Genomic DNA, 144,179 nt, shown 5'->3' on the forward strand with positions numbered 1-144,179 from the left:
AAATTACAAATCATTAAAATACATATACAAATTACAATTATTTCAATGAATGCACAATATATATTAAACAACTTGTCAAATTTATAACCATTTCCAAATAACAATTCATTCAAACATACAAATTTCAATGAATCCACTATATTAAAAAACTTGTGAAAGTATAATGAAATTTGTCTCTATAGTAACAAAGAATATTTAAAAAGGATTGCACTAACCTTTTCTAAAGAAATAATGTTCAAAAAGCCTTCAAATATTGTATCCAATGATTGAATTTGGTGTTTGCTAGCTTCCAATAGCAAGAAATAATGTTCAAAAAACATTCAAATAGTGTATCCAATAATTGAATTTGGTGTTTGCTATTGAGAATTGTGTCGAAACCTTGCAAACCTTTTCCAAAAAACTCTAGAATTTTTTTTTAAAATTCTAGAATTTGTTTGTGGTACGAAATCACTTGTGAACAAGATTTTCTTGAGGATGAAGTTGTATTCCTTGAGAATGGAAGAAGGTGGATAGATTTCTAAGCACCTTGAAAGTTTTAATATGTTGGTAACTCAATTGATCTTAGTTGAGGTGTGGATGGATGAAGAAGAAAGGTGCAAAATATCACTATGTTCATTGCCAAACTCATCGGACAGCCTTGTCATGGCCATAGGGAGCACTTCAATCACCTTGATGATGGAGGTTGTTGTTGGTTCTCTATTTCCTAAGGAGATGAGAAGGAAGGTCTCTCTAAATGACAAAGAGGCTTTGAGTGTTCAAAAAAGACCAAAGGAAAGAGGAAAGAACGAGAAGCAACATGGCCATTCTAAGTCCAATAAAAAGGGGAGATCAAAATCTCATGGTAAATCCAAGGTGATTTGTTGGAATTGTGGCAAACTTGGACACTTCTGAAAGGACTACAAAGAGGAAAAGAAAAAGAAGAAGAAGCAAGATTTTGATTCTAAGTCTGAGAAGGAAGATGGAGATGTTTCCATTGGAGCCTTAGCCACTCATGCAAGTGATAATGCATGGTTGATAGACTCAGGTGCATCTTTCCACATGACTCCTAATAGAAATTGGTTTAGTAAATATGAAAATTTTGATGGTGGTGAGGTGTCTTTGGGTGATAACTCAGTTCTTGATATTATTGGTTGTGGAAGTATTCGTGTGAAATTTTATGATGGAAAAATTAGAAGATTTGATGGTGTCTTGCATATCCCAGGACTAGCGAGTAATTTTTTATCTATTAGCAAACTACTAGATGCGGATGGGCATGTACAATTTTTTGAAGCATAAAATTGGTGAGAGGTGCTATGATAATAGCAAGAGGAAGCAGATTGGGTACATTGTACCATCTTGATGCATGCATGGTTGAGTGCAATAGTACTTTTGATAAGACTGTGAATAGGACTACTTTGTTGGAGAAGGAGAGAGATTCTCTTTCAACATATGGTCATGGTTTTTGGGTACCCAAGGGTGCTCTATCTAGTGAATCAAAGTTACCTATAGAGAAGACTATGTTATGGCACTGGAGACTCAGCCACATAGGTGAGAAAGGTCCACGAACCTTAAAGAATAAAAACCTTGTTGATGGGTTGAATGACTGCAATCTTGATTTTAATTTTTGTGAGCATTGTATCTATGGTAAACAAAACCACATTCAGTCTTACTCAAGTTCTCATAAGTCCTCATGTATTTGGTCCAGTTGATGTTCCTTCTATTGGTAGATCAATTTATTATGTTTCTTTCATTAATGATTTTAGTAGAAGAACATGGATTTATTTTCTTAGAATTAAAGTTGAAGTTTTCAGTCATCTCAAAGAATTTAAAGCAATGGTTGAGTTGCAGACTGGAAAGAAGATAAAGTGTAAATGAGAACTGATAATGGCAGTGAATATTGCTCCAATATTTTTGACACATTTTGTAAAGATTGTGGTATTAAAAGAGAGAAGAAAACTTTGTATTCTCCACAACATAATGAAGTTGCAGAAAGAATGAATAGGACCTTGATGGAGAAGGCCAGGAGTAATATGAGTGGAGCTAGACTAGAACAAAAGTTTTGGGCTGAAGTTATAGCCACTACCTAATACCTGATAAACAGGTCTCCTACATTAGCTCTTGTTGATAAGACACCAATGGAAGCATGGTTGGGACACAAGCCTTCACTTAGACATCTAAGAGTTTTTGGTTGTGAGGCATATGCTCATGTGCCAATGGAGAAGAAGACAAAATTGGACTGCAACCAAAACAAATAAAAGAAAAGAAAGATGTGATTTAAATTCCTACTACACCTAAGAAAGTTGAATTGAGGCCCTTAGAAAGAAAAGTTGTTGAAGAGATCTCTACAAGTTCTAAATAATTAGAGGAAAAGGGAGAACTTGATCATGAATCTGAACCTGAACTTGAACCAGATCTTGTTTGAAGGTCTAGTAGATAGAGAAAGCACCAGAAAGGTATGGATATTCTCCTAATGATTGAAGGTGTATATTTTCTTTGAATGCTGGTATTGATGAACCAAAATTTGTAGAAGAGGCTCTTTGTATGAATGATTTAGAGTTCTAGAAGATAGCCATAAAAGAAGAGATGGCAACTCCTAAGAGGAATGACACATGGTACCTTGTACCATTGCCTGAAGGATGGAAGCCTGTTGGTTGTAAGTGGGTGTTCAAAAGGAAGATGGGTTCAAATGGAAGCATTGAGAAGTATAAAGCATATTTGGTTGCAAAAGATTCCTCCTAAGTTGCAGGAATTGATTATGGTGAAATTTTTTCTCCTGTAGCAAAAATGACATCCATTCAATTTTTACTTTCTATTGCAACAACTTATGATCTAGAAGTTGAGTAGATGGATGTGAAGACATCTTTTCTTCATGGAGATTTCGAGAAAGAAATTTATATGATATAGCCAGAGCACTTTGTGGTGAAAGGTAAAAGTCATTTGGTCTATAAATTGAAGAAATCTGTGTATTGTCTAAAACAAAGTCCTAGGATATGGTACCAGAAGTTTGATACATATGTAGTGAGTTTGGAATTTGTGCGATCCAAATCTGATCACTATATATACTACAAGTCTGATGGTGATTATTTCTTGGTTACTACCTTATACATTGAGGACATGTTGTTTGCTGGCAAAGGAAAAGGTTTGATTGTAGAATTAAAATCTCAACTCTTAGAAAAATTTGAAATGAAAGATATTGGTGTAGCAAGGTACATTCTGGGAATGGAGATTATAAGAGATAGGAAAAATAGAAAGATTTGGCTAGGACAAAGTAAGTATGTTGGTACTATTCTAAGAAGATTCAATATGTAGAATTCCAGACCGTTGAGTGTTCCTGTTTCTATGGGAACAAAGCTTTCTAGCTCATAGTGTCCATCGCCATTGGAGATGGAAGAAATGAGTCAAGTACCATATCAGAGTGCTGTTGGAAGTTTGATATATGTTATGGTCTATACAAGACTAGACATTGCCCAAGTAGTGGGCATACTTTCCTGTTATATGTCTAATCTAGGAAGAGCACATTGGGATGCAATTAAAAAGAGTTTTCAGATACTTGAAAGGTACCTTAGAGTACTCTATATGTTTTCATGGAAAAGGAAATGAGCATTCCTGAGATATTCAAGGCTATGTGGATTCAAACTGGGTTGGCAATGTTGATAGAAGAAAATTTACCAGTGCATATGTTTTTATATTATTCGATGGTGTAATCAGTTAGATGAGCAAGTGACAAGTTGTGGTTGCTTTGTCCACTATAGAGGTAGAGTATATGGCAACTACTCATGCCTGCAAGGAAGCCATTTGGTTTAAGAGATTGTGTTTAGATATAGAGTTCAAATAGGGTATAGTGATAGTTAGAGGGCAATCTGCCTAAAAAAGAACCTGACATTTCATGCTAGGACCAAGCACATTGATGTACAATATCATTTTGAGAGAGAGATGGTCGAGGACAGCAACGTGAAGCTGGAGAAGGTAGAGACTTTGGTGAATGTTGTTGATGCATTAACTAAGCTTGCAAGCACAGATAAATTCAGATGGTGTTCAGAGTCTATGGGTCTCTCGGCCCTTAGCAATTAATTCCATGACATTGTAGATCCCCTAACTCTTGCAAGGTATTGAAAAGTGGGAGAATGTTGAGAATTATGTCTCAACCTTCCAAAAAAAATTTGGAAAACTGTAGAAATTTTTTAGAAAATTCTAGAATTTGTTTGTGGTAGGTTTTCCACATGCTTATGAGTTCGAAAAGGTGTATGATTTGGTCAAAATGTGTCTAGTCTCTAGAGCAATGTAGAAGAGCTATTTTTAGAGTGTAAACAACTCATTATATGACTTTTATGGGGGTCTAAATTAGAGGAAAGAATTATGGACGAAAATGGTATTCTTGGAGTTACAAATTACAAATGGGTAACATGTGGCATGGTTGTTTTGCCCATGGTTTTGGCCCATGGTTTTGTAAAACCACAAATGGTTTCCAAGTGGCAAATAACTATAAAAGGAGGGCTTAGGGAGGTGTTTGAATCATTGAGCTCAGTTTGCAAGACTAGTGCTAGAAGGAGTCTCTCCAAGTTTGAGTCCGAGTTTGAGTTGTGGTGATGCACTCCTATAAGAACTTGCCTTGCAAGTGTATTGTAATCTTCCATATTTGAGAATACATTGTGCAAGTTTTGGAGGGTGGAGTTTTTTTCCTGGAAGGGTTTCCCCATGGTAATCATTGTGTTTTGCGGTCATTGTTATTTGATTATGTTATTATGCATTTCTTGAGATCTCTACAATAATTTGTAGGAAGTGATTCCATACACCTTTGCTTCCTTAAATTTGCTAGCTTCCAATAGCATGAAAGAATGTTCAAAAAGCCTTCAAATAGTGTATCCAATGACTGAGTTTAGTGTTTGGTAACTTCAAACAACATGAAACCTATGCTTTCTATTGGAACAACAAAATAGACAATAGGCAAAAAATAGAATATGGGTCAGTAGGGACCCAAACTTTCATTATAACCATTTTTTGGTGTTTTCATATAGTTTGTACACACAAAGAAGCATGCATGCACTATGTGAAAAATTATCTCTCCCTATCTGACCCTCTCTCATCCCCTACTCTCTCTCTCCCCTATCCCACCCTCTCCCATGCCCTAGCATCTCTCTCTCTCTCTCTCTCTCTCTCTCTCTCTCTCTCTCTCTATATATATATATATATATATATATATATATATATATATATATATATATATATATATATATATATATATATATATATATATATATATATATATATATATATATCTTCATCTCCATATTTCTCTAGCCAAATCTCTCTCCCACTCCTCTCTTTTACCATATATTTCTCACACACATCTCTCTCTCTCTCTCTCTCTCTCTCTCCATCCTCTACTCTCTCATTCTCTACCCTCTCTTCTTCCCTCTCTCCTGCCCTCTCTATTGAAATTTAGGCTTACAAAGTGTGTGTGCACTATAGCGTGTACGCACTATGTAAGTCTAAATTAAAAAATACTTTAAATAGCACGTACACACTATTTAAATCTTTGGATTCTACCAAGCCTAAAGCTTGGATTCTCCTTGGAGATCTAACCCAAAGGTTTGGAGTCTCTAAACTATCTGAGATGTGTTTTGCAACAAACATACAAAAAATGATTGATTTTTCTTGTGTTCTCTCCTTCAAGTTTCCTTGTGGTTGAGCATCAATAAAATCAGGTTATATGGCATTGTAGATCTTTGTTTTATCTATATAACCATATAATTTATTTCAAATTTGAACTATTTCAAGCCTTTCAACTATAATTTATTTTGAATGTATGTCCATTTTTTTTCAAAAACCAACATGTACTAATTGGGGTGTAGATTTTAGTTCATTCATCGAATTTTGCAACAACTTAGTTTTTTAGAAATTAGACTCCATTCTACACACTTTGAAAAAAAAAGAAATTTTGATTTTAGATTAGTTTTTAATCATTTCTAGTGGCAGCACATAGATATTTTACGTTTTTGGGATGTGTCCAATTAATAAATTCATTAAAAATTACACATTATAAAATTACCCAAAAAAAATTGGGATAAACTACACAGTGTTAGGTAGCTTTTGACCAGGGGGATTAAAGAATTTCACAAAAAAAGGTTAAAATTTTAGGGGGGGCACACTTTGCACTATGTTATGTTTTTTCTAAAAAAACATAACCACTTTATGTGGCCCCCTTTTTTGAGGACCTAAAACTAAACCATTTTGAAAAAACAAATAGTAGCTTAGAAGCTAGATTCAAAGGACTACTACTTTTTTTTTTGTCATATCTTAAAATTTTGAGCATAACTATCTTCAAATTCTTGTCGAAGTTTAGGAATTGTTGATTTTGAAAAAATAAAAAAAAGTACCCCCCTTTGGCACCACAACTTGGTGCACTTACCCTCTTTTCAGAAAATGAAAAATCTAGAAACAAGTCATGGGTTTTCCTTAGTACCCATTTTCCTTTGTCATCTAACCCTCAAATTGGTTTTATGCATGGTTACCAAGTACCCATGTGTTCCTCCCTCCTCATGAGGTTCCTTGTTTCTTGTAGAAGCTAATTTACCTCCCTCCAGCACCTTGACCCTTCCATTTGTAGCCCAGTAGTATCCATGGAGTCTGTAATCGCATTTTCCTCCCTATAAATGTGCGCACATGTATGGTTCTACAATCTAAGAAGCAGGGTGGCAAAGTCCTCAAGAATAGTACTAATCTCCACCCAACACTCCCTCTTCTTTGGGTGGCCTGAATGATGACTTTAGAGTCACCCTCAACTTCAATCTTAGTTATCCCTATATTCATAGCAATGTTTAGTCCCCATAGGAGCATCATATCCTCAGCTTGATTAACTGTGTGGTCTTTTAGAGGTCCCACAAAGGAATCCATACATTTTCCTTTATGGTCCCTTAGATACATCCACCTACCTATTTCTCTCCTCTGATAGCCCTATTGAAGTTAAGTTTGCACCATCCAAGTGGGGGAGGAGCCCATATGATATTGGCTCTAGCCACCTTTTTAGTGTTGTCAAAACCATGTAGGAGGTTTCAATCTTTTGAAGTTCCAATATCCTCTGAAGAGGGGGGCAAGTCTAGGCTTTTCCATTGACTAGTAGCCACATTCTTTGATAGAAAACACGGACCCAACTGGAAGGTGACTTGTGTAGTGCTTTCTTCTTCTCTAAAGATATTGTTATTTCTTTCCTTCCATATGAACCACCATATGTGTGGGGGAATAAATTTCCACAAAATATGGATGAGAAGGTGTTTAGAAAGGTTGAACCACTTCACAAATTTTTTGAGGTCCACATCCATAGCCCAAGGGAGTTTCAACTTATTTAGAGTTTGTTGCCAAATATAAGGGGCAAACTCATAGTGAATAAAGGTAGTTATCTAGTTTTCTATTCCTTTTTGCACGTAACACATATGTTGCCTAGCTAAAACCTTTTTTAACAAGGTTATCTTGGGTGAGAACTTTTCCATGTAGGAGGGTCCACCAAGAGATAATTATTTTAGGAATGAGGTGGATATCCCAAATTTTGCCCCATTCCTAGCTAGAACTAGGCAAAGATAAAGTGAGATCATAAGCCAACTTAGTGAACAAAATGCTAGAGAGTGTGGGAGGCCATAGAATTTTCCCCTAAGTGGAATATTGTTTGATTCTCATGTGCTTCAGGTTGTCAACCAGCTCTTGAGCCTTCATCTGTAATGGCTATTTGTTGTCCAAAAGTTGAGCCAAATTAATCCTTATTTGATACTAGTAGGGGGACACCCCCTTGTTTAAAAAAATAAAATTATTTGGTACTACTTAAAGTCATCCTAAGATTAGTTGAAGGAGCTTCCCATTAAAATATATAGATTTTAATTAGCGTGAAATTAAGCAAAGACTATTGTATGCAAATAAACATTGGATTAGAGAAAGACTATTTTTTATTTGAGAGAGACTATAAACAAAGATTTTAATAGACTACTATCAAAGTTCGTCATCAAATTTGTAATGGAATAAAATGTGGCTTATGTCATGGATTTAGAAAATTCAAAGAAGGTTTACCTTTTAACAATTTGGTTGTGTCAATCCTCTTATTCATATCATGAATTAAGCTACACCTCTTGGCTCAACCCATGACGTTGGTCCCTCTCAGGCCGAAACCACTAGTAAAAGGACTAAAATGGAGTCTATTTCCCCCTTGCTTTAGTGAAAAAAATGAGTATTAAATACCTAGAAAAAAAAAAGAAAAAAGAAAGAAAGAGGTCTACATGGTTGAGTCTGATGATCACATTGAAAGCTCTAGTGCCCATAGGTCGAATAGAATTGCTAAGGAAAAGTGCAAGTAGGACCTGAAGAAAAATGAGTACACAAAGTAATAATTTTTTTGTTAAAGCCATTGATGAGTCTTCCAACCACTCTTCTAGCAAGACCTGTGAGTCTCTCCCCTAAGATAAATCCCACTCCTCCTGCCTCCTCCCACTGACCCTATGCAAAACTCAACCCCTAATCCCACTCCCCCAAAGGTTTCTTTCCAAGAGATTCTAAAGATGGACACTATGACTCCTAAGCTAGGTGGAATATTGGGAAACATAATAAACTAGATGGCAATGCTTGAGGGTGTTCTTCAAGAGTTGAAGAAAGAGATGGATGGGTTCAATAGGCGCATCAAGGAATCCAAAAAGTTTTTCATCAAGGCCATGCATGTGTACTTTGTCACCCATTGTATGATGCAAGAAAGGATTATTGGCACTAAGGCCAAGAGTGATCATGACTACAACGAACAGTTTGAGTTCCTTAAGGAAGAATGGATTGTTATGTTGCTACCTAAGCGACTAGGAGGAAATGCTAAACCATAGTTGCTATATATTTTTTAATTTTTTATTTCTGATTCATAATAGCTTGTGGGGATTTAGAAACTATATATATATATATATATATATATATATATATATATATATATATATATATATATATATATATATATATATATATATATATATATATATATATATATATATATATATATATATATATATATATATATATATATATATATATATATAAAATCCACCCTACATGGCGAAGTGATCATGTTAATTTCTAGTTTAAAGACTTATATGTTGGTAGCTTAAATACTTTACATTATGGTTTGTACTATGTTTTTTGTAGAGGTAAGAAAAGGGTTGCTATCACATATGGTGATTGTGCTAGTTTTGGTTAATGTATTTTTAATGGACTAATTATGTCTATTCCATAGACCAACACCCTATTTCTATTTTTATTATAAAAAGCAATCTGATTTCTAGTCCAATGCAGGAGTCGTAACATTTTCTGGATGCAAACATTATTATCATTGTGTTTGATTTTTCCTGAAATAAACAATGGATGAACAGGTGGTTTGAGTCTTAGTAAATAACTGACATAATATGAATGCAAACACTTTCTGTTATTGAGGAAATAATCACCAAGCTTGCAAGTTTGTTTCTACAAAATGAATTTAGAGAATCATGTGATTACTTAAAGCATGTCAGACATCTACATTCAAGTATCGACACCTATGTGAAGCATATAGAACAACTATATTCAAAGTATCAACACCTTGCAACATTATTATCGATTATCATTAATTGATCTCAGAATTATTATTAGGCACCAGTGACATCAACAATGATCACATATTTTCATCATTTAACAACCTGAGAGTGGAGCAACATAAATTGTTACCATGTTTATAGTGTGGTTGGAGGAATACAAACACGTCCATGGAATTAAAAAGGAAGCATATTTGGTTCCATATGAAAAGAGATAACATAGAGCATCTATGTGCATTGGAGGATAACAAAGGAACGAGCCATAATAATGTACTTAAGAGTTGTATCAACTTTATTACTTCAAAAATTGTCTTATGTTCACATCTACAATTAACACAATTGAGCATTTGTAATATACATGATTTGGAAAGTCATTTGAAGGTGTGTATTTAGACTTAGCTATATTTTTTGAATGTTTGTCACTATAGAAAAGGTTTGATCAACTAATGGAAATTCATATTCCAATGGAAGAGATGTGAACATCACCTCAGGTCCCTCAAATAACTTGTACAACTCATTGGTACAATGTTATCTTATACAGTCATTGTATCATACTAGACACAAAACAATTTAATGCATACCTATATTGCAATAATGAGAAGCTGGTGAGGTGGAACTCATTGTTTGCAAGTTTCAAAATTGTAATTCCATGTACTATTTGATATTAATGAACTCATCTAGTAGACTACCTTCAACAATTGGCAAGCGTCTATCATTTTCAATTATTATATCTTTGATGAATACTCTTAGGGTGTGCATTGTTCTTATTAGTGAGGAGTTGATCTCAAAACATCTGATAAAGAAAGCATATTACTATTTGATACTTATTTTGTCATGTTTTGGAATAGATGGTGTGAATGGATACTTGCATATTCATAGTAGAAACTATCTTTTAATCAGTGTAGATTCAGTTTGTGAACCAATTGTTTCACAATATGCCAAAATATCAAAACAAAGGAAAGATGCTTGATTTGGGAAAGGAAAAGAAGGGTCTCGATCAAGATCATCTTTGGTTAAATCTAATATGCAATAGAGTAAAAGGGACAAAGTACTTAGTATGCTAAGTGAGTACAATACTCTTCCTATGCACCTCAAAAAAAAATTTACCCTTCACTAATTACATGGAATTTCATCCAAGTCTTCAAAACAAGAATAATGAAGCAAAGAAACAATGCCATAAGATAGCTCATGAACTTCTAGCACAAGGATCTTGCAAGGAGTTGCATGAGGAGTTTTCAACAGTTAAAAATCAACTTATAGGCCATCTTGGAAAAGAAGAGAAACCAACTACCAGTGATTTGCAGCCCTCTCATGATCACGAGAAAGATGTTAATAATGGCACAAGTTTATTTCTAGGTAGTTTGAATATAGGGGTATCTTGTAGGGCCAACTACACTAGTTCTCTTGATGGACATGTTGATAGTTCATGTGATAAGATTGTCCAATCAGCCAATGATGATGACTCCACATCTTTTGTGAGTGTTGATGTGTATTTTGATCTAGACTCAATGGTCTCTACATATGGTATGGATTCTTCTTGTGATGAATTTGATTTTCACCATAGTGTTTTTCCTAGTTCTCATACACAGTTGGGCTTGAAAGATGGTATTTATGACATTGATATGTGTGTTGAACCTATCTCATATGTATATATTTCTTTTTAATACACCTGCTAGTTCACAGATTTTGGAGTATCAAAAGAAGATAACTAAAGATAAAATTGTTGCAAGTCTATCCCATTTTGGATGTGGAGGAGTTTTTGCATTTGTAGGTGGTTAAGGGATGAAAAAAATGAAATAAAATCACCTACCTCTCCTTTTAGATCATGATCATCTTCTTAATCTCATAGAGATTTATTCTGAGACATGAACCCCTACTTGCGAGATCTAAGGACGCCCTAGGAAATGCCTTAATGACATTTTATGAGGTAGAAAACCAAATTGCTAAGCTTAATCAAGAATCAAATTAATTGGACATGCTCTAGCTTAGGTTAACATTCAATTATGAGAATAGAGGAGGTTGAAAACAATGATAGTGAAAGGGTTGATTAACATGGTCATGTTTCATCCACATTCAGTGGGCACATATTACCATATGTTGATTCATTTACTAAGGTTGGAGTTATCCATTTTGACTATACAATGAGGAGAACTCATCACTTTTCATTTGATCCACATGTGGAGGATATTATGAGGCACAAGTGTGGATTGGCTCACAAATGTTATCGTCTATTGTTGGATGGAGGTATGTCATCTCCACAAGATGGGATTGAGGCTACAAGTATCTGACTGAGGTGATTTTGGGAGAGTACTTATTGGGGCACCGGTCAGTTTTCCATTGTAGTGATATGTATCTTAGACGATTGGATACTTCTATATCACAGAGATCTTATACAAATACAAGGTTACAGTGTAATTATGTTTTCAGTTGCTACAAGCTCAGTTACTTGTAGAGTCAGTACATCCATAGGCATCTTGCAGAGGTTGATGTAGTTATGAGGTTTCATATTCTTCAGTGGTTTGCATCTCCTTATGGCTGATGGATGTGAGAGAAGTTTTTTTTTGGGACTCGAGTATTGGCAAGTTCACAGTATGGCTTGGGTGGGTTCCACTAATGGGCTTCACCACTTTTGGCATGGTGAAGAGGAGACCAAATTTTAGTGATCAGGAGTCTGATGATCTTCTTGGCCTTATTTTTATTTTTATGAAATCCTCATGTGTGTGAGATTAGGATAGTGGGTATGGCATATATACACAGTTGATAGAGGTATGACAGGTTGGCTTTTTGAGTTACTAGCTACTAAGATGCACACTCTTGCGACATGTACTATTGGATGACCCCACCATTTCCATCGTAGTTGGTGATTGTATTAGTTGGGTGGAAATTATCATCTCCATTGGCATAGGTATCAAAAGAGATAAATTGTAATATTAGGGAGATTACACAAGTATGCACTTGGGATCTAGGCTAATTCACATGGACGGCTACAAATCAGGGAGTTGGAAGGAGTGAATGGTTGCATTGCATTCTTAGTTGAGATTGGTATAATATTGAGCTCATGCCACCTTGAAATATTAGAGGTGTATGTAGCTACAACTAGAGTGAGGTACTCGACTGGGTAGGGACAACTTCCTTTTATGATAGTGTTGCGTGACATATTTCCTTGACTATGTATACACCTAAGATATTTTGGGATCTTAGCATTCATTTGAGAGGTGTTTTAGTTCATATTTTCTTTCTTTACAACTCCGGGGCTAGAGGTTTTTACACTAGTGTAGTATAGTGGTTAGACAAAGCATCAACTTTGAAGCAGATGTGGGATTCAAGCATTTGGTTCCAACAAATAGATGCCAATTTCTTGGGGGCAAGAAATCTTTAGGAAGGGAGGACTATCATGTCCCCTTTTCTAGGCCAATGAATTGCATTGCATCGTTAGCCCGTTTTGCTTTGGTTTTGTGGGCTAACTGAATATTCTCTGGGATCAGTTCAATTTTTGGCTTTGGTAGTTTTAGTTGTTGGCCAATCAAAGTTGTTTCAATGTGGTTTTCAAATACTTACTAGTTTTAGTAAGTCAATGGGCTCAACATTCTAGGCATTTCAGAGTTGGACTAGAAGTGCCTTGTCGAGAACTTTCTGGTGAGCTATCACATGCATATCCAAGTCCATCTGATCAAAGATGGCTATGCTTGAAGATTTCATTAATTTATCAATATAGTCACTTACAACTTAAGTTCGAATTGTTAATGTCACTTAATTTTGTATGAGCACTTTATTTTCCTTAGTGGGAAAAAGTATTATTTTAAAAAGAAATTAACAAATAGAAGGGGGAAAGTGAAAGCTCACCAAGTTGTGTTTAAAAGGAGGAGCTCATTTCAACATACTTGGTTTTGTGATTTGGATCTCATTTTTTCTCTTGGAGAGTTGTTTTTTGAAAGCTTCAGCTTTCAACAAGAGGACAAAAATCCTCAAACTTGGACAATGGATTGAAACCCATTGTCAGTTGGAGACATTGTGTAGGTGTTTCACATTGTATTCCAAGTTCATCTTTTTTGTTATCCAATCTTAGTTTTTGTAACTACAATAGGATTTTTTGGTCATTTTGTAGAAGAACTTCGATGAAACATATTTTGTGAAAATGTATTTATGTTTGCTATAAATTGCAGTAATATTTTTTAGACTTCTTTCATTTGGTTGTTTAATGTGTTAAAGTGTAGCTTCAGTAGAAGTGAAGTACACTAAGTATATGAATTTATGTCTCTCTCTCTCTCTCTCTCTCTCTCTCTCTCTCTCTCTCTCACACACACACACACACACACACACACACACACTTGGCGAGAGTTTCCTTATAAGATCGGGCTATATTTGTATTGACATGAGCTAACAATATAAAGGAAAACTAAAGTGGATTAAGGTCCACATAGGGGCATGACCCTACTTGACCCTTTGGCCACATAGATTCATGTCCCTACGAGGATTGAACTCTTTATATTTATTCTCATTTTCTCCATGTTAAAGCACAATATCAATACAATCAATTGTCTAAATACATATGTGTTTCTTACATCCACTTTCTGCCCATTCACAAATAATTAAAGGTAATCACAGTTAAGTATTTCAGTTATACTTATATATAAAAGGATTAGATCTATATTAGAATTCAGGCTTACCTATATAAGGATCAGATTTATATCAGAACTTGAGTAGATTATTTCAAAGAAGGAAAAACACGTATATGTATTCTCTCTATAAGGAATTCTAATAACATTTACATTGTATCAGAGCCAAACTGATAGAGATTCACTGTCAACTTATACAAATTTAAAGCTATTAAACTATCTTCAATCTAAAACTATGGTGAATCATGTAAGACTAGAAGATAGACTTGAAGGGGCCTCCAACTTTGCATCATGGAAAATACGAATAATGATCATTCTTCGAGAAATAGAATTAGAACGATACATAGAGGAAGATAAATCTATGCCAAAGAATGATCTAGACAAAACAACCTAGAAAAGACAATAATAAAGCTATGAAGATGATTATAGATTTTGTCAAAGATCACATTCTCTCATTAATATCAAGCCTCAAAATAACTTATGAGACGTTCACCAGTATTAAGAATACATTTGAAATTAATAATACCAGTAGATTGTTGACATTGAAGCAATAACTAGTATACATCAAAATGAACAATGGAGAGTCTTTTACATCTTATTTTTTAAGAATCTCAACGTTCAAAGATCAAATTGTGACTATTGGAAATCAAGTGGATGAAAAAGAAATTTGTATCATAGCACTAAAAGGATTACCCTTATCTTGGGAAACTTTTATTCTTGGACTAAGCTCTCAACCTGAACTTCCAAAATTTGAGCAACTTAAAGATGAATGTACTCAAGAAGAGTCTAGATTAATTTCAAGAGGAATTAGTCTAAATCAAGAGAGAGATATTCAAGCCCTCCAAGCCAATACCAACAATAAAGGAAAGAAAGGTAAATTCAACAAAAAAGGAAGGAATTTAACAAAAAAAACAAGGAAAGAGATTGGTCAAAATTACAACACTTCAAATGCGGCAATTTTTGTCATACTCGTAACTTCTGTCCTAAATTCAAGCAACACTAGTAGAAGTCAATGATGAAAAGGATGAAAACTTTCCATTTTACTTAGCTCTCTTGAGTGAACTCAACTCCAACAAAAATACATGGATAATAGACAATGGAGCATCTTGTCATATAACAGGTTTTAAAGACAAATTCAAAAGTTTTGAAGGATATTCCTATAAAGAAGTAACTATTGGGGATAATTCTACATATCTGGTAAAAGGAATTGGATGATGTTCAATATAACTAAAACCATGGATTACACTTCAACTAAAGAATGTATTGTTTGTACCTGGCATAAAAAGAAACTTGGTTTCTATCATTAGATTTGCAAACCAAGGGTATCGAATCACATTCCAAGAAGATAAAGTACTATCCTGGCCAAAGAAATCCAACATTAAGAATGCAATAACCATTGGACTTAAAGATGAAAGCTTATGGAAGCTTATACAAACTTTGTAACAATCAAAATCTTGCACTAAATCATGAAATCTCAAATACTAATGAAATATGGCATAGAAGACTTGGTCATCTTCATTTTCGTGCCTCATCATCCATAGGAAAAATAGTAATCAGGCTACCTAGTTTAAAGCCTGATCGTTTTGGAACTTGCAAAGGATGTGCTTTAGGTAAAAACACTCAAGGGTCCTTTCCTAAAAGTGAACACAAATCCAAATTTGTACTCAAACTCATTCACACTTACCTATGCGGTAAAATGTTAGTGCCTTCCCTAAGCAGATGTATATACTACGTAATATTTGTAGATGACTTCTCTAGGAAAACTTGGATTTACTTTCTTAGAATTGAAGTATAAACAGTACTTTCTTTCAAATGAAGTGTTATCCAAATTTAAAGAGTTTAAATCCCTAGCTGAAAATCAAACTGGAAAGAAAATCAAAATCCTAAGATCCAACAATGGGGGTGAATACATTTCTGAAAACTTTAAAGAGTTCTACATCTTTGTTGGGATTAAGAGGCAATTTTCTATACCATATAATCCTCAACATAATGGAGTTGCAGAAAGAAAAAAATAGATCTATTATAGAATCTACCAAAGCCATGATGCATGACCAGAATCTCCACATCTGGTTTTCGATTGAAGCTTCTAACACCGTAGTATACATCCAAAATAGATGCCTTCATTCAATATTAGAGAACATAACCTTTGAAGAAGTATTCACAGAAAAAAATTAGATTTAAGTCATCTAAGAATCTTTGGATGTCCTGCATACATTCATATACCCAAGGAGAAGAGAACTAAACTCGAACCATCAGGAAGAAAGGCATATTTATAGGATACAATGAATCATCCAAAGGTTACAGGATTTAAATCCCTAGTCAAAGAACCATTGAAATCAGTAGAGATGTAAAATTCGAAGAAGACATTGTTTTTAATTTCTCGAAGAACATTGATGAATCATACACAAAACCAGATGAGAATCCTCCATTAGAGAATCAGAGGGAGATTGATTTTGAAATTCTTGCAACCACAAGTTCTATAACAAAAAACACTCAAAATTCTAACAAAAAGAGGTTACCTTAGGCAAGAAAAATGATAGAAGAAAATCAAGTAGAACCTGATGAAGTATTCAGAGAAAATAAGAGAACAAGTAGCCATTACTGTTATGTAGCACAAATATCCAAACTCATCAAAACAGAACCAACAAATATAAAAGAAGCATTATCATGTCAACCTTGGAAAAATGCAATGATTGAAGAGTATCAATCCATATTAAAAAATGATGTAGGGGATATTGTACCTAGACCTAAAGATAAATCAGCTACCTATTCTAAATGGGTATTCAAAATCAAGCATGCACCAAATGGTAGTATTGAAAAATACAAAGCTAGACTTTTAGGTCGCAATTTTTCACAAAAGGAAGGAATGGATTATGAAGAAACTTTTGCTCCAGTTTCTTGTTATACTTCTGTCAGAACCATCATAGCCATTGTAGCATCCAAAGGATGGAAGATACATCAAATGGATGTTAAAACTGCATTTCTAAACTATGTAACTGAAGAAGTATACATCAAACAAGTAGAATGATTTATCACCCATGACAAAAATTCTTATGTATGTAAACTAAAAAAAGCATTGTATGGTCTCAAACAAGCTCAAAGGGCATGGTACAAAATGATAGATAACTACCTTCCAAAATTAGGATATTTCAAAACTGAAGTTGATCCTGATATATATTTCAAAATAGTTAATGGTGATATGATTATTCTTGTATTGTATGTTGATGATTTACTAATAGCAGGTGAAGAACATCTTATAGAAAAATGCAAACATGATCTAGCAATAGAATTCGACATGAAAGATCTAGGACTTCGTCATTACTTTCTAGGCTTAGAAGTATGGCAAAAGAAGAACTACATCTTTCTAAGTCAAGAAAAATACATTATTGACATTCTGACTAAGTTTGGGATGATGGACTGCAAACCCTTAACTACTCCTATGGAAGCAAATCTACTCAAACTAAAGAATGATGTATTTGAATATGAACCCACTGATACCACTTTCTACTAGCAAATTATCGGATCACTAATGTACTTGGTGAACACTCGTCCTGATATTTGTTATGCAACCAATGCCTTAAGTCAATTCATGTGGGAGTTGGAGAAGATCCATCTTATGGAAACCAAGCACATTTATGATACTTATGTGGTACAATTGGTCTAGGCCTCAAATATGATCAAGTTGAGATTAATCTTCATGGATATTTAGATTCTAATTGGGCAGGCAACTCTACTGATCGTAAGAGTACTACAGGATGTTGTTTCAATCTCGGTTCAGCAATGATCTCTTAGTTTAGCAAAAAACAATCATCAATCACTTTAATCTCCATTGAGGCAGAATACGTAGCTTCATCCATGGGAGCCAGAGAAGCAATATGGTTAAGAAAATTGCTAGTTGGATTGTTCGAAAACCCTTGCAACCTAGAGTCATCCACTGTGATAATCAAAGCTACATCAAGCTATCAGTGAATCCAATTTTTCACAATCAATCTAAGCATATTTCCTTATCATTATGTTAAAGATATGGTAGATTGAGATGTTATCAAGCTAGAATACGTAAGTACAAATGAACAAACTATTGATGTATTCACTAAACCTCTTTCCAAGCCCAAATTGGAATATTTCAGAGGTAAACTTGGAATGATTCAATTATGATTGTAAATATTGAAATCAGATCTCAGATTTGGAATATACGTATATTCATTTTTGTTACAATCTCATAGTTGCATATGATATGTAATGAAAGGTGACGATCTTTCATTGACATATAAATAGAAGGTAACCATTGTAAGGTTAGGATCTTACAAACGGTAGACTTATTATTATGACAAATTTACATTGTTACTCCAAGTAACTAGAAGTCATGATAACAAACATATTATGATCAGACTTCATTAAATTTTTGTCCTGAAGTGTCGAAGATCATAATACTTGTCATGATAGAGTTCATGACATTGTGATTTTGAGTTATCTGATGAACTACTCTAGATCGTTATTTCTAAGTATCGAAAATCAAATAACCTATTCTCCTGATTGGTATCATTGGAGATGGTACCAGTGCACATATTAAGAGAATATAAGAAACTTTGGTGTCTCACTTCTCCCTCGCTAAGAGAGAGTGTTAAAGCGTAGCTCCAATAAAAGTGAAGTACACTAAGTATATGAATTTATGTTTCTCATGTGTATGTGTGTGTTGTGTGTATGTATATGTATATACATACATATACATATAATCATTATTATTTCTGATATTAATCATATACTTAAATCATGTTTATGCCAATACATATAATGATTACTTATATATATATATATATATATATATATATATATATATATATATATATATATATATATATATAAACAATTCATATATAATTATTGCCGAGAGTTTCCTTATAAGATCGGGGTATGTTTGCATTGACATGAGCCGACAATATAAAGGAAAACTAGAGTGGATTATTTGGCCACATAGAGTCATGTCCCTATGGGGACTGAACTCTTTTATATTTATTCTCATTTGCTCCATGTTAAAGGACAATATCAATACAATCAATTGTCTGAATACATCTATGTTTCCTACATCTGCTTTCTGCCCATTCACAAATAATTAAAGGTAATCACAGTTAAGTATTTCAGTTATATATAAAAGGATCGGATCTATATCAGAATTCAGGCTTACATATATAAGGATCAGATTTATATCAGAACTCGAGCTGATTATTTCAGAGAAGGAAAAACACTTATATATATTCTCTCTATCGGGAATCCTAATAACATTTACATAATGTGGTTTTGCTGGTGAAATCTGAAATACATTGCATAAATTTATTTGTTTAAAAATTTCTGAGATTTTGTTTGAAACATGTTGAAACAATCTATTAATGGAACCACACATAGAAGTATTGAAATAAATGTCAGAACCATGTGCTAAATCATGTAAAATTCAAAAACTGTTATGGAAGGAATAGCTTTGATTCACCAAGGGTAGCATGAAATCCAAAAATAATGGGAAGATCTTTCAAAACCATCTATCAAAATTCTCAATGGTGTTCTAATCCTGACATATTCAAAATTATCAGAAAGAATGAATACAATACAAGCCTCACTAGGCTAAGTTTTGTTCCTCAACAGTGACTTTGTTATAGGTACAAATGAAATATTGCTTAAGATTGGCACTGTAAATGTTCAACAATCAAATTTATTATTTAAGATAGTCTGAAGTTGGCGAAATAGAGTAGCCATAAACCCTTTATAATGATGCAAGACTGTGCTAGACAAGCAAGTCTCTAATTTGCCATAGCACAACAATATTCATAAAGGGTTCAACCATCCAGACCAACTGACCATCAAATAGCACGGCGAACAATGGTAAGAAATTTCCAGGGGAATCCTCACAAATGTGCTCTGCAAGTTGTGTGCAACATCTCCAAGCTCCAAGGCTATATTCCATATGCAAACATAACTCACATACACATAATCAAATTATTGTGGAGGAAATTCTAGTTTTCAACTGCCTGGAACAAGAGCAAAATTCAGGCTAAAAAATGCATAAAACTAAAAGAATGTTTCTTCAATAATAAGCACAACAATCATGAAGAGACACATGAAAATGAGAACAGTTGCACACATAACCATCCCTCCATTTCGCTGAGATCTTTGTGCCTGCATGTTGAGTAACCAGTCACATTAAAGTTAAATAGATTAACTCCTCAAACTGAAAACTTGATTAAAAAAAATCAACCAGAAACATTCTCCAGAGGTGAAGGGGAACCTTTTCCAAATGTTTGAGACCCTGCTGAATTGAAGCTGAAACATTCTGAATGTTGTAATCAATGCGATCAACAATAGTCCCCTGAAGTAAGAGCAATCTAAAGATTAATTACTAAGTTCAAGGCATTCAAACTCAATGCATGTTGTGTGTTGGCAATCATTTTCCTTCTCATGGAAAATGTGTGTACCTGATCAATGACCAGAGTAGAGAGGTCTTTCATAATTTGAGCCAGATCACTTACAGACTCTACAATCTGTACAGGATGGTAGGTCAAAACAGAGTTATCTTTGAACTCGGAGACAATTTCAGAAAAATATACACAAGAATTAATTGGAAATGATGAGGAAATCATGCCTAGGTTAGCTACCTGTGAGATTTCTCTTTGTCTTTCATCCGTCAATGCCTCATTTTTCTTCAGCTTCGTCATCTGCTGCTTATTAAAACCCTGAGTTCAAAACATAATCAATTATTATTGAACATAAGACCATTCAGCCAAAATTCTCAAGCAAAACTGAAAATACCAGAGCAAAGGATGTGCAGAGAGCTATCTTTGTACTCCATTAAAGTAAAAGACTAGCTATATCTGATGACATTTGCAAATCAAGAATCATCCTCTAAAACTTAATTACCGAGTCAAATGAATCATCTTCTTTCCTCAATCTTTTCTGATTGAAATTCATCTCAATATCAAAGCCATCAGTTCCCTGTACATGGACTACAATAATTAGGCTGCTTTAGATTCTCTTGGTCTCCTACAAAAGAATTTTTATTAAATTGAATAATGATGTATAAAGTAAACACACACTCACACAGGCCTTTAAATCAACATATCTCGAGGTAGATAACTAGGTTACATTCTCCCTAATCAGCACAGTCAACTTAAAGCCAAAATGGAATCCTAACGGGAAAAAGAAAGTGGCACCACACATCTTGTTGCTGGATGCGCTTTAAATAGGCTGTCTGTCTTTTACGGAACTCCATTGAAATTGACTGAAGATCAGTAGCTAGAAATCTCTGCATATAGAGATCATTTCAGTTACTATGCCTTAGAAAGAAAAGGGACTAGTTTATGATAATAAAATCTAACCATAAAACAGCTGAATAGCAATAATAGATTAGTCTATGATGATTCCTGAAATTATGTCCAATGCTCTTTTGTTGCTCAAGGAAAATCAACAACATCTACATACAGTTAAGCATCCACAGCAAGCCAACAATATAAGTTTCCCTTTCAAAATCCCATACCTGCACATTTTTCTGAACATTCATGTCATCAGATGCACCATGTCCAGAAAGCCGTTGGAGTTTCTTTTCACATTTCTTCAACAATTCAGTGATCTCTTGTGATAATACATCTATTACATGTTGATCTTCCTTGGCATCACCAAAGGATGGCATCAGAACTTTTGCATTGGCCTTAGCTAGTTCAGCCATTTTAGTGCGTGCTCGCTGCATGTTACTGCCTATATCTTCTGATACATCCACCCATGCTGGAGGCAGGCCTACAGTAACTACTCGTCCACTGGAATACGCATCAAAAGTTTTGGACTAATATTAACATTTGAAGGCAAGGGGTATACATAAAATAAACCATATCTAACATGATGAATTTATATCTTAATAAAACCATCGATTGAAGTCAAGAGAATATTACAGAGAAGCTTCAAAAGGCAAGTACCCAAAATGAAGTTTCAAGGACAAAAGAAAATTGGCCAATGACATCATATGTATGATGAGTATCAGGTGCAACCTTCTAAAAGTTTATAAAAGTTATAGGGTTAAATGGGAAAATTTAGCTCTGTATGGTAATAAGGGTCAAAGTTGCTTGTTTCCAAATATCTACTTTTGTGATGACAACATACATTTTATACGCAGTAGTACTGCATGCAACTTGAAACTTCTTGTAGTATTTGTGCAAGCAATAATCAAAGTTACATTCATCAATATGTCATTTGACTATGCAAGGGAAACTTACAATCAGTAAGCAGCTAATAGTTTGGTCTAAGCGTGTTCATCAAAGATGCATCCATATTCAACTAAACAGTACTTCTAAACAACATGAAATAGAATTATAATCTAAGTGAGGAAATGTGGAAACCATGCAATACTCCAAAATGATAAAAACAGTTCACCGTGAAGACCAACAATGAATTAAGAACAATCTAGCAATATCATAGCAACAATTTCATCAAGACTCCTTTCGTACTTTACTCTAATCTTAATATTCTCAATCTAATTCCTTACAAATGAGAAGGCCTTGACCTTTTATAGTTGTTTAATTGCAATTATGGGCTAAGGTCGATTCGAGACCAAGGAACGAGATTTAGCCAACAAAGCCCTAACCTACCTAACTGCTATAATCATTAAATGCTCATCCAATTAGGTGAGCACCACTCTATGAACAAATAAGAAAATTACAATCCTTCAAGAGCCAATGAAAAAATAGATTAGGTAGAGTCACTCGATGCCTTGCACATGTACGCATAATATGATATAATATGCTTGGAGACATGCAACTAGAGTCTTCTGATTGGTTGAAGATTAGTGGGTGCCAACTCAACAGCCTTATTTCATAGACTTGATCAGTCCTTTAGTTTGATCAGAATACGTCTTTTGACATTCAACATTATCAAGCCTTCAACTGTGATGGCATATTCTCAAATTGCTTCATCTTCTCAAATTTCCTCCATCTTCTGAAAATCTTCTCATTGTCATTATTTTGAACTTGTGATGGTACACTATGGACTTGAATCTGGAACTTCTTGAAGTGATGAAGTCTTTCATGTAGCTGGATCTGTCAAAACGAACTTGGATTTCTGAAGGGAATTCAAGTTTTGATAATTTTTCTCTACTTGTAGACTTACAAATTTGTTCTTTCTCTTTGTTTTTTTATTTTTTAACTCCATCCTGATCTTGATCTTGGATTGGGATCTTCATTTTAGCTTTCATTCTCAAACTATCTTGCTTGTCTTTAATCCTTGAACTTATTCTTGTTGCACCCATTTTTTGTTGGCATGATCATTGAGGATTTGCATACCATCCATGTTCTGGTCTTCTAAATTGCTTCAATGAGTGAATCTCAATTCAACCCTCCCTCCTTCATGGTTGCTTTACAAAACAAAATAATCTTTGTGTTAAGTCATGAGATGATAAGGGTAATCAAAATTAAAATATTGCTATGATAAATACTCCTTTATTAATATTATATCTTTCATTTAGAGTTGCATCCAAATAAATTTATTTTGTTTACAACCTCAATGTTATTCACACCTTTGATATCTCCAATTTTAAACTTAAATTATGACTCTTTGAGTTTGCAGCATCTGATTGTCTTAAACATGTACAACAAAACAATTGACCTCTTCCTTTTAATTTTTACCTCTGCAAATTTGTCATTAGGCATACCTCACTGGCATGTTTAGGGGAAATTTCGAGTTTGTAATATCTCGGGTTTGATGTAAGCTTTTAGCCTCCACTTGTATCCCTTTCAATGAATTCAACCTCCTTGAGTGCTAGCAAATGTTTGCTTCTCCCTCTTAACTTATTTTCTATTATTAAGAAGTAATTGGTAAATTATTTGATGTATTAACAAATGATTGAAGCAATCATTATAAAGAATTTACAAATGTATGAAATATAAAGTTTCTAATAAAATTGAAGAAGATCGTAGAAATGATCTTATCTACCTACTTTACATAATAAACAAAAGATGACCATTAAAGTAATAAAATAATATTCAAACACCCTCCGTCTAGACTACATTTAAATGCCGACAGCAATATACTCTTCACCTCCTCCAAATATGACTGAATTAGTAAAGGGAGAAAATTTTGTAAACCAATCACGCATGTGAAAGAAATGCTACGAAGCACCAAAATATATATACCACGTAGAAGATTTCACATGGTTTGCAGGTCTTTTGGCCATGAAGGCATAAAAGGTAGACTCTTTTTGCTTTGTGTGCTCAGCATCATTGGCTTTAGGCTGATCTTGGATGTCCTTAATCTTCTTGAGGTGCTCTTGTAAGGACATGCCTTCATCCATCATGATGGAGAGAAAATGGTTCTTTAGGAAGAGTTTTGTTATTGTCATATATCTCCATGCAACTCCTTGAGATGCTTCCAAATGTCTAATGCTGAATTGCCAAAAGGAAACTGAGACAACCAATCATCTATGACAGAAAGCGTGAGAAGCATGACATCTTCTCGATTCTGGTCATTAAACTTGTCTTGGTTCCAACAATGGTAGGTCGAGTATATTTTCCCAAAACAAGTTCATCAAGACAACGATATTCAGAGATGGTCAGCATGCGCTTGCATCTAATGTTTTATCACACCAAGTCTAGTGTTTTTCCGCGTGAAGGCTTCTTTGATGGGTTTTCATATTTTTTCACCTTGAAAACTTTCTAGTGGGTTTACAATTTTTTCTCAAATTATCTATTGGGTTTACCATTTTTTCCTCAAAAACTAAGCTTTGTATTCTCTGGTTCATGTCTGAGGTTTTGTTGTCTAGTTTTGATCAATTTTTACCTCAAAAAACGTGTTTTGTTTATCTAACTTTTCTCCTAAAATTTGAATTTTTTTGCACTTTGTTTGGGGGTATCGTGCTAATATGCAAAGTTTGGAGGGTTTGTTGGTTTTTCCTCAAAATTATGTTAGTTGTTCTAAATATGACTCTAGCTACATGAAAGGGTGGCTTTGCTATCCAACATCAAGTTGGAATTCTGTGATCATATTTGGTCAGGAGATTTGTTGAATCTAACAAGATTGGCAAACTCATCTCAATGACAGAGTCTAGTGGCATGCTCTTATCTCTTGTTGTAGAGCATTTTGAAGGGGTACCATTCTCTATTTTGTTTTGGATGGCTTCTTGGTCATTGAAATTTTGCAGATCCAAGCAGGGTTATCACCAGCAACAAAATATTTTACAAAATTTGTGACCAAAAACAACAGTTAGACAATGAACATTAAGGGAGTATTAGAATATTATAATGTTTCTTTAATGGTCATCATAGTCTTTAGTTTATTAAGCAATTTCTATTTCGTCTTTTGTTAACGATTGTTTCTTTTAAAAAAATCATCTTTGTAAATCTATATAAGGACCTTTTATCTCCTTTGTTTGATAACAACAACATCCATTTACCATAACATTTTCGCCCCCCTAAGAATTGATTTGATTTGATAAAGATGTTCTAACTCTTTAGTTTTGCACTTAAGATCTTCCTTGCTCTTTTGTTTCTTGATTTCGATCTTATTTTAGTTTGAAATGAAGCCTTCACACCCCTCATATAGGCTTTAAAAGCTAAGGAACAAAGCTGGTCATAGACCAACCAGAATTTGATTAAAATTGGATTGCAATTCAAATCGGTAGACAAAGGCCGACGTATTCATTACCAAAATCTAATATTGAATCACCAAATTATGCATATGTTGATTTAAATTAACTAGCCTCATTGTTTTGAACCACGTTGATTCCCATTCATTATTTAATATTATTTAATATTGCTTCAAACCCTTACCATCAATTTGATTTCATTCATTCATTAGTCTGATTTTCTTTCACTGTCATTTAATATTATTTCATACCTAAGCAAAAACTATAGGTTGTTGAGACTATCAATCTCGACAATGGGCAAATTCCACCCAATGTCAAGACTAAAGGTTTTTCCTTTGCCTTTCATGGTGTTCTCTCTTTATTGTGTTATCAATCTGCTTTTAAAACGGGATGATGCCTATATTATTACTTTCATATTTCAAACTAACCACAACATAATGTCATGGCAGAGACTTGGAAACCTTGAGATTTGTTTTTACACCAAAACTTATCATCTCATATGCTCAGGTAAAAATTAAGCCGTGTGAAGACTGGGAATCTTGACAATGGGTAGATTCCGCCCTATGTCAGGATTATTCTTGATTTTCTCATGACTTTTGAATTTCCCTCTTGCTCGCTCAAGTCCATTTCATGGTTGATCAACATAATCCTTTGGGTGGCGATTTCTACTTGGAGCTATTAAAGCTCATTTCAGTTCGTTCTCAATTCATTTTTTCTCAAAATAATTTGATTTGCCTTTTCAAGTCCTTATCAGCCTCGACCCTATTGTAACATGCCAATTTTTTAGACTAAAAAATAGATACTAAATTCTGAAATTTGTAACTAGATCCAAATAATTGGAAGAATGTAAAACAATTAGGAAAAGTAAACCATATAACCAAAGTAAACATCTTTTACACCTTAATATACATTTCATGTGAATGTACAACATAATCTATCATAACTGAAATAATTAATTGATAGCCATAATAGGACAAGAGAAACAAAATCATTTCCATACATTCCATGATTTATTTAATAACTACAAGAAATGAACTTGCAAGATAGAGTCTAGAAGAAACATACAAAAACTAGCTAGGGTATCTAAAGATGTTGTGCAAGCCTCAACTTTCTAGTAAGAGGAGAAACATTGACATAGGCTTAACCTCCCAACCATGAACCGTATAAATCCCCACACAATCTTTTAACAAGAAAGGCCCTCCCTACCCCAGGGTTAGGCTTGGGGCACCATAGTCCAACCATCCAAGCATACCAATGTTTAGAATGTTTGCTTGGTAATAGGCGGACATGCCTAATTAATTGGCACCACCGACATCATGTGATCAAATGAAAGGCAAGCATGCCTCTAATGACCTTGGCCAAGGATTTAGATGGGCTTCTATTACTGGATCACCACCGCTCGACTTGACAACATACTGGACAAACATGAGCTTAGTTGAATATTCTATAGAAATTTATAAAAGATTATCATAGTTTCATATAAGGAAATTCTGATTTATGTTTCTTTCCCTTGCAGGGATCTCTTTTCCTCTTCACCCCCTTCCACTAGCTATTACCAGCTAGGGTGAGTCCTTGGCATAATTCATCTTGAGTATTCATGGATTCCTATCCATCGGCAGTACACCGCAGTTAACAAACTGATATAAAGATGTAATTCAAATCAACCAACATGCCGTTCATTCTTTTCAGTACACACATGGTCATGCAAAGACAAGAACATAGACATAAACACATAAAGGAAGAACTTGTTCTTAGTGATGAATTCTCAAACAGCATATCAGACCCCATTCATATTTTTAGTATTTCTCAATCAAGAAGGTCAACAAAACATAATCGGGGCATATTGACTTTGATCATACAGCTGATGCATAAACTATAAATGTCGGATGCATAGAAAATGCATCAAAGAATTGTTGCATCAATTAAGAAACATAAGGAATGGAGTGTGTAACACTGATATAACCTGATCAAGAGCCCTTGAGAGATTTAGTGATGCCTTCACTGTACGGCTCAAGCTAACACGACTGTAATTGCAATGCGATAATCAGCTGAGGGAATACCCATGCTTCAATTAAGAGGGATTATGCTCGGTGCAAAGAAATAATAAGAGAGGAGAGTAGAATGTCATCTCTAGCCAAACGTAATATGTTTAAATCTTTCTTAGGCTCAAGCAAGCCGCGGCTCAAGGTGACAGTTTCAAAACAAAACCATCGGTTACAAGGTCACCGATTTTTAAAAAGATGGCGCCAAGTGTTTATGGTAGCCTCCCAAGGGGAAATATGAGTTGATTTATTTAAAAGAAGTCCCTTTGAAAAACATATATATATATATATATATATATAATTTCTAAATGATCCCATCATGCTATCACCGTATCTAAAGTCGCACTTATTAAAATGTGTATAACTATATACATGCGTAATTTATAATTACATCATATCCTCTTTGATGTATGCACATGTATATGTATATACATATATTAATAAGTACGAAGTATAGATATTACTTTAATATCCTAGTGGTATCATTCATATATATATATATATATATATATGCTTGTCCAAGTAGCTCATGTGTGTTCCATGTATATACCCTATTGTGAAGTCGCTAAATCTTTACCAAGGTAGTTAGAGGTCATACCTGACGATCGAACAAATGGACTAGAATAGTGCCCCATTCCTTGAATCCCGTCTAGCAATGCTTTCTCCCCTTCGTCTACTCCTGCAACCACCCGTGCAACATTTCATTAATAATAACAAGTTCTTCCATTTAAATCAATATTAGAATATATCACAGATAACTGTAACAATGGTTAACTACCATTATCAATTAACAAGTAAATAAAATAAAGCAATGGCTAACTATCATTTTCAATAAGCAAGTAAACATAATAATTGTTAACTGACTCCATTTTAACAACCATTTCTGCATGAAATAAATGGTTAACTATTACTTCCCATTTCACATGATCAAGAAAATGATGGTTTTAACTAATCATCTCAACGGCTATAACTTATTTCAATCAAGTCAAAATTTTGGGATGTAACATACCCTCCCCCTTATGTTTTTCATTGTCCCCAATGAAATTCACTAATAAAATTTAAAAGCGGTATTAATGCAAATACATAATGTTTTTATCCTCATAAAAGAGAGAAGAGTAAAAGAAAAGGATCAAGCTCTAGTCTTGGAGAAAAGATGAGGGTATTTATCAAAGATGTTATAATAATCCTCCCATGTAGCATTGTCTTCTGCATACTGGTCCCACTAGACCTTACATTGAGTTATGTCGTGATTTTGTAAGCGAAACATACGCACCTCGGTCTTCTGAGTGGTTCTATTTCTACCACCCTTGGGTCTTGTACCTACAATAGGTTCCAATCAATTATATGCTCATGATGAGTGATGAATTTCTTAAGATATAACACATGAAAGACATCATGCATCCTAGCAAGGGCTGGAGGTAGTGCGATTCTGTAGGCTACTGGGTTTACAACTTCCAACACCTCAAAGGGTCCCACATATCGTGGGGCTAACTTGTCGTTCTTGCTAAACATGATGGTACTTTTGGGGGTTTTACTTTTAATAGTACCTATTCTCCTACTGAGAATTCCATGGGTATTCTAATTGCATCTGCATAACTTTTATGTCTATCATTTGCTTCTTTCAATCTTTGACGGGTTTGAATTACCTGTTCTTCCATTTCTTTCAACATTTCTAGTTCAACGACAATTCTATCCTCAACACAATTCCAGCTTAAGGGGTTCTGCATTTGCAACCATATAGGGCCTCAAAGGGTGCCATCTTAATAGTGGATTGATAGGAATTATTATAAGCAAATTCCACCAAGGGAAGATACATTTCCCACTGGTATTGTCAATCCATACAATAAACTCTTAGGAGATCTTCCAAAACCTAGTTTACCCTCTCTACCTGACCATCAATCTTGGGATGATAAGCCGAACTAATATTTAACTTAGTCCCTAAAGCCGAGAATAGTGTTTGCCAAAATCTGGAGGTTATCCTTACATCCTTGTCCAAAATAATCTTCTCCAAGACTACATGGAGTCTGAAAATCTCTCATGAATTTGTGAGCAATTTCTAGTGCTCCATCAGTTAGGTTACCAAGTATGAAGTGAGCCACCTTGGTTAGTCTGTCTACCACTACTAGAATGGTGTTGTGTTTTCTTCGAGTCATGTGTAGTCCCTGTATGAAATCCATGGTAATTATCTGCCACTTCCATTTTGTTACTTCTTTTAGGTATAGGAGGTTAGTTGGATAGCAGTGTTCTGCCTTGACTCTGGCATTCTAGACATCTTGCCACATAATCTGTTATTTCTCTTTTCATCCCTTTCCAAAAGTATAGTGGTTTTATATTTGTCATCATTTTGGTCACCTTGGGGTGTCCTGAATAGGGAGCTAAGTGGAATTCTTCTAAAATCATTCTTCGGATTTCCTATGCTTTAGGAATGTACATCCTACCACCATACCTCAATAATTCATCTTCTTCCATTCTAAAGTCCTTGTATCTGGGATCCTATGGATCCTTGAGAAGTGCATGACTGATCTCTGCATAGAATTCATCTTGCTTTAAATGTTGTAATACTTGATCCCTTAATCTAATATTTATGATGGCCATAGTGGACATATGCCTCCGTCGACTCAAAGCATTTGCTACCTTATTCTCTTTACCTTTAATGTAACTAATGTCAAAGTTGTAATTTGCTAGAAATTCTAACCATGTCCTCTGCTTAGCATTAAGGTTGGGTTGAGTAAAGATGCACTTTAGGCCGTGGTGATTTGATCGAAGTTCAAAAGACTTCCCTATCAAGTAGTGCCTCCACATTTGGAGGGCATGCACAATGGCGGCTAGTTGTAGATCATGAGGAGCATAGTTTTGTTCATAGTTCTTTAACTTCCTCGACTCATATGCAACAACTTGCTCTTCTTGCATCAGTACACCTCCTAATCCCTCCCCAGATGCATCGGTTATAACCACAAACTCCTTTTGGGGGTCTAGTACTCTTAATATAGGTGCAGTAGTTAACTTCTCCTTCAGGTACTCAAAGGTTGTCTGACATTTCTCGGTTCAAATAAACTTCTTCCCCTTCTTCTATAGTGAAATGATCGGGTAAGCTATCTTGGAAAAATCTCTAACAAACTTCCTATAGAATCCTGCTAACCCCATGAAGCTTCTGACTTTTGTCACATTCTTAGGTATGGGCCATTCCTCGATTGCTTTGATTTTTAAGGATCTATAGCTATACCTTAGCTGATATAATATGTCCTAGTTATTGGATCTCCTTTTCATAAAAGGCACTCTTAGACAACTTCTTGTATAGCTTATGTTCTCTCAACTTTTGTAGAACTTTTTCTAGATGTTCTTGATGTTCTTTTTTGTTTCTTGAGTATATCAAAATATCATCTATAAAGACCAATACAAACTTATCCAAACAGTCTTGAAAGATACTATTAATCAGGTTCATGAAGGTTGTCAGGGCGTTAGTTAACCTGAAGGGTAATACTGTAAACTCATAATGCTTGCATCTAGTCCTGAACACAATCTTGTGGATATCTTCATCCTTGATGTGGAGTTGATGGTATCCTGACCTTAAGTCAATTTTTGAGAATACTATAGCACCTTTGATTTGATCAAATAGATCATCGATTCTAGAAAGTGGGTACCGGTTCTTGATAGTAACATCATTGAGCATCCTATAGTCTATACACAATCTCATAGTTCCATCCTTCCTGACGAACAACATCGGGGCTCCCCAAGGTGAGACACTAGGTCTGATAAGTTCCTTATCTAACATATCCTACAACTATAATTGTAGTTCCATCAATTCAATGGTGGTCATCCGATGGAGCTCGGGATATAGGTTCTGCCCAGGTACTAAATCTATTGCAAAATCAAAAGTTCTAGATGGAGCTAGTCCTGGAAGTTCTTCTGGAAACACATCTTGAAACTTCTTGAGGTATGGATACTTCTCCTCAAAGGATTCCCTCAGTTTTTCTCTAGTTTCTCCATCTTCAAAGATGTAGTCATCACCATAAGTGGTATCTATAGGTTCTCTCGAGTCTTCAATCTTAATTGCAAAAGTCTCACAGCCTTTCCTTCCACATTTCTTGAGTTGCATAACATATATCTGTCGTGGTTTGATTTCATGCAAAACTCCCTTGATGCTTACAAGGTTGCCTTGGTCATCCAGACATTCCACAATTTGGCCAAGACAATCAACCTTGGCCTTGTGGTCACTAAGTCAATTAATGCCTATGATGATATCAAAGGACCCAAGAGGTACTACATAAAGGTTTAGTTTTGTAGAGAATTTCAGAAAGTCAATATGTGCCTAAAACAGACACTACTCTACCTTAGCCCTTGACTAGTTTGCATACTCAATCGTCCATGGTTTTGCCAATTAACTGGACCTCTTTGGAAATTTACTTAACAATTTTGGAGATATAAAAAAATTTGAAGCTCCGATATCAATTAATATAGAAACAGGGTTTCTGTAGATCTTACTTGGAGTTTTGATTGGGCCTACCTGTTGTTCTGCTTGTCGATTTTCTAGCGTTGCGTGAATCCTGTGATGGTAGACATGCTACTATGGTGGTAGTGGTGGGCGAGGTGGTTGGCTGGTGTTTGTCTTACTAGGACATTTGTTAGCATAGTGATCCCCTCCACAATTGTAGCATCCTGTTGGTGCCCCTTCCTTTCATTTCCCTTGCCATTCTTATTTGTATTAGGGTTACTTTTGAAATCCCTATTACCATTTCCTCTTGGTTCTGATTTGTTGAGTTTGTAGTCCTTAAATTGTTTCTTGTGGGATCCAATATCTACCCCTTCTAACTTCCAACTTGTTTCCCTTTTGTTATCTCGTATAGAATTATCCCTTTTAATTTTATGTTCCTGTCGAACAACCTTTTCTAGGGCTTCTTCTATGGTTAGGGGAGTGAGAACATCAACTGCTCCTCCAATCCTGTTATTTACTCCCATGATAAATTTTCTCTCTTTTAGATTTCTATCTTGTTGATACAAAGGTACATACTTCAGCAGACAGGTGAATTTCTCCCAATACTTGTGTACAGACATATCCCCTTGCCTAAGGTTCTAGAAGTCCAATAGCTTTTGGTCGTAGAAAGTTTGGGGTAACCAATGGTTCTTAATGATGGTCACGAACTTTTCCCAACTAATTTCAGTTGTCCTAATATTAAATTCAACTTTGGTGTTTCCCCACCAAGTAGAAGCTTCCCTAAAAAATGGTATATTCCCAAATTGGCTTTGAGGTTGCCAATAAATTCCTAATCTCAAAATATTGTTCCATTTCCATTCACCAGGCCTTTGCATCCTCTTCGGATTCGGAACCAGAGAACTTGGGTGATTTGATCTTTTTAATGTCTGCGGATAAGTTGCTAACTATTTCAAGTTTCTTTTGTTTCACAGTTTGGGTAAGTGAGGCTTGAGTGTTTCTCTCATTGTGCTCAGAGATTTCAGGTGATGTTCTGGGAGGGGGTGAGGATTGCATTTCCTCTTGACTTTTCCCAATCTGGGCTAACAATTCGTTCATCCTTTTTTCCATATTGTCTAACTTCGTTTGCGTGTCTTGCAAAACTTGAAGTAGCAAATCAGTGGGGGGAAGTAGATTGTTCTCATGGACCATTTTGTGGTCTGTGATATTCCCGTTGTTGTTCATGTTTTGTAATTATTTTGTCCTGAAAGTAATTGCAAGTTCTTTACCTCAAATTTTCTAGTTTATAAACGTTTATACAAAAACAATTTATTTATTTTTTGAGAAGAGAAGCACAAGAACAGACAAAATTTTGACTACTTTATTTATTCAACACTAATCTTTTCAGCTACATTTACAGCACCCTTTATTTACAAAATTCCCTCTACTGAGGGTGTTACATTTAGATTATAGATTCAATCACTCTAAAATTTTATTTTTGACTTCTTGTTCAGTTTCAGTTTTGGTTTTATATATATCTTGCACCATCCAAGATCTATGGAAGGGCATAAGAGGACTAGCTTGATGGGCGTTCCAAACTTAAATGATTTTGTTTCTATAAGTTGCCTTCCTAGTAGGAGTCCATTTGACCCTTTCCTTTCTCATTCGTTGCAAAGCTTGATTTAAAGTTTCATTGTCTTGAGGCATGGAACAATAAGAATAATCATAGTTTGGCATGTTCTTAATCAAGTATGGAAAGATGGGATGCCGCACCCTCTAGCGAGGAGTCTTTCGTGTATACATCCTGTTACATTTAAATCTAAGAAAATCTCAGGTTTACTAATCTTGCTAAGTGATGTGCCCAAGGTTCAATGTTGAACCCAGAGCTCTGATACCATATGTAACATACCAATTTTCTAAACTGAAAAATAGATACTAAATTCTGAAATCCATAAGTACATCGAAAATTTTGGAAGAATGTAAAATAGTTAGGAAAAGTAAACCATATTACCGATATAAACATCTTTTACACCTTAATATCCATTTCATGTGAATGTACAACATAATCTATCATAACTGAAATAACAAACTAACTAACTGATAACCATAATAGTTCAAGAGAAATGAAATCATTTCCATACATTCCATGATTTATATAATAACTACAAGAAATGAACTTGCAAGATAGAGTCTAGAAGAAACATATAAAAATGAGCTAGGGTATTTGAAGATGTTGTGCAAACCTTGGCTTTTTGGTAAGAGGAGAAGCATTGACATAGGCCTAACCTCCCAACCACGGACCTTATAAATCTCCACACAATGTTTTAACAAGAAAGGCCCTCCCTACCCCAGGATTAGGCTTGGGGCACCATAGACCAACCATCCGAGCATGTAAGTATTTAGAATGTCCACTCAGTAATAAGCGGACATGCCTAATTAACTGGCACCACCGACATCATGTGATCAAATGAAATGCAAGCATGCCTATAATGACCTTGGCCAAGGATTTAGATGGGCATCTATTACCTGATCACCACCAATTGACTTGACAATAGGGTATATATATAGTGGACAAACATGAGCTTACTTGGATATTCTGTAGAAATTTATTAAAAAATTATCATATTTTCATATGAGGAAATTCCGAATTTTTTTTCTTTCCCTTGCATGGATCTCTTTTCCTCTTCACCCCCTTTCATTGGCTATTACCAGCCAGGTTGAGTCCTTGGTACAATTCATCTTGAGCATTCATGGATTCTTATCCATTAGTAGTACACTACAGTTAAGAAACTGATATAAAGATGTAATTCAAATCAAACAACATGTCGTTCATTCTTTTTAGTACACACATGGTTATGAAAAGACAAGAACATAGACGTAAACACATAAAGGAAGAACTTGTTCTCAATGATGAATTCTCAAGCAGCATATCGGCCCCCATTCATATTTTCAGTATTTCTCAATCAGGAAGGTCAATATTACATAAGCTAGGCATATTGACTTTGATCATACAGCTAATGCATAAACTATAAATGTCGGATGCATAGAAAATCCATCTAAGAATTGTTGCATCGATTAAGAAAATAAGGAATGGAGTGTGTAACATTGACATAACCTGATTGAGAGCCCTTGAAAGATTTAGTGATGCCTCCACTGTACGGCTCAAGCTAACACAGCTGTAATTGCAATGCAATAATCAGCTGAGGGAATACCCATGCTTCAATTAAGAGGGATTATGCTCAGTGCAGAGAAATAATAAGAGGAGAGGAGAGTAGAATGTCATCTCTAGCCAGACGTGATATGTTTAAATCTTTCTTAGGCTCAAGTGAGCCACGGCTCAAGGTGGCAGTTTCAAAACAAGACCATCAGTTACAAGGTCACCGATTTTTAAAAAGATGGTGCCAAGTGTTTATGGTCACCTCTCAAGGAAAAAATACAAGTTGATTTATTTAAAAGAAGCCCCTTTGGAAAACATTTATATATATCTACATACATACATACATATATATATATATCATTTCTAAATGATCCCATCATGCTATCATCGTATCTAAAGTCGCACCCATTAAAATACGTACAACTATATACATGCATAATTTATAATTACATCATATCCTCTTTGATGTATGCACATGTATATGTATATACATATATTAATAAGTACGAACTATAGATATTACTTTAGTATCCTCGTGGTATCATTCATATGTGTGTGTGTGTTTGTTTGTGTGTGTGTGTGTGTGTGTGTGTATATATATGTTTGGCCAAGTAGCTCATGTGTCTCCAACGTATGTACCCTATTGTGAAGTCGCTAAATCCTTACCAAGGTAGTTAGAGGTCATACCTAGCGATTGGACAAATGGACTAGAATAGTTCCCCATTCCTCGGATCTCGTTTAGCAATGCTTTCTCTCCTTCGTCTGCTCCTGCAACCATTTGTGCAACCTTTCCACAATAATAACAAGTTCTTCCATTTAAATCAATATTAGAGTATATCACAGATAACTATAACAATGGTTAACTGCCATTATCAATTATCAAGTAAATAAAATAAAGCAATGGCTAACTATCATTTTCAATAAGCAAGTAAACATAATAACTGCTAACCGACTCCATTATAACAACCATTTTTACATGAAATAAACGGTTAACTATAACTTCCCTTTTCACATGATCAAGAAAATGATGGTTTTAACTAATCATCTCAACGACTATAACTTATTTTAATCAAGTCAAAATTTTGGGATGTAACACCTATCCTTCAACTTTTACCATTTTGATCAACTTGGAGTTAAGAATCTTCATCGGAGTTCTGCACTATGAGGGGTCGTGGTAAACTAAGATTCTCGAGATTGTGAAAATCCCCCAAATCTTTGTTAGTTCATCTAAAATCTAATCTTTTGGTACTCAATTTTGATGTTTCCACTACACTTTATTTGATTTTAATTGGATTCTTATAGGCTGTTTTGTCTTTTAACCACTTCAAATTTCTCCAAACTAGGGCGGAGGTTTTGAATTGTCAGGATTTCGCAAGGGGCAGAAATATGGAGATGTTGAGATCTCCCCCCTTTGGCATGGTTTATTTTTGTCATTCAAGTTTCAATTCATATTTCAAGATTACCTTCAAAGCTCATTTTTTTTTTTTTTTTAATCTGATTTGCATTTTTATTTGATCAAAACTTATTCAATATTCATTTTCAATTTTCATCATCTACCTCCAAGATTTCAGTCGACTTCATCTTTTCACCTTCAATTATATCATTCCCCATCAACTTGGCATTGAAATCTCTCCATGGGCTGTCTCTTAACTTGGGGGACGATCTTGAAATCTAAGGATTTTGACGTAAGCAGATGGCAGAAATCTAAAGTTGTCAAGATTTCCTATCTACTTTGAATGTTGAAATTTTCACTTTCCCTCTTCCACACTTGGATTTACCCATTGATTTTCATGCCTTGTTCAATCTTCGAATTTCACAATCTCTCACTTGTTCATTTGTCCTTACCTTGACTCCAAACACGATTTGAATCTTACTCTCCACATCAAAGCCATTTGAGTTTGTACCTCACCAAATCTTTCATGCTCATCACCCTTTGATGGTGCTTCTCATTTTCAACATTGAGAGTTGACTAGCTCTTGTTTCCTTTAGACTTCTGAGGGTTGACTCCCTAAATGGATCATGTTGCCCACAACTAGACTATAAACTAGGGAGCTACACTACCACTAAACTTAAGACCACCTAGGGCAACTACTCTACCATCGGGTGAAAAAGAGGGGAGATCCCCATTTGTAATGGGGCAATGGTGTGAAAACCTCACAACACATATGATCTGAAATAGCTAATGAAATGAAGAAATTTAATTTATTATCATCAACCTTAAATTAGTAAGTTCATGCATAAAATGTCATATGAACATTTATATTGAATGTTTATTCTTTGCTAAAGTTATCTAGGGATACTTGAAGTAGGAATTGATATGTTAGAGTATTTCAAATTAGGTAGGAATCATTGCAAAACAAGAAGGCCAATCAACCTTTTGAGTTCACAAAAGGTGAAGAGCTAACCTGAAATGTCCCTTTACTGGTTTTGTATGATATTTCCAACCTCTAATCAGATCTTTAAGATCAAACAACTAATATCACAAAGATCCACCAAATTTCTCAAGAAACCCCAAATCGAGTATGCTGAAAATAGTGCCAAAAGCTTCACAACTTCACAAATTATTAATAAATTTGAAAATGGACATTTTTACAGAAATTTCAGCAGCATAACAGCTTACAAAATGACATTTCCAGATCCGTATAGCCTTTACACAACAGTTCTCAAATGTAGGACAAAAACTATGCTCATCGGGCTCCCGAAATTAACACAACAATGTCCGAAAACACCACAAAAACACTAATAATCTATCTCAGAAGTTTAATCACGTCCCAATACATATATTCAGCTCTATTTTAACACCTTAAAGTCTGAAATACAGCAGCAACCCAAACTGATATGAAATACTCAACTGAAAACACCAAACTCATACAAAAAGCACACTCGAAAACCCACAAATCTGCATTGTTCAGCACAAAAGCAAACTCTGTATGAGCATGCAAATGGAATGGCTTCAAACTCCCGTCCTTAGCCTTCCTGGAAACCTGCAAACACCCGTTCTTGGGTCTCCCTGGAAACCTGCAAACCCCTGTTCTTGGGTCTCCTTCTCCACAGGTTTGGCAGCCTCTGAAGAATAACAAAGAATGAGCAAAAATCAAGTTCTGGAATGAGCCCACAATGCCTCCAAACCCCTTAAAAGAGGGCATAACCCTAACTCACGTCCAAGAGGGGTTAATAAAACATATTTTAATAATAATTTTCATTTATTAGTCCATTCGCTTCCAAAGATTATCCCCTTTTGCTGAAACTTCACCTTTTTGGGCCTGCCTGCCTTAGCAAAGATTATTATTTTTAATTATTTGAAAAGGGGACATGACATAACCTGCCTTTTATCAAGCATGCCATCCCAAGACAATGTTTTCATGGGGTGGAAGGCTGATAATTGCTCTCAGTCTTGATCGAGGAGGAATGCCTCCAATGAGGACTAGAGGATGGAGTGGAACACTTTCTACCCTTTCTCTCGCACTACAAGGATAGCTATCCTTGAGACTGCAGTTTACAAAGTTTCTAGCTAATTTCATATATGGTTACTAAAGGAATATGCCTTGAGTGATAATTAAAGCAGTTGACTATATATGTATTTATAACCCTAACCCTTATGGAAATAATTGGCCTTATGAATTATAATTCAAATGTTGAGTAACATGATTGCAGGACCCAAACCAATATTTATCTTGCTAAAGACATTTCAAATGGTAAATTCATGATATTAACGGAAATTTTAACAGTAATTGTGATTTTTGGCCAAAATATAGTGGTATCTCTATTTTGCACCAAATTTGCACCCTACTACAACTCTAAAGTTCAGTAATCTGGCATAACATGGGACTCAATATGCAATGTTGAAAATGAGACCTCTGGATTCTAGGTCGGTTCCTATTGGATAATCACCTAATGCTCTTCAAAAACAAACTCTAACGACTTGAAAAGGAAAAGGGGAAAAAGATATTATTACAGAAAACTTAAAAAACTTGAAACCTTAAAGCCAACTTAATAGGTGATTCACCAAAGATATAGGCATAGAACGTACAACTGACTTCACTTTGTAACACCTTATTTGATGAGTTAAACACTATTGTTCTATAAAGGCTTGCATAAATATTTCTAAGTGAGGTCCTGAAGAAAAAGCCAAGGAAAAGATACTATTCACTTAACAATCCCAAAGAAACGTGATAAACACACACTGCAACTTGCAAACAAACTTGCACTTTTGGAATTTGATTAGAGTTGACACAAAACAAAAGGAATTTTGAAATTCACTAATTGCCCTTATCTATCACAGGTTTACACAAAACTGCAGAAAGAAAAGAAGATTCGTAATCAATCAAACTTGTTGCAAAATGATCCAGTCCAATATATTGAGTATCCAAAGCTGAGTTACAGAAAAATGCAGAAAAATACACCAAGGACACAAAAAATGTCAGAAAAACCTCTGCATAATCAGAACCGAGAACAAAAATGAGCCCAAACTCCCTAACTACACACCCACAACAACTTGGGTCGGATCCATGAAAATAGCTAGAAAAAGAGGAGTTAGAAACTTCCAAAATGAAGTCAAACCACTAAAAACACCCCATAAAGTCATAAAGACACCTATGACTCACTCAAAACTGCCCACAAAATGCTCCAACTGGCCATAAATTCTTCTCAACTGTCAAGACAAGGTCAAATTCAACCTCCACCAACTCCTAGCTTTGTTCCTCATGTTTCTAAACTGACTCAAATACTTGGTCAAAACATAATGAATCTATCTTCACTCAATGACACATGTTGCACATGAAATAAAGGTTTGCATTTAATAATAACAAAAATAAAAAATGGTTTACAAATACCATTAAATACCTTTGTTTTACATTATAAAAACATGCCAACACTTTACTTTCAACAAGTTTTAAACAAATTAATCCCCCTTACTCTATCCATGGTCACGATGCAATTTAGAAAAGGAACAAAAGCCGACTATAATGCCTCAGTGGACTTCAAAAATATTTGACTTTGGTTTAGTGGCCATCATGCATTGAGGGTTCAACCCTAAAAGTATCATTTTCATCGTTCCATCTTTAGAATCTGGAAGGTTCGAAGATAAGGAGCCACCTTACTAGGATTTGAACAAATTGCGCAACTTTTATGCATTTTTGAGCATATTTGATGTTTGGGCTGTCATTTTGGAGGCCTCTGAGTTTGTTTTTCTCATTTCTCATGTCATTTTTTAAGAAGTCTGGAATTTTCATGCTGCCACAGTGAGGGTTCGCTTGATTTTCTTTTATGCCATGAAAACTTGACTTCCCTTTTCTACTTTTCTTGTCCACCATGGAAAACATTGGATGCATCTTTTGAATTTGCAGGTAAAACTCTTCTAACTGCGGTTATACCAATTTTGTTGAGGATTTGCCAAAGATTTTGTGTTATTTCAATTATACTTGCTTCTTCCTTGATTCCAATCTGCTGCCATCGAGACTAGATGTCTTTGTGCTCCTGGAAATTCAAGTTATCTTTCCATTTTGCAAATCTGAAGATATATTATAGGTATCAGCTATTATAAATTGAAATAAATTCCCTACTTTCATGTTTTGTGTATTTGCATAGTTGATAAATGCGGCTTTTCAGTTTGAAACCCTTTAGTCCTGCACTTGCACTAGCTATCTTCCACATAATATTGGCTTTTCCCCTGTATTTGATTGTGATATGGTGATGTCTTGAGCTTGGCATGACAAATTCTAACCCTGATTTTGTTAGATTTCTGCTATATGGTGGCCGTGGCTGTAGGGTTTTTTGCATATTTTACTTATCCATCTTCCATTTTGTACGTGGGTTTTGAAAAACAAACTGCATCTTGGAGGTTAGACTCGAATTGGGTATGCCAAAACATTACGAAATTATCATCACATCTTTTCTTTCAGCGTGCTTGATTCTAGACATCCAAATTGTTCATTTTCTTGCTATTTACTTGTAGACTTCTCCATGAGCTCACTGATATGGGTTTTCTTGTAAGGCTTCGTTTACTATTTCAGCTCAAGCCTCAAGCCCTTGTTTAGAGATTTCAACTGTAGATATTGTTGTTGATTACAGGAGGATGCAATATGGCTGTAGATGTTGTTTTATAGCAGATTCCTTCCTTACTGTTAGAAAACATTATTTATCACCTGTTATTGGGTATTCATCTGTTGTTGGTGTAAACAGTTTGTTTCTCTTAAAACCCTTACTTCCTCTACAAGATCATGAAATGTTATCATACTTTGTTTCTGGGCCTGGCACATACTCTTTGCTTGCATTTGCTTCAGGTAACTCAATTTTTTCCTCTTTTGATCAATAAACTCTTGGAAATAGATGACTTGCTGTTATCATAGGCAGATATTTCAATTATTAGAGGTAGAGGTCAACTTTCAGCTTGCTTTATTCCTGTAGCATATCACAGTATACTCTTTTGATTTACTCTCTGCACACAAGTTCATGTTTGAAAATTCTCAACATCTTCACTAGCATCATTTAGTACTAAAGCAGCATTTATGTAAATCCCATATCACTGGCTTATTATAACTCGCTAAACATGCTCACAGAATTTCCAAATAATCATTGAAGCTGATTGCTTAACATGTTACATTTTCTTTGTTGTTTGAGACCAACATTACTACTGATGTTTTGAAAGTACAATGTTGTACCTTCATATCAGCACAGCATTTGCATGTTGTTGTATTGTTAGTTCCCTTGTGTGTTAATGCTTATGCTGATCCAATATTGTTGTGACTTTCCTTTTCCTTTCTGACTGATGATTACTTCCACACTGTTGAAAAAAGAAACACATCTTTTTTATTACTATTTAACTGTAAGGTTTCAAATTAAATAATAATTTGTCCCTTAAAATGTGAGATGGTTCACTTTCCTTTGTGATCTGCAATATGATAATAAAAGGTTTCGTGTATAATAGACACATGTCCCTTTGATATTATGCTCTTTCTTTCTATGATTGATATAGAACTTGTCGTAGCTTTCTCTGTTGAAAAAGTAAAAAGGTTTCATGAATACATCCCTTTAATACTCCTATTGTACTTTTGATCAGCTTTGATGATCCTATCTCTTATATGTATGTCAGGCTCAATAACCCTTGTGGGAGCCTACGGTTATATCTGCGTACTTGTAAGAGATAGAATGCTGCATAGGAAGCAAACATGTTAGAAAATAAATCAGGCTTTTGGGATTTGAATGTAAATGCATATGCGGGGTGGGGGCGAGGGTAGGATGATGAGATGTGTTGTCCATTGCTTAGATCTTTTAGATCTAACCCCTTTCTGTTGTACTTGCAGGATTTGGAGTGGGAGCATGGAAAGCAAGACAACGAAAACAAGCACGCGAATAACAACCAGGAACACGGCCAGTCATTCCAGGCAATGATTGGCACCCATGACCCATTTTACTTTCTTGTTCTTTACTTTCTGCATTTGCATTTACATATATAGATCAGATTTTGGTTTATTTTCATTGGTTAGTTTCACAGCCTATCTGAAACATGATGAACACTTAATAAATGAAGTTACATTTTCATAAAAGATTGTGGTATATATTTTCTCTATGTGACGCTTTTACTTTTCTTCATAAAATGTAACTTATATACATGAAATATCAAGTGTTTCACATTACTAAATGCATGATCATAAGCATTCTATTTTAGCAGTCAGTCTAGCAATCATGGCTCTACCAATTTTGAGCCAGTAGGTGAAAAATGAGTAACAATCTTACCCAAAGTTGGAGCACTTGTGGGTTCGGAGGCTGATTAGTTCTCCTGGTCTTGATTGAGGAGGATGGAGGGCCTCCAAGTTGGATTGGAAGATTGAGCCGAACACTTCCCACCCATGCTCTCACAACACAAGAATAGCTATCCTTGAGATTGTTGTTTACAAAGTTTCTAGTTCATTTCTAATATGGTTACTAAAGGAATATGCCTTGAGTGATTATTAAAGCAATTGATTATATATGCATTTATAACTAATGCTTATGGAAATAACAAATCTTATGAATTATATTTCAAATGTCGACTAACATGATTGGAGACCCAAACCAAGATTTATCTTGCTAAAGACATTTCATTTTGTAAATTTATGATATTAACATTGCTTATTTTAATAGTAATTGTGATTTCAGGCCAATAGTGATATCTTTAAAAGGGACATTACAAATGTCCTAGCATTTCCACAAATAGAAATGAGCATTCCTCTTAAGTTTGCAGTTGTAGTTAGATTGATTCGATCATGAGATACATTGTTGATGGTAAATCATCATTAGATAAATATTCTTATATATATCATATTATATTATATTTTATATATATATATATATATATATATATATATATATATATATGGTTATTTATATAAAATATTAAGTAATGATGGTTAACTGTAGAGACATGTCTCTTCTCTCATATGTATGAGTCTTCAAATCTGCATTTGGAAGACATCAATCACAGTGGTCATGTTGGTACATTTGCAAAAATGATTCATGTTTTAGATTAACGTAAAAACAAGTTTTGAAGGGACCCAAAACCCTTTAACAAAAGCAAAAGATCAACATTAAGAACCAACCAGGTTTTACAAAGACCTGAAACCTAGAGTTTAGCAAAAAACACAAAAAAACCAGGTTTTACTAGGACCTGAAACAGCAAGTTTAAACCAAGCACACCTAGATTTTACAAGGACCTGGAACCTAAAGTTTTAAACAGAAAGCTGGAAAATAAAAAACAGAACCAACAACACCACCCGGACCAGCAACCACGACCAACACCTACAACAGTTCCTTGATGCTCTTCTCCACCTCCTTGCCAGCTTCAATAGTAGCCTAGATAATATCAATCGTGGCAAAAACAAGAACCTCAGGAGCATGAGCAATCTTTTTCCTCATACTCTGCCTCGTTCTCTTGCTAGGCCCTCCTGGAATCCTTACCACAACAGTGTCTGGTGACATGATCTCCTCATTGCTTTTCTTACCCAGACTGGCCGCCGCCGCACAAACTGGAAGTGACCTGCTCCATTCTCTACCTGCTTTCCTTAATAAGTTGACGGTGATCCAACTCATAATCCTTTAGTTTGTCAAGGATGTTACCAACAAGTTTCTCCGGATGGGCTCTCATAACATGTTCATGGTTCAGCTCTTCTGAATGACTAACTTTTTTCTTGAGCACCATGATTTCATTGTATAGCCACGAATCCGCTTGAAGAGAAGCCTTCACTTTAAGTTTGGCAGATGAAGAAAAGAGAGCTTTGCATGGTGAGTCTCATCCCTATTACCTTCTTCGGTCCTAATCACAACGTCAATGGTAGTGTTATTGACCTGGATGTCAATGTTAGCATCCTGCTTCTCCTTAAAATCCTCTTCCTTCTCCTTACTTGGGATATGCTCTTTCATAACAAGGTCATTACCCTCATTGTTCTTTTCTATGTCAATGTCCATTTTCTCCTCACTGGATTTAGTATTAGGAGGAGAAGAAAGAACTTTATCTTTCCCCTCATCATCCTTTAAAGCTTCAAACCGAACATTAGATTCTATTTTTTTGTCTTTACTTTCCTCCACTTGGTCCTTACCAGTTGACATGCCCTTACTACCAGAATACCCTTCCAGGTTCGAGCTAAGGTCTCCCATTTTGGTCTTATTGTCATCCACGGCTGAATTCTTGGAATCCATCACTTCCTCAACATTCTTCTTTTAATCTCCCACTTGTGACCCTTTTTAGTGCTCTTACTATCACTAGTGCCTTACTCACTTTTAACTTTTTTCTTTGAGGGTTCATTACTAGACACTTTCCTTTTTTTCTCCAAAGTCAAAGAGGGTTTAACAACCTTTCTTTTACAATACTTTTCAATAAGAAGGATTAATCACTCGTGGAGCACAAGATGAGAATCCTTCTTCCTATGTGCTTGGAGGCTTTGTATCAGAGAGTACTTTAGGTAGAACGGAAAAGAGATTATATCTTTAAACCTAAAATGATTTAGGAACACAAAATGAAAATTGTGGACTCTCTTAGCTCTACCATCAAGGATAAAATACTCACGGATACGCGAAAGAACATCCCTCCAGATTACCTTAATCTGGATCAGATCATAAAAATCACCATTCTTCTCTAGCCTTTTCTCCTCCTCGTTAGTTTTAGGGAATTTTTGGAAGGCCGCATTCAAGATACTAGTTTCCTTGCTGAATTTGAGACCCTCCATTGGAAGATCCGTAATCTCAGCGATGAAGTCCCCCAACAACTTCACAGTAACCACATGCAACGTTAGCCTGTCTTCAATCCAATTTTTGAAGGACTCAACATTATGTGGCTTATACCCTTGAAGTTTCTCTACATAATCTGTGACTTTCCCTTTTTTCAGTATATCCCAAACATCTGAATTCGCCCTCCACTCTTTGCAATTATTCGGCTCTTGCTTTCTTGGTTCCCTCCCATCTCGTATTCAGCTCTGCACTTGCAACTGGATTGAAAGACGATCACCAAAAAGGAGAGTAAGTTGTTGTTAGTGTAACAAACTTAATTCTTATGTTATACTGAATCATTAATCAAGATCAGAATATGATGATGGACAGAAGATGGTATGGATTATTTCCTCAACTGCAAAATACTGGAAGTCGATAACAGAATTTTCTTGCTTTAAGATAACTTGAAGACTTGTTTATATCTGTGTTCGTTGTATATCTTAAAGTAGAGGAGATCGGCAAATATATATGCGGGCAGAATATAGAGTCACGACTAATAGCCGTGACTCATATTTGAGTCACGTCTATTGGACGTGACTATTATTAAGACAAAACTAAACGCGGATTATATTATTGCATTGATGTAATACTCACGCCCAATAACAAATATGAACCTAATGCGAGCGCTCGATAACATTTATCGAGATTAATATAAATTGACATCCGAAATAATAAGTCAGTTCTATATTTAATATGATGAACCTCTAAATTAATGTGTATAGATATAAAAAATTTAATTTATATTTAGAATAACAGTACATATATATATATATATATATATATGTTTATCAAATATCTCATTTATAATATAACATAAGTATAATTATAATAGTTATGAATAACTCTCCAACTAATCTATACATTAACACTCCCTCTTAGATTAGTAGGGTAAACATGTACAAGAGGTCTTTGATCAGAAGACTTCTTTTATCCAATGTCAAATATAAAACATTGTAACACATGAGAGTTTGGTCTACAAGAATATCAATTTCATGATATTCACCAATCTCTCAAAAGCAATGGCCTATCACAAACATCAACTTAATGATGATCACCAAATGCTCAGAGTGGTATTGGCCTATCAAAATATCAGGCCATAATATACACCAAGTACCGAAAACATATCTATACAAACAACTTGTAGATAATCAAATTAATGATATCAACTGCCTAGTTGTTTGATTTACAAGATAAAGCCCTTACATGAAACACTTTCACAAAAATGAATCATGCTACAATTATTGTAAGGACGTCACGTTACAACAACTTCTCCTGATACAAGTGAAAAACCTTTTGAAGTTGTCACTTCTTAAGAATTTAACACAGGTTTTAATTTATAATATATATAAAAATAATGTACAATAATCAATTTCTCTGAGACATGTCCTCAGATTTTACAATCATACCAAGTTCTTTACGGAAAAGTTCCACCTTTGTCTTAGCAAGTGGTTTGGTAAGAATGTCTGCAATTTGATCCTCTGTACTAATATATTCCAACTTGATTACATCCTTCTCAACCATGTCTCGAACATAATGGTAAGGGATCTCAATGTGTTTTGACCTATTATGAAACACAGGATTAAGAGATAGCTTGATGCAGCTCTGGTTGTCACAATAAATAGTAGTAGGTGGAAGTGGCTTCCCAAATTATCCAAATAGAAGTTTCCTCAACCATACAGCTTCTCTTGCTCCCATAGATGCAGCTATGTACTCGGTTTCTGTAGAACTCTGTGCTATTGAAGACTGCTTCCGACTAAACCAAGATATCATTGCTGAGCCCAATGTAAAACATCTTGAAGTGCTCTTATGATTCTTTGAATTTCCTACCCAATTAGAATCTATATATCCCTTCAAATTTAATTCAGTTTTAGAGAATTTGAGACTGTATCCAATAGTACCACTGAGATATCTGAGGATGTGCCTTGCTGCCACCAAATGAGTTTGTTTAGGTTTGCACATGAACTGACTGAGAACATTTACAGCATAACAAATGTCAGGTATTGTGTTCACCAAATACATTAAAGAACCAATTATCTGTCGATATAGAGTAGGATCAACACTTTCAGAATCTTCAGTTGATTCTTTTAGTTTCAAGAGATTTGTTTCCATAGGAATTTTCATTTCCTTGCTATCCAACATGCCAAATCTATTAAGTAGATCCAGAGTGTAATTGCCTTGATTTAGGAAGATCCCATTAGAATGGTGCCATACTTCTAATCCTAAAAAATAGTGTAGTATTCCTAGATCTTTCATTTCAAATTCAGAGATGAGAGCTTGTTTACATTTTTCAATTAAATGATCTTCCCTTGTAATCAAAAGATCATCAACATATAAAACCATGATTAACATATCCCCTTTTATTACTTTGTAATATAAATTTGGATCTACAATGTTTTTAGAGAAGTCAAGTTTGGTTAGATGCTGATCTATCCATTCATACCAAGCTCAGGGAGCTTGTTTCAATCCATATAAAGCCTTTTTTAATTTGCATACATGTGTTTGTTTATTGTATACTTCAAATCCTTCTGGTTGTTCAAGATAAACTTCCTCTTCTATAACACCATTCAAAAATGCAGTTTTTACATCCATTTGATGAATTTTTCATCCCTTGGATGCAGCAATGGCTAAAACAGTTCTGACAGAGGTATATCTAGCTACTGGAGTGAAAGTTTCATCATAGACTATTCCTTCCTTTTGGGAGAATCCTCTAGCAACAAACCTGGCTTTGTATTTGTCAATAATTCCATCTACAGCATGTTTTATTTTAAATAGCCATTTGGAGGAGACAACTGATTAATTTTTCAGTCTAGGAACAATATCCCAAACATCATTCTTAAGTATAGAGTTATATTCTTCTGTCATGGCATCTTTCCAGTGTTGATGTTTTATGGCTTCTTTTACATCAGATGGTTCAGATTTGGAAATTTCACTCATTAATGCAATGTAACTTGAGTATATATTAGGACGTTTTCTCTCCCTAATGAAATCTGAAGGAATGGAATTATTTTCTTCAATTAGCTTTCTAGCCCATAAATGTCTTTTCCTTTCCTCAGAGGTGTGAGTAATGTCCATAGGTTCAAGTTGTTTATCTTCCTTCATTGGAGACTCCCTCTCATTATCAGGGTTTTGTTCTTCTAGAGTTTCTTCTGAATTTGATTCATCTTTAGATCTTTTGTAAGCCAAATCTTCATCAAATATTACATCTCGACTTAGTTAAATATTCCTTTGTCCAGGGATATAGATGCGATATGCTTTTGAGGTTTCACTATAACCTACAAAGATTCCTTTCTTTCCTAAGGGCTCTAATTTGGTTCTCTTTTCTTTAGGAATATGTACATAGACAGGACAACCAAAAATTCTTAGGTGATTAAGATCAGGTTTCTTCCCGGTAAATACTTCTTCAGGGGTCTTAAATTCAAGATAAGAGTGGGGACATCTATTTTGAAGGTAAACAGCAGTATTTGAAGCTTCACCCCAAAGAAAAGTTTCAAGACTTTGATCATGAAGCATTGCTTTGGTAGAATGAACTATAGATCTATTTTTTCTCTCAGCTATTCCATTCTATTGCGGATTGTAAGGAACAGAACACTCCATCTTGATCCCAACAGTTTTACAATAGTCTATAAAGATATTAGAAATGTACTCTTTACCATTGTCTGTTCTTAATACTTTTATTTTCTTTCCAGAAAGGTTTTCTATAATGGCCTTAAACTCTTTAAATTTAGAAAGAATTTCCTCAGATTCTTTACTTTTAAGAAAATAGATCCATGTCTTCTCAGAGAAATCATCCACAAATATGATGTAGTATAGAGACCCTCCTAGAGATGGAACTGACATATGACCACATAAGTCTGAATGAATAAGTTCTAGAATTTCTTTGGATTTGGTTTGACTATTATGGAATGTAGTTTTGATATTCTTCCCTAGAGCACAACCTTTACAAGTTCATGATATGGATTAAGCTTAGATATACCTGTTACCATTTTTCCTATAGAAGATAGTCCTCGAAAATGAAGATGACCTAATCTCCTGTGCCAGATTTCATTTTCTTTGAAGGAATCATGAATTAGAGCTGAATGAGAGATAGAGTTAACCTGATAAACACATCCATGTCTTGAGCCAATTTTGTATGCATTTTTTATGTTAGAGTTCTTAGGCCAAGCTAAGACCTTTCCTTCCATAAATGTAATCCTGAGTCCTTCATCTTCAAGAGCAGAGATAGAAAGTAAGTTTCTTTTTATGCCAGGTACATATAGTACCTTAGTAAGTTCAATTTTTTCCCTTGATTTCAAATGAATGGTACATGTTCCTATTCCCATTACGGGGTAGCTTGTATCATCTCCAATGGTTACTTCATCAACATAGTCTTCTTGAAGAGAGTCTAACTGCCCTTTAAAACCTGTGATATGTCGAGAGGCTCCACTATCAATTACCCAAGTGCTTGATCTGGTTGATGCTTCACTAGAGAGTGCTGAATAGAAGGCATTATGTTCAGAATTCCCATTAGAGTTTTGAGTGGTTGCAAATGAAGCTTGAGTCTTAACTCTATCAGGACATCTAGATGCTGGATGTCCAAATTTATCACACCTATAACATTGCATTTTGGAGAAGTTAGTGTGCTTTTTCCTTCCTTTGAATTTTCTTTTCTTCTTATTTACTTGAGTAGATAAAGCATGTACTTCTTCTTTTGAGGAGGAAATATTTTGACCTCGGGCTACTTGCATACACTCTTCTTGTATACAGTCAGCTTTTAATCTTTCAAATTTAGGTAACTTAGACCGAGAGCATACCCCTTGTCTGAAGGTATCCCATGATGATGGAAGACCTTTTAGAGCCATTATTGTTAACTCCTTTCCATCACAGATGTGTCCTATGGAAGAAAGTTGATTTCGAAGATCGGTTATTCTCATGAAATAAGAGGAAATTTTCTCTCCTTTATTCATTTTAATATTTGACATTCTATCTTTTAGTGTAATGATCCGAACAGTATTGTTTATCTCAAACATATTTTCAAGTGCATTGTACATCTCATGTGCAATGTCTAGTTCTAAGGTTACAGGAAGTAGATGAGTTTTGACACCGTCCACAATAATTTTCATAGCTTTATTGTTATTACTTTCCCATTTTTCTATTTCATCATTTCCTTTAGGTGACGGGTTAGATTTTTCAATAAACTTATTTAAACCATGTTCTTTAAGTATAAGTTTCAGACATAGCTTCCAGCCTACAAAATCTAAATCACCTTCTAGCCTATCTTCAAGTCTCATGCCGTTCACCATTTTATTAACAATATTTGATGCTTCTATAACTTAGAAAATTATAGTCTGATATCAGGATACTTCTTTTAAGCCTGCTCTAATACCATGTTAGTGTAACAGACTTAATTCTTATGTTATACTGAATCACTGTTCAAGATCAGAATATGATGATGGACAGAAGATGGTATTGGTTATTTCCTCAACTGCAAAATACTGGAAGTCGATAAGAGAATTTTCCTGCTTTAAGATAACTTGAAGACTTGTTTATATCTGTGTTCGTTGTATATCTTAAAGTAGAGGAGATCGGCAGATATATATGCGGGCAGAATATAGAAGAGTCACGACTAATAGCCATGACTCATATTTGAGTCACGTCTATTAGACGTGACTATTATTAAGACAGAACTAAATGCAGATTATATTATTGCATTGATGTAATACTCACGCCCGATAACAAATATGAACCTAATGCAAGCGCTCAATAACATTTATCAAGATTAATATAAACTGACATCCGAAATAATAAGTCAGTTCTATATTTAATACGATGAACCTCTAAATTAATCTGTATAGATATAAAATCTTTAATTTATATTTAGAATAACAGTATATATATACATATATACATATATACATATATATATATATATGTATATATGTATATATATATATATATATATATATATATATATATATATATATATATATATATATATATATATATATATATATATATATATATATATATATATATGTTTATCAAATATCTCATTTATAATATAACATAAGTATAATTATAATAGTTATTAATAACTCTCCAACTAATCTATACATTAACAGTTGTTAATGATTTCCAACAAACCTTTAACCTTGCATGCATGCCAAGTACAATCCATAATTATAAAAAAATGCCACCTAGGGATACTTGGAAAATCCGCCACAAACCCATCACTTCCCTTAATAAATTCCTCAATCTTGCGTGACCTTTCCTTCATCAGCATGTGTCATATCATAATTAACAATTGCCGTCAACTCCACTTCCTTGCCTAGGTCATCTTGCCAACTCAACTTAGTTTCCCTATAGACCACTTGATTTGCAATCCAATCAGCAACTTTGTTGCCCTCCCGAAAAATATGAGAAATATAGACATCATCAAATTTATTCATAAGGTCTTTTATTTCCATTATACTTCCCTCAATACTCTAGGTAATTGGACTCTTGTTGTTCAACATGTTAATGATGTTAAGAGAGTCTCCTTCCAACCAAAGATTTTGAAAGCCAGATTCCTCTGCCATCCTTATAGTGAACAGAGCAATTGTTGCCTCTACTTTATGACTAGTAGACTTCCCTATAGGGATAGCAATAGCATCCACAACCGTACTGTAATGGTCTCCCAAAACACCTCCACATCCAGCTTTTACCAGGTTCCCTATAGCAGAGACATCAAAATTACCTTTAATCCAACCCGTAGGTGGAGATCTCCACTTAACATTCTGTCTCTAATCCTTTTGTTTTGCTATAGTACCTTTAGCATTCATAGGATTACTTATTTGAATCTCATCGGACATTTTCCTCTGAGATCTAAAATTCTCTTTTATAGATCTGATTATATTATGACCTAAAACCCAATCAAGGGTCTCCTTATTTCTGAAAATAATATTATTCATCTCCTTCCAGATACCCCACCAGAGATGAGGTAGAGAAATCGTCCAAAGAAAACCAATATCATCATTCTTAGTAGGACATGTCCAGCCCTGAAAACATTGATCAATGTCATTGTGTTGAACCCAATCTAAATTCTAGTATTTGAAAAGATAGCTCCAAACATTCTGGCTAAAACAACAGTTTAAAAAAAGGTTGTCTTCACAGTCCTTACAGAGACAACATTTGTTCACCAAGTAGACTCCTCTCTTTTGCAAGTTATCCAAAGTTAAGATTTTGTTTTGAAGCGAAGTCCAAAAAAAGACATTGATTTTTGGAGTAAGCCCTTTAAAATCCATGCTTTAGCCCACAAAGGAGTATTTCCTCTATCCTCCAATTTGAACACAAAAGAGACCTTGAGGCATCATCTTGGTTCAAACCCCCAAACCAAAATATCTTCTTTTTTAGGGTAGAGGCTAACAACATTCAAGGCCAACTGGATGCTGGAAAAATTCTGATTAATGACATCAATATTGACCCATTTACTCTAAACCCAGTAATTCTCCACATATTCACTAAAATCTTGTTTACACCTATCCACAAAAGTCCTATCATCAAAATCCTCAATTAGAGGATGATCCAGTAGCCATTCATCATCCCAAAACCTAATCTTGCACCCATTACCTACTTTCGATTTGCAACCTTTGTTTAAAATATGTTTAGCTCCCTAACCACATTCTAGATTGCAGAAGAAGGAACAATAGGGTAGGAAAGAAAATCAGAAAAGGAAGGAACCTCATAAAGGTACTTATGTTTCCAGATAGAGCTCCATTCCTTGTTATCATGATAGACTCTCCAACCTTGTTTAGCTGATAAAGCTTTATTCATACTTCTGGTAGATCTTATACCCAAGCCCCCTTCCAATTTAGGTTTACAAATCTTATCCCAAGCAATTAAGGCCATTCTCTTCTTTTCCTTTGTACCGGACCAAAGGAAATTTCTTTGAATATTGTCAATTGCATCAGCAAATTTTGTTGGTATCCTAAAAAGTCTCAAAGCATACGTAGGAATACTCTGAAGACAAGCTTTGAGGAGAGTAACTTTACCAGCTTGACTCAATAAATTACCTTTCCACCCAGCCAGTTTCTTGTTGAATTTCTTAATAAGATCCTCCCAAAAACTCTCCGAAGGATTCAACCCCATAGATAATCTGAGATAGGTACACGGAAAAGATCTTATAGAGCACCCAAGAATGTTAGCAATCTTACCCTATCTAATAGTTGGAGTGTTAATAAAAAATAAGGAACTCTTGTTCCAATTAATCAGTTGTCCAGTTGCAGAGGAGTAAAGGTTAAGTGCCTTTTTAAGATTCATCGCCTCTCTAACATCAGCTTTTCCAAGGAAGATAGTATCATCCACAAATTGTACAGCACCCATTGACCAATACAACTACCGAAGTAGTAGAAACCATCTGCATAATAAGCTTAATCACATTGACACTAAAGCCAAAAGACATAAGGATCCTTCGGACAAAGGACCATTCAACTCTATCATAAGCTTTGGTTATATTTACTTTCATAATAAAACCCCGACTGTTAGAAAAAGACAAGGAATGAATATTTTCATACATAGAAATAATGGAGTTAAGGATTTGTCTACCAGGAATAAAAACATTTTGTTGCTCAGAAATCAAGATTGGAAGAATGTTCAGCATTCTCAAAGTGAGGACTTTTGAGATGATTTTATAAATCGCATTGCAGAGACTAATAGGTCTGAACTGGTCCGGAGAATCAGCTCCAATCTTCTTTGGAATCAAACAAAGGAAGGTAGAGTTAATTTCCTTCAACATTCTTTGGCTCCAAAGAATTCTTTAACAGCATCACAGACATCTTTTCCAACCAGTTTCCACTCTTTCTAAAAGAAAAGCATAGGGAAACCATCCGGCCCTAGGGATTTGTCTCCTTCAAGCGAACAAATAGCTTTATAGATTTCCTCTCCCTTAGGGCTAGCACACAACATTTTATTCTGCTCCTCAGAGACCAAAGAAGGAATAGCATCTAGTAACTCGACCTGTTTAGATTGGTCAATATTAAGGTCTGAAGATAGCAAAGTCGAAAAAAAGGAAACCATTTCATCAGAGATTTCCTATTCATTAGTAATTTAATGTCTTCCTTTAGTGAGACTGGGAATACGGTTTTTGGCTCTGTGTTTCAAAGTGGATAGATGGAAAAATTTTGTATTACTATCTCTTTCGAGCCAAATAGATCTAGACTATTGTCTCCAATAGGTCTCTTCTTTAGAAATTATGTCATGATACTCCACCAGTTTCTCATTTTCTTCCTTCACCAATTCCATCGAGCATCCCTTCTACTGGATTCTGTCTTGGATTATTTTGAGGTCATCCTTAATAGAAGAATTACTCTCAAAGATATTTCGAAAATGTCTTTTATTCCATTCTCTAACTTACTTTTTAACATGTCTAAGTTTTGAAGCCACACAATATATGTCCATTCCTTCATTGTTTATGTTCCACCATTCCACAAGCCGATCCTCCAATTGTGGATGCTACATCCACATTTTCTCAAATCTGAACAGGGAATTTTTCTTGATTTGACTAGCCTCCACCATAAATAAAAGAGGAAAATGGTCAAAAGCTATCTTTTGGATAGCCTTCAGCTTACACACAAAATCTTTAGTCCAGTCCAAAGATATTAAGACTCTATCCAACCGAGCTTGGATGCTTGTATCTCCAACTCTTTTTTTACTCCAAGTAAACTCAATCCCTTGAAGATCTAAGTCCATTAGTCCCTCCTTGTTTATAAAATCCATTAGATCCAGTCTCCCTTCCAGTTGACTTGCATTTCCACCTTTTTTTTCATCCTCATAAAGAGGAACATTAAAATCCCCCAAGAAAAGCCATTTTCCATTATAGTCAACACTCTTATCATAGATAAAGACTCCCAAAACTTTTTTCTAGAGTTCTAGTTATTGGGCACATACACATTAACTATATACCAATAGTTATTTTGGGTATTACTCTTTAACTTGACCACAAATAAATGTTTATTAGCATCAAGCAAATTACCAGAGAATAAAGATTGTGTCCACAAGATCATCGTTCCTCCAGAAGCACCTTCAGTTTTACTTGCCATAATACAATAATTATTAAAAGATTTAAGCTTTTCAGCTTTTTCTTTTTCCATTTTAGTTTCCTGGAGCACTAAAATATCAGGTTTATGCTCTCTTAAAAAATTTCGAACAATATCAAGTTTGTGAATACTGTTCATCCCTCTAATATTCCAGGTGATCACTTTCATAGTAACTTTTTAGGAGTAAAATCTAAAATAGTTGTCTGTTGTCCATCAGCAATATTCTGTAAGCTTTCACTTTCTCTTATCTTCCTAGTAGTTTTCCTAAGAGGTTTCTTTGGAGTTCCAACATTTGGTTTCAATTTGAGAAAGCCAATTTCCAATTTACTTCTTCAAGTTTCCACTCCTAAAGATGTCGGGTTAAGGTTAGATCTATTCTCTATTTTCTTCCTTTGACTCGGTTACTGTTTAGATTCTATCTTGACAAAAATCAAATCCAAGAATTTTGGCTCCCGAACATCTTCAAGATTCAAAAGCTCTTGTCCTGAGGGTCTTGAAAGGGTCTGGGGGTCTTCCTGCTAAGGCTCTTCAAAAACTTCCAACTCGTTGAGTTGAGCACTTCTTTCCTCAAGGATGTCTCCTTCCTCTGTCTCCTCTAAATCTACAAAACCTTCCATTTTGGGATATTTGTTTTGATAGATTACCATCTGGTTCATAGGATCTTCACACTCCTCTTTTGCCTTGGTCCTAGAGACTTCATTATGCCAGGATTTCTCCTCTTCTTCCAGCAACTTCTCCTTATTTTGAAAAGCTTGAACAACTTTAATTTCATCTGCCTTTTCTGGAATGATTTTTGGTTTCCATACTCTTTTTTGTTTTGGTTCCCTCTTTTTTCCCCATTCACCATCTTTGTTTTGTTTTTTATTTTCATCACACAATTTTTAGCCCAATGGCCCCGTTTTTTACAGAGAAAACAAGCATTAGGGAGGTCCTCAAAGACTATTTCTTGCATCCTTTTTCCAAGCTTTGAATTTAATTCCACTTTCTGGGGTAGATTTTTCAAATAAGCAACTTTCACATAGATCCGAGCACAATGAAGTTTTGACCTTGTAGCCATCCCAATATCAATAGCTATTAGCTCATCAAATGAACCAACTATCCCCTTAAAAATATCATGCCAAAATTCAAGCGGGAGTCCTGGTAATCTAACCCAAACCAAAGTAGTAAGGAAAAAGGCATCAGACAGATCCATATTGGATTCCCACTTCTTGGCCGTAACAGTACTATTACCAAACAACCAAGGACCACCATATAGAACCATATTTAGATCTTCCTTACACGTAAAGACAAAGGAAAAGAACCTGTTCATCATTAGCGCAATATCCACTTGCCCATGAAGAGCCCATTTCCTTTTAACCATGTTTCTAAGACCGTCAACTTCTGGACATGCCCCCAAAAATTTTCCAACTCGGGTAAACTCCATAGTCAAGATAGAATAATCAAGAATCAAATACGGGATGAAAATTTGAAACTCACCTTTTTCCCAACAGGACTTTGAAGTAATAGGAGGAAAAGATGACTTTCCTCCTGGCTTTCTTCCAAATAATGAAGAAAATGTGTGTTGACTTGTTTCCAACTCAACCTTCTTCTGGTCTTCCACATGTGAAGGATTCGCATCTTTGCCCACATCCACCGACATATTCCACTCCTATAGTAGGTCCCTAGTCTGGACAGGACACTTATTCAGAGGGTTAGAATAATAGATATCCACAACCCCACATCTTCTAGAAAAATTTGTCTTCTTCTTGCTCCAAACCATAAACACCCAACCCCAAGCAACCGTCAATCCCTACTAATTTCCCCGCATTCAAATTCTGTACAACACTAGGGTCCGTTCCTACTGCTAGATTCTCGCCTACTAGATTCCCGCCCACAAGAGCTCTCACCATTTCAAAAACTGACTATAAAAAATGTGAAATTTCAAAGACTCACCAGGGCCTCATAGTTGGCAGGCCAGTTGTGCAACCAGTTGTGCTCGAAATGATGCCTATGGGTTAGAATGCCTATAGAGCCATCATTCTCTCTCAAAATCACAAAAGACCAGAAAACATGGTACTCTAACATGGTATCAGAGCAAGGCTGCAAATGAAAAATCACAAGCGATCTTAATGAAATGAAACTTGATGGGAGAAAGGTTGGCAGATATCGAGTATTGATAGTAAGAACAGAGAGCACGACAAAATCAGAAACCTTCTATATCAAGAAAGATAACCCTTCGTTAAAGAAAAACCTTTGAAAGGCTTTCCTATCGTTGTTGATATAGTCGATGATAACTTTATGTCCTTCATTGATAGTGCTATCATCACGCAGATCCTTGGTAGACATATATCTTCCCAAGAAATTCAATTAAGGTTGGAGCATAAGTGGGCCAACAATTTGGCCAAGTTTCATCTCTTCCCTGAGAAATTATTCATGGTTGTCTTTTATCTGACAGATAGGAGAAACGGGGTTTGCAAAAGATAACCATTGGATGTCAATGAAGAACTTGGTCGAGTGATACATCCCCATAGCAAGTGGCATTACAAGCCGCATTATAAAGCGGCATTACAAGCCGAGTTTTTCTATTAGTGCCTGACCACAAGACATGACCAATTCGGTATTGAATAAATGTCCTACATAAAGATCCAATTAAGTATTTGACTCAACAGTTATATATGAAATAAGGAGGAATTTTATATGAATTAATTGTATGAGACAACCAATGATATGGAGGAAGATATGACTCAGCATGATGTGAATTAAATAAAATCAACTTGTAAATTCGACAAGTGACTTTGGAGATGATGGGATTGTCAGAAAAGGAGAATACAAAGTCAAGAATTAATGGATATATTGAGCTCAACAATGATTTTCCACTCATATTTACACTCGATGAACTGCAGAAAGAACCAACACGAATATTAGTTACAAAAATATATTCAACACATGTTGCTGACTAGACAAGGAAGTATAACAAGGAACAAATAAAAACACAAGTAGCTACATATTTGAAATAATTTGTAAGAAACAATCAATGACTACATGGAGGAGGACGGATAGGAAGTGGATCAAAGGAGAAAGGATATGAGAATCGCTCAGAATTATATGCCAAAGAATGAACAAGTATCCAATATACAGAACCACACTCGACACCAATCAACCGCTAAGTAGGAAGGAGAAATAACAGTCTATCAAACAAGGTGCCCTTGTATTTTGGAGAATACGTTATTCACAAAATTAGGGATTCAAATTTGATTAGAAGAAATAATATAATGTGTAATCACAGCTAACTATAGTCTGCAACATATATGAATGCAGAAGGTTAGATATGGGTGTCAAATGTTGAGAAATGAGGACCGCTTGCAGATGTAATTGCATTGCCTATAAGGTATATGTTTTCCAATGGCAACAATATCACTCTCATTTATATTAAGGAAGAGACATCGGGAGACATGTCTCCTCATGAGACATATCTATCCATTTTGTCTAATTAATATAATAACAAATGATAATTTAATAATATAATATTATATATATATATGCACTTTAGTCTCATAGTTTATCCAACTGACGCTACCAGACATTAACACTCCCTCTTAGCTAGGGAGGATAAACACATGACCATATATTACCTCAATGTAATATAAAGATATTGGGAGTAATGGCCTCCAAAATGTCAACTCATTTGACATTCACCATATACTCTTTGAGCAATGGCCTCCTGAATGCTGAGTTGCAAGATATTCACCAAAATTGTGAGTAATGGCCTCTTGAATGTCAACTCATTTGATATTCACCAAGTACTCAATGTAATGGCCTCCTAAACGTTAATTTACATAACATTCACCATGTACTCAAAATGTTCATAAGGTATGTGCACGTGCATTCTCATTATGCTTACCATATGAACATCCACCATGAAAAGTATAATCTATCATTATCTTCGTAGACATCGTAAGATAGCTATCATAATAGAAAACTAAGTTATTGTAAGGTCGTCACCTTTCAATAACATCTACAATTACAAGTGACATCATTTGGAAGTCACCACTTCCACGTGATGTACACAGGTGGTAGACCTATTAGAATAACATGGTCACGATGTATGAGTCACGATCCTCTTGACTGCGGCAATTTATTAATCACTAAAGAATCCATCTCATCATGGTTTACTTCCTTTGAATTAATATGATCAAGATCACCAAAGGTTGACTAAATCATATCCTTTATCTCACTCCCTCTCTTTCAAAGTTTTCCATAATGAAATATCAATCTCCCTCTGAATCTCAATCCTCCTTTGAACATCAATTTTTAGAGTTCTTCATTCAATGTTACTTTTGATGAAATATTAGACTCCCTCTCAATCCGATATCAGTCATCATTGTCCTTTTAATGCATGCACCTTACTTACATCAAATAATATTTGTGTACAACCGCCTCAAAGACATAAGACCTACATTGCACATTTCCAAATGTCACACATGAATATCTTATCATGACTTGGCAAAGGTCTCAATTAAATTTTCATTTTTGTCTGTTCAAACTGGCGTCTTTCACTTAATCTGCCATAGCTAATGCCAATCATTTCCATGGAATTGTATTGAGTTAGCTATCCTTTGGACCTTGTTGAGTTCCATATGCACAACCTTGTAAATCTATAAAAATAGTCCTCTTCAAAAAAACTTTCATTTCTATAATTGTTCACTCTAATTCTGTCGACTTCTTCGAAATGCATACTTTATATTTTCTCATCCAATACCCATAAATATTTGAATGGGATTTATCTTAACCATCCATCGTTAAGGAAAGTGATATCTAGTTATATGTTGATTGAAAGTCCCCATGTGTATGAGAGAGAATTGCTTTGGTTGATTGAGAATGTTTATTTGTCAATCTTACCTCATTCACGTCATAAGGGATGGGTCCACTTGTGATGGTATCCAATGTTTAGACACGAACTCCATTTGTTTTTTTAATTATTTGATCTGTATTATACAAGTATCAATCATCCAAGTAGGCAGCCATCAATCCCATGTGAACTTTCTTTCCACTGACTAATTCAAGGAAGGGTTTCACTGAAAACTATTCATCTCCTTTGATCTGCATAGACTGGAATCGTTTGGTTTTTATCATGTTTCCATATGTTTTTGATTAAGGAAAGTTGGCAGTTTTATAAATTACTTCTATGATGGAAGTATCACTTTGTTTCACTTGTCTTGTTAAAATACCCAACTAGACTTCACACCTGTCATTCGTCCTTGTTTGCTGCATTTTCCTATTGATCGTCAACTCTGCAGTGTAATTTAGTTGGCATAGAAATTCACGTGATCGGATTCAGAATGCACGCTACTCCTTATAATACTTGTTGATATTTGAGTTTTTGCCTGCCCTTTGCGTCACTGTTTCGCTTGTCTCTAAACTAAGCTTTCTACGATGCCTTGTCTTCAAGAGACGGCAATATAACAGGGTCGACCATGGATTATTTACAAGGAGGTCTACAAATCTGTCAAAGCCTTACAAATGTTTTTCCCTTCAGTCCTCCAAACTTTTGATTGTTACAATCTCTTCTTACATCTGCAACCAGCTCAACCAGCTCTAATACCATGTTGAGAAATGAGGATCACTTGCAGATGTAATTGCATTGCCTGTAAGGTATATGTTTTCCAATGGCAGCAATATCACTCTCATTTATATTAAGGAAGAGACATGGGGAGACATGTCTCCTCATGAGACATGTCTATTCATTTTGTCTAATTAATATAATAACAAATGATAATTTAATAATATAATATTATATATATATGCACTTTAGTCTCATAGTTTATCCAACTGAAGCTACCAGACATTAACATCGAACAAAAACAAGAATTATACTAAAAGTATTGTGCAACTCAGAAGCAAACCAACATATAGAAGATGTTATGAATACAAATGAAGGAAGATATTAAAGAGATCAAATGAGATATTAGAGGTTTGGATTGGTAATTGATAGGATGTATAATCTAGGTAAGTATACAATGGAATCAACAAAAGAATTGTGAAATTGAAAGAAACAAATAAAGAGATTAAGGATATCTAAATATATTTGATACTGAATTATATCTAATGAGAGATGTGCCTCTAGGTCAACAATGAACTTCATTCAAGGATATTACTTGCTAAGTATAATTGTTGTTGATAAAAGCTTATATATAAGGAGAGGTACGATTAGTAGAAATATGATATGTTGACTACTCTACACAGAAGAGCCAGAGATTATTAATATAATGACTTCTTATTAATCAAAGAAGCAAATGTATTATAGATATACAATTACTATTGATAATGGGAGAACTTTAATACAAAATTAGTTAAATAACTTTCAGGTATGAAACGTATCTAGTACAAAAAAGATTGAAAACTGTTAGCGTAATAAATATTACTAATTACACTTTACTTAGCATTGTTGTCCTCCATTTTGTCATCACAAAATGGAGATAACAGTATGAAACTTTTCCAATTAAGTTTCGTGTTTTTCTAAGATAATTCACTATTTGGCTGGCAAAAATTGATCAAATGATTGTTATCAATTCGTATCATGAATCCTTCGGGTCAAGTCTTTCCATTTTTCAATTTATTAGCCTATGCTTGATTTTTGAGGCCTTCAAAGTCCCTTTTGCATTTTTCAGTGTTTGTGTAGATTGTTTTAGTCTTTTTATTTCCTTCAATCTATTGCTTTTGGTTTTCCCTTATATTTGATATATCTTGGGGCTTAATCAGAGTTATCAATCAAAAGATATCAAAGTTTAAGTACCTAAAATGTGGGTTCTCCAAGTTCAATTGCATATTTAAAATATTGGCCTTTATATTCTAATGTTGAGTTGCACTTTTTGAAAAATATAAATTAAAATGACTTTATGTTATGTTTTTAAGTTACTTTATCACTTCAGATTTATCGCTTAAGTGATTAAAGTCATTATAGTGCACTTTATGTTATAATTTGACGTTGAGTTGCTTTTAAATTTATCACTAAAGTGACTTTATGCACTTTATCATCTAACTTAACGTTGAGATTTACTTAAATGTTTTGTTTCAAAACATTCAAGTGATATTTCACTTTTTGAACATATTTGCACATAATATGTAAAATATAGTGTAAATATTTGACCCCTTTAAGTGATATTTCAATTAGACATGTGCTAAATAGGAAACTAAAGTGATGCAACTCCATTATGTTACATGTAATGCATCCAAGATAACCCAATTTTGGCTTTGACATGTAAATGCACTGCATATTTAAAACATGCAATCCCTCCTAGAGAACCCGATTTTGGCTTGGAGGTGGAGTTTTGATCAAAATAAATGCAAATGCATGACATGTAAATACAAGGCATGAAAACGTGACATGCAGTGGGCTCTTCTAAACCGGATTTTGGTATATGGATGAGTTTCATGACTTTGCCTTGCACATTTTAAAATTGCATTTGAAGTTTTTTAACCCGATTTTTCCTTTGCATCCAAAAACGTCACATGTAAATGCATCTAGAGAGCCTGATTTTGGCTTCTAACTCAAAAACATGCATTTGCATTGACATTTTAAACATGCGTTTGGGTTGGGATAACACTGTTTTTGTTCTACATGAAAATGCATGACATGTGAATGCTCTTGTAGAACCTGATTTTAGTAGTCACATAAGTTATATGCAAATGCATGACATGTTGAATACATGGGCTTGCTCCTAGCGACTGCAATTTTCCTTTTTGAAGGCCAAACACTGCATGTAATGAGCCATTATAAACCCAATTCTTGGCTAATATGCATTTGTCTTGGGCATTTAAAACATGTGTTTGGGCATTATAAATCCAATTTTGGGCATTCCAAGGAAAAATGCACATGCAATAGGGCATTCTAAACCCAATTTTGCATAAAAAATTGGAAGGAAATGGATTCTTCAAGCATTTGCATCAAACACATTCACATGCAATGCGCAGGTTGGGACCATAATTTACCAAAAGGATACTTTTTCAAACATTGAAATCCTTTAACAAGTGTGATCTGCACTTAGAATTGCATTTGCAAGTTCATCGGCGACATCTTGCACATGTATTTGCATCTTTCAAACCGATTTGAAGCCCAAGTTTGAATCTTTCAAAGGCTTTTGATCATTGCATGCAAACACACTTGGAGAACTTGATTATGGAGAGAACAAGTTCATTCTAACTTTGTCATGTCCCCTAATTATGACTATATAGATCCAAAAAAATGAAACAAAATAATTATAATAATTATTTTAATGAATATAAATTATGTAAGTTCATTATAAATAAATATAATTTAATAAACATTAAATAATAAATAATAATATATTATTGAGATGATAAATCTAATAAGGTCAAAATAAAACTAATAATTAACTTAAGAAACTAAATAGTAATGAATAAGGATATAAACAAATAAATATACATATATAAATTCATATAATATAATATTTAATATTCATAAAGGGATTATATATTAATAAATGAATATATTAATAAAATCAATTAATAATCAATATAATTATGAGAAATAATGAAGAGTCGTGACTGATAAGAAATAATATATATAATTATGAGGAAGAAATGTCCTTGAAGAATATACCTAGAATATATGAATTGTGTTTGTAAGAAGTTTAATGAAGAAATATTTATCTAATGTCTCACATAGGGACATCACAAACTTCTTCCAAAGTTCACTCATTAATCTCCAAGTAAGTGTGAGGATACGATTTTGCTTGCATTTCTTGCTTGTTTTGCTAATTTGTTGCATTTTTTGGCTCTTTATTATCAATTTCTTCAAAAGCAGCCTTAGTTTTTTGCATCAAGTTATTAAATAAGTTTGAAACCTTCATTTTGTTGCAAATGTGAAATCTCTTCAACCTCAAAAACGAAATTGCATGCAAAGTGAAGTTTTGGAGTTTGTCAAAGTTTGAGTCAAAGCAAGAGGTATGTTTTTCTTTTGTTTTCAAGTTTTTGTTTGTATTTTATCACTTGTTTTGTTTTTTTTGAAGAAAAGTTGTAGATTTTCCCTCAAGAATGCAAGTGCATATCCGTGCCTTCATCTTCCATGTTAATTCATTTTCCATATACATTCGAACTCCATATTCCTTCACATGTAATCTCATTCTACAAACCTGATTACATATTTACATCAAGTAAAAATGATGGATTTTTACCACATGTAGAGGCCTCTCATAAACCCGGTTTTGGTAAAAACCATAATTTTTAAATACCAAAATTCTCATTTTGCACAAATCCATATGCTTCCAACTTGCATTATTGACCATTCAAAACAAAAGCCTCACTTTGCCTACATGTAATCCATGATTCTAAACCCGATTTTGGTCATTTTTTCCCAAAATGCAAACTGTCTCATTCATTTCCAGCCTTCAAATGTCTTCAATAAGTGTCTAATCCATACTTTGAACACCTATCCTTCATAGATCCGACATTACAACTCAAAATCCCACAGTTTTTCATGGATCCAATCCCATTAGATGATGTATTCACCCTTTGGAATTTCTATGTTGCCGCACGAGATATGTCCACACCTCCAAAAGTCAAAGGAAAAATGAAGTGTCAGTATGATAAGGAGCTAGTTCACGCAAATCCATTACATGTTTCATCTACCTTTGATGAGATCTCACATATAGAGATTGGTCATGTTGATGACCAATTTCTTGCAGAGGGTCGAAACATCTCCTAGTCATAATATGCAACGTATAAGGAGAAGTCACATTCATCTGGTATCCACCTTTCTTATGGCAGCCCTCGAACCCGAGTTTGTTTGGGAATGCATGAATCACTTTGATGTCTAGTCAAAGACTGTTAAAGATCTAGACGGGAAGGTACTTTTCAGTTTGGATCCGAATGTGATTGAGCAAATCTTCAAAGTTCCTACAACTCCAGAATGTGTGGATCTAAGGAAATATCCTTGCAGTTGTGGAATCAAAACAAGATGGATTATCAAAGGCATGTAAACGAAAAATAGTTGGTCGATAAAAGATCAAACTTCTCCAGATGGCCAAGGACAATTCACAAATCTGACTTCTCTCTAGAAGTTAACGATTTGATAACTCTTCTAAGCAAGAGTTGTGGTCTCAAAGAATCCAATCACTTTGAGCTCTGGATGTTCAACTTCATCTACCAGATTCTTGGACATCGAGAACCTATTTATTGGGGAGAAATCATAACCACAACATTGTGTAAGCAGTTGATTCACGTGGAGTTGCCACAATGGGGACATTCTCAAGACTTTCTACCAAAGGAGACCAGTCTCTAGTTCTCATCTGGAACCATTATGATCAACTCACACTAACACAAAGAAAGCATCACTATAGAAGGGTGCAAGATGCATTTTTCAGGCATTTCAAGTGCCTTTTTAACAAGGAGTTGGCAACAAAAAGAGTATCAAACGAGGCATGAGAGAAAGTAAATCAGTATGGATGTATTTTTCTACAATTTCCAACTTTCACCAGCCTGAGAGTTGGTTATTTTGAAGAACTATACACTCTTCCAAGATATCCTACTAATTAAAATAATTCTCGTGGAACTGGAAACAGAACTGATGGAAGTACAATCATATCAAACTAGCCAACATAGGCCAAATTTGACATTTCCACTACCCAACCTCTCCAGATTGGCAAATATAAACTACCTTAGTGTATAAGGTGAAAGCCATGGAATCCAAACTTCAACTTATCACACTGAAGAAGTTCAAGGCCATATCCGACTTTGATTACAAAGGAATGCATTCTAAGATTAAAAAAAGGGCATTCACCCATGTTCATCTCATGGAGGATGTTTGGAATGACTTACGCAATAATGTGGATGTTGCCAAAATAGACTACTACAAGCTTACTTTGTGGCAAATAGTTGACCTCAACATGATCCATATTCCAGAAGGGGTTGAGATTGAGGATGATGATATGATCTTGGATTTGGAGTTTCACAATAGCCAACTGGAAAAGCTTTTTCCCATTCCCATCCAATGGCAATAGAAAGAGGCAACTTCTATCTTTCATAGATTCTAGTCTATTTTGTTGAATGCCAATACACGGCCGAAAAGAAAAGGTCTGAAGAGAGTCCATCTGAAGGTTGGAGTAGATTGCAGTCACTTCGGACCAATTGGAAAGAAATCTCAAGTGGAGGTAAAACGGAAGGACAGATCATCCACCTCGAAGCCAAGTAAAAGTTTCAAATTGAAGCTCAAAGGAGGTAAAGTTGTCATTCCACCCTCACATTCATCTCAAACACCTCTCCAAGCACAAGAATTGGGTGAAGAGGAAAAAGGGTGAAATAATGATTATATCTCCTCCACAATTGCCTAAGAACCAAGATTTGTCTACTGAAGGGGAACCGTTCTTGGTTATCATAAACAATGATATGGACTCATTCTCCACCATATTCACACCCACAATTCCCATTTCAGAGGTGAATATGTCAGCACTACTTATCTCTTATGTGGGTCCTCCTATCCTTACAGCAGAGCAATGTGAAAACCTAGGAAATATGTTTGATGATATTCCAACTCTCATAGAGGGACAAGTTTCGCAACTTGATACCTCAGCTGCAAGGTTTGAGATGTTCATGGTAGAGTCATCCCAGAAAACACTCATGGTTCCAACTGTGCAAACGGAGGTGTGTACTATGACAACGGAAATACAATCAAGATCAGTGTCTTCCATAGCCCAACATTCCAATCTCAGCATATGAATGTTTCATCTTGCTGGCATTGTTAGGAAACATTACCATGAAAAGAAGAAAAATCGAGTTGCCCCCAGACGATGATCTTCCTTTGAAAAGGAACAAGTCTAAACTTCTCATGCAAAGGGAAAAATTTGTCTCAAGAATCCTTGTTGATTCTGAGAAAACTAAATATGCTGAGATTGCAGAACCTTTGGTGGATAAACCAGCTGAAGAGATTAAGTTCACCAAAACTGAACTTGGGAAACAATCACAGTTGAGTTGTCAACAGGATGCCCAAGATGCAATTTCTTCCTTGTCAAACAAGAATGACAAACTCTAGGAGAAGAAAACTCAGTTGAAGTTGGAGAATGCTTGTCTTCATGAGATCATTCACCAACAATCTTCACAGCTTATAGTCATCACAGCACAAATAGTGTAACATCCCAAATTTTGCCTAATTTTAAATTATCTCATAGTCATTGAGAATTCATGTGAAGTCAGTTGTTCAGTAAAGTTGTTGACATATTTAATCCTGTGAAATGGAATTTTTGGTTGTTCATTATTATTTCATATGACATGATAGTTAATCGTTATACTTGAATTTCATGTGGCATGTTAGTTAATTGTTATACTTGAAATTGGAAATGAACATTATGGAAATTGAAAATGATTACGTGATATTTTGAAATTTACTTGATATTTTGAAATCATGGAAATATGTTATTACTTAGGGACTTTCCTTTTGCAAGAGCACAATGAAGGGGGGAAGTATTCTGAAAATGGGGGTTAGGAATAGGGCTCCAAATCCACTGACGAACCATCAGGTATAGAATCTAACTACCTTGACTAAGGATAGATGGCTTGGCAAGCATGAGTAAACCTTGGACTACCATGAGCTAACCAATTATCATATATCATTAAATAATAAAGGAAAACCACTAAGCATTAACAAATTTGTTACCTTAATAATTTGAGAACCTTTTGTCATGTAAAGCATGTTTTGATCTAACGACACTATGATACCTATATATACTCATACATGTACATACATACATACATACATACATACATACATACATACATACATACATACATATATATATATATATATATATATATATATATATGCATAATTCAATTAAGATGTATACATCCATTTTGAACATATACATAAAATATTTATGTTTTGGATTTATGCATATATGCATATATATGTACATACACATTTGGGTATAGGTAAGTATGACGTAGTCCTTATAATAAAACATTAGAGGGTGAAGCTATTATTATTCTTTCACCTTGGCTTTGGATTATTATTATTTCATGCATGGCCACCTTTCATGATTCCTATTCCATCAGGCCATATAATTGTTCCTTATAATTTATCTTATTTGAACCAATGACTTTGTTGAACGCCTTGCCACCCCAAACTTCTTGCGTAACTAAGCATGCATTCAGTAAGCCTTTACATTCTACGCTCATGATGGGAAATCATTCTTTCTTCTCCCATTTCGAGTCTATTGTTCCATTGATACCTCTTATCGTGAAGCCTCTAATTTCCATAGCTACTGTTAATCCAAGCTGGAGTATACTTGTTTCTATCAGCTTTGAGCCAGTTTGTTGACTACCAACATCCATTGCAAGACGAAGCCATTGAAATCATGCTTTAGATGGGATAACCGGAGTGTATCCAACTGTGATTGTTTTCAAAATTGTGCTCGACTCGAGCCTGGCTATTCTCAGGTCATGGTTTATGTTTTCCCTTGTGCTTCTTCTGAAAATACGAAATAGATTAATCAGTTTTGGTTTATCAAAAGAAGAAACAATATCATTACTAATCCAGGACTTGAAGTGATTCCCAGCCCTGTGTATACCTTCTTATTTATTTTACCTGCGCTGATATATGAAAATGCCAACTACGAGTATGCATGATTAATTTATTTGATCTCTGTCAAAGAGAGTCCGCTTGTACAAGGGTATTGTCAATATACCTCTAAGATGAGTATGGCATCTATATAATATTGAATCAATTTGGAAAGAATTATAATTCTCATCTATAATGCCATAGGTCAAAATTGGGCATAATGAGATGGTAGTATTTATAATCAATAACCAATTTCCAGTTATGGAATCACCCAGGAATTCATCCATGAGGACCAACATGGTCAAGATGAAGGATGAGAATGGAAATACTCCTGCATGATAAACTAAACATAAATCAATACCAATAATCATATCTAAATAACTAAGCTCATGGTAGTCCATTGTTTAATTCTTGTTTTCAAGTCGAACAATGGGTGATCAGGCTTATATATTGCCCACCTAAATCTTTGGCCAATGTAGGTTAGTGGGCGTGAATACTGATGAGATCACTAGAGGTTAGAGTGCTAGTAGTTAGAAGATAGGTTGATGGAAGGTGTTCACAGCCTCGTCAACTGACTAGCCAACACTTTAATACCAGGATGCTCAGTGGCAGGACAATAGTGTCCCAAGCCTAATCCCAAGGTAGGGAGGGCCTTTCTCAGTAGAGATTGTGTGGGGATACTTAAGGGTCCACAGTTGGGAGGTTGAGCCAATGGAAATGCTTCTCCTCTCTTCCAAGTGCCAAGGCTTGCACAACACAAGGACATTATCTACATCTTCTCGGGCGCTTATTTTCATGTTGTTGCTTTTTCATTTAAGAGATATATATTCATGTAATTTAATTATGTTATTTCTCTACATTAGATATCAAGATTCAATGCATTGATGGAAATGAATTAGATGTGGTAGTTTTAACTGTATTTCATGTGAACCTAGATTAAAATTGTCATTTTATTTTCAATTATATGAAATGTAAACTATAGTTAAGCTCGTATTTTCCTCTTCTAATGGATGTGTAGAGTAACTGTTATAATTGTCACTCGTTTCCTTCGGTTATAATTGATTAATGGACTAATTGGCTACGGGAAAATAGCATGTTAGATATGCTATCAGAGCATTAAGTTCAACTCTAAAACTTGGGCTCATCACACTTTTAACCAACAAGACAATTGAAAATATAGATTTAAAGTTAAGCAGGATGTACAATCGAATGACTCCTCGCAAGAAACCCCAAAACCCCATATTCTACTACCTAATTAAGAACATGCCGAAACATGACTACTCCTACTACTCCACACCCAAGGATAATGAAACCTTAGCTCAAGCATTGCGAAAAACCAAGAAAGAGAGGATCAGGTGGACTCCTGCCAAGAAGGCAATAAATCAAAAACAAGCTTATTGAGGCATGGAATGCCAGGCAAACAATCCTCTTATGATCTATCATAGACCATGTAAAGGGCAAGATAAGCCCAAAGATGAAAATGGACAGAATACAATATGCCATCTTGGATATCCCAAATTGCCCTCTTATATACTTTTCTTGAAAAAAATGCTTTGACCCGTTTGCAAGGAATCATGTACTGAAAGGCTAAATGCCTAAGTCAAGTCACCTCAAAATTAGAGCAAAGATTTGATTTTAACTTTTTAATGCTTCTTTTCTCACCTCCCATGATAATTAGTTCGTCCACATAAGTAATAACTATCAGCCACCGCAGTTTTCACTTATAGGATGAAATCTCCACCTAAACCCTGGAATAATCAAGAAATGATTAATTTTAGTGTAACATGTTTGGCGCATGCTTCAACACAAAGTTACTCACCGTGTGAATTCTTGAATATATGAACTTACTGAATCTTTCTACTAAGTGTACAGCAATAAAGCATCTAATACCACAAAATTATTTTCAAGGTTAATCAGAAACAAAATCTCAGCTTTCACCACTATATTATGACACAGCCAACTAAAATTGGTGGAGAATCACAATACAACTTAGGAGAAACAGGCATGCTCTCAACAGAACAAAAGAAGTGGACCATTTACAAGAATATGTTAAAAAGGTGATATGACTTGATTAACCCACATCAACAGTTAACATAATTGAAAAACAAACTAGGGAGTCATCTATGAAGCCTGATTATCCAATCAAGTTTAAACTGGATGGAACCTAATTTGCTTACTGATTGAGATTTTGAGGATTAAGTATACATATAAACATACTAGCTAAACATGCAACTTGGTAAAACTCAGCAGACCCAATTTCAAATGACATGACAACTCAATAAAATCTCAGAAAATTAAAAAGTAATTAAATTCATTAATGAAATCTAACCTTTGTGCAAAATATAGTTACCAAACATATGCAATGAGTTAATAGAATGTTATGGAGGTTTTTTCTATCATTTTAGAATGAAAAAGAGTACAAAATCACATCAAAATATGAATTAACAGCTAATAATATGATATAAATCTCATGCGTGAAACCCATCATCAAATATTACAACTCCACACAAGTTGAAGTAATATACAATGTTATCTTCCCTATATACATCCTAATGCTTTTTATTGTCTTACACATTGATCTAGAAGGTAATAACTCCTTGGGATCATTATTGTATTATGTGGCCCTGATTTATTTTGGGAAATGTTCACAAGTGTTTGATAGCAATGTAATTTTTACTGATTGTTATTTTCCGATTTTGTTCCCAAACAAGACTCATACACAGAACAACATTGCCTTGAAAGACAGAATAGAAAGTATTATGCATTTAAACAAGTGCACCGTCAAGACTTCACTAGCATCAATACACAATCAGAAGTAAGATGAAATATAAGGTGCAGACCCGGAAATATGATCACAGGAAATGATAATCATCTTTCACCAACATAAACTTCATTGTCATTAGGCACCATTTCCAATGAACTGTCATCACATCATAGAACATGTATCTTTGCAAATCAAAACTTTCCTGAGCAATAATCAGTCCCAAAAATGAATTAAAACACCTTGAAAAGAGTGATTTCCAGCTTGCCAAGTGAGCTTTGAAATTTCTATAATAAACTGAACTTCAACCAGCAGGGGCCATTCCTCTACAAAATTCACAAATCATCTGTCTCCCAAGTCAGTCCTAATCAGCTCCAAACCATTCTATCCACCCCAATGCCTCAAGAGCAAGTAAATAACTCGGAAAAGAATGCAGATTTGACCCTCTAAATTCCCCTTGTGCCAGGCAACAAAAGTGGCACCCAAGCTTAGGGAGGCGATTTGATTTTAAAATCCATTTGTCCACAAAAAAATGAAAATGGCATATTGGTTTGAGTCACCTAGGATAGAAAATAACATGAAACAATACCCAGAAAAATATCCCTTCCTTCAAGAGTTATGAGCAAAAAAATAATTTCTGTATTTCTGAAAATTGAAGACCAGCAAACTGAAAAAACTCGAAAAACCACAAAACTCAAACAGCAATCTCAATTTGATCACAGCATACCAAACCAGAAGCTGCAATGAATCGAAATGTGTCCCCTTTGACTCCCATTGGTCCCACTAGCAGAAATCCTGACTTACATCAACTCCATTCATTTACTGCTAACAATGAGGCTGAGGCCAATGAGACTCCTCTTACGTCAGACCCAAATTACTTTGTTTGATGCAAGGTTCTAGCAGCACAACCTTCACTTAAAGGTGCCAGATGGAATTGAGGAAACCATGAGAAAGCAAGGATAGAAACAGTACCTTTTTTATTACAATAATTTAATTTTCAATACAGCAAACAGCCCGTATTGGTAAGGTTTGCTTAGTGCATTTATGCTTGTAGGCAATGGTTCTAAAGCCTCAGCAACTAGAAACTTCAATGGGCCATTGCTATTGTTTTCAGTGTTCCTCATGACCTCTATCATGGTAAGCAGATGCATAAGGATGTTCAATCATTGGAAGAAAGATAGAAGTGGCAAGATTAAGAACGGTGATAGGACACCACAAAAGGTACTCCACCTCATCTAAATGCTCTTGGGCTTAGGGTAGGGAGTCAATAGGGCACCTTATCGAGTCACCCAACCTTATCACTTCTATGGTTGAATCATCTCAAAATTGATTCAAGCAATCTATTGATTTGATCTACATTTTCAATATGCATATTTCTAATTAAAAATCTATGAATTATGACTATATACGTTTCCTAACTTGTTTGCACAGTCTTAATCAAAGTGAAAGGTATCTCTAAACCCTACCTGCCTCAAAATTTGTAACCTAGGGAAAAATTTGGGTACTCATAATTTGGGGATATTACAAAGTCCTAACAGAATTGCAAAGCATAAAAATAGCTCATTAAAGTAAAGAAAAATCTGAAGAGAGAATCGATTGAGAAATCAAACGGATTAAGTATTGATAAGTAGGAGATAATTTCCACAGCTAGTCAAATTGTGATATGAATATCAGGATTTAACTGTGTGATTTTGAGTCAAACTCGATGACCCATGTTTCATGAGTAGTGATTCAACATGAATCCATCTCTCATGAGAATAAATGGAACACTTAGCACTCATTGGATCTAGGTGATGCTCACAAGGGTGAAGCACCGGGACTTCCCGGGAGGTCACCTATCCCAGTACTACTCCAGCCTGAGCGCGCTTAACTACAAAGTTTCCTCCATAGTTAAACCCAAAGCTTGCAACCCCATTTGCAAAACCTTCACCAAGTGTTGTTGCTTATGAACCATTCATTAGAAAGCCCCTTAAGCTCATCAATTGATAAGTAGGAGATAATTTCCACAGCTAGTCAAATTGTGATATGAATATCAGGATTTAACTGTGTGATTTTGAGTCAAACTCGATGACCCATGTTTCATGAGTAGTGATTCAACATGAATCCATCTCTCATGAGAATAAATGGAACACTTAGCACTCATTGGATCTAGGTGATGCTCACAGGGGTGAAGCACCGGGACTTCCCAAGAGGTCACCCATCCTAGTACTACTCCAGCCTGAACGCGCTTAACTACAGAGTTTCCAAAAAAAAGTGTCTTACCAAGACCAAAACCAAGACCATGACGGGATTAAGTATTACCAAGACCAAAAAAAAGTGTCTTTATTATTGGTTTACAAACACTTAAGAATGCAAGGGAAACATTGCAAACAATATATTGCATATGATTAAAGAAAATTGTTGGTAGGATCAAACAAATTGTCAATATTAGAGATTTACAAACACTTGAGAATTTAATAGAGACATTGAAATCTAAAACATTTACATTTGATTAGAAATGAGATCTGGCCATCAAATTTGTACTGGAATCCCTAATTGCATTTAGGAAGTGAAGATGAATCAGTCTTGAACAAATCTTAAACGTTTTTGGTCACAAAAAATTATCTTTTCCAACTAATCATCAATGGAAGGTAATGCAATTATAGTACAAACACATAAGCACCAGATTTTTATGTGGAAAACCCAATGAGGGAAAAAACACAATGAGAAACACACTTATTATATGAATAACAAATTACAAATCTTTAGGCCACAGACCAAGGAGCTCATTGATCTCGAAAAGAACTTGTAGGCTAAGCAAACTACCTTAGGGAAACATACAAAGGACTTGCAAAACTGAGACACGTGATCCAAAGACAAGATACGGGTACTTACAAGCAGCTTAAAGAGCTAATGTCTTCTGGCAGGCATCAGGATTTGATGAATTAAAAAGATTTAGTATCTCTTGATCAACCACTGCAACAACTCTGTCAAACTCAAACTCCTAGACCTCTGCTCCACATTTGTATCACACTGACTTCACATTTGATCCACAACAATCAATACTTTACTGAACCATATATATATATAAACTTGGCCATCCAAAAACATAACTATGTTGACCACTATAAGGATAAACATTATTTACACAAAATTCTTGATTCAGACCACTCTAGGAGATAAAGGGACTGAAATACATCATAACATGCCTTCCACAAATGATTTGAACAAAGCATGTGCAATGCAACATCCTCCAAAATCAACACCTAATGTAACATGTAGCAAGCCATAAGAACACGTCAACCAGTCAACCCAAAAACATTCTGCAATGTTCATAATTCAATGTGGATCTCAAAACAACATGGCAAGATCCATATCAACCTCTTAACTCGTCTTCTAACACATAAGCAGACAAATAAGTCATTAAAAATCATCAGAATTAATTAAGTCAGTCAAAGGCCAACAGAGACAACAATGTTGGACACAAAGCAACATTACTTGTGGACCAAACCAACATAAGATTTCTAAACTAGAACACTGTACAAACTTAGGAACATGTCCACCAAACCGCACACTTGGAAACATCAATGTGGAGCATTTTTTGTACCATTCCTATCAGTCAACCTCACTGTCAGCAAATAACAAAGCATAGCTTCAACCTTTGAACTTTTGTGGGCCTGAAAGTAGGATAGAGCATCACAAGTAAATCCTACACCCTTGGTCTTTGTATTTCAATCATTCTCAGAAGATACCCGATGCTGTGCGAACCAATGCTACAGTTATAAAGATTCAGCCATACTCAGTGTTTGCCATGTATCATGTATGGTTATGGGGAGACCCATCTCCCCCCTGAAAGTAGGATAGAGCATCACAAATGAATCCTACACCCTTGGTCTTTGTATTTGAATCATTCTAAGAAGATACCCGATGTTGTTTGAAGCAATGCTACAGTTATAAAGATTCAGCCATACTCAATGGTTGCCATGTATCATGTATGGTTACGGGGAGACCCGTCTCCCCCCTAAAAGACACGTCTTGAAGACGGAGACGCGTCTCGGAGACTTTTTGTGTCTCCAAAGACCTCAAAAAAGGTTGGAGACTTCATGACAAAGTCTCTTGAAGTCCCCCAGTCTCCTAATCCAACAAGAGAAGTCTCTTCGAAATCTCCTGTTGAAAAATAAATGTAAAACATAATATTAAATTATTTATGTAGTTTAGCCCTCATTTTAATGTTTTTAATGCAAAAATTAAGACCAATGACAATTTAAATGATTTTTTGGGGAGCATAATAGCTGAAGACCTTGAGATGGATGATCACAACCTTGTGGAGTAGATGATAGTACCATCAACATACTAGTACTAAATAGATTCTGGTTTTTGTTTACTGCACTAAGTTTGTTCATTTTTCTGCATATCAGCAATTTAGCATCAAACTATACGTTTTTGAATTTAAAATTTGAATATGTAATGATAAGCTCAGCGATTATCAATCTGATATGATGACAATAATATGCAATATTCGAAAAACAAGTATGACTATGAGATACAGTAATGTGATTATGTGAGTTTTGAAATATTTGACTCTATTTTAACATTACATTACTATTATTATTCCCTTACTCTTTTAGTTTTACAGTATTAGTATTTTGTATTTAGTATTAGACTCTTTAAACTATAAAAAAAAAAATCCTGTCTCCAAGTACCCCCATCTCCTATTTTTGAAAAAGTGGCGTACCAGTACTAGTACTGGAGACCTCCAAGTCTCCCCGTCTCCCGGTGACCTTGGTATCATGTTAGCTCAGAACGGTCACAGTAAGAATTCTAGCAAGTGTGGGACTTTACTAAGAATTCCAGCAAGTGTGGGACTTTACTAACATTTATTTTTGCCTCAGGATTTGTGGCTTGGAGTTGAGTTTCCCTACTTGATCAGTTGCCAGACATGGGGAATGTAAAGCTTTCTCCAGAACTGATGTGACTCCCCAGACCACCTTTCATTTCTTTTCCAGGCCACAGAACCACATAACCATCTCAGTCTCTGACTCCTTGTATAGGAAACAGGCAAGTCCCAAATTCAACATAGCGATTCGTATTTTCCATCCAGCTCATACGATGAAAGACTGCCAATTATTTTGTTCAGGAATTCCATCTAGATCCCACAGGTCATTAACAAGACTTAATTTTGGAAAGCAACATCAAAAATTCTCTGTTCTACATTGAAATTTATGGCTTGCTGCCGCTTAGTTGCACAACAATTCTGGAAACAGGAATATCACCGGACTCGGAATTCACCCTCGCAATTTGTACGACTCCGCGATTCAACTAGCTAATGGCATCAGTCACTGTCTTCTTCCTCAGCAACGATTCCTCTTTGTGATGTTGGAAAATCAAAGGAATACGTGATTCACTACATAGCTTGCGCACAGAATTATTTCTTCTCCGAACTAAGATTCAAGATCACAGATTGTGAGAATGAGTCCCACGGCAGCAGGACGAGCAAAGTACATTGTCTTACAAAATACCAAATCTTGAGCAAGGAAAACTTTATCAGAATTTCCATGACTATGTCTTCATTTATGGTAACTATGACTTCCTGGTATCAACCTGCATGCATTGAAGATTTGTATCGAACTGACAAACAGACTTCTTCTGTGAAAAAACACACAATGTTGATAGTGACTATGAGATGGATTTGGAACACCAAAAGTTGGCGCAGATTATCGCTGGCACATCATGGCACCCAAGCTTTCAGTCCAAATACCCAAGGAATCAATGGCTCTTCTGCCACAGATTTTTAGCGGTATACAAATGCCGCCATCAACCGATGATAATCATGTTATTTTATGTTAATAGATATTTGCCCTTGGTTTAAACTCGCATTATACTCTTGGTTAAGCGATATAAATATAAGGCAAAAGTGATCATCGATATGATGAAGCGTATCAATTATATGATTTCAATGATCAAACACACAGGTGCAATAATATGTACCCTCGAAGATAGGTTGATTGCCTGAAACTGTACATATAATTTGCAAATGATCCAGATCGTGTATTCAGATCCCTGTAAAATCTGTTAGTTGTGAGTGGCCTCGAGCATTCATACAACGCAATAACGGTCAAATAATTTATTGGCGATATGTTTTGGCATTATATAGTGATGATGCAATCATCATAACTTTTGCAGACTGCAATCCATATTATCAATATCGATAGAAGGTAGATGATTGGGAGCATACAGCAATTTCTGTCCATGTTACATCGAGCCTCTACGGGGATCACCACCATATCAGCAGTAATATAACACAGGTGGGGTTACCTCTGAGCTCACAGTTTCTGACATTCATATAAGACGAGTATACTTTTGATGTCATATTCTCTGTGTCTGATTACTCCTCCCAGGCTTTGCTCTGATACCATGTAAATGTATCTATGACTTGAAGTGTTAGATATCTTTTATATATCGGAATTCTATGATTACTAAACTTTGTTTTCTTGGTTGCAGATTATGATCAGAATACAGAGGTCTTGATATATGTCAATTCAATGTGAATTCAATATTTATATATACTGAACATACAGTTCTGATCGCTGAACTCTAGAAGAGGCAGAACATTTGTCGATTCCTATGTTCTCTTGCCCAATCAGGTTTGATTATTAATATAAATTCAAAAAGGGGCATATGTTGGGTGGACGTGTGAAGTGTTAGATATCTTTTATATATCGGAATTCTATGATTGCTAATCTTTGTTTTCTTGGTTGCAGATTATGATCAGAATACAGAGGTCTTGATATACGTTAATTAAATGTGAATTCAATATTTATAAATACTGAACATACAGGTCTGATCTCTGAACTCAAGAAGAGGCAGAACATTTGTTGATTTTTATGTTCTCTTGCCCAATCAGGTTTGATTAATAATATAGATTCAAAAAGGGGCATATGTCATTAGCAATGATTTATAGCAAACACAATGATTATCAATTGGGATTATTACTGATTTGTTCAAACAAACTGCAAGATGGTAATCATAATTAAATCTGTGATATGCTTATATAGAACCCGATCACTCAGTAAGGTGAACATGAAAGGAGCAGCACTAGATCTACAATAACAGATCATCAATATACTTGGAAATAAGATAACAGATATGGAGATGACTATATAATGCTCTGCAATAAATATGTGTATATGTGGCAGATCAAGTTACATCATCCAGTTTATCTGAACGAAGCTATTCATCAACAATGACTCGTATACCTTATATTGTATTAAAGGTATGTTATGCATTTTTTACTCCAATAAAACATGCAAAGAAAGCTATCAAAGGTAAGAACCAAAGATGCAAAGAAGGAAGTACTCTTGTAAAGAGATAAGCAAAGGTCCAAATTAAAAAAATGCATAAATGTCAAAGTTCAAGGATTATAGTTCAAGTATTTGTAATGTCCCTTTTGTGGGGACATTAGAATTATTAAGACGGAACGAATTTTCAATATGAAATTTGACTATGTTACCTGGAGATTCATTATTTAAGGTCAAATTAATATCTCATGTGGTCACAAGAGGGCGAGGAGGAATAAGACAATTTTCTAGGGAGAAGTTGAAGAGTCAGCATTGTGAAGATAAAAGGGGATGAGACTCATTATTTTGAGCATGCTTGATTTATTATTCAGATCTTCAGTTCTCCCTTGTGAGAGTTTTCAGAAAGCTTCAGCTTTCAGCCAGTGTGAGGATGTAGCCCCTCGTGCAGGAAAGCAATGGATGAAAACCCATTGCCAGCAGAGATATTAATTCAGGTGTCTCGATTGTGCTTACAGGTTCTTCTCTTAAGTTTTCCAATTTGACTGTAGAACTGTGTTTAAGATTGGATTTATAATTGCTGGTTATTGTATTGCTATTGTATAATACAATAACGTTTAAGAGTTATATAGAAGTTGCTGGATGGTATTGCTGATATCTAATGCAACAACGTACTTCCAAATGGCGGGAAAGTTACTGGTTTAGTACTTTGATTTGTACTGCATTTTCATATGCTTGCACCTTTAATGCTATTTTGAAGAAGACGGAGTGATTGGAGTGAGTTTTGGCCTTTATTTGTTGTTCGTGTTTCTTCTTCATATATATGTATTTCTGAATATTATATTTAAGAGTTGCAAAAATATCTTTCCGGGTTATCATCTGTTGTTCACCCTTGCTGGTTATTTGATTAGAGGGTTTATATTCCGGGATTAGCATTAAGGGAAAAATGGAAAAATATGGTTCAAACATTATAGTGCTGGTTTGGGCCATTACAATATTGGGGATCAAGGAGACTACATTAAATACACTAGGAATGCCCTTTCCTCTTTTATGTAGTAGTTGAAGTTTGGCCACCATTTCAGTGGATTCCATAGGCTCTTTCTTAAACTACACATCAAACTTACTAATACCATTAATAGAAGAACATTTGGTCACATTTTCAAGCGTAATTTGTGAAGAAATGACCTGCAATAAGTATTGGTGGATTATTGGATTAAATAATGATTTTGCATCCTCTCATGTTGGTCACAATTTGCCAAGGGGTAATTGAGCATAAAAAAAGATGGAAGCAGCAGAGAAAAGTCTTGCTCGACAGAATCCTAAGTTCATAATTTCCAATTTTGGGTAAAGCATTTTGATATTGTAATAATCTAGGTTGATCCCAAAATTTGGAATCAATGCTTGTAACGTTTGAAGAGTGAATGATTAAAGGCAAAATTAACCTTAATTGGATGTCTCCCTGTATATGGTGTGCATTGTAGATGCATTATTGAGTAGTTGGACATCTAGACAGCTGTAATTTATTTGCAAACCTTTTCCGATGGATTACTACTAGCTCCACCTCCTTATCATCCTTACACACTCACAACAACTCAATACAAACATCTGTTTGGTTTAAATTTGATCCAATCTATTCTCATTGCTATGTCTTAATCTGTATAACATAAGACGTTATCATAAAACACATTCACAAACATTCATATCATTGACATCTAATTTAATAAAGTGCTTAACCTTGAGCTATGCAAACCAGAAAAATAGGCATGAAATGAACCAAAAATAGTAGTGCATTATGCAATGTGAATGGCTGTGTCAGGATAAGAGTTTAGTGTTTGTGGTGATATCAATTGCAACATGCTAGGAAAGTACCCCTTGGTCTAGCAAAGCCAAAATTGGAGGAGGACCAAGCCACCTCAATAGTTGGTCCATTGTGGCCCAACCTAAAAATAAATCCATGGTTCACTTCTAAAGTTTGATGCCACTAACAGTTGGGAGAGAATGAAGTTTTAAGGATTTCAGACCTACAACTTTGAAAGCCAACAAGTTCAATGTCAAATAAAATGTAGATCTCCCACCAATTATACCCTAAATTTGTGTGATTTCTCCCTCAAATAGTATGAAATTCACCTTCAATGTCAAGGACCCTATACTAGATGATAAATAAGTGCCCACAAGTGTAGAATTCAGCTCCACTGCAATCCATGTGTCAGTTGAAAACTTGTATTGATTGATATATAATCACCCAAAGCTTGTTCTTCAAAGTTCTTCATTATTTTGGTCTTCGAGGTTTCTATGGTGGCGTTGAAGTGGGAGATCTCTTCAACACAACAAAATCAAAACTAATCCTTCCTTCTTCTTGTTCATCAACAATAGATAGGAACTACAAACCCCAGGGATGTGTCCCTACCCGAAAAGCCAAGGTTCCGAGACGGGGACATCCCCAGGACAGGGGGACAAGTATGGGATATCCCCCTACCATCTCCAAATTGGCAAAAATTGCAAGAGACATCCCCAGTACTTGGGGACGTCTAGAAAAAAAAAAGGGAACAGCAAGTCGTCCCCAATACGAAAAGGGGACATCTAGACATCCCCGACCATACTAAGGACGGTCGACCATCCCCAATTTTTGCAAAGACAAAAAAAAATAGTAAACAAAAAATATATTTTTTGTGCTTCTAACTTAGTCGCCCAAGTGGATCCCGCCCCTCCAAATGCCCTAAAAGGTTTAAAAAAACCACATTATGGTTGTTTTGTCATTTGTTTGGTCTTGCTTATAAAAGTTAGAGTGTGTTGTAGCTAGCTATGGTTTTCAGTTTGCAAAAAGAGGAGGTGATTTTTTTGCTCCCAAGAGCTTGAGCAGGGGTTTGAGCTTTCTCTATTGTGCACCAAGTAAGTATAAAACTCTTTATGCTTCCATTTTCCATTTTTTTTTTTTAATTTGCAGCTTGAAAAGTCTGATTTTTTTAAATTTTTGTCATTGTTTCATTGCATATTTATATCTCAAAACAAAGTAGAATGAGCAGCAGTGGAAGTACTAGTAGTAGTGGTGATGAGAAGAAAAATGTGGTTGAGGGTGATATTGCTAGTAGTGGGACTAGGAAAAGGAGTTGATCCTAAAACTGATTGGTTTAAATGCCCTTCCACCGTCATGAAGGATTTTGCAAAGGGTCCTTTCAATAGGAAAAAACCTCTTCTCCAATTTTTCACACCTAGGCCAAAAGATAAAAAGAATGGAAGAGGAACTAGGGTGTGGGATTGTCATGTTTGCCTTGATGATTTTAGGGGCAGCTATACAAGGGTGAAGTGACACCTTTTAGGTGTTGCATGCCATGGAGTCAAAGTTTGTCCTAACTTGACTAATGCACAGAGATTAGAATGTCAAACATGTTAAGATTGTAGCTTTAGTCAGATTGATTTTACCATGAGATACATTGTTGATGGTAAATCATCATTTAGATAAATATCTTATATGTAATATAATGTATATAATATATTACATATATGGTTACTTATATTACTATTATATTAATATGTCAACTAGTGATGATTAACTGTAGAGACATGTCTCCTCCTCTCTTATTATAAGTCTTCATTTGCTTTTGGAACACAATCAATACAATGGCAATTGTTAGTACATTTGCAGCAATCCTAGAAACTAACATGGTATCAAAGACAGGCTGCAAATGTAAGGAAAGATAGAAAAGACTGAAGAATAGCCATTGAACAATAAGCAAGGGTGTCAAAGTTGCATTAAATGTTTTATCAACAAGCTTTATTATTGTGATTTCCATCTCCTTGCTTCAACATTGTGATTTGAATGAATTAAGAATTAAATTGTTAGAAGATAATTCCACATCAGCGATCAGTGTTTGTCTGAAATAAATGACTATATAATTATTGCGAACAAGCAATTCAAATAAATTGATCGGATTCAAAAAATATGTTGTCTAGAGCTCCCTTCTTGTCTGGTCCTAACCTTGATTATTTAAAAGGCTCAATTATAATACATTGCATTTTGCGGAGGTTGCAGCTTGGAAACTCTAAAATGGGTTGGAACGGTAGTCTAAGCCACAAATTTATATTATCGTGGTATCAACATATTGTGATTTTTGGATGCTAAGAAGGAATCAACAACAATAGATAAATGGTAGAAAAGAGAACAAGCAAATGGCTTACGGAGACTCAAACCCCACAACTCTCTCACTCACTTCAGCTATGTTAATTCAAAGCACCATTTTGTGTTGGTCCGGCATTCAAATCCCACCACTTACAAACAAAAGCATAAAATGATAATCACATGAATCGTAAGCACTGGCACTGAAGAATATACAGAAAAGAGCGCACCAAAACAATTTTAATGCCCCCAATAGGCATTTTGAAATAAGACAGTCATATTTAAAAGACAGTGAATAGAAAGGCAATGATCATGACATCCAAGCATCGAGAATGATATATCTCTCCCCTACTCTACACCAATACTAAACTTTAGAATGATAGATAGAAAAGGGATTCATAATTTGGAAGAGGCGTCTAGATTAACAACAAATAAATTAGGCAAAGGATCAGCATTTAACGATCACCCCTATAGTGATCAAAATTGAATGCATCCATATTATCTTGATAAAGAATCATGAGGCACCTAATATCTACGTGTCAACCAACATCTCATCCTCGATTGTTTTTTCTTCTTATAAGTATCCATTTATGCACAAACCTAATAGACACTTTTCGAAATGGGAATGATAAAAGATTTTGTCATCTAGCAACATGTTTACAAGAATTATTCTTGTGACCATTGGTGCAAGACTTGAGACACACAAATTTTGTGTCTGTTATTTCGCTCCAAAACAATTATAAAAGTAAAGAGATAACTTACTAGATATTTGGATTTTCTTCAAGCCATATGTTTAACAACATTTGCACAAATGAATCCATTGAAGGAGTTGAGTCAGGAAGACTGAATATATTAAAAATTAGGGGAATGCAACCAAAATATTTTCCACACAGCTAGGCAATGTATTTCCTTTTTGTGAGTGGTGTTTGAACAATACTCAAGGTGTACATCACCGGTATGTCATTATAATTGACCGCATGCTTAAAGTACAGAGGGACCTTGTTGATGCGAGTTTTGTATCACTTACATAACATATTAGGATTTGAATATTCAATATGGGATATCAAACATGCAACTCCTCTCTTGAAAAGTTATTACTCATGAAGACATAAGCAATAGCTCCAATGTTCCTTACATCATTGGATACTCGCTCAGTTTTATCGATGTGATTCGCTAGTAATCACGTAGGCGGCCTTACGCTATTCATTCAAGGATGACTTGGACTTTGGTGGAATGAAGGTGATGGTGACTCGATTTGTGAAATGTGCGGAGACAGAAAATGTTGATGGTGGTGGTGATGGAGGATGTGTCTGCCAATGATGATGTTGATGGGAAAGCGATGGTTGTGGAAGGTGACTGAATGTGTTCTAATACTTAACTTACTCCTCTAACTTGCTTCTCTAAGCTTCGACTACCCAGCTACTTACTATTCTACTCCTCCTCCTATGAATGGAAGGTTACCAAATGGACAGGGATCGAACCTAATGAGAGCTGACCAGCGGCCTCACTTCCACAGGTGCAATGATTCAAAGGAATAATAAACTAGCTTACCACACAAAGCTTCCCAACCAGCCGCTAAGATGCTAGTGGTCTAGTATTGATCCCTATCAAACATTTACCAATGCTACCATACAACTATCCATCTATTTCACTCCTACTTAGCAACTTGAAATGAAACCAACTTTAACAACTTGAAAAGAAATCTAAGTAAGTGGAAGTAGAAAACATGCAATAACACCCAATGTTCTTGATCAACATGCCAATCGCAACAATGAAAAAGAAAGCATTTTGGTATTATCTTCGCAACAATTTCTCCAACCACTTTACAAATGAGAGCAAATGGCCTTTTATAGGGGCCAGAAATACAACGAACAGTGGAGATCAAAACAAGATCAACGATCCAGATTGGATCCTCAAAACCCTAATTAGGGTTGCCACCCCATCGGCCAATGAGAAGCCACCACCTCATCAATGGACCAATGAAAAAAGTGCAAAAAGTGGCAACCAATGAGAAGGCACCAAAATGGTGGCCAATCAGAAATAGACACTTGTCCTATCTAGAAGAAAGAAAAATTTGCCACTTGGGCTTACATCAAATGATCTTCTAATATAAATCTTCCCTTTTCTTTCATCTTCTTAGGTAAGGCAATGAACTTAGCTAGCCTTTCGTTAACTTCTTCCATAGGAGGACAAGGTGTGTGCTTCGCCTTGAGTTCCGCTGTCTTTGCCACGGTGTTCGCTGCTTGTAGTATTTTTTCGTGATCCTTCTCATATTCTTTTGCAAATCCAATAAAAGCGCTGAGAGAGGAAAGGGTGCCCAAATGCTTTTTCTTGATAGCAACCTTTCCCAACTCATCCAATCTCGATCCAAAATCTGTTTCACTGACATCCTCTTCTCTAAAATCCTCAAAATCAAGTGCCACTGTAAGCCTTGATGATCTGTTAACTCCTTTTCTTCCCTCGCGTATCCAATTCTGCTTTAGATGCGTGTAATAGGCCTCTTGGTTATCTTGAAATGATTTAGTTGCTTGATCCATCATTACAATCGTCATGCCCTTGTACTGGGAAATGTTAAATGTTTCTTCAATCGCTTGTTCGCCAATGCTGGCCAACACTCTCTTCCCTTCATCAAAAATGATGGAATTACTGTTTAGATCAAATCTGGATGCACATTCCATAATCAATTTTGGACAGGGCAATGTGGGAGGAAAGGCCGCTGCGTGTACAATTCCACTCTTGTAAATCCTTTTTGCCAAGGGGGATTGTCCTTCCTTCAGTCTGTCCCTCATCCGTATCATGTCCACTGTACAGATATTGGTGTCAGTTATTCTCTTCATTTTCGAGAAGGAAGTATTGGGCATCATATCCTCTTTGTCTTTCTTAGTGTTTGCTCGCTTGGGATTCTTACTTGCACTATCATCCTCCATGCTCGTCGCCCTATTACGGGATGGACCAAAAGGCAAGAAGAACCAAGCAAAGCAATCCTTAGACTAGAACGAAAGATGGATGTCAGCTTAAGCACTCCTGGCAACTCTAAATGATGAAAATTCACCTTAACCGATAAACTTACAGCGACTTTTCGGAACCTAGGATATGACTTTCAAGTAGTTCAAATCCCTTTGCAAATAGAAATTTACACTCCTAAAACTATCCAACACTTGCCTTCTATGCAAAAATCAAACTTTCATATGTATCTCTTCTCCCAACAAAATTGCCAAAATCTGGTATAAAAATGCAGTCATAAGTAGGAAAAAATCAGACCTTCACCATGAATTGCTCAAAAATCAAAATCAGATCTGCCTCAATAAAATGCCAAGAATGGAAAATTTTGCCTTTGTCTCAAATTCGTCCATGCATGAAGTCTGAAATCTGCCCAAAATGCTACCTAGGGCACAAATCGCAGCCCACAAATGGAGGAGAAAATCACCAAAATCTGCAAGAATTCTGCCCGCAAAAAAATCACCAAGGTCTAAAAATGGAGAAATGCAAGCAAAAGTTGCCCAAGCATGCAAAAAACTGCCTTCCACTAAATTCGCCCAAGTCTGGAAAAAATCTGCTCCTCCACAAAATTCACCCACATGGAGAGGAAGAAATGATTTGTGAAAATGAGATGGGGAGGAGACTCCTTTTATAGCCAATTTTCTTTCTCCATAAAGTTGGCCTACATGGTCTAGGAGAAAGAAAAAAACAAAAATTAAATTCAAATTAAGGCCCACAATTTAATACTTAGCTCAAAAAAATTAATTTTGCCAAAAGAAAATTGCACTTTTAATTTACCAATTAGCTCCAATTGCAAAACGAAATTAAATGGCCTTGAGGGTGTTAAATATTTCCATTTAATGAGGGTTTAGTAATTAATATGTCATTAAATTTGGATTTTGGCTAACCAAAAACCATTTTTTCAATATTAAATTACTAAATTCATTAAAAACTTAAAAGTTTTCAAGGCAATTAATCCAATTAAAGCCATTTTTTTGCAATTTTCTACCAAATCGATTTTGCCAAGCTAAAAATTAAAAAGTTAAAATTGCATTTAGAACCAAAAATCGATTTTTTGCACTTTTCCTCAACAAAATTAAAAAAAATTCACCAAAGAAAAATTTGAGATTTTCCAAAAACTTAAGTCTAATTAAAATTTCTCTTTTGAGAATTATCCAAATTTACAGAGTTAAGACCAAATTTTCAAAAGAAAATGCCTAAGTACAAAATTCACAACTTTATCCTGCCAAGTTGAAATTAAATTAGAAAATTATTCGGCCTAAGGACAAAATTGATAGCTCTGGAAAATCAAGTTGAAACCGGGTGAAAATAAATCTAACCTTTCTCCCACTGGCCTGAAATTGTCCAGGGCTCAAAATTTTCAAAACTCAAAATTGTTGGACAATCCAAAAATTTGCCAAGGCGATTAGAAAAAAGGGGGTCCCCAAAAATTTTGGGGCGATGGTGTGAAAACCTCACAACAACCCTGTTACAAACTAAGGAGGGATGAAATGAAGCGAATTTAATACAAAGAGACCCACTCTAATACGTGGGAGTATAGAAAGGTCAAATAAAGTGAAAAGAAAACAAGGAAAGATGAGAAAGAAAACAACCATAGCAAAAATATTAATATAGGTCTTTAAGACCATATAACATATAATAGGTGAAAGATAAGAGTTTACAAACCTTTTAACAAATCCTACTCATGTGGACAATAAGGGAAAGCTCTCATACATGGAAGAAAATTAATAAATCAAAGGGATAGAAGAATACGTTAAGAAAGGGAGTGCCCTCGATGACCACAAAGAACAAGTACTTATGGAGTAATATTTATAATCACTATGACTATCAAAGAGTATACAAATGATGAGACTCTCGTCGACAGGATCACTTGCCAGTGTGGAGATAGACCCAAAACCGAGGTATGTAGGAATATGTTAAATAATACATCAAAAGGGATATTAAATAAGATTGTTGTCCAAAGTTCATAGTATCTACAATGTGAATAATAAAGTGATCAAGCATCCACTCACCCTAGAAGTTGTAGCTTCAATTGGACCTGTTATCAAAGGCAATACAAATCAGATTGGATAAGTGGATCAAGGATTGTCTAAAATCATCTTGAAGAGACAACCCAACAATTGAAGAGTGTCTCGGTTGGGAAGAAATCATTGGGCCAGACATAACATGAAAGCACGGATATGGGTTGATTTAGGATCAGCTCTTTACTTGCAGAAGGGGTAGATCTTAGATTTTGGAAACCAACACGAGAGATGATGTCAAAGGAATCCATATTTGATTTGATGCAAAATTGTTCAACAATACAGAATGAGTGGGAATTTTACATTGTGGGGGGAATAATAGTCAATGTTCCATTTCCACTCAAACCTTCTTTAGAGGGGAGATGTTCCATTCCCAAATAACTTAAGAAGAAAAAATTTGAATCTTCATGTGCAAATAAGTATTCTTATCTTTTACATTTATCTCTCTTATTTGTAATTCTATACATACTATAAGGGTTATTTGCCTTGATCTTTTCCTTTATGTTTGAAGATGTTCTTACAGGAAAAGAAAGTTGGAACTTTACACATGCTACCAGATATTGTGCAGACTCAATCTAATGATAGTAGCTCCAAAGACCTTGATGATCAAGATGGATAAAGTGAGGCTCTTGAAGCAAACATCTTTGATGATTGAGATTATGAGATCCTTCCACATTAAGAGGGAGTATGACACTTCTTCTAAAGCAATGCAGGAGCTTAGAAGATTGATACTCAGAGGGACTCTAGAAATACATGTGTGTAACTGCATGATTTTGATGGGCCTACTCTTGAGTGGATCATGAGGAAATATTGATTTATCACTAGAAAATCAAAAGATTGATATCAAATTCAGAGTGAGTTTAGCAGGCATCCTTGGGTGAAGAGAGCTTCTGACGAAGTAACTACAAGACATAATTTCCCAGGATCATTGTTCAGAGGGAGAAATTTTGAGATGCAATCCTTTGTGGATGATATCTTCTCTATTAGGAGAAGTTCTAAGTGAATATCTTTGTAATGCGCTCTCCTCTATGAGAGAGAAGTCTAAGGTGAAAATCCTTGTTCCCCCCTCTAGTAGCAGCTCTGGTGGGTCCACCCTCTAACTTGGTTCATGGTGGATATCATGTGAGTTACTACATGATGTTATTGTGATTATGTCGTGAAAGGTGGTGATCTTTTATTAATGTATATATTTAGAGGAGAGCTATTGAAAGGTGACAATCTTATCAATAGTTGGACCTGTTATCATAACAGACTACATTAAGTTGATGTCCTAGATTGCCGGAAGTTATGATAATGAATAGAAGGAAACTATTGTAAGGTGACAATCTTATCAATAGTTGACCTGTCTCCTGACACAAAAATGTGTTAGAGCAAGTGTTATATTGGTTCTTTGGGCCAAATTTTGTCGGACACCTTGATAACCAACTTATCATGGTTCTTTGGGAAGGATTTTGCCGAACACCATGATAACCAACTTGTTATGGTTCTTTTGGCCAGATCTTGCTGGACACCATGTCATAGTTACTATTATAGACCACACTTAAGGTGGTGTTTAAGCTTATATTAAAGTTATGGAAATTGTTTCAATTGTGTGTTATGAAAGGTGAGAAATTTAGCTCATAGTAAATTGAATCTCATACTGAGATGATATCTCTTCATATACTTAAGAGCATAGCGTGTTCTACAAATCCTCCTTAGCTAAGAGGGAGTGTTAAGGTTGTAGCTTCAGTCGGATTGATTTTACCATGAGATACATTGTTGATGGTAAATCATCATTTAGATAAATATCTTATATATATAATATATATCTAATATAATATATATAATATATATTATATATATATATGGTTATTTATATTAATATGTTAACTAGTGATGATTAACCGTAGAGACATGTATCTTCATGAGACATGTCTCCTCCTCTCTTATTTATAAACCTTCATTTGCATTTGGAACACAATCAATACAATGGCAATAGTTAGTACATTTGCAGCAATCCTAAAAACTAACAAAAGATTGCACTTAGAGGCTGAAATGGAGAGGCGAAATTTGATAGTGACATCACCATCTATTCAGTCACAATCATCTAGACATATGTCATTCGCCATTTGTACTAGTGGCATCCCTACTGAGTCTAGAGGAAAGAGGAAGATGAGTAGTGGTGAAAAGGGCTCAGTGGAAATTTTGTTTAATGCACAGGCAAAGGAAAAGTGTGAGGTGTTGTCCTGCATTTTGTCACCACAAAATGTTGGTAATAGCACGAAACTTTTTCAAGCTAGTTTTGCATTTCTCTAAGTTTAATTTGATATTTAATTGTTTGATGTTGATTAATCGATCAATTTTAATTCGTTTATCAAATTCTTTTACTAAAGGCTTTCATCAAGTCCTTTTCGTTTTTCTATTTGTTAAGCCTATGCTTGATTTTTTAGGCCTTCATCGTCATTTTCTTTGCTTTTGAGTTTGCGTTTGTTAGTTTTTAGTCATTTGGCTTTGCTCAAGTCATGGCTTTCAGTTTTCCCTTAGATTTGATCTAACCTAAAGCTTAATCAGAGTTGTCAGTCAAGAGATATGGCAATTTATTTGTCTCAAAAGTGGATTTTTGTGATGCAACAACACGAATTAAAAATATCATGTTATATTTCTAATTTCACATTTACTTTTTGAAAAATATAACTTAAATTCACTTTATGTTATGTTTTTAAGTTACTTTATCTTTTAATTTTTCACTTAAAGTAACTATAGTGCACTTTATGTTATATTTTTAAGTTGAGTTACTTTTTGATTTTTCAGTTAAATGACTATATTAATTATATAGTTCAATTTAATTTTTAACATTTAAATCAAATGCTCTAATAAATATTACTTTTTTTTATGATATTTACATGTTATATTGTTAATATAATATGTAAATATAATTTATGTCCCACTTACATAATATTTTAATGAATTTAAATTGACATGTGCTTATTAAATCACTTAAAGTCATCAAAAATGGACATTTTATGTGTCATTATATGTAAAATCCATCAAAAGTGAACATTTTACATGTCATTACATATAAAGTTCAATTTGAAAACATAAATCTATCAAAAGTGGACATTTTTCATGTCTCTACATATTTAAGTTATCAAAAGTGGACATTTTATATGCAATTATATGTAAAATTCATCAAAAGTGGACATTTTACATACCACTGCATATAAAGTTCAACTTGAAAACGTAAGTGGACCTTTTGATGTCATTACATCAAAAGGCTATCAAAAGTGGGTCTTTTTATTGTTATTGCATCAAAAGGTAACTCTTTGTGTCATTGCATCAAAAAAGTGAGATACAACTTAAAATATACATTGCACTATAAAAGGTTTGATTTTGACCATATGCATGTTTTAAAATGTGTTATACACTCCAAAAGGTCTGATTTTCTTTGTTGAGAGTTTTTAAAATATGCAAGTCACTCCAAAAGGTTCGTTTTTTATTAAAAGCATATTTTAAAACATGTATATCATTCCAAAAAGTCTGATTTTGGAAGAACACATGCATTTGCTCTCCAAGAACTCGATTTTGCATATTGTGAGAGATTTACTTGATGGTTTTGCATGAGATCTTCTCCAATAGGGTCTTTTTTTTGGCAATGGATTTTCTAACATCAAAAATGGATTTACTTTGCTAAAAACATTTTTTCAAACTCCTTCCAAAGGCACGTTTTTGGAAAAAAATTTAAATAAATCCATTTAGAGTGATTGAAATCACGTTTTTGCAAGGAAAAGAGGCATTTTGGCATCTTCAATCATTTGCAATACATCTTGGCTCATGTTTTTGCACTTGAACGCCAAAAATGAATTCATTTCATGTCTTTTATGAACCACATTTTTGCTAAAAATGTCCAGAAATAGGGTTTTTTATACACTTTTTTGCATTTTGGAGTCACGTTTTTGCATTCTGATCCATGTATATGCATTTGGATAAGTTGTTTTTGCATTCACAAGTCAAAAATGACTCAAAAACATGCTTTTTTTTGTCACGTTTGTGCAAAAACGGCCCAAATTTTTGCATAAAAATGCCATGCTTTTGTTAAAAAAACTCAAAAAAATGTATTTTCAGCCTATACTTTTGATCAAGAGGGATTTTTTTTGAGTTTTAAATGCATGATATTGTCTTCGGAGACCATGTATCTGGCACTTTCATGTCAAATTCGACCCTTCATTGCTCATTAATTTTTGTTAAATGTAAGTACGGAAAAAGTTAAAAAGTTGTATGAAAATCCGGATTTGAGGAAGAATTGGTCTTCAAGTCTATAGAACTTGCTATTTTGGCTCTTTAACCTCCAAGTAAGTGGACATTTTCAAAATTGCTCATCAATTCATGTTTATCTTGTTATTTCCATGCATATTATGGCTTGTTTTAGATTACAGTAAAAACAGGTTTTGAAGGGACCCTGAAACCCTTTCACATCCTCAAAAAAGGAAAAAACAAGCCATCCATCAGGAAAGAGTCCTAATACCTACTAGAAGCAGTACCAAAATCAGGTTTTACAGGGACCTGAACCCACTAACAAAGTCCAAATAAAGTACCCAAGTTTTACAAGGACTTGGAACCATCAGTACAGTTTTAAAACTAAAAGCTAGAAAACAGGACCAAACACAGAAACCAGAAGTAACAACCAGCAAATAGGACCTGAACAGGAACCCAACCAAAAAAGAAGACCCAGGAAACTATTGCAGTTTCGTAATCATCTTAACTGCCTCCTTACCAATCTTAGTCGTGTCCTGGATGGAGTTAGCAATCGAAGAAGCAACAACAATCAAAGCTTTCTTTCTCGAACTCTGTCTTGTCCTCTTGCTAGGGCCCTTCGAAGATAAGGTTCTTTCATTTCCTCTTTTGCCCAATGTCGCCGCAACAGCACAGATGCTTGAAGTTACCTGCTCCATTTTTGTTCCACTTTCCTTGATAAGCATTCTAAGATTCTGCTCATTATCCTTAAGTTTTTTTGGGATATCTCCCATTTGCACCTCCATGTGTTGAATAATAGCCCAGTTAGCCTCCTGGTTATGTTGCAAGGTTTCCACTTTCTTCTTCAACCCCATTATTTCATTATAAATCCAGGAGCCGACTTGAAGGAAAGAGTCAGCTTTTTGTTTGGCAAAGTGTAGGAAGGAAAGTTTGGTTTCCCTCTCCAGGGAGTCACCCTCGTCATCAGCAGTGATGTGTGGCAAGGGGCCAACTTTATCAATTTGTACCTCCCCATCCAACGGCTCCTCCTCACCAGACTCCACAAGGACATGTTGACTCGGGACCTCCTTATCTTGTCCCTCAGTCTCCTTTACAAGAGTGGAAGCTATCCCCATGTTTTCCTCCTCACTCAAAATGGCTGGATCATCGATTAAATTTTCTTTCTCTTTATCACCTGCCCTAGACACAGTATGAGTACCCTCATTATCAGACTTGCTCTGTTCCGAGTTATCCTCAGTAGTATGTTCCTCTCTCCCTTCCTCATTTTTGTCTTTCGTATCTAGATAACCTTCCAGGTTAGAGCTAAACTCCCCAGCATCCGTCCCTTCCTCTTCCTCAGGGGCATATTATGGCTTGTTATTGCACACTTGTCCATATATATGCCATGAAAAGTGCATTTTGCCTTTAAAAATGATGAAAACTCTCATTTTCACACTTTTGAGAATCCAAATTCAAATTTGCATGTTGAAGTGGCTTGCTTGTTGACATGTTTGAGTCTTTTGCCAAAGGCTTGTGCTTGTTTTTGTGTTTTGCTTGTTTGCATTTCGGTTTTTGCTCCACTTTGGAAGAAATTGCAAGTTCTTTCCCAAGAACTTGAGCACGTTTCACTTCACTCCACTTTTCATTTCATGCGAGAGCATCGTCACATTCCATTTCCATCTTTCCATGCCACAACACTTCACATCTCATCCGACAAATGCAATTACATGTTTTCCATCTCATTCACCATCCGCACATGCATGTAATCCCATTTTCCACTTCCATTTTCACTCATCTCACTTTCCACATCCATTTGCATGACACAATTACACAAAATGCCTTACGTGTAATTGCATCTCAAAGGTCCAATTTTGATTAAAAGACAGTTGTTGAAAAGTCAAAAAGATGTCATTTTCATCTTCCATGTACTTTGACTTCATGTTTTCACCAAAGATGACTATAAAGTTCATTATCCCTCCTCCATTTTCTATTTCCATCTCTCCATATGCATTCGCACCACCATGAGCAAATACATGTTTCTAAATCTTTCCATGCTTTGCACCTCATCCTCTATTCGCATTTTCATGTAAAGTGCATCCTCCAACCGCATTCGCATCTCATCTCACCTTTCATCTCTCATTACATGTTGCACTTACATGTACTCATTTTTCATGCAATAATGCCTTGAAAACCCAAAGTCACATTTGAAATCAGCAATCTCCATTTGCATGCATTCCCATGCACTAAACACTTTACTTTTAAAAAAAAAGAGTTAAAGGTGCTAATGGAAAGTTATTCCAAGTTTACATCCGGATATCATCAAAAAGGTTTCCAAAGTGTCAGAGAATCCAGAATGTGTCAATCTACAAAAGAGAATTTACGACAACTTGAGTGAGGAAAGCTTGAACATGTCAAAGTTTTCAAATGACAACGGACAATTCATCAAAGAGAGTCAAATGTTATCAAAAGATGCAAGACCATGGTTATCAAGATGATTGCATCGGTACAAAGTACAAGAACTTCTAATCCTATAATCATTCAAGATTGCATCGTCAAGTACAAGGCCCTTCAGAACAATCCCTAGGATTGTTTCCTTCTTTTCTGTCTTCTTTCTTTCTCTTTCATATTTGTAGTTGGAGAGGATGCATTGCATGAAAAAATGTAATTACATGTAATGTGAGTTGCATGTACATGAAAAGATGTAATGCGAGTTGCACATGCAGTTGCATGTAACCCTATATTTTCTCTTTTAGTTAGACCAAGTCAAAACTGGTTGAGTTGCTCCCACTTATTCCTCCACCTTTTTCTCAACTCCTATGCCTATATAAAGGAGTGCCCCCTCATTGTAAAAATCATGTTTTATTGTATGCAAGAAAACTCTACCACATTTGTGCAAGCATAACTTTGGTTGTGTAGTACGAATTTGGGAGAAAAGTGAATAAAAGAAGCAATTGGATTCAAAGCTTTGACTAGAAGCAATTGTGATAGAGCAAATTAAAAGCCTTGGTTGTAATTTGTGCCTATTATCTTGATTCATGTTATTATTGTGTATTCAATAAAAGAGCATAATGATTTAAGAAGCAATCAAAGCCGAAGCTTTGACTGGGAGTGATTGTGGAAATATATAGCTAGAAGTTTTTTGTGTAGCTTATACTTCTTTCTTAATTCACAAAATAGTTAAATTATTCTTACTTTTAGGAATCTTTGTACCCTAATTGTAAAGCTTTTCCATATAGAAGTACGATCGGACTTAGAGCCAAACCGTTATATTTTCAGCTAGCCTTTGAGTTAATGAAAGTTTATCGATATCACTGTTTCCAGCTCTTGATAAACTATAGTTAGAGATTCACCCTGCCCATTACTCGATCTACAAGTAAGTGGATTCTTACTTGAAAGCTAAGAAGAAAAGATATTGGTAACACCCATTTTATAAAATCTCTCGACTTCTTGCTTACCTTGAGTTGATCCAAGGAATGGTGAGAAGGGGGAGCCTTCCTTTTAAGGTAGGAGAGACTCTGTCTCACACGCTGTGGCTGGTCATCCTATTTTGCAACTAGACTTTTACCCAAAACTATTGGTTGCAAAATATCCACCCAACATGAGGCATCCGTTGGTAGATTCTTTGTTGCTTATGGTATCCCATGTCATGCAACCCATTTCACTTATTTTTAACAAATGGTGAAAGATATATTGAATATGAAACCCTTATTTGTACCCCTGGTGAGCATAAGCTACAAACCACCATCCTAGATGTAGAGTACTCTAAGGTGCTTTGTTGTTTGAGGATATGAAATATACTTGGGTTAAGATGGGTTGTTTTATTGTGATGGATGGGTGGACCAATGTTAGACATCGGCCACTCATCATATCATTGTCACATCCCCTATTGGCTCTTATTTTTTGAAAGCCATAAATTGCTCGAAAAAGAAGGATGCAAAATTCCAATTCATCGTATTGCGAGATGTCATAAAAGAGGTTGGGTCGGCTAGTCTAGTACAGGTTATCACAGATTTTGCACCTATGTAAATCAATCAACTTGATGATAGAGGGTGCTTATAGGCACATCTTTTGGACCCCTTGTTGTGTTCGTGCATTGAACAATGCATTGAAGGATATAAGGAAGATTATATGGGTGAAACAAACAATGTTAGAAGCTAGAGAAGTGCAAATGTTTAGATGCAACCACCACACTTCACTTGCTCTATTCAGGTCCTTCTCTAAGGAGTTCCTCAAACCAGCCGAGACAAGGTATGTCAAATTTAATTATAGTTTACTTTTAGTTTTCTTTAAGTTTATTTTTATTTATAATTGTTACAAACTTACATGCGATGTTTTTAATCATTAATATTTAACTTTATTTTAATTTAGAATTGTCTCTATAGGTATTGCACATACTTCATCTTGATGGAGAGGATGATTGAGGTGTATGAGACCCTCCAATTAATGGTGGTGAATACAGAGTGGGGACAATGGTCCAATTCTAAGTCCTCTAATGAAAAAGCGGCGAAGTAAAGGATTCTTGATGAGAGCTAGTGGTCCACAATGCAGTAAGTTGCTAATTTTTAAATTTAATGGTAGTCTTTTGCTTGCTAATTTTCATACTAACTTAAAAAAATTAAATTTCTAATTCTGATTTTAATTTTTGTTTGCATCTTGCAGATATATTTGCTAAGTCATAGCACCCATTGTAGATGTCATTAGATATGTTGATACTAACACTCCTAGTATGGGAGAGATATATAAGACTATTGACAACATGTCGGGGAAGATAAAGAGAATTGTTGCAACAAAAGATCCTGCATTGGGGTTTTATGAGGAGCATATTAGGCCTATTGTGATGCAGAGGTGGAACATAATGAATACCCTGTTTCATATGACAGTCTTTGCTCTAAATCCCAAATGGTATGCAAAGTTGGGTGGAAGGGGTCGCTCATGCGATGGTCCCGAGGTATTGGATGGCTTTAGAAGAGCCATTGAAAATATGTATTTAGCTCAAGAGGCCTCTACTCTTCGTGTACAGTTCCTTGACTTCACCAACCTTCATGGCCCAAACTTGGGTAAGCCACAAGCGAGGTTGGATAGAGTGGTTTTGGCACAGAGAGATCCTCTTGGATGGTGGACCTGGCATGGGAGAGATACACTTAAGTTAAAAGCACTTGCCACTCGCCTCCTTGCACAAGTTGCTAGTTCCTTAGTCGCAAAGAGGAATTGGTCCACATATTCGTTTATCCACTTCATCAAGAGGAACATGCTTACCTCTAAACGAGCAGAGAAGCTACTAGCAGTGCATCATGCTCTTCGACTTGCGAATCATCAGACTCCTGAGTATAGCCAAACACCGCCTTTGCGGTGGAGTGTTGAGCCTGAGGATGTGGCCCAGATAGATGAGGATGAGATAGCACCAGGATAGGTTGGGATTCCATTAGATGAGACTACGCTTCCTATTTGGATGCCATGGTGGCAAAGGCAGAATAGGAGCAGCAGTCTACTTCATTTTTTATATTTTGTTTTTTATGTTGAACTTGAACATCATGATGAAACTTCATGGCAGCCCTCTAGCCTTTGGGCATATTTAGATGTTCAGATTTTTATGACATTATTCAGTGATGTTCAGATTTTTATGACATTATTCAGTGGTAAACTTATATTTAAATATTTTTGTTGATATTGATATAAAAAAATTTACAATTGAGTACTAAAATCGGTTATTATTTCCTAGATGACATTCAAATGGTGTACGTTGAGGTTCTATAATGTTTAAATGACATGCTTTGAACTTAGTTTCATATGAATGACATGTATATTTGCAAATTTTAGTGTATATTTTAAAATTTCCTTATATATATAGCCGTCCCTCTTTGTTGTCCTTCCCTGCCCCGCCCCCTTCCCAAAATCGCCAAAAAAAATTGCCATTCTGGAAACCTGTCCCACAATCCTTGTCCCGGAAACTTGGGGGAACATAGGATAGGAATTATTTCTATCATGTGAGTACTCTAACTCGTAGATGAAATAACCTTTACCATCAATTCGTGAATGAGGACTAGTTCCCCTTCCGTAGTTTGGATGGCCCGCTCTTCAATGCTTATATTTTCTCAAGTGAATCCCTTGTTGCTTATGTTTATTTCTATGTAGATTGATATTGATGACTAAAAGGTATATTTCCTAGATTTACCAGCACCTTCATTCCCTATATAATTTTTGAATCTTTTCTCACTTGGCCACCCTAGATAAATCTTGTGTCTTGCTTCTAACCTATGAAGTGGTGAGCTAACTCTTTGCTTCTCCTCAAACATTTCATTTGTGATGATATATTAAAAAGTATGTCCCTTTGGTTGTTGGAATAGCTAAAAAAAATTATGGAACATTGGTTTCTGTTTGTTTCTCTACACTATGGTCAAAAGATGGCCTAGAATATTTCATCTAATGCATGGCTTAGGAAAATTCTTCTTCTTCTTTGAAGACTTCATTGTCAGAAAAAATACACATTAGTCAAATGAGATAGTGTGTTTTGTGCATCCTTTCGGTTGTGTTTGTGTGTGAGTGTCTTGGTTATTTTGCTAGATATCTCTTCATTGGGATCCTTCAGGGCTCTTGCATCACTTTCACTCTACAAGTATGATGTTGGTATTCAGTTAATACTCTCCTTCTCTGAGCTATCAGGATTGGCATTGGCTGGCATGATTCCTTGTTTTGTTCTTCGAATTCTCTTCTGGAAAAGTGAGTGATCAACAAAGTTACCAGGGAAGCTATATAATGGCTATGAGCAATTATGGTAGCCTTCCCTAGTTTATTAAGGGCAATAGTAGTTAGCTTTCTTCTCTTGTTTGGGTTTTCAATTTGAGAACATTGCTCTTACTGCAATTCATTCATGATAAAGAATATAAAATGTAGAATAAAAGGTTCCATTGCAATGAACTATTCATAGGAATACCCTGCATCTAACAACCAACGACAACCATGAGATGGAGCTAGTCTCCAAATCTGAGCTTTAAGTGCAGATGTCACCATAAGTACATATTAAAATCTGATTCCTGGACTTCGTCAAGGGTTTATTGTAAAACAAATGAAATGGCTACAGGTTAGCCCTTTGGTGCACCTATACAAAATAGGCATCAGGTTAACCCTTAATAATATCTTCAAATTTTGGGTATAAAAGCCAAAAAATTGGGCTTATTGTAGCAGCTCTTTCATCCTGATGATGGATGATGATGGATTTGAAATATTGATGCAAAAAAAGATTACACAATCATTTCCAGAAACAGCTATGCACAATACTATGGATTGTGAAAATTTGCTAACATTAATAATATAAACTAATCCAAAGCTTAAACAGTTCTTTTGTCACGAGGAGATGCAAACATTTTCAACAATTGACAATGATCTAGTTTGACTTGTACCCTAAGTGTTTGCTTGTCTAGCTTGATTATTGCAGACCAAACAAGAATGAAGCAAATTAAGCTGATTTAAGTCCTAGCTTTCCCACATTGAACAAGTGGTACATGACCAGAGCAAGGATCCCATTTAACTACATTGCTGATCTGAGGCGCAGTTCAAGTATTTAGCATTAGATCTGAGACAAATGAAAGAAAGATTACCTGGGATTGTCTGTGTCATTTGTGCTGACCTGAGAATAAGGATTCAAAAGAGAAGCTTTTGTCAATTCAATTACCGGACCTCTTCCTCTTGTAGGGGTGGTGGTTGTGGTTGTTTTGACTTGATGTAGCGCATCCCTGTACTTTTTATACAATGCAGTGCGATTCCGCGTAGCCATTCTAGTTTTTCAATGTTCGCTCTTTCTCATCATTTCGCACAGAATTAGGTGGTAGTAGCATTATAGATCCGAGCAGCCATCATCGCTGATGGCTTTGTAAATGTGTCATGGGCCGGTAGATTTCAATTCACAGGCATCCCGCTTCTTCTGAAATCTTAGTTTGAAAGGGAGTTACTGCTCCACGATTGGAGGAATACTGTATCACTGACAATTAATTTGAAAAATTAAATAAACAATTATCTTTCAGATGAATACAATTTAATCAGAAGATAAATGTTAACGATAAGCTCACAATCAACTTGAATTAATTAGAATTGGAGTTTACTATTATTAATTCCTGTATCATAATTGGAAGTATATGTCAAAATTAAATTTTGTGTAAATATTGCTGACTTTCGATGATAAAGGTACTGTAATGGGTATTTATTAGTGTATTTATATTTTTTTAAATATATGTAAAGTATATGGGGATATCAAATTATAAAGGGAATGGTTTAATAGATCATTTTAGTGTTGGTAGATTGGTTTAATCTAGACAGTATTAGAATAATTAATTACAAAAGTAGTATATTTAGTTTCAGTAGTAGATTGTGATATGTAATTATGTTTCTTACTTAACTATGTAATCACTTTTTTTTTTTTTTGAAGAAAGCTCCACCACTCGTACTCTTTATGTCATTCATATTTCTAGCTCAATCAACATCAGTGTAGACTTTAAGTGTAAAGTCACCATCTTGTTTGTATCATAATCCAAAATCTTCCGTGCCTTTCAGATATTTGATTATCCTTTTGACAACAGTCATGTGTGTTTTCTTGAGATTAGAAGAAAACTTTGCAACAATTCCAATTGCATAGTCTACTATGCATAACATATTGTAATTTTTCAATCATTGACCTATATTGTGTCTCAGTTACTTCAGTTGCAGTATCCTCTTTAGATAATTTGCAACTAGTCACCGTAGTGTACGGATTGGTCTTGACTCATCCACCTCGAATGTTTTCAAGATCTCCTTAACATACTCAGACTGAGTCACATATATACCATCCTTTTTTTATGAACTTGTAATCCAATGAAAATTTTGATCTCACCAAACATAGACAACTCAAATTCCTTACTCATTTGATCAACAAATGATTTGTATGACAAATCATTACCACCAAATATGATATCATCCGCAAAATTTCAGCTATCAATACCATATTTTCAGTTTTAGTGTTCAAATATAAATTTTATTTTCATTTGTTATAACAAATCCAATCTTAATCATATATGAATGTAACCTTTCGTACCAGGCTCTCAATGCTTGCTTTGGTCCATACAATGCTTTGTCCAATTTACAAACTAGATGCCTCTAATCAAGTTTAACAAATCCTTCAAGTTGTTCTATGTAGACTTCCTCTTCAAATATTTCATTCAGAATTATTGACTTAACATCCATTTGATATACTTTGAATCTTTTGTAAGTAGCATAAGTCAACAAAGTTTTAACTCCTTCAAATCCAGCAACAAGGGCAAAAGTCTCACCATAGTCAATTCATTCATCTTGGGCATAACCTTTTCAAACTAATGTTGCCTTGTTCCTCACAACTTCACCATTTTCATTTAATTTTTTTCTAAAATCCACTTTATTCTAATTGCATTCTTATCCAATGGTCTCGGTACTAGTTTCCATGTGTATTTTTTCTCAATTTGATCTATTTCTTCATTCGTAGTATTAATCTAGTCTTCATTGTCAAGTGCATCTTTCAAAGTTCTTGGTTCAAACTTAGTAATTAAACATGCTCTATCATTTAACTTACTTCTTGTTATGACTCCAACACTCTTATCTCCAATGATTTGTTTGGTTGAATGGTTCCTTCTCACATTTTTTCTATCACATGTTTAGTTCTTTGATTTGTAGCATTATCCTCACTCATTTGGGGCTCAAAATCTTGCTCGGGTTGTTTTGTCTATGACTCGGGTGCTACAAGCTAACACTCGATGACTCTATGTTGTTGCTCAAGTATTACACTAGGTACATCTTCATAGACAGACAAATTTATTGTAATCATTTGATTCCATGTTTCTTTCCTTGTCATTCTTATTTGCAAACTCATCAATTCTAACATTTGCACTTTCAATCATTATGTTAGTAGTATTGTTCAAACATATATAGGTTTTTCTCTTAGTAGAATAACTAAGGAATATACCTTCATCGCCTTTAGAATCGAATTTCTCATTCCTTGCATCTTTATGAATGTAACGTCTACTTCCAAATATCTTGAAATAATTCACATTAGGTATATGACCATACCATAGTTCATAAGGTGTTTTATGTGTTCCTTTTTTCAGTTGAACTCCATTGAGAGCGTAAACTACAGTGGTAATGGCTCCTCTCTAAAATATTTGAGCAATTCCTTTTTCAATCAGAAGAATTTTTGCACAATCCAAAACTGACATGTTCCTTTTTTTAGCAATCTCATTCTATTGTGGTGTCCTTGGTGCTAACAACTATCTCTTAATACCATGCTTAGCACAAATTTTAGTGAATTCAACATAAATAATCTCACCACCTCTACCATATATGTAACATTTCAATTATTTCCTAGTTTCTTTTTCAACTATATCTTTATACCATTTGAACATATCAAAAGTATGTGACTTCAACTTCATGAACATGACAATCATCATCCTAGAATAATCATCAACAAATAATATCAAATATTTGTCACTGTAATAACTTTCTACTCTCATAGGTCCACACAAATTGGTATGCACTAATTCTAGAATGTCATTAGAAGTATGTGTCTTACTTGAAAAACTTGGCTTGGTAATCTTACCGAGATGACATTGTTTGCACATAGCATTCTCAAATTTATGCAAATTTAGCAAGCTGCTAACTCTTCTCTTTCTACTGACCTTTACCATATTCTCAAAATTGGCATGACATAGTCTCTAATGCCACAACCGCACATCTTAAACTTTTGCAAATAAATGTGTATCAGCTGTAGGATCAGGATAAAATAGATTACTTTTTGTTTGCTCACTAGTGCCAATTAGATTCCCATTATCATCATACATCTTGACTTTCCTATTTTGAAATTCCAGCGTGTGACTTGTATTATTATTTTTTTATTGGTGTGACTTGTATTATTCAATTGAGCAAGACTCAAAAAATTATATTTTAATCCTAGCACCCAATATGCATCATCACATCTAATTTTGTCACTCAACGTCATTGAACCTCTACCTTTCACTGGACATAGAATATCATTCGCTAATTTAACATATCCACCATCATATTCTTCAAGCTTGTCAAACTTGCTAATATCTCAAGTCATATGATGTGAGCATCCACTATCAATGATCCATGTATCATTCTTAGTAATATGTAAAATAAGATCATTGTCATCCCCATACCTTTCCTCATTAGGGTCTTTTTTAACTACAACATACACCACTTCTACTCCATCTTTCTCATCTTTGATGTCTGACTTAATGTGCTCTTCCTCAACAATGTAGCATGATTTCTTCACTTTTTCCTTGTAGTCTTTATTATTTCTATGTGTGTGATTGTTCTTATCATTTTTGTCACTCTTTCTCTTGTTAGGACATCTAGCAACAATATGACCTATTCATTTCACTTAAAACATATTAGAGGTAATTTACCTTTGAATTTACCTTTGCCTCTCAGTAACCTCCTTGCAACCAATGCTTCAATGTCATCCATGTCATCTTCTGATTCTAACACTTTCATCTTTATTTCTCTTTTCTTTCATTTAACTACTAATGGTTAGTGAAGTCTTGAAAGTGTTCCCAAATGTAGGCACACTATCATCAAAATTACATAATTCAAATGTAGCCAAATGACCAACCAAACCATAAAGAGTAGGGACATTACCAAGCATAGCTCTAACTTCCTGAATTACAAAAAATTAATAGCATAGATAGGTAAGAGAGTTCTCAAAACCTTACTTAAAACTTTAGTATCATAGATGAGTCCTCGAGCATGTTTGATTATACTCACAACTTCCTTGGTTCGATTCACATACTACACAACATTTTCACCTTCATTCATTCTCATGTCATCATATTTTCCTCTCAAACTTTCTACTCTTGCTATTAGCACATTCTCATCTCCACCACATACAAGTGCCAACTTGTCCCACATTTCTTTAGCATTGTACAGTTCTTGATACCATCAAACTCGACATCATTTAGGACAAATGCAATCTCAATCATTAGACTATTGTGATCTTTTATTTGTGTCATCTCTTCTAGAACCACTAGAAGGATAGGAGCACATATGCATTTTCTAGCTAGTGGAAAATATTGTATCCAATTCCATATACATGCAACCTCATCTTGTTTTTCTATGAGGAAAATTTTTCCTTGTTCAACTTTGGTACCTTACTCTTATACATTTTCACATCTTTAACCCAAGTCCCTTCAAACTTCTTCCTTCAAGCACTCATCTTTGATACTAATTATTAGATAACTGAGAGGGGGGGTGAATAAGTTATATCCAGTTTTCCTAGAAGTATTTAAAACAATTTAGTACCAAGTAAGACTTCATAAACTTTCATAACAATAACTTGGTAACCATGTTCCACTTCTCAAATCAAACTGATATCAACTTTACTGCAAACTATTATCTCATTGTTCTTACTTATATCGAGTATCATAGTAATAACTTAGTTTTTACTGAGTTGCAACATTAAACAAATAATATGAAATTAAACTTTCCAATGCATAAGCATTGACACATTTAACATATATATTGAAAATGGAAACTTTTAAAGGGAAAAATCACCTAGGAGCTGAAAACCCAAAAATTTCACTCTTCTAAAGTGAGATCTACTAGGAGTCCACCTTATTAAAGGTTTACATGGACATTTTTAGTATGACCTGGTTAGAGCATTTTAACCAGAGATCTTATATACCTTATCACTCATTGTCATTAATAAAGAGTGGTCTTCTATAAAGGACTTACAAACATCACTAATCAATGTTACCATGTAGGATATCAAAGACTTATTAGATCCCCTCAGTTAAGAGATTTTATCTTCTATAATGGTAAAAAAGTAATAGTCAAATGATTATTTAGGTATAACACTACCCTTCTTGTGTCAGATCATTGCTTCACTCGATTTCTTCTTTATGATCACTTTATTGGTTGATTCACACACTTTTACTTTCACTTTGCACATCCTCTGTTGATCTTTTCACTTCCATTCTCCTTGATTCACCTTGTTCTTCTTCCTTCTTCTTCAACAAAAATTCTCACACAATCAACACATCGTCAACAATATCAACAACCTAAATCAATCTTGTTCATCTCCTTAAATAGATAACTTTGTCATTCCAAATCCTTCTAGATGTTTTAGCTTAATCACGATCGTAGATCTCAAATTCAATGAATTTAGTCACTCAAAAAATATAACTTCCTTGAACTTTGTGCTCATCTTTATCTTGCTTAAATCTCCTTCATCATATCTTCGTTACAGTTCTCTAGTTGTAGATCTTGTAACTAACTTTGACTTTATCCTTTGATCTTCTCAAACATTCTTTATATTTACAAAAAGTTAGCCTCAAATTAATCTTTTCTTTTGTTCTTTACTTGGTGAACATTACAAATTTACTTGGGCAATACATCACTTGATTAACACTAAACTTTAACTCTTCCTTGCCAAGCGCTTGACGACAATTGTTAGTAGCTTAGATAATATTGTGTCTCTTCTTTCACCGTGTAGCCAATTATGAATTTCATCACAACATTATATGATTGTAAAATAATCAAACCAACATTGTATTGTTGTAAGAATTTAGTATAGCTCTGATACCATGTAAGAATTTGCCTAAGGGAAAAATTCATCCAGGAACTAAGAACTCAAACACAAGCACAATTGTAGACCAAAAAATGGATATGATCAATTAATCAAAGTATGTCCTAATACATTGCTATGTTCAGTATATGATATGATGTGATGTTCAAACACACTAGGAGTGTTTGTATATAAAGGCCTCTCAGGAAGCACCTAGAATGTCTCTAGAAACAACCAGGAGATAAGATAAGCATTGACAACTAAGCACGCACCTTTTCCAACATTCTAAATGAGTGGATAAGAATGAGAAGGTTGTAGACACCATGTGCTTAATTAGTGTGCTAACTCTTGTGTCGTAGACACCATGTACATAAAAGAGGTGCGGACTCCTATGTTATCAACATGACAACTCATAAGAGTGCACATACTCCTAGGTGATTAATAAATAAACATTAAAAATATGCATTAACCTAAGTAAACTTAAGTAAGTGTAAATAGTAAATACTTATTTACACCAACACCCCCCTTTAAGTGCAACTTAGGGGAATGCCCTTAAGCTTACGAAAACTAGGATGAAATGCATAATGAGTCCCGGCTACTAGGCCATGTTAGGTACCCATGTACATAATGAAGATGCAATCTCTCATAAAGTGGGAAAAGAGGGAAAACCTCATGAGAAAAAATCTTCTCCAAAAAGAGAGATGAAAATGGATGCATGGATGGATGGAGTAATCAAGACCCCCCCATTACGACATACATCTAGTATATACATAAGAGAGAAGGAGAAGGACAAGACCCCTTAAGAGAAAAAAGTCCCCCACAAAAAAGGAGAAGAAGGAGACAAGGTAGGGTGTCGATCAGTGAGAAATGCTCCAATGTAGAAGTTGATCCATGACCATAGAATGATGTTCCTCCCCTTTGGAAGAAACAAAGGCAAGGGTACCTATGAGATGCATCCCCTGTATGGAGAAGGAATCTCTATGATGAACGGTGTCTCTGAAACCTATTCAAGTGTCCCTGTGTCGATGTTGATGATGGATTCCTCCAAAACTATTGAAGAGAAGTGTAGATCGAACAAGGAGAGATGTAGAACCTGCTTTAGGAAACCAACAATCTTCTCAAATATGAAAGAGACCTCCTGTAGATGTTGTACATAAGTATCCACAATCACGCCAACCTAAAAAGATTGATCATGTAGAGAATGGACTTGATGGTCAGAGTGGGCCCTAGCAACAACTATAGAAGAATTCTCAACAAAGAGAAGCAATATATCATCATAAAAGTCTCTCATATCCACTGTGTGTGACTCGAAGAATAGAACTGAAATGTCTGGTAAGAAGTCATCACCTAGAAGACCATGTGTACCCTACAGTGCTAAAGTACATGAATCTGTCACTGCGGAAAAAGATGGAGTATCTGCCTCAAAAAGAAGACGAATATCATCAATAATGTCTCCCACATCTTCAATGTGAGATTCCATGAACAGGCCTGCAAGGGTGAGAAGGAAGTCATCACATGAAGGTAAAGTAGGAAGACATGAAGGGTCCTACTGCACTAAATCTAAAGCATCTGTGGCTATAACAAGATTAGTAGAAGCAACAGGAGCAGGAGGTGTGATCTCATCTAGAGTTGAAGAAACCATAGCTAGAGTGACTGGATGTAGAATGTCCTCTGGAGATGGAGGATCAAAAGGATCTCCATATGCTTCCCAAATAGATAGCCAAATATCATAAGGAAAATGTATCAATCTAAGAGGAGCAAAAGATTCCTTAATCATACTTTTAGACAGAAAGCGACGAAGGTTGACAACATATGTCTAATTAAAATGTGGTGGCAATGAATAGAGATAAGGAAGCAATTCTGGATGTTCTCTTAGATGATCAAGTATCAAAGTACTCCATTTGTGATAGTTCCTTGTTGTCAACTATGGTCTAACACCAGACTAACAAATCTAACAAGACTCCATGAGATCAATCAATGAACCTCCAAGAAATCAAAGAACCCAACCCCCCCCCCCACCCCAATGTATGATTTAGGCACTTGGTAGCCACTTGCCAATTTAGGGCCTATTTCTGAAAGTAGAATTTTTATCCATAGAACCTATAATCTAATTATAGATCTAGAAAGTAGACAAAAAAAATGCACTTTCAAAAAAAATGGAACCTGATTTGGAGTCCAGATGAGCCCGTACTAAGCATTTTAAGCGGCAAAAATCAAGATTTTGGAGTTGCAAAAAAATTTAGAAACAGAGATCTCAAACCACCTACACCAATGTGTAGATCACAAAATTCTACCCCAAAACAAAAAAAATTGCTCGCAAAAAGGAGTTTTTATGAGGGAGATATCATTGTTTGAAAATTGCTACTGCTGTTATTTTTTTTGAATCACCGTCACACCTCCAACAAACAAATGGCTCTAGATTTTGCCTCAGATGTTCGATTTGGATGAAACAAAATCCGATTTGGGGGTTTTTGGACCTTTTGAATGTGATGCAAATATCTAATTTGCACCAACAAGCTCCAATCTTCACCTGTGAAAAATCTCTCCTATGGCCCTATGGCCAAAAAAAATTCGAAAAATAATGCAAATTCAAAAAAAATAGTAGAGATGCAGATGAAAAATATGCAGATTTGAAAAATTAATTGTACAGATCTAAAATGATCATACCAATGCTGCAAATTGGTCCTTTGGGTGTTGGTTTGCAAAAAAAAATTACCTCACAATCGACTTTGGCCTAGGATAGGCAACTTTATAGCCAATTTTTACCGAATCAGCATTCCAGATGCAATGGCGAGGTCAGATTTGGCTCTAGACACTCCCAATTTCTGCAGTACTCTGGATTCGGGCTGAGGTGCTAAAGAAACAATGGTCTTGAATGGCTATGTGATGAGAAAATCTCCAAGAGCCCTGATACCATGTAAGAATTTGGTATAGCTCTGATACCATGTAAGAATTTGCCTAAGGGCAAAATTCACCCAGGAACTAAGAACTCAAACACAAGCACAACTGTAGACCAAAAAATGGATATGATCAATTAATCAGAGTATGTCCTAATACATTGCTTTGTTTAGTATATGATATGATGTGATGTTCAAACACACTAGGAGTGCTTATATATAAAGGCCTCTTAGGAAGCACCTAGAATGTCTCTAGAAATAACCAGGAGATAAGATAAGCATTGACAACTAAGCACACACTTTATCCAACATTCTAGATGAGTGAATAAGAATGAGAAGGTTGTAGACACCATGTGCTTAATTAGTGTGCTAACTCTTGTGTTGTAGACACCATGTGCATAAAACAGGTGTGGACTCCTATGTTGTCAACATGACAACTCACAAGAGTGCACATACTCCTAGGTGACTAATAAATAAATATTAAAAATATGCATTAACCTAAGTAAACTTAAGTAAGCGTAAATAGTAAATACTTATTTACACCAATAATTGTTATAGTTCAATTCATTCAAGTACCCATTGAATACCAACACTTATCAACTCTTTCATCGTCATACTTTCTTCAAATCTTCTTCATCAATCAAATGATTTGGTACTCTCTACTAAATTGGCATAATGTCTAACCAACTAAGACTTGATATTAATGAAAACATAACAACTAATATGATTCTTTTACATACAATAGTAGCATTATCATTTGCGGCTAACAATTACATCAAAGTTCACTTTCTACCACCCATATTTTGACTTTGTCCAAGCAATTAGTTCCACAACAAAAGACATAGGCTTAAGCTAATCATTCCCTTTAACTAGCTTACTTATCATTATCATTCTTTAGTAGTGTAATAAGCCTATTTTTTATTTAAGGATAATATTACTATTTAAATTTTATTGGAAATCCACTTTTATTTCAAACACAATATTACCTTCAAATAGTGATTGGAGCATTTTTATTATGCATTTGAACTCCCTAAGTTTTATTGGTTCGGCATAACTCCTCCATTTAGGTATAGCCTCTATTTCCACTCTTCCCACTTCTATTTTTTTGTACGAGAATAGTCTTTAGGGATCTCCAAAATCTGATATATATTTCTAGTTGTATATATTGGTTGAAAATCCCTTACACTATCACATTTGCACATCCATGTTGCTTTTTGAGATGTTCAAGAAGAGAAAACTTGAGGTTTTCTTTCTACCTTATTTATCTTTTTTTTGTACTTGACAATTCTATTTCATCAACTCTTATGGTAGTTTTTGGATAAAATCTTGTTTCCAAGTGCAAGTAATTTTGTTTGGCTTTAACATTGATGATACGTATATGTTTCCTTTGTGTTAGACTTGAGTTTTTCTAGGTTATAGAGAAGAAGGATGCATAGAAGGATACTATGAGAAACAACATGATGGATCTCTCTTAGTTTCATTGTTTTAAATTTGTAGATAAAATAGTTTTTTTTAATTAGTTTAATTAGGTGCTTATGGAATCACAAGATGGTTCAATTTTATCTAGACTACTAGATTTTCCTTCCGATAACCCCTAAAATGCACAGCTGTATGCGGTTTCTTGGCTTTTCATGCTACTTTTAGAAATGTAGCCTTGTTACAACTTTTATTTTTATATAGTTTTAGAAAATGAATTTGATGATTAATTATTCTCTTTTTCTATATGCTCGGTACCTCTTTTCACACTCTCCTCGTCAATGTTTTACATTTACAATTTTAAATACTTTTAGTTTTTCATTTTTATGTACTTTCCTTCTAGTGCATTGGGAAGAGTTTTCCATTTTAGTAAGCATTTAATATGAGGGATCACATTTTCCTTTTCTAATGGACTATTGGAAAAATATGTGAACTTACATATTTGAGAGGTGTGTTGTCATAGATGTTAGCATATTTCTTTATTCAGACAATGTTATAGAGTTTGGTTACAAGAATGTTCACCAAAAACAATATATCATTGTGAGTATACTATTTATAGTTATACGTCATGAAGGGATGAATATTTTTAGTTGAATCAAGTGAAGTTGCAATAGATCAATTGAGTATATGAGAGTTACAATGGATTCATCTGAGATTTGTATTTTGTGTAGACAAAGAGTTCAAGAACAAACAAAGTGACAATCTTTGGATTAGTGAGAGTTAGTAAGATGAAGTTAGAGTTAGCAAGATGAAGTTAGTAGTAGAAAAGGTGGAGGCATGTTCAAGACTTGGTACATATTCCTTGATTGGATTTTTACATGGTATTGAGGATCACAAGATACATTGTTGGAGCACGACAAAGTTGGGGCATATAGGAAGAACAATGTTCATAGCTAACCTAAGAATGTACATGTACCAATGAATTGTATTGTAAATCATGGAGTCGTTGCATGCTTAAGAATGTTGTTAAGGATAATTTCTATGTACAAGCCAACATACAATGTATTTTTTTGTAATTTGATTTCTAATAAGTAAATGTTTTGAAAGTAGGTACTTAGTGAGGCTGACCATGTTTCTCTCTACAAGTTTGATCAATTCTATAAAGGAATGTGATCAATTACAGTTGTAAAGCATGTCTGATGTGTGTAAATATGTGAGTCATATATATATTGGTGATCATGTGAAAAGGTGTGTATGTAATCTAATGTACTTCATCAAAATTGATCAAGCATACTAAATATTATAAGTTAGCAAGTTCATAAAGTTGTGAATTGTAGTCCACTATTAGATATTTGGCCATATATATTGTAAGGTAGTGATCCTTCCTTTGACCAATGATATCTAGGTAATTTTTATGATTAAAAGTGCATTCCCCACTATGGATTTTCACCTAATAGGGTTTCTATTCAAAGATGTTGGTGTTATGTGTCAATGCGTTATTGTGAATCCATGCTTATATACTTAACATTTTGATGTATGGTTAAATGGTTTAATTTTGCTATTAAGTTTAAGTTCATGTAGTTAGATTAAAATTAATTTACCCCTGCCCTACCCCTCAATTGTGTGGATTTCCCACTTCTAATAATTAGTATCTGATAAAGGTTCCTCTTTAAAAGCCTAATAGCTTGATGTGGTCATGGATGACAACTTTCAAGAAGCACAACATGAGATTTGATGGCACAAATTATTCCTCTTGGAAAGGTCAGATGGAGACTCATTTGAGATATCTTGGAATGAATATTGAGTTATAAGAAATTATAACTATTCACCCCCTACAAATCTAGAAAATGTAAGTGTTTATGAGAAGAAGAATTTTGATGTCATCATCAACAATGAAGAAGCCTTATCGAGCACATGCACTTTCAGATTAATAATGTCGTAATATCATCAAAATATAGATAACATGTCAATTTTGGAAAAGTTTAGAAAGACTTCATTAAGGAAATAATCAAGTTGATATGACAAAGTTTCAAAGATTGAGAGGGAAGTTTGAATCCCTAAAGATGAGAAAAGATGAAAATAGTGCTTCCTATATGCAGGAGCTAGTAGAGCTTATGTGCAACAAAAGGAATGTTGGTGGTACTTTAAGAGATGATGAAATTATGGGAAACGTCTTTAGATCCTTACCTCCCTCCTACAAGCACAAGATGGCAACCTTTGAAGAAAATAGAACAATGTCTACAATAACAAGGGATGTAGTACTTGGAAATTTATTTGCATTTGAGATGAGTGAATTTGGTGATGCACTTCCTAAAGTAGAAATTGTATTTATAGATACAACTAACAAGAATGAGAAGAAATATGGCCCTTGAGAGACTTCATTGACATATGGGTCCATATATTCCTAGGAGATCAAAGAGTTTGAAGAAAATGATAGGAAACTATAGGAACTTAAAGCCTTAATTGCAAGGAAAATGCCTAAAGGATTTAGTAAGTATGAAGCAAAATTACCTTTGAAATTTTTTCCTTGCAAAAATATTGGTCATTTTGCATCAAGTTATCTTTAAAGATGACTTGGGAGGTATCAACCTAGATATTAGAAATAATGTTACTATATTGATGAATGTATGATGGATGATGAATCTTATAAACAAGAAAAGATTGACGATGAATGGGGATTTATAGCTATAAAAGAAGAATATCCAATTCTACCATAAATCATGAAATATCTCTTGTGGTAAAAGTTGAGAAAAGAAGTGATTGGGATACTGACACTGAATCTTCACATCACATGACAAGTGATAAAAGAAAGTTTGTGCAATTAGAAAGGTATGATGGTGGTGTGGTTAGATTTGGTGATGACACTCTTTATTTGATTTATAGTAGAGAATCTATTACTCATGATGGTAAGAATAATATTGATGATGTTTTGTATGTTGAATGTTTGAAACATAATCTTTTGAGTGTTCGACAAGTAGTTGATAAGGGATGTGATCTACACATCAAGGATGGAAAATATAAAATATTGGGAATCTCAATTGGTGTGACTACATTAGGTGCAAAATTAAAAGGTAACATTGTTTAATTGAACAAAGTTGAAAGATGTTTGATTTCTTAGATTAATGATAGATGGTTTTGGTGTAAGAGGATGTGTCATGCTAACTTTGACAAGATTGTGAAGTTGAGTATTACTATGGAAGAAAGAGATATACCTAATATATTGAATCTTGATAATGCTATGTGCAAAGAATATTTAATGGTCAAGAAAACTAGATCTATGTTAAGAGAAAAAATTATTTTACAAAAGGGGTTCTAGATCTTTTTCATATTGAGTTTTGCAGTCCATCTAGAACTAGGAGTTATCATGGTGATAGATACTTCTTATTGTTTATGGATGATTATTCAAGAATGATGCGGGTTAATTTTATAAAAGAGAACTCTAAAGTCTTTAAGTTCAAGATATTTAAAGAAATGGTTGAGATAGAGACAATTTGAAAAATCAAGAATTTGAGATTAGATAGAGGTGTTGAATTCGCATATGGTGAGTTCTAAGGTTTTTGTGAAAAAATGAGATAAAGAGTTTGGTCTCTACTCTAAGGACTCTATAGAAAAGTGGAATTGAAGAAAGGAGGAATGGATCAATCCTAGATACATCTAGGACTATGATGATTTAATTCCTTTTTAAAATGGCCTATTTGATAGAGATACTTTTGAAAGTAGTACACACATTGACCTAAGTGTAGATAAAAGGTAGAATCAATAAGACTCCCTATGAACTTTGGTTTGGTAAAAAACATGTTATGGTTTGTTTCATAGTTTTTGTAAGTAAATTTTATATCAAAAGAGATGAATGTTTATGCAAGTTTGATCTTAGACATGATTAAGGTATCTTTCTTTCTTTTCAAATTACACAAACAAGTCAAGAAATTTTCATATCACAGTCAAAATATGTGAAGGTTATTGAAGAATTTTGCAACTCCTACGGTAAATGGTTTCAAGCCAATAAAATTTAATTATAATGGTTAAATTTGATTTAATATTTAATAAGGGTTGGGGTTAAATTTTCATTTGTCTTTTATAAATATGGTATTTCAATTGACATTTTGGTTGGTGATCATGTTTTGAGTGTATGTCTTTTGACCAATATGTGAAGAAGTAGAATAGGAAAACATGTCTTTTGACCCTACTACCTTTATCTCTCATCCTCCACTTGTTTTTCTACCCACCTCCCTCCATCCCCCCTCTTCTCTCCCCTTCTAGTTTTCTCTCTCCCTCGAACCCCTTGCCACCCCCATCTAATCCCTCTAAACTCTATATGTCTTTATCTTCCTCTGTCTTCCTCTCTATCCCCCTACCTATATTGATCTTTAAGCCTATGTTGTTGATTAGTATCCACACACTTAGTCATTTGTAAGTCATTTACTAGGTAAGATTACAAGGTCATCTCTATAACTGAGTTATCTAGTAAAGGTCGACATACAACACTTATACCGAGTGAGATAATGATTGTTGAGCATTTAGTAGAGACTGAGAAGATATGCGAGTTGAGGAATATAGTATGAGGCAAGCAATTTAGTGAAGAACGAGCATATTGAAAGCTCATCAAGAGTTGAGAAAATAGTTATATAGAAGTTGAGTAACAACAAGAAGGTTTATGTATGATTGAGTGTTAGAGCATTCAAGTGATCAGTAATTTAGTTTTGATATGAGAGTTTGTAATGGCACAAGCTCATATATAAACCATTTTGGCCAACATTTCTATGAAATTTAATATTTATAGAGCTAGCTCTGATGTTGATTATGCATCATTAAAAAGGTAATGATCACTAGGTGTACAATGCAACCAATTAGAAAAAGGGATGTAAACAGAAAAAAGATGATGAAGTTTAAGTCATCGATCAAGATCTAGAAACTTCACAAAACATCTATTTAAAGAGGATTCTAACCCTAGAATCATATGTATGAGAGAGTGTAAAGAATTGTTATCGAAGAGAGAAGATTTGTGAGGAGTGAATGCACAGGTGAAGGAGTTAAACAAAGTTTGAAAGACAAATCCAATAAAGAGAAATTAGAGAAGTGAAGAACTGAACATAGATATCAAATTAGGAGAATCAAATAAAAAATATAGGAAAGAGGAGACCCAAGATTAGTTTGTAGAGAAAACTGAGGGTCAAGTATTGAATTAGTTATTTTGTAATTGATACAGGTTAAATCTCTTAACTGAGTGGTCCTAATACGCCTATGCAAATCTCCTAAAGAGTCCTTACTTTATTATGAGAGTAAAATCCTTTAACAAGGTGACACATAATAGTCTCTTAAGCTCTTAATAGGGCAAACCCGTCATAGGATAGATATTTTATGATAAAAAAATTGCAACCTTAACAAGTTAACTTTATTGTTACAATAGTGAAGATTTGTGGGTTTCATCCCCACCCTAGTTTTACCTTCATCTTGAAGTGTTTTTGGGTAACCAAATCATTGTGTTATGTGTTGAACTTTTATGGATGTGATTTATGTTTTAGCATTATAGTTTTATTGATAAATCTATGAGATGAATTAGGTATGAATTGATGGAATTGGTTTTAAAGTCAAAAGTTTAAGGTCTTGATTCATGCCTCTCTCAATATCTTTTTTCTCATATACTTATTCCAAAAATTAGTATCAAAGCCTAGTTCTCTTGTCAGGAAGCCTAATAGCTTGAGAGGATAAGATCATGGAGATGGAACTATATAAGTTGGGAAAGATCATTGAGAATCAGATGATTGAAATCCAGATTAGGTTGCAACAATTGGAAACAACAAAAGAAGAGTTAAGGGAATCCCTCAAGAGATGAAGAGAGACGATTATACAACTAAATGACACTTAGTACACCAAACTTAATACAAAAGGACTATTGGACAATGGAAAAGATGGTAACAAAGATGGAGCAATGCCATAACTGCTAAAGAAGAAAAATGCCCTAGTAAAGGAAGTGAAAGATATCAAGACAGAACAAGAAATTTAATCAATTACACTTTGTGAAGCTATTGAACAAAAGAAGAAAGCAATGAAAGATAAGAACATGGATGAAGAAGACAAAGACATATAACTAGTAGACTTGAAGAAACATCATTTGAAGTTTAGAAGCTTGCAAACAATCAGGTTAATATGATAAATCAAAAGGTAATTGTGAATCAGGAAGCAAATAGAAAAGATGTGGAGATCACAAATCTAAGGTTACAGAATGAGCAATTGAAAAATGAGTTAGGGCATGAAAAGGAACTCATGGAAAGGATGAACAAACCAAATGAAGAAATCAAGTACTTTGAAGACATGATGAAGTGCCAAGAGCAAAAGACACCTTTGGACTTGGATACAACAAACAATCCTCAACCACTAAAGAATGAGAATCATCTAAAAGTGGAGAACAAAGGAATGTAAAATCTAAAGGAAAACCTACTATCATCACTATGGGAAAATTGGACACATAGCCAATATTTGCAAAAGAAAAAGTGGTAAGCAAAGCCCTAAACCTAAGCCGAGTGGTACTTGTCTTAATTGAAATGAGATAGGACATGAAACACATGAACGTATATTAAAGAACAATGACTCAACCAAAAAGGTATCTAGATTCCAAGGTCATTTTTACAATTGTTAGAAGTTTAGACATGGAGCTTATGAGTGTAGACTTAAGAAGAAGTCACATTGGACACCTGAAAAACAAACACATACAACAAAGAAAGGCAACTCCTACAACTTGGATTACAACACATGGTATAATTGTAACTATTGTGGAGAGTATGTACTCATTCCAAAGAATTGCATCAAGACACATTTCAGAGGAAATTACAATAAATGGCTAAATGGAGAGATAGTATGTTTTAGCTGTCTCAAAGTTAGACACAGATCAATAAGAACCACAAAACTAGGACACCTACACTAGCACCAAGCAATGAAAATGACAAACTAGATGGAAAGAAGACATGGATAGAGATAGTAAGACCTAGAAGCAACATAGTAGAAGAAACTATGATTACCCAATTGGGTGGAGCAAGTTATCACACCACATCTCACTGAAGAAAGAAGGTATGTAGGAAATGTATAGTCTAAGCTATATTTTACACAGGTTCCTAGCATAAAAGAAATGAAGAGTTATATCTACATAAATAAAGATGCATTAAGAACTATTAAAATTAAAAACTAAAAAAGTATCGAGCATCAGTTGTACAATCTATATTGACCGAGCCTTGCAGCATAGATCGAGTGATCAAGGAAGATTGCATACTAACCAAGTAAAATGGTTATGATTGAGTGAATAACCTTGACTAAACTAAAGTGTGGACCGAGCTAACTATCATACACTATTTGAGTATGAAGGCATTCATTTCAAACCTAAAAATGAAAGATCAAAGGTATTTATCAGAACTCAACATTCAATTTTACTCACCAAGCGATCAAAGATTTCATGAGAATATTTAAAGGTGATAGAAGCAATTTCAGAAACTAGAGAAAATAATTGCAGTGAGTTATCAGGGAATTTGAAAAGTGAAGTAAGTATTACCCTTAATATTGAGTTAAGTATTATGTGAAGTTATTTTTGAAATTTTTCGTTCAAAAACCTAGTTCACAATAGCTTTAGGAAGTGAAATGATAAAGGATAGCAGTGCATAAATAATTAGGAATTATCAGAGGCCTCCACCCAATTATAGAAATTCAATTAACACAGAAACCCCCGTTGATGATTATGGAGCGTTGTCATCAATTCCACCTAGAGTCTTGATTGTGCAAGATATCGAATTGTGCTACCAATGTAAGATTCGAGAGATTAGAAAATTTTTAATTAGAGAAGCAATGACAAGCTATGCATTGATGGAGTTCTAAAAGATAAATTCAAGGTCATTGCTAACAAAAGGCTTACCCGTGCCCTAGGTTTTCCAAAAGTTTTAAAGATTGAACGGTTCAAGATTGTGCTCAGCCAAATTCATGACTTGAAAATTTGGTTGGAAGGTGGGCCAATAAAGATTATCAAGGCAATCATTTGAAGGGTAACTAGATACCCCACATTGGATTGACCAAAGAACATAAGGAGTAGAAGCAATAACGAGATTGAAAACCTAACCAAGATGAAGTGGAATGGTCGTGGAATGTCAATATATAGTATTGAGGATCCACTAATTGAATTTGTTGTTCGTGTGATTGCACACAAGTTCTATCAATCAAGTAGATTGAACAGTGTACCTTGCTTAGAAGTTTACTTGGGCTACAAAATTGTGAAGAAAGATCATTCATATGATCTTGCCAAGCTACAATTGCATCAACTTACAGAGAACCTAGAAGTAGTGACAAAAGCAAAGAACACATCTTGTAAGTTTGGCTCCTTATTAGTTTGCATATTTTTCTATGTACAGAATTATTTTCCTACCATTGGAAGGATTGGATGGGATATAAATAAAACTAGTGTGGAACAGTTAAATGACTTAATAGATAGCTTGGGAGAGAATTTTGAGGCAGTGATGGACAACTATTTTGAAGAGTTCAAAGTTAAAATGAGGAAAAGGATGAGGATTAGAAAGTCTATTGTAGACAAATATTATGATGAAATATATTTCATGGTGGACACAGATTTTGTGTATGCACAAGAAGTTTTACCGAGGGTATCATGGTTGAGGTCAATGCCGTATGAGGTAAATGTAGATGATGTTATGATAATAATTACTACACTATTAGCAGAAGATATTGATGCTAGTGTTGAAAATATAGATGGAGTAACTAAGAGGGGGGGTGAATCAGTTACCACAAAAACAAATCCACAAATCCCTTAGATGTCTAATAAAACTAATTACTACTGTCACTCGGTAAACATATAATAATTGTTGTAACTCGGTAGATGCAATGTATGTTATACTTAGTAGTGATCTTTAAACATTCACAATGATTAACTGCAAGCATAAAAGAAATAACATGAACACATGAGACACTAGATTTAACATGGAAACCCAATATGGAAAAAACCACCAAGTAACTAGCTACTGATTTTCACTCTTCTGAAGTGAGCCCTGTTAGGACCCAACCTAGTTAAAGGTTACAAAACACACTGTTAGGTGTGACCTTGTTAGAGGATTTAATCACCTTGTTAGGAGTGGCCTTGTAAGAGGTCTTAAAACAATTCAATAGAATTGTCACCTTGTTAGAGGATTTACAACTAGTTGTTAAACCAACTCTGCTAAGAGATTTTGGAATCATTGCTACAATGGTAAGAAAGTAACAATGAATTGACTTGAATGAGATGCAACAAAATTGTTGATTATAGATCTCTATTCTGCTTCACACTAGATCCTTCTTGATCAAATATAACTTTGTTGCTCATGACCATCCTTCAAATTCTCTCACACTTTCCTTCTCAAACAATCAATACACTTGCATACTCGCTCATACACACTAGAATCTCAACTTGATCTTATATTTATACCATACAAATTATCAAGTCGACTCATTTAAAAATTACAATGACCAATAAATATTACCACAGTTGGCTGGAATCAATACTTGAAACAATTAAACTTCATTTCCCAAAATTAACAAAATCCTTCATTGGCCGACCTTGTTTGGTAAACACTAATCCTGAAATGATTTCTTGTGTTGACCAACAGAAGCTTGGTTAACACTGCGAACTTGCAAAATCCTTTGGCGATTGAGTGAACCCAGTAAACACTAACTTCTGACCAACTTTCCTTCATTAACCATGAGAACTCGGTTAACATTATTTTCTGCCATATTTTCCTTTAATGCCCGAGTGAGCTCGGTAGACACTGTCTACGCAGAGTAATTTCCAGGAATGCTCGATAGACAAGGAAAATTGCCTTGCTGACCAACTGAGCTTGGTAAGCACTGACTGATAATTGATATGAAATTTTTGTAGCATCAAAGACAACACACAATTAAACAATTGTATCCAACATCTAGTACCGAACAGTTTGGAACATATGATACTCTTGTCGTTGAGTTAACTACATATTTTGGCACACCCAAGAAAAGAAAGCAAAGGAAAAGAAAAGTTGTCAAGGCTAGTAAGATGTAACAAGGAGAAGGGTCTGGACAACCCTCAGGGGTCGAGGAATGCAAAGGGAAAGAGCTTGTAGTTGTGAAGCCAAAGGCTACTAGATAGAGAAAAGTTGTAATAATTGAACCTAAAGTGAAGGAGGAAACAATGACACCACAGGGGGAAAAGGGCAAGGTTATCATCACCAGAAATAGGTTGACACAACCTCCTATCGAGCTATTACTAGGAAGTCTAGTAAAGAAAAGGAAGCAGGCATATGAGTAAGTAAGATAGAAAAGGAAACTGATCATTGCACAAGAGGAGGAGGAAGATGAAGAAAAGATAGAATCTGACAAGTCTAGCAAAATACAAGTAGTGAACAGATTCCCTCTAATGATTGTAGATCAGGTATGTGCAAAACTGATAGAATTAGCAAGTATTTTGGCACTCAAATATTTACAATATGATTCTTTGGACAATAATGATCAAGCTAAACTTGAAGGTGCAATAATAGACATATTGATCAAGTTTAGGAACACATCCATGGAATTAGGAATTGGAGTTCTAGTAGGAATGTACACTAGAGTGGATGTTTAATGGAAATGGGCATTGTCCACTAAAAAACAAATAAGAGAAACAACATTGGCACAAGTTATGCTAAATTTGGTGAAGACACATATGTCTATAGCCTTTAAATATTATTTTAAGAAGTTTGTGCTGAGGGACAAGACATATAAAATTTTGAAGAATAAAGCTCCTGAAATTGAGCAAGACAATGTAAGAGTTTGCAAATAAGTATTTGGATTGCTTACATCAACAATAGAGGAGAGGGAAGGCCAAGATGCTATAGAAATTGAAGATGATTATAAGAAAGAAGGGGCCAAGCTGATAGTAGAAATTGAAGAACTTGTTAGCAGATATGAACTAAAGGACCCTATCATAATTGAGTATGACGGTGACACCCCTCCACCTAATCCTAATGTATTAACTGAAGAGTAAATTCAAGGTTTAATGAAGGACTCAAGAAAACTTTGTACAAACCCAATTTTGTTACAGATAGTTGAATATCCAAAGCTTAAAGTCAAGAAGATAGATGATATTATAGTCACACCAATTATAGAGGTTACAAGTGTCGAGCAACTTAGTAAGGCATTAATTGTATATACGCCACTAATTTGTATGAACATTTTGAATAAGGAAGTAAATTTTGAGAAAGATTCATGCACCAAAATGACAAAGGATGAAGTCACACAAAAAGAGAAAGAGGCCACTCAAGCTCTTATTCAATTATCAAGTACACAAGTTGCAAAACCAACACATGTGACACCTATGCAATAGGTGATATCTACACCAATGCAATAGTCAAAGGAGAGATCAATTGAAAAGGGGAAGCAATTGTAACTATCACCACCAAGTGGATACCTTGCAACAAAACCAAGAGGCTGATCGGGCTATTATTCAACACATGGAGGTGCAAATGGGAGATATCCCAAAAAAACTAAAGGACTATGAGTAGAATCTCAGAGTTCTCATCAGGGAAAGTGGAACAAAAATGGAGCAAGTTACCTCAAGCATCTATGCACCTGCGGCGACACTAGGCAAAAGAGTTAATGAAGGAACCATATCTTCGAAGGGCCCAAGCAAGAGGAAAAGACAGAGTTTGAGGAAGAAAGCTTTGATTGCTACTGCTTCTTCGGCTACTAACTCCATCCAGGACATGACTAAGATTGGTAAGGAGGTAGTGAAGATGATAACAGAACTACAATAGTTTCCCGGGTCTTCTTTTTTGGTCGAGTTCCTGTTCTGGTCCTGTTTGCTGGCTGACTGGCACTTTTGGTTCCTATGTTTGGTCCTGTTTTCTGGCTTTTAGTTTTTATCTTGTACTGTAGGTTCCAGGTTCTTGTAAAACCTAGGTACTTTATTTGGACTTTTTTAGTGGTTTTAGGTCCCTGTAAAACCTGATTTTGGATCTACTTTGTAGTAGGTTTTTGGGCTCTTTCCTGTTGGATGGCTTGTTTTTTCCTTTTTTGAGGATGTGAAAGGGTTTCGGGGTCCCTTCAAAACCTTTTTTTACCGTAATCTAAAACTATCACTACCAAGTGATACACCCTTCAGATCTTAGGATGCAACTCATACAAAGGAGGATGATGATGAGTTAGTGAATCTTGATGAGGTAATTACATTACCTAAATATGATTTGAATAACCTTACACTAGAGCAAATGCAAGAATTGTAAATCTTGTTGAGTTGTAAGGAAAGACAAGAATAGTTGAAAATAGAGCAGAAGAGAAGACAAGTATTGCATATTGTCAAGGATATTTTCACATATGCATTTGGAATTATAAATGTAAATAATCAGCATGCAACTTTGGACCAACTAGTATATGTAGTTGATCAAATTTAGAAAGATGATATATAGACAAATGAGAAGCTATTACAATAGTCTGAAAGGATAATGGAGCATAAAGTGTTAAAAAAAGTCTTGCACAAACTTGTACAAAGACAAGTCGAGCTTACAGTTGGAAACAATTTTGAAGACCATCAATTCTTTGTATGTAAAATTGTGTGATATGCATTTCTTTACAATTGATACTATACACTTGTTAGAGCTACTACATGTAGGAATAAGAGCTAATATTCTCACATTGGGAAAGAATGCAAGTTCAAGCTCATTTTCTTACAATGAACTGACATTCACTCAAGAGAGGCTATCTAACCTCACAACTAAAGATGTAGCGATAAGGCACAAGTTGGCATTGATTCAACTTCAATTATTGCCACATATAGAGATAATTCAGAAGGCAACTTCTATTCCTAGAGATATTTTAAAGAAGGAGACAAATTTTTCACACATTGTAGGATTTATTGACCTGACTATTGAGCTAGAGATTCAATTTCAGATTTTGAATCAAATAACGGAAAGATGGAATACTGGCTATGCCAATATTATGGCTAGTCATAAACAATTTTTTGAGAAGTATTAGCTAACCCCAAAAGCCCTAAGTTCCATCAATGAAAAAACAAGGGGGAATGATGAGGAAATAATGAAAGAATAAAGGGGGAGATATCAAATAATGTGAAAAGGGGAGATAAGAATTTTTTTTGGGTCTTAAAGGGAGAATACATTTTTGAATGAAATGATTTAATGACAAAGTGTTTTTTCCACTCATGTCAAAGGGGGATATTGTTGATCTCTAAGCCTATGTTGTCAATTAGTGTTCAAACACTTAGTCATTTCCAAGTCATTTAGTAGGAAAGATTACAAGGTCATCACTACAACCAAGTTATCTAGTAAAGACCAAGCATACAACACTTATACTAAGTGAGATAGTGATTGTTAAGCATTTTGTAGAGATTGAGAAGATATGCGAGCTGAGGAATATAGTATGAGTTGAGAAATTTAGTGAAGACCAAGTATATTGAAAAGTCGTCAAGAGTCGAGAAAATAGTTATATAGAAGTTGGGTAATAGGATGAAGGTTTATGTATAACCGAACATTAGAGAATTCAAGTGTCTAGTAATTTAGTTTTGATATGAGAGTTTGTAATGGAACAAACTCATATGTAGTCCATTTTGGCTAACATTTAATATTTGTAGAGCTAGCTCAGATGTTGATTACGTGTCATTGCAGAAGGTAATGATCCCTAGGTGTACAATTCAACCAATCTAAAAAAGGGATGTAAGCAACAAAAGATGATGAAGTTTAAGTTGTTGATCAAGATCTAGAAACTTCATAAAATGTCTATTTAAAGAGGACTCTAACCCTATAATTGTATGTATGAGAGAGTGTAAAGAATTATTATCGAAGAGAGAAGATGCATAAGGAGTGAATGCACATCTGAAGGAGTTAAACAAAGTTTCAAGGCAGATCTATAAGAGATAAATGAAAGCAATGAAGAACTGAATAGAGATATCATATTAGGAGAATCATATTAGAGATACAGGAAAGAGGAGACCCAAGATTAGCTTACAGAGAAAAATGAGGGTCAAGTACTGAATCAGTTATTTTATAATTGATATAGGGTAAATCTCTTAATCAATTGGTCCTAATAGGCCTATGTAAATCTCCTAATAGATTCATTACTTTGATGTGAGTGTAAAATCCTTTAACAAGTTGAGGCCTAATAGTTTCTTAATTTTTTAACAAGGTAGACCACTCATAGGGTAGATCATATTTTATGATCAAACATTGTAACCTTAATAGGTTAACTTTGTTGTTGCAACAATGAATATTTGTGGGTTTCATCCTGACCCCAGTTTTACCTTCATCTTGAAGTGTTTCTGGGTAACCAAATCATTGTGTTATGTGTTGAACTTTATGGGCATGATTTATGTTTCAACATTACAATGTTATTGAAAAATCTATGAGATAAATTAGGTATGAATTAATGGAATTAGTTTTAAAGTCAAAAACTTAAGATCTTGATTCACCCCCCTCTTAGAATCTTGTTTCCCTTATAGTTGTTCCAACAACCTATACCTCTTCATTTACCTCATTTTTGTATTCACTTTAATTATATTTCAATCTCTCTATTTATGTTTGTTTGTTTCACTACCCCTCTTTCTCTCCCCTCTCCATTTATAATCCTCCTTATATATCTCTAGCACTCTATATTATTATCTATATATTCCCTTTTTATATCTCTCTCTTCTCTTTCCATTAAATATCTATCTCCATGACTTTAGGTTTATGGTTTACTTTGGTTGGGGGTTTGGATCTACCTTTGTCTACTAATAGGTTTAGGATTCATTTTTCTCGTGGAGTGAGGTTTGAGTTGGACAATGTTTAATGTTATGTTTTGGTATGAGTAGGATTTTACTTGATTTTATATAATGTTTATTTATTTAGATTAAAGGAATAACACAAATTTGACATTTGTTAGGTTTAATTTATCATAATGTTCGATTAGGCTTAGGTTGGGGTTAAATTTATTTTAGTGTTCAACTAGGATTCATGTAAGGGTTTAATTGTTCTAATGTAATGTCAAGGAAAAGTTTCGTGTAAGATTATTATTTAAATTTTTTTCATGTTCAAGATTAGTTTTATGAGTAAATGTTAGATGGTACAATTTAACTTGTGTTAGGTTTAGAGTTTTCCTTGTTTATTGTGAGCAAAAAAGTTTCAATTTTTTAAACATTGTGTTGGGGTTTCATTTTCTTAAGGGTTTGGATCTACCATTATCTACTATTAAGTACATGATTAGTTTTTGGTTTTTAATTTATAGGATTAATACCATTGTTTAAATATTTTAATTACATTAGCTCCAAAGTTAATGTTGGTATTGATTTAAGCTTGTGGAGAGAGGTTTTAGTTTGACAATGTCTAAGGTTATGTTTTGGTATGGTTACGATTTTACTTGATTTTGCGTCATGTCAATTTTTTTGGATTAAAGGAACAACATAAATTAAATATTTTTAGGTTTAATTTCTTATAGTGTTTTATCATGATTAGGGTTATGGTTTAATTTTCTTTAGTTTTCAACTAGGATTCATGTTAGGGTTTTATTTGTTCTACAATAAGGTCAGGGTAAATTTTGGCATAAGGTTACTATTTAATATAATTTGATATTCAAAATTATTTTTATTATTATGTTTAAACTTTCTTTAATAGGGGATTGATGTTATAATTTGACTTGTGTTAGGTTTAGGGTTTAATTTTTTTAATAGTGGGTGAAAAAAGTTTCAATTTTGTAAGCATCGGGGGTGGGGTTTCATTTGCTTGGGGGTTTGGATCTACCATTGTCTACTATTACGTATATGATTAATTTTCCTTTTTCTTATTTATGGGATTATTTTTTGTTTTAATATTATAATTACATTAGCTTCAAAGTTAACATTGGTGTTGACTTACGTTTGTAGAGAGAGGTTTGAGTTTGACAATGTTTAAGATTATGTTTTGGTATGGTTAATTTTTGACTTGATTCTACATAATGTTGATTTGTTTGGATTAAAGGAACAACACAAATTTGACACATGTTAGGTTTGGTTTGTTATAGTGTTCAATTAGGCTTAAGGTTAGGGTAAAATTTGGTGTAAGGTTACTATTTAATTCAATTCGATATTAAAAGTAAGTTTTATGATTACATTTGAAATTTCTTTACTAGGGGTTCAATGTTATAAGTTGATTCGTGTTACGTTTAGGGTCTACCTTTTTTCATTATGACAAAATTATTTTTCAAGTTTTTAAGTGTTTAGGGTGGGGTTTCATTTGTTTGGAGGTTTGGATCTACCTTTGTCTGCTATTAGGTTTATGATTCATTTTGATTTTTTAGAGTTATAGGATTAGTACTTTTTTAGAGATTTTAATTCCATTATATTTAAATTTAACATTGGTGTTGATTTAAACTTGTGGAGCAAGGTTTGAGTTCAATGATGTTTAAGGTTGTATTTTGGTATGGTTAGGTTTTAACTTGATTCATAATGTTAATTTTTTTGAATTAAAGGAATGACAAAAATTTGACATTTATTAGGTTTAATTCCTTATTGTGTTTGATTAGGTTTAGGCTTAGGGTTGAATTTACTTTAGTGTTCAACTAGGATTTGTGTTAGGGTTTAAATTTTTCTACTATAAGATTAAGGTAAATTTTGGCATAGGGTGTAGGAAATTGAATAGGGAAAGTGAGATACTAGGGGGGTGGGGGTACATCAGGATCTATAAAGCTTCTTCTACATCAAATATGAAAAATATTTGATATCACCACATAAAACCTCATTTGAACATTTATCTCATATTAATGTAATCATTCACACTAACATAATATCGTATTTACCTTCTAAATACATAAATGAAAACTCATAAATACATAAAACATTAACAATAGATTTGGCAATGTAGAAACCCTCAAAGGTGACGATAAAATTATTATGAAGATGACACCCATAAAATTTTCACTACTGCATCAATAAAGTTGTGCCTATTAAGGTGGTGCAAGGGCACCTAGGTAGGGCTCATGGAAGACCTAGGTTTCCTAAGTTAGGGCTTATAGAAGACCTAGGGTTCCTAAGTTGTTTTGGCTTGTAGTGATACTAGCCACACCACTAGGGTAATAAAGGGACTAGCTTGGTCCTCAGTGAGATGTGTTAGAATAAGGAGCTTTAATAGGGAGCTTTGATAGGCCTTTGTTGTCCTTAGTTGCAAGTATCCCCTTATTAGGTCAAAAAGGGTATTTTTATTATTTTGGTGGTAAGTTGACCAAGCAAGGGACTTAAGGTGCTTTTTCAATGTTTTAAAACCTTGAATACACTTTTGGTAAATTTTGGTGGGCTTGGCATCAAGTTTGAATGTCAAATTGAAAAAGTTGTTGAAAAGTTGTCAATATTGTCATTGACAACCTTGACAACATTTTCTTGCATAGGAGCAACTTCATATTTTTGGTTTCATAACTATCTAAAACTATTGGTATTAGACCATGGTCAAATATTTAAGGCCATACTCAACCTATTGTGGGGGTTGGCTTAATTGCAAAGGTATGCGTACAAACTGTAACAGAGCAATAACAGTGTCAGTTCTTGTTTTCTAAAGATTTTGGCATTTTAACAGATTAAAATTAGGAATGTGGTGTTCAAAAGTGTTAGGGTAATTCATCTTAATATTATTCATGGTATTAGATTTCAATTTTTTGGTCTTTTAATTAGTTGTAAAAAATATTTTATTTCCTGCTTGTCTATTGTCCTGAATCAAGCACTCGCTAAGATGGGGTCATAGATCCTCTTTCCACTATAGAATCTACACGGGCTCTTGGGATTAGGGATATGGATCCATGTACATATTTTATAGTGAAGGAGGGGACCTAGAAAGCAAGGGAGGAATTTTTAAGGTGATGCCCTAGGCGAGCCCAAGTTAGATGGCTAGGGATCATAGTGGATTGAAGAAGTGTTAAGGAGGATTGAAGGCATAGATAGCTTCAATCAAAGATTGGAGAAAGGTAGAAGCATGAGCATAGACGTCCCAAACCCAATTGGGAGTTTTGATGAAATATTTTAGGAGGGAAAAGTGAATTTTTTGCTAGATAGGCTTGTAAAGCCTTAAACCCTTATTTTTAGGCACATTTGTAGGTCGTACTATACAGACAGTTTGGGGGCCATAGACCTAGGAAATATTTTAGGTCTCTAAAAAGGGTATCTAGATCAATTATTAGTTTCCCTTCTTATTAAGGAAATTTTCAAGTTATTCAATATTTTCATCAAAGGTAGGGCTAATTGCTTGTAGCCCTCTTTGGGGAGCATCTATTATGTTTTGGTGAACTCGATTAGGGTTCTAATCTCAAAAGTGGTTTTAGGTCTTGGAAAGGATTAAAATGACCTTCTAAAGGTATTTTTCTATTGGATAAATGGTTGTTGATTAGTTGGAGGTAGGATGTGGAATTGGTGAAGAGGAAGCATTAAGGGCTAGTGTAATCCTAGGAAGCAATGGATGGAGTTATAGTTCTTTACAGTTGATGTTCACTAGTTGAAGGAGGTAGTGTTGCAAGATTATTGGAAGCATAAATTCTGATGATATTCCTATTTGGGAGTATTATAGATATGTTACTATGATGATATGTTACATTCATGACTGAGTTTGTCATTGATGTTAACATAGCAGTTTTCTGTGGTATCTGATAAAAGAACAACAGAAAGATCAAGTTGGTATGGATGAATAGTTGAGTATTATAACTATATAAGGTTATGGGAGATAATTTTGAGTATTTGGTAAATGTAGTCAATGTCAGAAGAATAAATGAAAAGTCTAGAAGAAGTTATGTAGGTTATGGTGATGTTTGTTCCAAGATAGAATCTATAGAGGCATATTCTAGTAAACTTGTTATATCTCTTAGTAGAGTTGATATTATGAGGATCGAGGTTGAGGACATGAAGAAGACATGTTGATGATGTCGTGGCTATGTTCTCTCATCATAATATTGTGTGTACAAAAATTTATCCAAATTGCAAGGTAGAAGATTAATGTTATCACTAAGTGTGACATATTTTAGATTATGGTAAAAGCAAGATTTGAAGGGACTCAAAACCCTTTACAAAAAACTAAAGATAAGCATTAAAGCTCCACCAAGTTTTACAAAGAATTGTAATGTGTTCTTAATGATGTCCTATAATAATTAATTGAGGAGCTCTAAAAACTAACTCAGGGAATTTTTTTGAGGGTGCGGTATAAAGGAAGGACATTTTCCTTTATCATGGTATGATTCATATGGTTTTATGATTGATGATAAGAAGCAATAAGAGAGCAGAATGAAAAGTTGAGTAGAGGAGTGTGGAAGTGAAGGAATCTTCATTGCTATTTTGTTGAGTGATTTGAGGTTTGATATTTGGGTCCAAGGTTCGTGATTTGATCTACAAGGCCTGATAGTGATTGGTTCAGTTGATAGAACAAAGGAAAGAAGAACATAACAGTAAATCACATGTTTGAGTAGTGAGCTCTTCTTGTAGTTGAAATTGCATGTTTGGCCAATGGGATCATCTTGCATACATTACACCACAACTTCTGACAGGGTTAGAATCTCCTAATAGGGATTCAAAGTCTCTAATAGGGACTCTATGTACTAAAATGTTGCAATAGGCTCCTAACAGCGTCTGTCCTCTAACAAGGAATATTTATATTAGTACATCATCTTGTGGACATCATTCCCACCAGGATTTTCCCTCTAATCAAGGGTTTCCCTAGTCAGCATATATGGTGTAATTGTCTATGTGCATCTTATTGTATTTGTTGTTTACTTTGGTTTAATGGTTAAGTTTGTTTAAAGAAGATAAATGTTTTAATTGTTAGATAACTGATTCATCCTCCCCCTCTCAGTTATCTTGGTGGACTATTTTTTCTAACAGGTAGGATCTCTTAGTTAAGATCCTAAGGAGAATAGGGTAGTGAGTAAACCTATCAGGTCAAAAGAAAGACCTAAGAAAGTTCTAGAGTGAGTTGGGGTAGGAACAAGACTAGTGTTACATTAGAGTGGTATTAGAGCAAGCTAAGGATTTGGGAATCAAGTATATGTCTATAGCTATTAAGGAACTAGTAGGTGAGTCAAACATGATGAAAAATGTAGAGATAGACAAAGAGGTTGATGAGAAAAAGGAGAAGCATAGACTCCTTGAAGAATCTTTAGAAGAAGTGAAGCCTAAATTAGATGTAGTTGCTGATGCAACCAAGAAAAAGGAAGAAGATATAAATGATAGGGGCAAGGAGATAGTATAGGAACATGTTGTCACTAAAGAAGACTTTTTCTTGAATGAGGATCCTTTCTCTAAGGTCATACAATCCATACGAGGGAAGGCCTTGGAAGGTGTTCCACTATTTAGTGGGAAGATGGACATTGGTGCAGTAACGGATTGGATAGATGGAATGGACAATCACTTTGAATGTGAAGGAGTGACCGAAGCACAAAATTTGAAGGTAGCTGAGTCAAGACTTAGAGGGTCAACATTAACATGATGGAAATATTTCCAAGATGAGAGGAATAGGATGGGTAAAAATCCCATAGCAAATTGGAATGCAATGGTAACCAAACTGAAGGAGAATTTCTTACCAGAGGACTATGAGATTCAACTTCACAAGAGGAGACAAGAACTAAAGCAAAAAGATGTGGATGTGGACTCTTATATAGAGGATTTTCAAAGGTTACATCTTAGGTCTAAAAAGAAAGAAGAAGAGCCAATAAAAGTGGCCAGGTACTTGGGTGGTCTAAAGTGGAACATTTAAGAAGAGCTCAGTTTGTGGACACCTACTACCATTCAAAGATGCCATCATCTAGCCTTAAAGGTGGAAGAAAAGAACAGAAGGAAGGGAGACTCTAATTTTAAAGTTAGAGGCAAGGGTAGACATCAGAGGGGTCAAAGAGGAGGATATCAAGGTAGAGGTAGTGAGAAGAGGAACCAAGGTGAGACCAAACTCATTCAACAAAGTACTAAAAACACTCCAAAAGGAGGTTATAGTAGAGGAAGAGGTAACCAAGGAGGCTCTAATAGAGGCAAAGGATTAGGAAGAAGCAATTTCTACTTTGCAAGCATGAAATGCTACAACTATGGTCAACTAAGCCATCCAAACTATAGGTTCCCTAATAAGCCTTCTTCTTCCAATCATGACAAGAGAGTGGCATATGCTCGAGAGGATAAAACTAGTGGAAATGAACCTAAAGTGCATTATGTAGAATCAAAGAAAGATGAAGACCTCATGTTTAGGAGGATATTGATCAAGCAACCAACTCAAGATGAACCTAAGCATAAGAGAGGTTTTTTTAGGATTAGATGCAAGATTCTTGGGAAGGTATGTAAGGTAGTAATGGACTATGGATCTACTAACAATATAATATCAGAGGAAGTAGCCAACAAGCTCAAACTAACCAAGATACCCCATGTGAGTCCCTATAAGGTAACTTGGCTCAACAAGGGTCAAAGTATTCTAGTGAATGAACAAACCTGGGTTGAGTTCTTAATAGAAGGGTATAAGGATAGGTTTTTATGTGAAATTTTACACATGGATGCTTTCTATCTATTTTTGGGCAGACCTTAGCAGTTTGATAGAGAGGTAGTGTATGATGGAAAGGAAAATTCCATATCATTCAAAAAAAGAGGCAGAACTTTTAAGATCTAATCTCTATTGGAAGGAGATGAACCATAGTCCAAGACTCCTATTATGTTGCTATGTAGTGGAAAGGAATTTTTTTAAGATCTTAAGGAGGATGAGAGTCAAAGATATGTAGTTGTACTAAAATCCAAAGGAGAAGAAAAGATAGTCAAAGAACCGTTGCTTGCAGAGATACACACATTGCTTGAAAAGTACAAGGAGATTGTAAGTGATGGAACCCCTACCACCTTACCTCCTAGAAGGGTGATAAGCTATCAAATTCACTTTGTCCCTGGTGCATCCTTGACAAACAAAGTAACATATAAGATCACCCCTAACCAAAACTTGGAAGTAGTGAGACAAGTATAAGAACTCTTGGATCAAGGATTGATCAAGAAGAGTATTAATCCATGTGTAGTCCCTACTGTACTAGCATCCAAGAATTAAGGAAAGTGGAGACCATGCACAGATTCAAGGGTTGTAAATAGGATCACAATCAGGTATAGATTTCCCATTCCTAGGCTTGAGGATATCATGGATTTCCTTAAACGGGAAATGTACTTCACATAGTTGGATTTGAAAAGTGGGTCTCATAAAATTAGGATTAAGGAGGGAGATGAGTGGAAGGCAACATTCAAGATAACAGATGGGTTATATGAGTGGCTTGTGATGCCATTTTGCCTCTTAAATGCTCCTAGTACATTCATGAGCCTTATGAATGAAGTACTTAAGGATTTTACCGAAGGTTTGTGGTTGCATATCTAGATGATATACTAATATTCAACAAAAAAAAGGAGGACCAAATTAAACATGTTGAGGCTATATTGAAGAGGTTGCATGAGGAGAAGCTTGCTATTAATCTTAAGAAGTGTGACTTTTTCTAACAAGAGGATGTGCATTTGGGCTTTGTGGTGTCAAAGGGGTCCCTGAAGATGGACCAAGAGAAGGTTGCAACTATTATCAATTGACCACCGCCTACCACATCTACTGAGGTAAAAAGTTCTCATGGTCTAGCCTAGTTTTATAGAAAATTCATTAGGAATTTTAGTGGTATATGTGCACCTTTTCTAGATACCATTAAGGGTGGGGTCAAGACTAAGTTCAAATGGACCTTAGAAGCAAAAAAATCCTTTGATTTGTTGAAGAAACAAGTAGCCACCCAACCTATCCTACAGTTGCATATTTTTGGGAAGCTCTTCACCATAGAATGTGATGCAAGTGGTTTGGCAGTATTTGTTGAGTCAAGAAGGTAGGCCAGTAGCCTTATTTAGTGAAAATGTAAATGAAGCCAAGAAGAAGTATTCTTCTTATGACTTAGAACTATATGCCTTAGTTCAGTCTCTTAGGAAATGGAGATATTCTCTATTGCCCAAGGAATTCGTTGTATTTACTGATAACCAAGCCCTAAGCTATATCAACACTCAAGAAAAGTTGAGTAATAAACATTTGAAATGGATGGAATACTTACAAGCATTCACTTTCACAATCAAGCATAAGAAAGGGAAAATGAACAAGGCAGCGGATGCATTGAGCAGGAGATTTTTTACTATCCAAGAGATTCAACTACAAAGCATTGGAGTAGAGAGTTTCAAGAATCTCTACAACGAGGATGAAGACTTTGTAGAAGTTTACAAGGTATGATCTGATTTTGAGAACCATTTTCATAGAAAATTATTTGAAATTACCTTGTAGAATGGGGTACTATTTAAGGGTAACTAGTTGTGTGTTTGAAGAGGAACAATGAGGGAGAATCTCATTCAAGAAAAGCACAATGGGATTTGAAGTGGTCACTTTGGTGTGAACAAAACTCTAGAGTTAGTCCAAAGAGTCTACTATTGGCCAAAACTACTCATGGATGTGACTAGGTATGTTGAATAGTGCATGGTGTGTATGAAAGCTATGGGTGGAATGAGAAATGAAGGTTTATATCAGCCCTTATCAGTCCCAAGTAAGCCATAGGAGTGTATGAGTATGGACTTCATAGTAGGACTGCCCAAGACAAAGCAAGGGTATGACAATATTTATGTAGTGGTTGATAGATTCAACAAAATGGGATATTTCATACCATTCAAAACTACCAATCATGCTAGCCACATTGCACACCTATTGTTTAATTAGGTTTTAAGGATTCATGGTCTCCAATTAAGTATTGTCTCAGATAGAGATGTGAAGTTCATGAGCCATTTTTGGAAGACCTTGTGGAGCAGACTTGGTACAAATCTTTCATTTATTTTAACCTACCATCCCCAAATAGATGGTTAGAATGAGGTTGTTAACAAAGTGTTAAGTAATCTCTTGAGGTGCCTAACTAAAGAATATGGGAAAACATGGGATGTTATCATTGCTCAAGTAGAATATGCTTACAATGATAGTAAGAATAGAACCACAAGCAGAAGCCCATTTGAGATTGTGTAGGGGATGCATCCATGGGGTGTATGTGAGTTGAGAGATCTTGAAGGCATGAAATATAGAAGTGGTCATAATAAGGATTTCACCCAAACTATAAAAGAAATCCAAGAGCAAGTGAAGAAGATTATCCAAGATAGCACAGAAAAGTTAAAAGCTAAAGTAGATGCGAAGAGGAGAGACATTCAATTCTTTATAGGAGATTATGTAATGGTGCACTTGAACAATTCAAGATTAAAAAAAGATGTGCCAACCAAACTAAAGATGAAAAGAGCAGGACCTTGTAAAATCATAGCAAAATATGGAGCTAATGCCTGTAAGGTTGATTTTCCATCAAATTTGTGCATTTCTCCTATTCTCAATGTGCAAGACTTGGTCCAATACAAAGGTCCATTACTCAAGATTGCTCGTAATAGTTAGGGACTCGGTGCTGATCTAGAACCCATAGTGGTACCTTCACCAATCAAGTTGGAATCTGAAAAGGTGTTGGACTCTAGAGTCAAGAAAGATACCAGGCATAAGGTGTACATGGAACACCTCATCAAGTGGAGACACAAGCCAAATTTAGAGGCAACTTGGATTGTAGAGACAAACTTCAACAAAATGGGTGTCTCCAAAGATCTATTGTCCACAGGAGTGACATAGTTTTCTTTATGGGGTAGTATGATGTAGGGGTAGCTAGGTAGGGCTAATGGAAGACCTAGGGTTCCAAATTTGTTTTGTCTTGTGGTGGTACTAGACACACCATTAGGGTAATAGAGGGACTATCTTGGTCCTAAGTTGAGGTGTTTTATAATAGAGATCTTTAATAGGCCTAAGTTGCCCTTAGTTGCAAGTATACCCTTATTGGTCAAAAAGGGTATTTTTATGATTTTGGTGATAAGTTGACCAAGAAAGGGACTTAAGGTCCTTTTTCAATATTTGGTGGGCTTGGGATCAAGTTTGAATGTCAAATTCAAGAAGTTGTAAAAGTTGATGAAAAGTTATCAATGTTGTCATTGACAACATTGACAAAATTTTCTTGCATAGGAGCTACTTCATATTTTTTGTTTCATAACTATCTAAAACTAATGGTATTAGACCTTGATCAACTATTTAAGGCCATAATTGACCCGTTGAGGGGGTTGGCTTAATTGCAAAGTTGTGTACGAACTGTAATAGAGCAATAATAGTCACAGATCTTATTTTTTGAAGATTTTGGCATTTTAATAGATTGAAATTAGGAATTTAGTGTTTGGAAGTGTTAGATTAATTTATCTTAAGATTATTTGTGGTATTAGATTGCAATTTTGTGGGTTTCTAGTTAGTTGTAAAAATTATTTTGTTTCCTACTTGTTTGTTGTCCTGAATCAAGCAACTGGCTAAAATGGGGTCGTAGATCCTCTTTCCACTATGGAATCTAGACAAGCTCTTGGGATTAGGGAGATGTCTCCTTGCACATATTTTACAGTAAAGGAGGATCCCTAGAAAGCAAGGGAGGCATTTCTAAGCTGATGCCCTAGGTGAGCCAAAGTTACATGGCTAGGGATCACAGTGGATTACAAAAGTGTTAATGAGGATTAAAGGCATAGATAGCTTCAATAAAATCTTGGAGAAAGGTATAAGTATGAGAATAGAATTCCCAAACACAATGGAAAGTTTTGGTGAAATCTTTTAGGAAGGAACAGTTAAGTTTTGCGTGACAGGCTTGAAAAGCCTTAAACCCTTATTTTTAGGCACATTTGTAGGTTGTAATGCACAGAGAGTTTGGGGGGCCATTAATGTAGGAAATATTTTATGTCTCTAAAAAGAGTTTTTGGATCAATAATTATTTTCCCTCCCTATTAAGTACCTTTTCAAGTTATTCAATATTTTCATCAAAGGTAGGGCTAATTGCTTGTAACCCTGTTTAGGGAGCATCTATTATGTTTTGGTGAACTCGATTAGGGTTCTAATATCAAAAAGTGGTTTTAGGTATTGGAAAGAATTAAAATAACCTTCTAAAGTTCTTTGTATATTGGAGGAATTCTTGTTGATCAGTTGGAGATAGGATGTGGAATTGGTGAAGAGGAAGCATTAAGGGCTAGTGTAAGCCTCGGAAGCAATGGATGGAGTTATAGTTCTTTATAGTTGATGTTCAGTAGTTGAAGGAGGTAGGATATCTTAGTTAAGATCCTAAGGAGAATAGGGCAGTGAGTAACCCTATTAGGTTAGAAGAAAGACCCAAGGAAGCCCTAGAGTGAGTTGGGATAGGAGCAAGACTATTGTTACATCATAAGGCTACAATGTTTCATCACTTCTGATGATCTACCTTGTAAGGGATTTTCAAAATTAAAGGATAAAATAACTACTAGGCTCTACCTTGGTTAAAGGGTTTTTACATCACAACTAAGTAATTAATCTATTAGGAGATTTGTAAGGTCATGTTAAAGCTACTATATTAAGATATTTAAACCTTGAAACTCCTATTAGAATGTTCAAAACTTGATCCTTCGATATGCACTTATGATGTCGATATCAAATATCCTCTATGCAATATAAAATCACCTTACTGTGATTGATCTTCCATGTCCCTACTTAAAATTGTTCACTACACTACTTAGTATCTTCTATCCTTAACACTCTCATTCACCTCCAAAACTTTGCATGCAACCAAATTCTTCATTCATACACCCACATACATGAACTAGGTCATAGACCCTCTTTAAATAGCTATTTGGGTGAATCTTCTAGATCAAAATCAATGATCTAGATTCATTTCTTTTGCTGCTTAGTCCTTGCAATTTTTGGATTGGTGGATTACCTCACATAGGGATTAATGATCTTCCTTTGATGCATAATCAACTCCTTGATCTTCAAAACACACTTCTAGCTTGATAAAAATGGTTTACATAAGATTTAGTGTCATTCCAAACAAAAATATGAAACTTTTTTACTCAACACTAACACCATATTGACACTCAACATAAAGTATTTCATGATACTATCCCTCGTCTTTAATTGTGCTTGGCATGAATTGAATTTATTAGCCTCTGTATCACTTGACATCAACTACTATCCCTAATAAACTTGGAAATCACTAGAGTGCTCAATGACCTTTAGCTTTCTTGGTACACAACTTGAAATATATACACATTTTTACTACTTAACTCAACCTATATAGGATGAATCGATCACAATGATGACCGAACAACCCTACCTTGTGAATGAATACATGTTTGACACTAATAGACAACATGACATAGTGATCAACAATATCCCCCTTTGACATTAGTGAAAAAATTACTTTTTTCATGATAGAAAATTGTTCGTTAAAAATGAAACACAAGTACTCCCCCTTAGAATATAATCCATACCTTAACTCGATATACATATTACATGTTCTTACTTTGCACTCTGTATTTGCATGCGAAACTTAAAAAATTCAAAATTTTAAAAACTAACTCTTGATCATCCTTATCCATCATCAGTTTCATCTTTGATTATTATATTTATCTATCCCCCTTATCTTTAACATACATTTCCCCATTGTTTTTATCACTCATGGTTGTTGGGGTAGAAGAGTTAAACCAAACTTATCCAAAAATGGTTTGTGAATTTACAATTTTTCTACAAGGTCCACCATACCATCTACAATTGATGAATTTAGATTTACTTGGACTAAATATTTTCATTCTTCAAATGCATCTACATTACCTCAAGATGAGGTGTCATCATGACTTGTATTGAAATCAATTTTTCACTTACCTGCTATACTCAACAGTCGACTCTATAATCCTATTTAAATTTGACCTTGGATAAAAGCACAACTTTGGAACTAACATCTATGGTAAGTGCATTGCCACTATACTAGAAATCAACTTCTACCTTTCAATTCTCTCTTTGATGTCCTTAGTGTACGTTGAATTATCACATAACTTTATAAACATTATATGTATATTATTTGAAACTTGTTCCAAATTAGTGACAAGTTTTGATAGCTCAACGCATAATATAACAATTTATGTTGCTACCTTTTCCATGACTCTTTTCTCAAATTTCTTCAAAATCATATAGGCCCTCCTTTTTGGCACAAACTTATTAGTGAATTCCTTCATAGCTATATACATATGTTGTTTACCTAAATCAAGCATAACTTGGGGTAATGTAGCCTCTCTCATCTGTCTCTCTATGATTAGCACCCATTTCCACTTACCATCAATCTTATTGTACAATTCATTTGGTAATTTCTGACCTAATTCAATGGGTATATATTTTAAATTCACCATCATATCTATAATTTCTTTCTCTATCTTTTCCTTATCAGGTATACTCAATGTATTATATTTTATATAAATAAATCCTGACAACATCAATATCATGAGGTTATTTTGTTAAACAATTTGGAGTTTACTCAAATCATTAGACTCAGTTTGTTCTGCCTCATCCTCATCATCATTAGGCTTTACTATCAAGTTTCTTTTTTATTTCTTCTTCTATTGGCTCTGCTTGGCCCTTGTTGTATCAAATGTTCTCTTCATAGGACTTTTTCCTTGAATGGGCCTTGTGATTTTCACAACCTCTTTCTTTAGTGGCTTGACAATTGTAGGACTAGCTACCTTGGATCTTTGTCCAATGATCTTTTGTAGTGTGGTTGTGGGCTTGGTTTCCACCTTCTTCAAAATTTTCTTCTACTTTGGTTCAACCACAACAATCTCTTTTCTTTTGGTTTCCTTGGGCTTGGCTACAACTATATCCTTACCTTTACCTTTATGTGCTTCTTCATCATCACCTTCATCTTCTTCCTCACTGCTAAGGTATTCACCTTTTCTCTCTCTATTATCTAAAGTGGTGCTTCACCAAATGTTCCCTCTAAGATTTCTATCTTCTTTATTTTTCGAACCATTTTAGGAACCTTTGTTTACATAATCATTTTAATATTTTTTGTCTCATATGTACCAAAAGGCTTTACATTATTGTCAATGTCCTTGTCCAACAATGTTGTGATGGTTGTTGAACCTTCATTAATTTTTACCTCATAATGTAGACATCTTAACCCTACAACTCAAGGAATTATAACTTGACCATATGTGTAATCAGTATCTACTAAGAAGCATGTATCATTATAGTACTGATCAACTACAAACTTAGGTATCTTGAACATGTTCTTCATCTTTTTCTTAAAGTACTCAAAATAATCATCCATAACTATTTTAGAACTATCAACTATCCAATTGATAAAGTCATTGATCTTCTCAGTAACATGCCTCTTTTTATCCCATACTACATCTCCTATATTGGGGAATGAATTTTGTACATACAATGAGAGAACTGAGCTTACATGAGGTATTCTTTCCTTTCCTTATCACTCCTAGGTTCTCTACCAGTTGGTTGAGTTATAGCTTGGCCAAATCATAACTATGATCTTTCTTAGCAAATTTGTAACCCATATGAACAACTACATACAACACATTTTTTCAATCAGCTTGAGTGATAAAACTTGTGTGCAATGACTCAAATAACAAACTCAACCTCTGGGTCTTTAATGGGGTTGATTGACATGCCTATGTTGTTCCATTTTGCCTTCATTTTGTTCTTAATCACATCCCTTCCTTGATATCAGATGGTCTTTACCATATCCAGAACATGGTAACTAGAGACATGATGAATGACTGACTTTTTTATTCTTACTGGTTCATTCACCAACCACAATTTTATGTAATGTATACAGCTCAACACAATCTTGATCCACTCCACTTTAAAAACCTTTAGAAACTCTAGGGAAATAGTTAACCCTTTTCTAGCCACAAATTTGTGCTCTTCTTTCAACCTGCCATTGTGACAAATCTTATCATATGCATTCCTCAGCTCGAAATCATTGATCTCTTGGATCCTACACATATAACATGACCTAACATCGTGAACCATGATTACCCTTGGTGAAATTGCTAACAGTGCCCCTGAAGAATATCTAGTCAATGTGATATCTAGATATACCTTGAACTTTGGTGGAGGACATGCCTTATTACAAATAATTTGTGCATTAATATCCTTCAATGCCCCCTTCACACTACCAAATGCAATATATGCCATCTTCATAATCTAGGGTTTAAAAAACAAACAACTTCACAACTTGGTTCAAATACAACTATGTGCAACTTACTTATGAAGCTAACAAGATGCACTTAAATATTTAGCAACTTCACACAAATTTTCTCTACAGTCTCCTAAATACTTTTCTCTGTAAATTCTCAAAAACCTTGTGAGTTGAAATGAGCTTTAGAATCAACTATATAGGTTCAAACAATCAAATTGGGTCTCCATTAATACTTTATACATTTATTAGGTGTAGAATAGATGTCTTCAGTTGCTCAATGAAACTCGACACACACACATACTCTTCACTCAACTTTTCTCACTGAATATCATGACTTGGTTCATATTTTCATTCAATACTACCACTTGGTCTCTACCAAAATTTCAACTTGGCACCAAAAGTAATTTTTCTTTTTCAAACTATAGATTTGTCCTTGTACATCTATCATGCTTTGTCAAATTTTTCTTTACTAATGTATGGTTTGTCAATTTAAAACATAGTTCCATATATACCTTATCATTTAGTTTGAGGTGGGGGAATAGCCTAATCCATTGGATTCAATGATCACAACTTCTCCATTGGAATTTCTACTTCCATCTGACTTCTTCCTCCATGTTTGATTTATTTTATTCCTTGCTTCTTCAGTATTAACCTTTCTCTTTCCAATGTTCTCCTCAAAATTGGGTGTTGATGCTCGGTTCATATAGCCCTTTCTTAGATGATTGACCTTTTGACAATTGAAACACACCTTTTGACAATTGAAACATACTGGTCCAAAATTTCTCCATTTTCTAAATCTTTCTCTAATATGTACTCTAGCACAATTTTCTACAATGTGTCCATATTTTTCACAATAGTGACAAAAATTATGGTATTATCTTGCTTAGGTGCTTTACCTTGACCTTTAGGTATCCAATTATTCTTTGCTTTAGATTTGCAATATTGTGCCTTATGACTATGCTTCTAACATGTATAACAATAACCTTCAAATCTACAAGTAGATGGTGTCTTATTGACCTTTGATCTACTCTCATGTTCTTGATGAACTTGTTTATTGCAAGTAAAATAATAATCATTGAATTTGAGTTTAGGGATTGACTTACCAATATCACTCTTGCAAAAATTTACCGTATGGCTTAATTTTCCATAGTGATAACATGTGGGCTTCTTGTTCTTTGGTTTTCCATTTGTATTCCTTTGTTCTCCTTGCTTTGATGATTTCCCTTGCTTAACACTTGATAGGAACTTGGCATTACCTAGTCCAAAGGTGTCATGAGGTCTCCTTGGTGCATTCATATATTCATTAAGAAATCTCATAGCCTCTTTAGGTTTGTTCAACCTCTCAACAAATTCCTTTTCAACTTTCAATTCATTCACCACTCTATCATTTTCAAATTTTATATTTGCAATCTATAGCTCTTTTCTTGCAATCTCATGATTTGCACTTAGTAACTGGTTGATCATGTCAAACTAATTCTGGGTCAACTTTTTTACTTTATTGATCCTTTCATCAAGTCTTGTAGCCATTTATCTCTTGTCTTCATCAACCATTGCCTTGTCATCCTCAACTTTTTTCTTTATTATCATCAACCTTTTTCTTTTGTTCAGCCACTTCAAATAGCCCTGCTGCTTGGATCCCATGTTCTCTTTTCAATGTTTTGACTTCTTCATTTATAATTTTATTCCTCTCAAATATATCTTCTATTATTGCATCAAATTTACTGGACCTTCCTTCATCAAATAGTTCTTCAAGAGTCTCTTCTTTGTATTGGGTGTCATTTTGTTGAATTTTTATTTCATTCCTTCTCTTCAAGGATTTTCTTAATGTCTCCTTTGCAACCTTGACTTGCTCATACATAAGATGAAAAATCAATCTTCTTATTCTCAATGATATTTCCCAGTTTATGGTATTCCATCTTCAAGATCTTTAATTCCCAAGTGGTTAGACTTTTGCCAAGAGTACACTACTTTGGTACTAATTGTTAGAAATCTAATAGGGAAAATGAGATACTAAGAGAAGGGGGGATTGAATTGGGATCTATAAAAATTCTTATACTTCAAACATGAAACAAATTTGATATCACCATATAAACCCTTATTTGAACATTAATCTCATATCAATGTAATCATTCACATCAACATAATATCATATCTGCCTTCTAACTACATGAATGAAAACTCATAAATACATAAAACATTAACACAATTTTGGCAACGCAAAAACCCTCAAGGGTGAAGATAAAACTATAGTGGCAATGGCACCCACAAAATCTTCATTACTACATCAATAACGTTGTGTTTGTTAAGGCTATAATGTTTGATCACTTCTAATGATCTACCCAATGAGGGGTTTGCCCAGTTAAAGGATAAAAAATCTACTAGGTTCTACCTTAGTTAAAGGATTTTTACATCACAACTAAGTGAGTACACTATTAGGATATTTGCAAAAGCTTTTTAAAGCTACTCTATTAAGATATGTAAACCTTGATACACCTATTAGAATGTTCATTACCTAATCCTTTGGTATGCACTTATAATGTTGATACTAGATCTCCTCAATGCAATATAAAATCACTTTCTATGATTGATCTTCCCTGCCCCTACTTAAAAAATTTCACTGCACAACTCGGTCTCTTCTTTCCTTAACACTCTCATTCACCTCCAAAAAATTGCATGCAACCAAACTCTTCATTCATACACCCACAAACACAAACTAGGTCATAGAACCTCCTTAAAGAGTTATTTGGGCGAACCTTCTATCCAAATCAATGACCTAGATTCATTTCTTTTTCCTCTTGATCCTTGCAATTTTTTGATTAGTGGATTTTCTCACATAGGGATTAATGATCTTCTTTTGATGCATAATCAAGTCCTCAATCTTAATGTTGATACCTTATCCTTTGATATGCACTTATAATGTTGATACTGTATTTCCTCTATGCAATATAAAATCACTTTCTATGATTGATCTTCCCTATCCCTACTTAAAATTGTTCACTACACTACTTGGTCTCTTATTTCCTTAACACTCTCATTCACCTCCAAAACTTTGCATGCAACCAAACTCTTCATTCATACACCCACAGACGCAAACTAGTTCATAGAACCTCCTTAAATAGTTATTTGGGTGAACCTTCTAGATCCAAATCCGTGATCTAGATTCATTTCTTTTTCCGCTTCATCCTTGCAATTTTTTGATGAGTGGATTTCCTCACATAGGGATTAATGATCTTCTGTTGATGCATAATCAACTCCTTGATTATCTCCTCAATCTTCAAAATATGCTTCCAACTCGATAAAAATGGTTTGCATAAGAATTGGTGTCATTCCAAAAATATATATGAAATTGTGTTACTAAGCACTAACACCGTATTGATGCATAGCATAAACTATTTCATCATGATGTCCCTTGGCTTTAACTATGCTTGGCATGAACTGAATACTCAGCCTCTGTATCACTCAGTGTCAACTATTTTCCCTGATAAACTCAACAATCACTGGAGTACTTGAGGACCTTTATCTTGCTTGAAAATAAGTACTACTCGACACATACTTAGAAATATATACAAGTTTTTACTACTTGTCTTGGACTATATACGATGATTCAATCATAGTGATGACCAAACAACCTTGCCTTGTGAATG

General features: G+C 34.8%; 1 protein-coding gene across 1 annotated transcript; it reads right to left on the bottom strand.

Annotated features, from left to right (window-relative positions):
• Nucleotides 1–19,711: 19,711 nt before the first annotated feature.
• On the bottom strand, nucleotides 19,712–100,654 carry LOC149556809 (tlg2p-like protein a). The gene is made up of 8 exons (XM_089831358.1): nucleotides 100,206–100,654; nucleotides 21,699–21,975; nucleotides 21,381–21,467; nucleotides 21,083–21,157; nucleotides 20,821–20,898; nucleotides 20,641–20,706; nucleotides 20,454–20,534; nucleotides 19,712–20,344 (listed from the first exon to the last, which is right to left on the bottom strand). The coding sequence occupies exons 1-8, from the start codon at nucleotides 100,379–100,381 to the stop codon at nucleotides 20,237–20,239; spliced, it is 948 nt and encodes a 315-aa protein (XP_089687484.1). The 5' UTR covers nucleotides 100,382–100,654; the 3' UTR covers nucleotides 19,712–20,236.
• Nucleotides 100,655–144,179: the final 43,525 nt, after the last annotated feature.

The sequence above is a fragment of the Cupressus sempervirens genome, chromosome 5, assembly GCF_028749045.1.
Source record: "Cupressus sempervirens isolate cs-2001-9-10 chromosome 5, ASM2874904v1, whole genome shotgun sequence".
NCBI classification, from domain to species: domain Eukaryota; kingdom Viridiplantae; phylum Streptophyta; class Pinopsida; order Cupressales; family Cupressaceae; genus Cupressus; species Cupressus sempervirens.

Bases quoted from the DNA above. Each gene is read 5' to 3' on its own strand.
- LOC149556809 (XM_089831358.1), bottom strand. From the start codon at position 100,381: ATGGCTACGCGGAATCGCACTGCATTGTATAAAAAGTACAGGGATGCG. The intron at 21,468-21,698 runs GTATGGGATTTT...CTCTATATGCAG, and splicing joins ATGTTCAGAAAAATGTGCAG to AGATTTCTAGCTACTGATCT. The intron at 20,707-20,820 runs GTAGCTAACCTA...CATCCTGTACAG, and splicing joins GACAAAGAGAAATCTCACAG to ATTGTAGAGTCTGTAAGTGA.